Raw genomic sequence first — 144,179 nt, 5'->3', positions numbered from 1 at the left:
ACCTTCGTGGTGACGGAACTTGGAGCAACCGATTATAATCGTTCATTGGAATAAAGCCCATTCCGAACCTCTAATACCACGGATTCTGCCTCTTATTTACTGAGCTGTTTTATTATGTTTCTGTACCAAATTAAGTCCCGGTAATTAAATTATTTACCACAGTTCCATTCCCTAAACTTTCTGGTGAGGATGGCAAACAGCAGGCATTGTAGCAAAAAGTTTCATTTACACCTAAGGGGCTACTCCAGGTTTGTAATCAGGATCTTATTGAATTTTTCACAAGTCCCTTGGTCTGGGGTGATAAAGCATGGAAAATGTGTAGGTACCTCCACTCTCATACCATATGTACTTCAAATAATCTTGCATGAAATCTGTCCTCCTGTCAGAAACAACCTCCACGAGGAAGCAGACCAGCACAGGTGCAGTTGCCATCTTCGGAGGGTTAGAATCAGGATACTGGTGATGTCATTTACCACCAGTAGGAAAAACCCATTTCCTGATGCTGTTCCTGGGTCCAGGGCCTCAACAATATCCTTCCCTTCTTATTAAAGAAGATTTCAATCATATTAAACTAGTGGCTGTCATTGCTTTCACTTAAACAAGCACCAGAAGAAGCCAAAATCAGCACGTGACTTTGGGGCAGACGTATCATTGTAGCAGAATGCGAGTCCTTAATAGCGATTTTTAGAGAATCGCTACGAAGGACTTTCAAAATGCTATGTAGGTAGGAATCGCAATAATTATTGCGATTCCTACACATTCCTTATTTGTGACTCGCAAATTGTGAGTCACAAATAAGGAATGGCTTCCCATTCATTCCTTTGGGCCAAGAGGCCCATAGGAATGAATGGGAAGTGCGTGCGCAATTTGCGAGTACCCAATAGGTACTCGCAAATTGCTCACGCAATTTCAATGGTGCAAGGGTTCTTAAAGGACACCCTGTTATGCACCCCTGTGCACATGTGGCGCACATACATGCCCTAAGGGCATGTATGTGCGCCACATGGCACTTTGTAAAATGCCAAAAATTGCATTTTTCAAGTAAATCGCAAATTACCACCAACTTGGAGTTGCTGGTAATTTGTGATTCCTTAAGGGAATAACGCAAATAGCGATGGATACAGGAATAGCATTTAGGGAATCGCAATTTGCGATTCCCTAAATGCATTCGCAATTTAGGTAATCGCAAATAATTGCGATTACCCATATTACGATTTCTTGGCGCTTGATACATTTGAAAACGCATTTTTGCGTTTGCAAACGGGCCAATTCTGCGAATTGGCCCATTTGCGATCGCAAAACACGTTGATACATCTGACCCTTTGTTTTGATTGGTGTCTGGAGAGTTGATTATCCTCCGAGGCGGGAGTATACTTGTTTTCGCAAACGCTTGAACTCAGCGTCACATATTGATTACTTTCTTAATATCTTACAACTGGAGAAAGTCAGGTTCAGGCATTCTTTGAAATCCATTTTCGGATCATTCAGGTCCGTGCGTTGACTTATAAAATAAGTGAAGAATGGGCACGTTGGTCTCAGACGAATCTCTAGTAATGCAAGAGGCTGGGTCACATTTCTGAGCTTAACATGAATGGAATTTTTGCAGCTCAATGCTAACACAGCAGCTAATCACTTAGGGGCATATTATCAAGCATGGAGTTAAAATTATCACCGCTTTAGCGGCAGAAAACTGCCGCTAAAGCGGCGATAATAGGCTTGATAATATGCACTTGAGAATTCCAATAGAAGACCATGTTGTCACCAAAACATGGGCTTCTATGGGAATTCTCACGGGCATATTATCAAGCCCATTATCGCCGCTTGAGCTGCAGTTTTTTGCCGCTAAAGCGGCGATAATTTTAACTCTGTTTCTTGATAATATGCCCCCAAGTCTGGGTGGCATGTAAATCATTTATACAGACGGAGGCCATTTGCTACGGCCCCACAAATGAATAGGTCTACATGTGAGGAAATTGAGTCTAATGACAATCTGAGTGAGTGGCTGTTGGAAGGCGGACCCCGAGGAGTCGGCGAGACCACCAAGGGGGGCCCTCACACTGTACGAAGTAGCCGAGCGCTGCCGAGAAGTCTCCTGAGAGATCCTTCTCCTATCACGTACTAGCACAGTAACACCACCACACAGGACTCAAGGAGGTTGTCTCAAGACAAGCAATTCTTTATCAGCAATAAAAAGGTTACGAGGTCAATATTTACACGAAGGGATCGAGGGATCCACCAAAAGTCTCAGTGTCTTCTTTGGAAGGGTAGGGGTAGCGGGACAGTCCTCGGCAGGAGTGCGGTACGAGGGTACCTGGGGCCCAGTTCTTATCCTCAAGCTGGAGGACCTCCGGATCTCGGAGGGGTCGAGCCGCGACGGCGTCAGCAGGGCTCTGGCGGACAGTTCGTGGAGAGCCGCGATCCAATCAGCAGGGCTCTCAAGATGGTTTCTGCTCAGCTCGAGCCGCGACGTCGTCAGCAGGGCTCCGAGGGAGGTTTCAGCGAGGTTGGGCCGCGACAGCGTCAGCAGGGCTCCGATGTTCCAGGTGGCTTCAAAGTGTTCACAAGAAGGAGCCGCGACGCAGTCAGCAGGGCTCGTGATGGTTCCGACAAGAGTTCTTCTCCGTAGGGTCAGCCGCGATTCAATCAGCAGGGCTCTCGACTCCGGGATACAACTGCCGATCTGTGGCGGGGTCGCCCCAGATATAGGTCTGGAGCCCTTTGATGTCCGGACCCAGGCGCCCGGTGGGGGTGGAGAGGCCGGGTGGAGGTGGCCAGACGCCCAGCAGGAGAGGCGCCAGGCCCAAGGGAGTTGCAGGGCGATCACACCTCGAGAGGGGAGGACAGTTGGGGGTCCCATCGATACTGTCCTCCGCCGGGGGCGATGAATGGTTCCTGCGGCACCCCCTGGCCAGTTCGTGGTGCCTCGATGTCGGGGCTTCGCTGGGGTCGAGGCCGGGTTGAGCGGGGTCGCGCTGGCTGGTGCACAGAGTCACGTGGGTGCCAACAAGATGGCGGAGCCACGAGGGGTATGCGACCTCGTGCCGCTCAGGAGGAAGGGCCTCGGTGCAGTTCAGAAGGGTGGCCCGTGAAGGCCGGGGCGGGGAACGGGCACAATCCACGGGGGTAAGGACCATGCCACGAGGCCGGGTCCAACAGGCGTCCCCCCCAGCCGAAGGCATGGAGAGTCACCCATCTCCTTGGGGATTCTCCTCGTCAAGGCGGAAGAAGCGGGACAGGCCGTCGGCGTTGGCGTGGTCATTGCCGGGCCGGTGTTCAACGTCAAAGTCCATCCCTTGTAGCGAGATGGACCACCGCAGCAGCTTGGGGTTCTCGCCCCGCATTTGCATTAACCACCGCAGGGGCCGGTGGTCGGTCTGGACCCGGAAGTGGGTACCGAAGAGGTAGGGCCGGAGTTTCTTAAGGGCCCACACCACAGCGAAGGCCTCGCGCTCGATGGTGCTCCATCGTTGCTCCCGGGGCAGTAGCCGTCGGCTGATGAAGGCCACTGGTCGGTCGAGCCCCTTTTCATCGGCCTGGGACAGGACGGCCCCGATCCCATACTCGGAGGCGTCCGTCTGCACCACGAACTCCTTATTGTAGTCAGGGGCCTGTAGCACCGGGGCAGTACCCATTGCGGTCTTTAGGGTGTCGAAGGCTGCTTGGCAGCGGGGTGTCCAGTGCACCTTCTTGGGCTGCTTTTTGGACGTTAGCTCTGTGAGGGGGCCAACAATGCTCCCATAGTCCCGGATAAACCGCCGGTAGTATCCGGTGAGACCCAGGAAGGCCCGGACAGCGGTCTGGGTAGTGGGGGGTTCCCAGGCCTGGATGGCATCTATTTTCGGTTGGAGAGGGGCCACCTGCCCGCTCCCCACTTGATGGCCCAGATAGGTCACGGATCCGTGGCCGATCTGGCATTTGCTGGCCTTGATTGTGAGCCCGGCCCGCTGGAGGGCGGCCAGGACGGCTTTAATGTGAAGGAGGTGCTCTGCCCAGTGGTTGCTGTACACGGCAATGTCATCTAGGTAGGCCGCGCTGAAGGCCTCAAGCCCGGCCAAAACCTTGTTCACCAGTCTTTGAAAAGTGGCCGGGGCGTTCTTCATTCCGAAGGGCATCACCCGAAAGTGGTATTGCCCATCCGGGGTCGAAAAGGCGGATCTTTCTTGGGCGCCGGGTTCAACTGGGGCCATGACCCATACCTTCTGACCTGGCTCGAATTCTATGGTAGAGGAGTTCCGATCGTACCACCGCTTTATGTCCTCCTGGCTGGCCTCGAGGTTGGCTTCGGCCAGGGCTCGGAACTTGCGGGTCTGGTTTCGGAGGGTCAGGAGGTATCGGTAGACGTCAGGAGGGGTGCCTTGGGGCTTCGTCTCCCAGCTCTCTTTGACCAGGCTGAGCGGTCCGCGGACCGGGTGTCCGTACAATAGTTCAAACGGGCTGAACCCCAGGGACTTCTGCGGGACCTCCCGATAGGCAAACAGGAGGCACGGCAGCAGGACATCCCATCTCCGCCTGAGGGGCTCTTCTAGGCCCTGGATCATTCCCTTTAATGTTCTGTTGAACCGCTCAACCAGTCCGTTCCCCTGAGGGTGATAGGGGTTCGTGAACTTGTATGTGACCCCGCACTGCTGCCACAGGGACCGCATGTATCTGGAAATAAAGTTCGTGCCTCTGTCGCTCACCACTTCGCGGGGAAATCCCACTCGGGAGAAGACCCCCATTAGGGCCTGGCCTACCACGGGGGCCGTTACAGTTCTTAGCGGGACCGCCTCCGGGTACCTGGTGGCGTGGTCCACGAGGACCAGGATGAAGCGGTGGCCCAGGGCGGTCTGGGGGTCCAGGGGCCCCACGATATCGATTCCGACCCGTTCGAACGGGGTGCTGACGGCCGGAAAGGGTTGGAGGGGGGCCTTGACCCGACCCCCCGTCTTCCCGCTGGCTTGGCAGGTCTGGCAGGACCGGCAGTGGTTGTCCACGTCTCTCCGCATCCGAGGCCAGTAGAAGTGAGTCACCAAACGGCTGTACGTTTTGTCTTGCCCCAAGTGTCCGGCGAGGGGCACATCATGTGCCAGGTTGAGCAGGAACTCCCGGAAGCGGAGGGGGACCACCAACACCCGGCTGGCCCCGAGTTCTGCCACTTTCTGCTCACTGTATAGCAGGCCCTCGGCCCAGTAGACCCAGTGGGTGCCGGTCTGGTCCCCGTGGGTTTGGGCGGACGCTTGTTGGCGGACCCCTTCGAGAGTGGGGCAGGACTGCTGCTCTTGTTGGAACTGCTCCCGGGTGGGGCCCCCTTCGTGTCGCCATTGTGTCAGCTCTGGTAGGGCGCACGGGGAAGCTATCTCTTCGGGGGAGGATTCACTAGGTCCTGGGTCGGTGTCCGCCTCCCCCTCGCTGCTGGCGGGAGGTGGTGCGAGCCCCTCGGGCTGGGCGGCCCCGGAGGCCGAGGATGAGCGGGGGGCCCGGGCGGTCATGGACCGGGTGATGGCACAGGCCCAGTCAGATAGTCCCAGCATTCGGAGGTGCTCTCGTCGCTCTACTTGAGCCCAGGGGGAACTCTCCAAGTCGTTCCCCAGGAGGCAGTCGACGGGGGCGTCGTCGCGTACCGTCACCTTCAGCAGGCCCGTCACCCCTCCCCACTCGAAGGGGACCAGGGCCATCTGGCACAGGCTCTCGCTGTTGTCGGCCGTCCGGACGGGACACAGCACATTCGGTAGGATCTGTTCGGGGGTCACCAGGTGGCAGCGGACAGCGGTGACACTGGCGCCGGTGTCACGAAGGGCTTCGGCCCGTTGTCCATTGACCGTGACCTGCTGCCGGTACTTCTGGGTGTTGCTTGGGATGGGGGTGCAGGGTACCATTTCTCGGCTACCCAGGCAGACCAGGGACATGGCTGCCGGCTCCCATTCAGTGGTCCCTCGGTCGAGGGTCTCCTCTTCCTCTTCTCCTTCTCCCAGGGCGGCAGCCGCCAGCTGTCGGGGCGGGGGCCCGCCGGCCCCGTTTCTTTGGTTCAGGGGGCAGACCGGATCGCTGGCATAGTGTCCGGTTTGTTGGCAGCCGTAGCACGTTACTGGTGGCCGTGGTCCGGATCTGACCGGGGGCGCCCCCCTTCGGGCTAGGCTCGGGGAGAGTTGTTGCTGCGGTGGCCCTCGAGGGAGACTCCTGGGGGCCCCGGCGGGAGGGTCTCGGTTCCTGTTCGGCCCTCCCCCTCCACCGCGTTGGCGGGGGGTCCGGTGGGATTCCTCTGGTACTCCCCCATTGAGTTCCGGGGGACCCGGGAGTTGACCCATCGATCGGCCTCGACGGCGAGTTTTCGCGGGTCGGTCATTTTGCTGTCGAGGAGGTGCTGTCTCAGTTCCATGAAGCAATTGTTGGAGAGATGTTCCCACACGATGAGGTCGACCAGCTGCCCGTAGGTGGTTACTTTGCTACCTCTGATCCACCCTTCTAGGGCCCGACTGAAAAAGTCCACATATTCCACCCAGGTGGTGCCCGGGATTTTCTTGCAGTCTCTGAACCGCTGGCGGTACATTTCTGCGGTTAGCCCGTAGCGGGTGAGCAGAGCCTCCTTCATGTGATCGTAGGAGGTCATCACCTCCTCCGGCAGCTGGAGCAGTGTGTCTCGACCCTCACTCAGGAACCGCCCCCACAGGCCCGCGCCCCAGTCTTTTCGGGGCACCCGATGAGAGGTCATGGCCACCTCGTAGGCCTTGAACCATTGTTGGATGTCGTCATTCTTGTAGTACTCCTTGACGACCTCTTTCGGGATATGTACCTTGGTCTCGGCAGGTGGTAGAGTGTCTCTAGTACTGGGGGCGTTGGTCCCTCCGTTCTTGGCCTTGATTTCGAGCTCCTTGAGACTGCGCTCGTGCTCAAGGGTCAGTTTCTTTTCCTCCAACTCCCGGTGTCGCCTCTTCTCCTCTATCTCCTCTTGAAGCCGTAGCTGTTCTAGGGCCAGTTTCTTTTCCGCCAGCTGGAGTTCGCCGTCCAGCCGCAGTCATGCGAGCTCTAGCTCGTGGTTCCGGACCTTCTCCCGCTCTCGTATTTCTTCTTCGGAGAGGCCGGTTTCTAGGCTCTTTCTTCCTCCGGTTGCCGGAGTCCGTGCGGTTGATGAGGTCTCAGTCAGAGGTAAGGGACCTTCTTCCTGGGAGGGGCCTGCCCCGGCCTCCAGCCATGTCCTCAGAGCTTTCTGCATGTCCTCTTTGGTACTTAGGCCGGTGGTTGCAATTCCTTTGTCTTTGCAGAACTGTTTTAACTCTTTGTGCGTATATTCTTCCAGCCGTTCGGGCTGGAACTCCATTGTCGCGTTGTTTTCCTGGCTGCTCATGATTACTGTACGTTTGGATGGGTAGCTAGTGGGTACTGGCTGGTACGTACTGCGTTCGGCTCGGATCCCGTCGCTGGCCACCAAATGTTGGAAGGCGGACCCCGAGGAGTCGGCGAGACCACCAAGGGGGGCCCTCACACTGTACGAAGTAGCCGAGCGCTGCCGAGAAGTCTCCTGAGAGATCCTTCTCCTATCACGTACTAGCACAGTAACACCACCACACAGGACTCAGGGAGGTTGTCTCAAGACAAGCAATTCTTTATCAGCAATAAAAAGGTTACGAGGTCAATATTTACACGAAGGGATCGAGGGATCCACCAAAAGTCTCAGTGTCTTCTTTGGAAGGGTAGGGGTAGCGGGACAGTCCTCGGCAGGAGTGCGGTACGAGGGTACCTGGGGCCCAGTTCTTATCCTCAAGCTGGAGGACCTCCGGATCTCGGAGGGGTCGAGCCGCGACGGCGTCAGCAGGGCTCTGGCGGACAGTTCGTGGAGAGCCGCGATCCAATCAGCAGGGCTCTCAAGATGGTTTCTGCTCAGCTCGAGCCGCGACGTCGTCAGCAGGGCTCCGAGGGAGGTTTCAGCGAGGTTGGGCCGCGACAGCGTCAGCAGGGCTCCGATGTTCCAGGTGGCTTCAAAGTGTTCACAAGAAGGAGCCGCGACGCAGTCAGCAGGGCTCGTGATGGTTCCGACAAGAGTTCTTCTCCGTAGGGTCAGCCGCGATTCAATCAGCAGGGCTCTCGACTCCGGGATACAACTGCCGATCTGTGGCGGGGTCGCCCCAGATATAGGTCTGGAGCCCTTTGATGTCCGGACCCAGGCGCCCGGTGGGGGCGGAGAGGCCGGGTGGAGGTGGCCAGACGCCCAGCAGGAGAGGCGCCAGGCCCAAGGGAGTTGCAGGGCGATCACACCTCGAGAGGGGAGGACAGTTGGGGGTCCCATCGATACTGTCCTCCGCCGGTGGCGATGAATGGTTCCTGCGGCACCCCCTGGCCAGTTCGTGGTGCCTCGATGTCGGGGCTTCGCTGGGGTCGAGGCCGGGTTGAGCGGGGTCGTGCTGGCTGGTGCACAGAGTCACGTGGGTGCCAACAAGATGGCGGAGCCACGAGGGGTATGCGACCTCGTGCCGCTCAGGAGGAAGGGCCTCGGTGCAGTTCAGAAGGGTGGCCCGTGAAGGCCGGGGCGGGGAACGGGCACAATCCACGGGGGTAAGGACCATGCCACGAGGCCGGGTCCAACAGTGGCTCAGAAAGTATTTTCTTTCTCGAGATTTAGGGGCATATTATCAAGACAGGCAATAAAATTATCGCCGCTTTAGCGGCAGAAAACTGCCGCTAAAACGGCGATAATGGGCTTGATAATATGCTCTATGGAATTCCAATTGAAGCCCATGTTAGATGTCCTTCACATCTAACATGGGCTTCAATTGGAATTCCATAGAGCATATTATCAAGCCCATTATCACCGTTTTAGCTGCAGTTTTCTGCCGCTAAAGCGGCGATACATTTATCACCTGTCTTGATAATATGCCCCTAGTGAATCTGAAAATTTGCTTTCAAAAATATTATGAGTAGAGTGAGCATTTAGGTCGCCTTCTGGCAAGGTCATTAAAAAAACAAAGTAAGCAAGGGATTATTAAAATTTTTGGATAGGAAGCAGAATTGTGTAGTATCAGACCCAGATCAGATAGGCGTGATATTTCTGGAGCACTATGTGTATCTATATACCTCTAACTGCAACTCCTCGCCTGGTGCAATCAAGACTTTTGTTTCACTCAATTAAACTCCCTTTCCTAGAGAGGGATTTTTGGGAGATGATCGCAGCTCTCATTGGGGCATATTATCAAGCACGGCGTCAAAATTATCGCCGCTTTAGCGTCAGAAAACTGCCGCCAGAGCGGCGATAATGGGCTTGATAATATGCCGCAGAGAATTCCAATAGAAGCCCATGTTGACATCAGAACATGGGCCTTTATGGGAATTCTCAAGGGCATATTATCAAGCTCATTATCGCTGCTTTAGCGGCAGTTTTCTGCCGCCAAAGAGGCGATAATTTTAATGCCGTTTCTTGATAATATGCCCCATTATGCGGGGTGGAAGTTTTGGAAGCCATAAAGCCTCTTCCCAATGCCAAAGCCAATGGCAGCAATAGCATACCATATGAATTTTACAAGATTTTTGCTGGGCAGCTCGTAGACTTTCAGGTGGTGTTATATAATGAATTTCATCATTTATGGAGGCGGTGATTGTCAGTTTTCTCAAAAAAGACAAGCCTTGCGGAACAGCCAGTGTCTTACTACCCTATAAGTCTCTTAAATTCCGACTATAAACGTTTCGGAAAGGTTATTACGCTAAGGTTAGCCCCTGACTAATCGACAGTAGTACACAGGGATCAGAATGGCTTTTTGCATGGCACAACCTTATCAATAAATATGAACTTCCGTGTACAAACAATTGATTGCTACTCTAACAATAAGGTTTAAGCAGCTAATTAGGTTGAATGCTGAGAAGGTGTTCGACTGTGTGCAGTGGGAAGTATTATTTATGATTCTCCGGCGCTTTGGATTTCTTTCTAAATTGATTTCACTGTTGGGAAATGTATATGCCAAAACGGAGGCAAAAATAGTGCTCTATACACATCTGGCAGGAGTTATCTCTATTTCCCGTGGCACGCGGCAAGGGTACCCAATGTCACCTGTACTATTTGCTCTCTTCTTTGAGCCTTTAGAGGCGGCTCTTAGACAAGATCTGGAAATTCATCCACCACTTCTGGGCACCCCAAAACTGAAACTATTTGCAGATTATATTATTCTATATTTGGCAGAAACTGCCTGAAATCTAGAAAAACACTTTTTGCAGAATTAAATCAATTTCAGAGATAGGGGGCTATAAAATCAATCAGGCAAAGTCTAAGGTGCTTTTATACCACTGCTCCCCTACAATTCTTTCCATCGAAATGCAAAAAAACTTTTTCAATATCTCTCCCTATAAGATATTTAGGGATCTTTGCTTCTCATGAACTTTTAGATTTGTTTAAATAAAACTACACTGCTATTCTTAGCAAAGTTGGTGGACTGCTAAATATTTGGCAGAATCTACCTCTGTCCATCATTGGATGAGTAGCGATTATCAAAATGTCATTTCTTTCTCTCTTTCTCTTTCTCTTCTCTAATTCACTAAACTTTGTTAACCAGGCCTTTTTTGCAGAGGTCAACCAATTGCTGCAACAATTTTTGTGGCAGGGGAAAAAACCCCCGCACTAAATTACTGACACTTCAGCTGTCTGTGGCAGATGGTGAGCCAGCACATCCTTGTGTGGGCAATTACTATCAAGCTGCCCTTTTTATTGCTCAATCGGGCTGGTGTGGGCTGGGGGAATATGGGGGAATATGGAGTTCAACTACCTGTTTTTCTCAAGATTCCAAAGTTGTACAAACTTTTGCATATTATAACTCAGAGATTTAGGCCGCTCCAGGAAGAATACCACTTCCCCCTAACCCACCCTTCGATATCGTTGTACAAATGTGGATTAATAGCCTTAACTTTCAGACCAGCGCTATCAAGAAATGGGAGAAGGCTGGGTATCTTATTCTACGTAAATTTCTATTGGTAGGACAACTAAAAACCTGGGAGAAGGTAGGGGTAGATAGGGAAAATATTAAGTCTGATCTTGTAATTTCCTATCTTCAAATCCATGAACACCTTTGGACATATGTGCAGACGTCTAGTGCAATAAAGGAACATATTAGTAAAACTCATTTTGCAGACAAATTAATAGGGATAGGCAGTTGGTGCCAAATTCCATACCTGTATCTCCATTAGTTAACTCCTTTGGCCCATTTTTCTTTAATTGCACAATATATTGAAGGGAGGATGGATAATGCAAGCTGGAAGAAGTAGAATCTTATGGCCAACAAAGCTATGCGTGGGGCCAAATTTAAGTGTATGGATTTTTACTCAAAATGGGCTCTATTTTATACCCCTCACCCCATGCACCTAGTGTATCCATCCTCATCAACTCGCTGTTTTAAGATGCGAGTACTCCTGGGGGGACTGGGCGCATGTCATTTTCCTCTGCCCCAAACTATTTAACTTTTGGAGTAAGGTTATGGCTTTTTAAAGCAAAAATAAACAAGTTCAAATTGAACCCAATCTGCAAGGGGTATTATTTGGGATCTTGCCCTCGAATTGCTTTGTGACATTATGACAAAAGTTTTTTTATATTGGGTCACTAGTGGCCAAATCATTGATTTGCAAAGTTGGAAATCTTTGGTCCCACCATCATATGAAATCTGGATATTAAAAATGAATCGGGTTAGGACATACCTAGAACTTTGTGTCCAAAGGGTAAGAAAGCCAAGGGAATTCAGGATCCTTTTAGATAGGGGACAACACAGAAAGGCGGAATTGTATAAGAGTATCCTTTCTTGTTTTTTTCTTTTCTTTTTTGTTTCTTATTCTTTCACGGATAAATTGATTTTGAAATGTCAATGAAAATGTTGTAAACGGCTAATGAACTATATATAATGGCCAGTTGTATGTTTATGTATTTATGAATCATGGAATGGTTATAATTATTAATAAAAAGCAAAAAAAGAAAATGTCCTCCTCTACCCTCTCAAATAATCTCCCTATCATGGGAAAAATCTGTAGAGGAGCTTTAATATTTCCTCTTCATTTGCCACTGGCTTACTAAGTCATGCCAGAGCAGCAGAATGAGTCTACTTTCTGTCTCGTCTTGGAAAACAGAAGTGGTTGACCAACCTGTTATTGGTTTTGGCCTACCCCAGGCAACCTGTCAAAGGGATATCATGAGGTAGTGCCAGTATGAAGGCCTGGTAGCAATACAGGACCACCAACACTCTAGCTGAACCAGGGCCGGAAACCTTAGTTTCAATATAGCTGACCCCATCTTTCCAGTAGATCCCTGGTGCCTGCTGCCACATACCTTCAAGAATGGGTAATTCCTTCAGATGTCAGCCTAAGAGAGTGCACCTGCAGCTTGCCAACCAGCTACCCCAGGCAGACACCTCTTTCCCTGTAGGCTGGGGGTTCTCTCCCTTACGATTTTACTCCTCCTAGACTGGGTCAGGGTTCCTATACCTCTTGCCCCGTCTTATTCTCATGACAACTTGGTCCACTGTTTTAAGCTCCAGGCCGCCTTGATGAGCTGGACTGGCTCTTGTCTCAACATGACAGCATGAACCTTCAGCTTCCTTCCTTCCCGTAGTAGTGCTCTGGGTCATCGCCAAGTGGTGCACAGGCATGGCAAAGCTCACTGGTACTTACCAAGGGCCGGTGACTCCACACTAGTCATGAAAGCTTTGGGTGCAACTGGGTGGAAATTCCCTCTCACGTATGGAAACTAGCATAACCTCAGTCCACACAATATGTCCATACTGGGTTAACTTCCACACAACGCCCTACACTAACAATCCCTGTGGACTGCCCGCCGTCATGGGAGGGTTTATTATAGCTATATCAGTCAACTCTCTTGTGCCCTGTCTCTAGGCTCCAAACACCAACCTTTCATGAATGGCTCATGGACTTTGGCACCTTATGCCCACACCCATTTTGCCAAGAAGTGGATTGGGCCTTCTTCCTTTGTTGAGGCTATTTAGAGACCTCATTTCTATTATCCTTGCTCATCTCCTTATTCTGCTCTGGGGGGACCTTACCACCTTTCTTGTGGGAGCTCCTGCCATGTAGGATCTTTGACAGTTTAGTGCTGTGACAGAGGTCATCTCTTGACACAACCTACATCAGTGCCATGCCTGACTCAAACCTATACCCACACTGAACACCGTGCAAGGCAATGCCTAGCCAGAACTCTGACTCAGCACCAACACCATATTTATGATGGAAGAAGCCTGAGTTCCATGAATCTGCTGAACTGTGGGATCTCCTGAAGAGAGCATGCCTGGTGAAGAGATCCTGCTTGGAAAATCCTTTGCCTCATCTTTGTTTTGGGAAGCTTTTGTGTATCCTAGATCTAGTTAAAGAGAACTGCACCTGTGAAGAATATAAAGCAAAAATGTTAGTGATCGCATGCATATCACAAGACAAGAGTCAAGGCAGCTGTTTGTAAAAAAAAGTACTTAATTTTTGGAACTAATTTAAAACTGATTGACCACATTATGAAGAAAACCTTTCAAAACAAAGGAAAACTAAAAGAACAAAAAAGATTTTGCCTTTGTGATTTCATGAAAAGAGTGAAGATTCATGGAAAAAGTTGCTAATTAGGTAAGTCTATGAAAAACCTGGTTCACAACAGGATAAGACATTGTTAGAAGTCTTTTGCCCTAAAAAGAGTGAGTCAAGCCTGTAAATTAACAGATGAAAAAGAACAACAGAAAGAAAGAGTGTAAATGTTACGAGAACAACAGAGCCACAGAATATTATTGAGTAGCAAACGTATTAAAAGGATTATGTAGATCAACTCCTGATTCTTGTTACAGGTTGGTGAGTGCTATTTGAATGGAATTACTGAGACTGAAACATGAAAAGGTGACTGAATAAAAATCATCAGAGACAGAAGTTTAACGTTGGAACATCAAACTAGGGCTGAGCGGAACTCCGTGGAGCTACATAAAGACTTAGCGAGATTCCATAGAATTCTGAAAACAGGCAAAAAATGTGCATGTTGTGCTGCTCGCACTGCTATTTAGCTTAAGTATTGCGAACAGCACTATGGTGTGCCACACACGTGACCATTTGAGTTGATTTTGCTGCCGCTTGAGTACAAAATCTACTTCAGCAACAGTAAATCTACTTGAGAAGTAGCCCTCTACCAAGGCCACTAGCATTATAAAATGTTGCTAGGGGACACCAAATCTCACTCGCGCTCACATTTTTGGAGCCTTGCTGGAAATAATTCCGCCCTGTGGCGATTGATGGAATTTGGTCGGAACTCCACGTTGCAAGAGTAACACAGAGACATCAAATTTCGCCAATTCCACGGGAGAAATGTAACATTCTGCCAACCTCTACATCAAACTACTTTTACTATTTCTGCAAAATACACATTATCCCCAACCCCATGAGAAGGCCATGTGATGTTGAAGTCTTACCTGTGACCAGCACATGACAAGACAGGGATTGGAGGAACCCACATTGTACCTGCAACAGCACTGGGATACAGGTGAATCAAATAACATTCACTTTAATGTTCATGACAAGCAACAAAGCCCAAGTTTAATTGCCTTAGCAACTTGGATCTTGAAACCTCCATTCACGATTTGCGCAATAGGAGTAGCAGCTTTGCCTCTAGATGAACCAAATACACTTTTCAGGGAATTGCCTGGTAAAATCTGTAAATGGTCTCTCAATCAGTGATTCCTGATCATATCCAATGACATTTGGTCATACTAGTTGCATTCATTTTATCCCCGCAAAGGAGTCACGGTAAATTTCTTGAATATAAAATTTGCTAAATTATTAGAATTACTGGAATGAAAAAAAGGAACAACCCAATCTGTATAAAGATTTGATGGAACAGAAGTAACCTCTGGGTTGATAATCTTGCAAACATAGACTGTACAATTGATTTGGGAGAAAGGATATTCTGAGTTAACTATTTTCAATCTAATTGGCCCCTCATTGTTTGAGGCAATACTGGGAATCCCATGGTTTACTATAGACTGGCAAGTAAGGAACTCAATGTATTGCTCTGAATATTGCTATCCAAGGCCTCATATGTTGATAGAGCCATTAATGTGTGTTTCCATACTATCTACAGTAACTACTGATTTACCACCTTTATACAAAGAATTTAAAGATGTCTTTGACAAAGTAAATATTAGTGAGTTACCTCCTCACAGTAGTTTTGATTTTAGGATAGAGTTGCCTCCTGGAGCACAATAGATATCCTTACGTAGCAAGAGGTTTACCTTTTGAAAAAAATGTCTAGAGGAACTCTTGGCAAGTGGTTCATTTGACGCGCTAAGTTACTAGTATTTTCAGCACTCTTCTTCATTCCCAAGAAATGTGGTGAATTGAAAACATATATGGATAACCACACCCTGAGCAAGGTGACCTTCAAAAATCCATATCCCTTACCTTTAATCCCCGTACTTCTGGAGCAAATTAAGAAAGCAACGATTTGCAACAAATTGGATTTGCACTGGGTATATTTTTCTGTCAAAGTCCAGAAGAAGGGCGAGTGGAAGACCACATTTCATATGAACTTTGGTCTCTACAAATACCAAGTTATGACATTTGGATTCTGTAATGACCCAACCTTGTTCCAATTATTTATAAATGAAGTACTACAGGACATGACTTTTTGGATATCTATGCTTGGGTCTATCGATCTAACATTCTAATCTACTCCTATTCTGAAGAGGAACGCATGCAATGATTATATGCAACCACTGTAGATTTTCTAGGGTTTACTCAGCAAGAAAGAGGATGAAATTGTGAATTGACCCATACCCACCTGTACAAAAGATGTGCAAAACATTCTTGTTAGTCAACTTTTACTAAAGATTTATCTATCAAGTTTACAACAGTGGGGCTCCCACTCCTCCATCACTAAGAGAAGGTGTGACCTTTAAATAGGATACGGAAGGAGAGAGAGCCTTTCAGAAGGTAAAGATGAGTTTTACAATGGCTCTGGTACAGGGACACCCAGATCGATTTCAGCCTTTCATAGTCTAAGTGTTGATTTCCAGTTTTCTGCAGGAGGAGTGATTGTCTCAAAGAGATAACAAAAATCGAATGTATTTTTACTTATTTTTTATAGTTAAGCAAACCTTCTGTACTTTGCTCTATACTTTATCATCGGGAGACTCTACCATCAAGGTGGAGATCTTCCTAAGGTAAAGTATCATGTAAACTGTATAAGTTTATTACAGTATACAATAAATCAGCTAAAATATTTTTATGCTAAATATTAAGGCAAATTAATAATAAATATGTAGCTTACATGATGGAAAAATGCTACTGTGCTATTAACTTAATTCTGAGGTAGATCTTTAATTCAAAATTAAGTTAATAGTATGGTAGCATTTTTTCCATTACATTAAATTAAAATTGTTTTTCTGTAGTTTAAATAAAAAAATGAATTACCACATACCATAAATAGATGTCCTTTTCTATTATGTATCAAAAAAATTCAAAGTTATGTATAGAATTAGTTAAAAATAACGTCATTATATTTTAATAAAAATGATTGCTGCATTCATTTTTAATTTAAAAAAGGTTAATAAAATATCTTATAATTAAACAATACATTCACTGCTCACACTCTAGATGCGCTACAGGCAAATAGGATGCGCTACAGGCAAATGGGAGAGAGAGCTGGCCAGGGTGTTCAATAACACTGATTAGTGCCAGATACTAGCACTGCCCACTACCGCCGCACAGAGCGTACCTCATTCCTAAGAAGGTTAGCAAATATTTTTCAGGGAGCCAGTGCTTACTGCTCGAGATGCCACCAGCTAAATGCCGAAATGCAACCTAAGTTCTGAACATTCCCCAGCTTAAAATGCTTCTGCACTTCAGTAACTGACCATCTGATTCAAGTGTCTGGCCTTAGTAATTTATGTACAGGGGAGATATGCTCTTTAGGACTGTTTAAGCACTCTAAAAATGCAAAGCATTGGCTTGCTTCCTAGACTTAGCCCTGCTATTAGTCATGTGCTATATACCTATAAATGTAAACAGATCTTGAACTACCTTCTTAGCCTTGGGAGGCCTTTCCTGTTCCTCGACCCACTTCCAAAGAACGGTACAAAAGGGGGTGGTGATGGACGGAGCATCAGAACCAATCAAACACTCACACCCAGTCAACAGATCTGGGTTTGATCCATCACCGTTCTTTAGCCCACACTGCCACCCCAGTTCAGACATGGCCATATGCAAATCAGTCTGACCCTGTGCCTCATGGGAACAGTCCAGCCCGAACTGCCAAGCCATGCCTTCCCTGGACCGGAAACAAGCTTCCTAGGACCGGTTTCTGGCATTTAAGCCATCTTCAGCCAGGCTAGCTTGAATCCAGTGGCAAAGTGAGCAAGGGACTCACGTCTGAGCATACCCTGCCAACTTATGGCGGACAAAGCGGTACAAAAGGGGGTGGTGATGGACGGAGCATCAGAACCAATCAAACACTCACACCCAGTCAACAGATCTGGGTTTGATCCATCACCGTTCTTTAGCCCACACTGCCACCCCAGTTCAGACATGGTCATATGCAAATCAGTCTGACCCTGTGCCTCATGGGAACAGTCCAGCCCAAACTGCCAAGCCATGCCTTCCCTGGACCGGAAACAAGCTTCCTAGGACCGGTTTCTGGCATTTCAGCCATCTTCAGCCAGGCTAGCTTGAATCCAGTGGCAAAGTGAGCAAGGGACTCACGTCTGAGCATACCCTGCCAACTTATGGCGGACAAAGCGGTACAAAAGGGGGTGGTGATGGACGGAGCATCAGAACCAATCAAACACTCACACCCAGTCAACAGATCTGGGTTTGATCCATCACCGTTCTTTAGCCCACACTGCCACCCCAGTTCAGACATGGCCATATGCAAATCAGTCTGACCCTGTGCCTCATGGGAACAGTCCAGCCCGAACTGCCAAGCCATGCCTTCCCTGGACCGGAAACAAGCTTCCTAGGACCGGTTTCTGGCATTTCAGCCATCTTCAGCCAGGCTAGCTTGAATCCAGTGGCAAAGTGAGCAAGGGACTCACGTCTGAGCATACCCTGCCAACTTATGGCGGACAAAGCGGTACAAAAGGGGGTGGTGATGGACGGAGCATCAGAACCAATCAAACACTCACACCCAGTCAACAGATCTGGGTTTGATCCATCACCGTTCTTTAGCCCACACTGCCACCCCAGTTCAGACATGGCCATATGCAAATCTGTCTGACCCTGTGCCTCATGGGAACAGTCCAGCCCGAACTGCCAAGCCATGCCTTCCCTGGACCGGAAACAAGCTTCCTAGGACCGGTTTCTGGCATTTCAGCCATCTTCAGCCAGGCTAGCTTGAATCCAGTGGCAAAGTGAGCAAGGGACTCACGTCTGAGCATACCCTGCCAACTTATGGCGGACAAAGCGGTACAGAAGGGGGTGGTGATGGACGGAGCATCAGAACCAATCAAACACTCACACCCAGTCAACAGATCTGGGTTTGATCCATCACCGTTCTTTAGCCCACACTGCCACCCCAGTTCAGACATGGCCATATGCAAATCAGTCTGACCCTGTGCCTCATGGGAACAGTCCAGCCCGAACTGCCAAGCCATGCCTTCCCTGGACCGGAAACAAGCTTCCTAGGACCGGTTTCTGGCATTTCAGCCATCTTCAGCCAGGCTAGCTTGAATCCAGTGGCAAAGTGAGCAAGGAACTCACTTCTGAGCATACCCTGCCAACTTATGGCGGAAACCGGTCCTAGGAAGCTTGTTTCCGGTCCAGGGAAGGCATGGCTTGGCAGTTCGGGCTGGACTGTTGAGAGAGGCACAGGGTCAGACTGATTTGCATATGGCCATTTCTGACCTGGGGTGGCAGAGTGGGCTAAAGAACGGTGATGGATCAAACCCAGATCTGTTGACTGGGTGTGAGTGTTTGATTAGTTCTGATGCTCCGTCCATCACCACCCCCTTTTGTACCGCTGTGTTCGCCATAAGTTGGTAGGGTATGCTCAGACGTGAGTCCCTTGCTCACTTTGCCACTGGATTCAAGCAAGCCTGGCTGAAGACGGCTGAAATGCCAGAAACCGGTCCTAGGAAGCTTGTTTCCGGTCCAGGGAAGGCATGGCTTGGCAGTTCGGGCTGGACTGTTCCCAAGAGGCACAGGGTCAGACTGATTTGCATATGGCCATGTCTGACCTGGGGTGGCAGAGTGGGCTAAAGAACAGTGATGGATCAAACACAGATCTGTTGACTGGGTGTGAGTGTTTGATTAGTTCTGATGCTCCGTCCATCACCACCCCCTTTTGTACCGCTTTGTTCGCCATAAGTTGGCAGGGTATGCTCAGACGTGAGTCCCTTGCTCACTTTGCCACTGGATTCAAGCAAGCCTGGCTGAAGACGGCTGAAATGCCAGAAACCGGTCCTAGGAAGCTTGTTTCCGGTCCTGGGAAGGCATGGCTTGGCAGTTCGGGCTGGACTGTTCCCAAGAGGCACAGGGTCAGACTGATTTGCATATGGCCATGTCTGACCTGGGGTGGCAGAGTGGGCTAAAGAACGGTGATGGATCAAACCCAGATCTGTTGACTGGGTGTGAGTGTTTGATTAGTTCTGATGCTCCGTCCATCACCACCCCCTTTTGTACCGCTTTGTTCGCCATAAGTTGGCAGGGTATGCTCAGACGTGAGTCCCTTGCTCACTTTGCCACTGGATTCAAGCAAGCCTGGCTGAAGACGGCTGAAATGCCAGAAACCGGTCCTAGGAAGCTTGTTTCCGGTCCAGGGAAGGCATGGCTTGGCAGTTCGGGCTGGACTGTTCCCAAGAGGCACAGGGTCAGACTGATTTGCATATGGCCATGTCTGACCTGGGGTGGCAGAGTGGGCTAAAGAACGGTGATGGATCAAACCCAGATCTGTTGACTGGGTGTGAGTGTTTGATTAGTTCTGATGCTCCGTCCATCACCACCCCCTTTTGTACCGCTTTGTTCGCCATAAGTTGGCAGGGTATGCTCAGACGTGAGTCCCTTGCTCACTTTGCCACTGGATTCAAGCAAGCCTGGCTGAAGACGGGTGAAATGCCAGAAACCGGTCCTAAGAAGCTTGTTTCTGGTCCAGGGAAGGCATGGCTTGGCAGTTCGGGCTGGACTGTTCCCAAGAGGCACAGGGTCAGACTGATTTGCATATGGCCATGTCTGACCTGGGGTGGCAGAGTGGGCTAAAGAACGGTAATGGATCAAACCCAGATCTGTTGACTGGGTGTGAGTGTTTGATTAGTTCTGATGCTCCGTCCATCACCACCCCCTTTTGTACCACTTCCAAAGAACAGCTGCTGTGAAGGAGATAAAGCAAACAAAATAATTTGCCTTTGTGTTTTCTTGAAAAGGTTGAAAATGTATGCAAAAAGATAGCTAATAAAGAAAGATTAAAAAAGACTTGTGCTGCAACAGAGAGTTGTCATAAGACTTGTGCCTTAAACAAATGTGAGTCAAGTCTGTGAATAGAAACCTGAAACAGGACAAAGAAAGGAAGAAGGTAAATGTTATGAGAACAACAGTGCCACATAATATTATTGTGTACCAAAAAGATTCAAATCTTTATGTAGATTACCTCCTGATTCCTGTTGCAGGTTGGTGACTAGTACTTGAAAGGAACCACTGAGACTGAACTATGAAAGGGTGACTAAACAAAAACCTAGAGAGTGGTGTAAAATTGAGACATCAAACTATCCCCACTCCCACATAAACCAATCTGCAACACCTGGAAAGGCTGTTCAATGTGCATTATCTTACCTGTGGCCAGCACTCAATGAGATAGTCACTTGAAAAGAAAAATCAGTTTAACTGGCTTTGATACCTCTTTCCCAAACTCCAGAGGATCAATGAGTTTAGCATCAGTTAGGTGTTGGTGCAACTCTGTAAAACAGTGACTGAAGATTGTATGGCCGCTTATAATTATTTACTTTGCTACCCTTCACCGAAACTTCCATTAGCTTAAATGATACATCTCCAACATCTTTTTCCAAGACTGTTGTGACATGTGCTAGTTTTCATGTTCAAGACTAAACTTGTGATGGAGGGCTTACTTTGTGGGTTATACTAAACCTTCCCAGACTCCTTCAGGTTCAATACGGTCTCCATTTCCTATATTATGCATGTCTAAATAGGCCTCCCTAAGCCTTCTTATTCATTGTACACGCTTGCACAGCAATCTCATAAGTGCAAACTGCTTATCTATGTCATACCCAACCTCATAGCTCGCTACAAGTTCTTTAGGAATATTAAACTTTGTGTGCTCTTCCTGGATTCCTCACTACAGTTGCCAAAATCCTCACTGTACTCTGATGCCCTCCTAGACTTCAAGTCCATGTTGCACTGGCTCATCTCATTGACCAGCATGACCTTCCACTCCTCCAAAGCTGACTTTTTTCATCAAGTGCAAAGGCTGCTGAGGCATGTCTTTTCTAAACAGCCAGTATTAAAGGTGCCTTCTTCTCCTCAGCTGCCAGTTTCAATTCTTCAAGAGCAAAGGCTGCCCTTTTCTCATCAGCAGCCAGGACAGCCACAACCTATTTCTCCTAAAGGACCCAATCTGCCTTTTCTCCTCAGGAGCCAGGGCAGCAGCTAATCGTTTCTCCTTTCTGTCATCAAGATAATGCTTCTGCTATCAATTAGTCTTCTTTTGATCATGCATTTGCTGAATCTCCATATGTATAGGTTTATGATTAACAAGATCACGCTTTTGGCATTTAATCTTTTTTACTCAGTAGTAATCTGATTACATATCAACACTCCTGAACAAGAAGTACTATAAGCACATGATTAATTTCACTAAATAGAAAAAACAATCAACAGATCAATGGCTTCATTTGGTGTAAGAACAACTTCTCATCCCTGATGCTAAGGATGTGTGTGAATCTAGATCACGAGACAAATATTTTACTGAAAAAAGTGGAAACTTTAAATTTACTATAGTATCTTCTATATGTTATTTCGCACTAATCAGTACTTCACTAGTCCATTATTTTTTTTATCTCATAATGTTTCATTTGCTCAATGATTTTATGTCACCCAGCAATTTTACAGTATACACCATTCGTCAGGAACACTTCATCAGCTATTATGTATGTTACATTTTGAAAACAATGTCCAGTTCACCTTGAATGGCATGTTATCACGTTTTTAAACCAAATTATTTTAAGGGTTCTCCTCAGGACATGGTACTGGTGCTGTCAACTTTTATCTAAACATATAGGAAGCAATGGACTAGTAATCACAATTCATCTGTTGGGCAAAAAGTGAACTTTTTATGTTTACACTTTATTGGCACTCCATATTCTCTTTTTAAAGAAAGTCTTCTAATAGATGTGTGGGTTGGCTTACATAAACTTGTCTTCACTGTGTTTCGATGCAGGTGTATGTCTTTAACTGTCTCCCTGGAGCTAACGCAAATGATTCAACTGATTGATGGGCCTGTTTGAATGAGAAAAGGTGTCAATCAAAGTTGGACATTAACCCACTGGCTTAATTCGGGATTTCAGCATATCTAATTCAACAGAAGCTGTTCAAGGAAAATACAATTTTTTGGGGATGTTGTGGTTACGATAAAACAAGGATATTTAGAGACTACTCTATACAAAAAACCAATGGATGAGAAACCTTTGCTATTACATACCAGTTTCTACCCAAGAAGTCTAATGGACAGTCTACCATATGAACACTTGGAATACTTCAAAAATGCACAAAATTTCAAAACAGAACTAAAAATGAGAGGTTACCTAAAACAATTGGTGAAAAATGCCTCCACACATGCCTGGTTCACTTGTCTGGAGAAACTAGTTAAAAACAAAACAAAACGTAGCAGGAATCCACAGTCTGTGTTACTACATATAACTCATTAACTAAGAAGTACAAAGAATTGATCACCTGAATTGGCCCATCCACATTCAGGATTTTACAAAATCGTCGCCTTGATCCCTATTTGCTTTCAAAAACAATAAAAGCACCAGAGACTACTTGGTCCATCCATTTATAGATGCTAAACAAGAGACAAGAAATACTCTTATGGCTTTATAGAAGTTTGAACCCATTTTGGATCACAGGTGTGGTGAATGATTGACATGTGAACAAACATTAGAAAATTTAATATTTATATACGGTGGGAAAAGAACAACAGCTAAGACTTTAACTGTAAAACACAAAAAATGTGATCCATGTATTCCTTTGTCTATGTAATAAAGTTTTTGTTTTAAAAACTAACCAGGAGGTAGGAAAAAGAATCGGACAACACAAATCACAGACAAGATGTAAGGTAGCCCAAACCACCTTAGTAAAACATTTTATGACACGGAAACATGCAGAAAATTACTTCATATGGACTGTGATAGAAGTGACACAAATTGGAATAAGAGGAGGGGAAACCAAAAGGCTACTGCTTGAAAGGAAGTAAATGCAATTTGGAGAATTGACGAAATGAACAGGCGTAGTATCCATTTATGTGAGATGATGACAATTCTCACCTTTCCTGGGCATACAGTTCCCACCTTTCATGTGCATATGATTTCCTGCTCCAGCAGGCAATACACACATTCAAAAAATGCAATCCCATCAGATATGTCGATAACTACATACATTTTGTGAGATGAAATGAGTCCAAGAGATCCGTATAAACATAATGAGTGTGCATTGATGACACAATCCAGCATTCTTCAGCAGCTAAAGAAATGATGGGATTTGTTAACTCTCCCATTCAAGGATGTGCATTTCAGCTCAGGATATGTGATGAGTGTCAGAACTGGTTTTAAGTCAATGTTTGATCATGCATCCTAGACTGCATTTCATAAAGTTACTTTTCCACTCCAGTTAACAACAATTCGGTTTCAATATTAAATGTGATTTCGGAAATTTGTAGGTAAATTATTTTTCTAGAATCTTTTCAGGAGAGATGTACGATAACATAGTTTAATTGCATCTAGACCTGCACTGTGGAAAATGTAGCTGAATCTGCACAGTTGAAATAACTTGTAGGGCATTAGTCACCGTGAAGGTGCTTATTTCAAGTGTATACTATGCCACTGCTTTATAGGCATCCAACCCTGTTACATAGCACACTTTAGGATTGAATTATTAATATATAAAAATCGGTTTTCTTACATGTCACCTTTCCTTGCTATGTGTTACTGAGTCTCTTTAAACTGCAGCCCAGCTAGGCACAGTGGTGCTCCTGATAGACATATACCTTTTGACATACATGTGGATGGTCCAAATACACACAACAGCTTATACACCTTCCATGTCACAGGTGCATTTTAGACTACAATAGACTACAATGGACTTATAGGGGAGTAAATAGGCCTAACAGGGAATTGAAATACACATCTTCTAATTTAGAGGGAAACAATGTTGCTGGCAAAATATACTGAGTTCTAAAGTAAGCAAAATCAGACAAGAAGAAAATAGTTGTGGGGTAGCAACAAAAATGATGTCATTTCATTCATGTCCTATTTTCATGTGATAATACTGTGCCTTTATTTTTTAGTGATTTGACAAAACACACACTGTGCAAACAACTATGGAATCTGGTAGCAGCCTCCTATATCACTTTCTGTACCTATCACAACCTACCTGAAAATGCCAAAAGATCAGCTTGATTGATTTAATGAAATGCTACCACACTCTTTCAAGACCCTATGGCATCATGTATTCCCTGAATGAGGAATATTTTTATTTTCACTACTCAGTTGGTAGTCATCATATAATCAATGGATATCGATCCATCTTATCATACTAATCTGTTGGGCACCCCTAAGAGTGCAATTAGAACATCTATTGACGATACAGATGTTCCATTGTCTTTGGGGTTTAAAGCCTGTGAGAAGCTGGCCTGGTATATGATGTCCACTAATGTAAGTGGGCACCTTGCACCAGTCCAGACAGCCCTTATTGTAGTTTAAGAGGTCTCAGACAACCTTAGAAAGCTATCCAAGTGGAGAGCAGCTTTCAGGCTTAGTCTTGAAAGAGTGTAAAGCAGCTTGTTCTACCAGAATGCAATCTTATAGTATAGATTAAATGAAAAGAGAACCACACATAGTATTTGTAAAAATATGTATTTATTATATAACACTATCTAGTATGTTACAGTATCTCCCACATGGAGATAGACACAAAGCACACAATACTTTAGCAAATAAATCACAGTAAATAGCACTAATACACAGTGGGCCCCTGGGGGAGACCAACGCATATACTAATAAACTGGTATAAGAACCACAACTCGAGTCAGGGCGATGTCCAGAGGACTTAGAATTGATGGGAACCCACAGAACAACCCAAGGCAAGTAGATAGGGACCCCACAGACAGCCTGTGCAGTATGTGAACATGACTGCATGCTCCGTAGAAGTCTAAGTGCAAGTCGCGGTTGGATTTTTAAAGATTAGGGACCCTTCCCAGTGGACCCTGAAAAACCTCATGGAGGACTGAAGGTTGGAGAGCCACCCCACCCATGGATACCATGGTATACAAGTTACCCATCCCAGGAAGCCGGGGTGCATAGGTGTGAAGTGGCGTCGGAAACCGCAGTCAAACCTAATGGAGGACTTCAGGAAAGTGCCGCTGCTAGACGAGGAGAAAGTGTCTGGAGGAATCCAAACATAGATTTCTGAAGACGAGTACTGAAAAGCATAGGAGACAGTGTCTGTATCGCTCAGGGGGGACCAGGAGACTTGGAAGACGGATGCCCTCCGATGTCGGGTGTTTCAGGAAGCATGGTGGTGACCTTGACTCTGAAGCTGCGAGGACCAGGCAATGCTGAGGACAACTAGGACCCGGATACAAGCTGCCCCACAAAAGATGTCGAGTGCTGAGGGGTCGGTGTCCAGAGGGAGCACCAACAAGCCTTGGCAAAAGCAACCCATGCTCCTGCGTGCACGGTTGGGACCAGCAAGGTCCAGGAGACCCACCACAAGCAGGGGTCAGGGCAGAACCCGAGCAATCAGGGGAGCCCAAGGAAAACAAAGGTGACCCTCAAATGAACCCACAGGCCAAAGGCACAGGAGTCGTGAGAGGACCTCAAGCAGCTCACCAAAAGAGGCAGGCCATGATGAACACAATGTGGTGTGGCCACAGATTCTGGTCACTGGAGGTGCTCGAGGTTGAGGCTACTTGGAGCCCGAAAATCTTCTTGCAAAGAGGGTAGAGCAGACCTCGGGAGCTGAGGAAAACCACCACCTTTGTTGCAGAGCCCACAGAGTCTGGAGGAGCTCAGGTTCTGCAGACAAGTCAACTTAGTTGCAGTGCCTGTGAGTGCAGGGGAGTGACTCCTTCACTCCGGGGGACATTACTTTGGTTGTCCTTGATGCTTCACAGGCCTTGGAAGGTTCCTGTATGATGCACAGAACCAGACAATGCAACAGACTGGAAGGGAAACGAAGTCAAGCACAAACGAAGTTGTCAGGAGCCGCCATTCTTAGCGCCTACCTGGAAGTTGAACTACAAGTCCCAGAAGGCCGGCAAATGTGGGTGGAGCATGTGACTATTTCAAGACACGCCGCATGTAGGAGTACATGCGTAATTCTAATTTGTTTGTTGGGACACGTGGGGATCCATTGTCCACGTCAGTGATTTCACTACCCCAGGCGATCTCCGCCTCTGTTTATGCTCTGCTGAGCATTTCTCGAGTCAGCACATCCACAGTGCGAATGCTGCAAGTAGGAGGTTTCCAGTGCGGGAAAAGGATCTTAGGTATTGTGTGGAGACAAGTTCACGGGCGTTCATTCCCGGAAGGATCATTGTGCTTGGAGCGGTGAGGAAACCGCTAATTGCTTACAGGGCGCTCTTACTCCGAGGCTGGAGTACGGCATTTGTTCTTTGTTAGCTTGTGTGTGACATTACGAGACATTGAAAAGGATTAACTTTTGTACTGAAAACGCTGGGGATTGCTGGTTACTCTTGGTTTAAGGAACAAGACTTGATCGTGTTAATACAGGAATTACTGAATGACTAAAGCGCTGAATTGAAGCCATTTTTTTTCTTTTTCTTTTTCCCTTTTCTGATATTTTTCCATACATCCATAATATAGAACCGGTATGTATGGTGGGATACTAGAAGCGAATGTGTTGGCGCAAAGGTGGTGTAGGCTGGTAACTTGCTGTCTTCTCTTTGTGTTTTTCTCTAGAAAATCTCCATGTTTGACTGGTATTTGGTTTGGGTTCCTGAAGCAAGGGACGGTTTGATACACGTCAAAGTGGATGAGGTAGTCCAGGTCCTAGTGAGATTATTTGAGAGTAGTGTTGCATGCCTCCGTTTTCACCTCTTTATTCTTTGTCCTTTAGGTTCTTCTCCCCATCCTTCCCTTCCCTCCTTTGATGGCCCTAATACTCCGTATAATTTAATAGGGGTTGGGGATGTCGAAAGGTGGAACCTTTATTGTATCATCCGGACCCTGAGGAGTACACCCCTGACAGAAGTCCAGAGTGCCCAGACGGTAGAAGTGCAGTTGTTTCAGTTCTGAATCTTATCCCATGACGAATCTAAAGACCTTCACCCAGGTAAACCCTTAAGTACCTTAGGGAAAAGGTTGGGAAGATTCGGGGAGCCTCCCAGGGGAGGGTCTGGACAGGGGGGAGGTTACTCCCATGGCCTTTGTCCAGTTTCGTGCCAGAGAGGGAGCCAGCGGCTCCCAGGATTGGTTTGAACTGGACTATGCACAGGGACACCAAATAGCCCGTCATGCAGACTTTGAGGCGCTGGCAAGCGCACTCACCCAGCCCTAATACACTATATCGTGTCTGGGAGGTGGTCACACCTCCCTGTGACAGGATGCCTACTGTTCCACCTTCCTCTACTCGAGGTTGGCTCAGCATCAGGAGGGCAGAAATGTCTCTCTGGTTGGCAGCAACCATTTTGTGCTGTCTGGGACTAGAAGGCTGCTACCGGGAACCTAAAGGAGGGCTCTTCCGGTGCTTGGAATCATACCTCCCACACCGTTTACGGTGTGGGACGTATGATTCCAACATGTTTCATACCAAACATGAAAGAATTCGTTACAGCTGTTTTCGAGACGGTCATTGTGTGATTACGCTGTGCCCCTCTCTTTAGTATATGGCTGCTCCACTGACAAACTGGGAGAGTGGACTCATTTGGCTGCAAGGGTATCCTCTTACTTAGAACCAAGCACCCTGCCCTCAGGATTGTAAAGGCCTGCTATAGAGTCACTTTTAGGGGCATATTCTCAATGACTTATCGCCGAGTTATCTGCACTTTATTGCACCCAAGGTGGTGATAAACTCATCGCCACATTCACAAGCGGGTGCCAACAGCCGACATCACCAGTTTCCCTGTGATAGCAGCCGCAAAAAACATCGCTACAGATGACACTGGCAACTAACGCTAATGAGATGTAGAGTAGGCGTTCCCGTACAAAAAGCCGCGACAACACCACATCACAACATTCTCAATGACCAGCAAGATCTGCGATAAGATTACAAAACAGGCGATAAAGCGGGTTAGCAGCAGGGATTTAACACCTGCGCTTACCTGGTGTAAAGCCGGACGACAACCTGTACCATAAAAAAGAGCTCAACTCAGCTCAACCCAGAGCCACACCAGAAGAACAACAGATGCCATGGAGCCAACGATCATGCAGCTCGGACACCCAAGAGTGCCACAACACCCACCGCCACCACATACCCCTGCCCACCCCCACCACCTCCCCAGGGCCCTGCCCCGGCCCCCCCGCACCAACATATTACACATCAACTTCACGAAATCATGAACAAAATCATTCGCCTTATGTCGCACAATTACAACAAGTAACATTCATGTGTGGCCAGAAAAAGGAGAATCATTCATTCACCATAGAAAGTCCAAACAAAATATCACATTCAAATGTGACTCAAAACAACTATTTGGAAGAGTCATGGCGGGTCATCCCTGGACAATCTGTAAGTCACAGTCTGCAAGACAAAATTCAAGATAAGAAGGTGTGTCATGCACTCATCAAAGGACAGAGAAAGAGAGAGAGAGAGATGGAGAGGGAGAGAGGGAGAGGGAGGGAGAGACTGAGAGAGAGAAAGAGAGACATTGTACAAGGAGCGCAAGGCCAATCGGGCTCCTGACTCATACATGCCAAGTGTTGTGTGTGTATCACGATTGGTGCACCATAAGCCGAAGGCCTGGCATGAATTGCAGTGCAAAGGCCACATAACATTTCACAAATGCAAGCAGTAGTCAGACTATCATGAGGGATCAAAGCTCCTTTGTCTCAAAACATAAGGCGGAAGGACATCTGCACCTCCGACCTTGGTCCTGAATGAGGCTGACACTCCCTGAGAGTGATACCATACCCGATGTTGACGACTCCTACACCACGAACTGCGCTAATGAAAGCCCAAGTTGTCCACACCCCACACACAGTAGTCCCTGCTTGAGGTACTCCTGCATGGGATGCCCTTGACACTTAAGTAAAAACACAACCCTTACGTTCAAACCTCGCACACGTATGACTCATTGCTCCGAGCTGTGTCATATCATTCACATAACTGCCGCCGGTCAGAAGAGTGCCGGGTCTACGAGATCAACAAAGCAATGGCAGGCCACCTTGGGCACATGCACAACCCCTGTCACGTGGCACTGTACCGTGCACGTATGCTACATTTGTTGGGAGCGCTGACACTGGCAGTGTTGCGCATCAGCTACCGTCTGAGCTTCCTTCTTGCCTACGTCACCTGCGTCCAGCCCTGGTTCCACTGTCAATCATGCACATTCGAGTGGCCCATGGATGTCTGCCTATACAACACAAAGGTAGCTGAACTGGCTTATGACTTGTGTGTGCGCCCCCTGTTGGCCCATGACCAGGAGTGTAACCGTGATACCCGTGCATGGGATGCCTTGATATTTGGCATATGTGCAGGCATTTGGGCATGGGAGATTGCACTAGTCATCGTGTGCAGTGACCACATCGAGGCGCTCCCCTATTGGTCTGTTTTGAGGATTGTTGAAACGGCATGAACGGAGCACATCTTTCCAGACCAGTTAATGGATTGGGTCTTCCTCATGTTTGTCGAAGTCAACAACGACATCCTCTTGGAACTGATTGCCCATGAAGCTGCTCTGGCATTCATGGACGAGTGACAACGTTCCTGCAGCCACAACGGATTGTAACCCGAAGCACAGGTACCAACACCTTGTTGCATCTTGGAGGAATGGTCACATGTCCCACCACAACAGTGGACATGTCTGCATTCGCCTGGACTCAGAATGCATGTGCGTGCACCTACGCGTGTTAACACACACCTGTGCAAGGAGAGGCAGTCCCATGGGCGGAGCTGCACAACATCGTTTGGCAACGTTCCTAAATCTGACATGCTGCTGGAGGGAGAGTACACACATGGCAATGTAGTATGACATGTGACCTTGTTGGACACTTTCACCTGCCCACTGTCAGCAGAGCAGACAGTCGGCGCAGTCCAGTGGTACAGCAATGTACAGATCCCATGGGCTGTGAGTCGTGTTCCATGCATTTTTGCGGCATCACGTTAGTTTTACCACAGTCATTTGACACGTTATCGTGAGACTATCGCATGGTGCCACCGGGTTGAGAATACTACTATAACACGGTGTTGTTTTACAGCAATAGACTGCGATATGCAAAGTTGCGTTAAGCTAATTTTGCGATAATTATCACACGTTCTTGAGAATATCACCCATAGTTTTTAAGTGCAGTGACCCTTAGTTATAGTAAACCTATATATTAATTAAATGGTGCATGCACCAACTTACACAGGCTGCAATGGCAGGCCTGTAGTTCCATTTTGAATGGTCTCTCAGGGGTGGCATAATACATGCTTCAGCCCATGGGAGACCTCTGGGGTACCTATGCTCTGGGTACATGGGTACCATATACTAGCGTCTGACAAGGGTACCCCACTATTCAATCTGGGGTGTACCTAAGTACATAACACAACAGTTTAAGGAGAAAGCAGATAGACTGGGGTCGTGATTAGCAGGATACCAGTCATGGGAGACCTCTGGGGTATCTATGCTCTGGGTAAATGGGTACCATATACTAGGGTCTGAGCAGACGCCAAACATCACATGAATCGTCCAGCAAGGCAAGGTGGGCTGAGACAGTTGCCATCCGTAATGATTGGTGTTCCTTTTTGCCTCCCCATTTCTTGCACCTCTACATGTTCCTATGCTGCCTGTAAGTGTCTTAAGCATTGGTGTGCATGTTGTGGCCCTTGTCTTGTCCGCACTGATTCGCACATGCTAATAAAGTCTACGCAACTTCACTCGTGTTCAACTGTGATGAGTGTTGTTTAGAATGTTAAGGGACTGACTGTCGCATTTCACTTGGGGGTTAGTCCCTACTGACAGCTCCATCTCTGTGAGCCAGACATTGTGGTTGGGATAGTTGCTGGTAGCCCTGTGCTCTGATGTGTCCTCAGCAATGTGAGTATGGTGTCCAACTTCTTGCCATGTGGATCAATGTGATCCATCCAAACAGGCTGTGTCCAAACAGTTGAGTGTGAGTAGGTATGCGAAGAGATGTTCTGTTGTCATATGTGATGGGGGACACTACTTCAGAGCTGCCACCGAATGTGACAGTTTTTACAGACAGCCCTATTTAATACATGGACGTGGTGCTACGTTGGGGGGTTGCGAGATTGTTGTTCATGAGCAATGAGGCCACAGCTAGTTCACACCTTCACAGTCATCTAATTGGCCATGTGGGTCAGGCTCAAACATGCGCATTGATGTCATTTCCAAGGGTGTACCTTAAAGTGCGATCAATGTCCCTACATTCAGCCATACTTTCATACTTGATTGAACATAGACATGACACATTTGTGTGATTTGGAAATTTTTATTCACATTCTGTGGAGTGTCGAAGCTGGAGCAGTACATGGCCATGCCAACCCCACATTACAGTGGAGGGCCAGCCAGAGTCCTTGGGGGAATGAAAAGTTAATCAGAAGAGGAAGATTTCAGTCCGCAGCCTGATTTCTGTGTCATTGGTAACCAGAGCAAATATGGCAGTCTATGTCGTGGACCAGGTGAATGTCGCAGACTGTTGCGGGGGACAGTGGAAGGTGTTGTTCCAGGGCATGATGCAGAGGGTTGAACCAGGCAGGGACAGGCCATATGGCGGGGATGGAGGTGGTTAGTCTAAATATCGAGTTTTAAATGTCGACCTACAAGTATATCGAGTTGTTAATATCGTAGGTAAAGAATATCGAAGTCAAGAATATCGATGGACAGAATATTGACCCCAAGGTAAGTATTATCGAAGTTAATAATATCGAAGTCATTAATATAGATGTAAGTAATATCATAATGAAAAATTTCGATGTCAATAATATCGATATTTTATTAGTGTAATGTATTTTAATATGTATTTTATTTGTATGTTAAAGATTATTGTAATGTATTTTAATACATTTAAAAATAAATGTTTAGAGATTAATAATTATTTAAAATATAATTTAGCGTTTTAGTATCAGAGCGGGTTGTGGGTTTATAGGGGAATAGGGTGGGAAGTAATTTAATTATATTAATTAATTAATATGTATTGTTTAATTGGTATTTATGATTAATTAATTGTTAATTAATTACTAATTGTAAATTAAATATATTAATTGATTAATTCATTGTTAATTAATTATTAATTGTAAATTAATTTTATTAATTGGTTAATTATATAAGTTATAATTAGTTTAATATTAATATTTATTTATTGGTATTGTTAATTAATTAATTGTTAATTACTAATTAATTGGTGATTTAATTTTATTAAGTGATTAATTGATGATTAAATTAATTATGTGAATTTTTATGTGCAGTGGGTTGTGGGTTTATAGGGGAATAGGGTGGGATGTAATTAAATTCAAATAATTACTGATAATTTTTATTTACTTGTAATTAATAATAATTAATTGTTAATTAATTATTAATTGGTAATTAATTGGTATTAGTACGTTAAATATAGTAAATATAAATAATTTATTATTTCATGTTATTTGTTGTTATTGCTAATTAATGTATTGTTAATTAATAATTAATTTGTGAATAATTGTAATTTGGTAGTTAATATGTATAAATTAGTAAATAATAAGTATATTAATTATAAAGAATGTATTATTAATTGTAAATAATAGATAAACTGATATTTAAATGTATTGTGTATTTTGTATGTGTAGTGTGTTAAAGGGGGAATAGTGTGGGATGTAATTTAAAGTTATTTATATAAATATTTATTTTAAATAATTGGTATTTAAGAATAAATATTTTGTAAATTAATTGTTAATATGCTATTTTTTTATAACTAATTATTTAATTGGTTATTATGTTTATAGAATCCCTATGCTATCCAGTGCTTTCCCAACTGTTTTACTATCTGGAGTAGGAATAGTAATTTTTACCCCTACGCTATCCAGCGCTTTTCCTACTGTTGCACTCTCTGGAGTTGGAATAGTAATTTTTACCCCTACGCTATCCAGCGCTTTCCCTACTGTTTCACTTACTGGAGTGTGAATAGTAATTTGTACCCCTACGCTATCCAGCGTTTTCACTACTGTTGCACTCTCTGGAGTGGGAATAGTAATTTTTACCCCTACGCTATCCAACGCTTTCCCTACTGTTGCACTCTCTGGAGTGGGAATAGTAATTTTTACCCTTACGCTAGCCAACGCTTTCCCTACTATTGCACTCTCGGGAGTTGGAATAGTAATTTTTACCCCTACGCTATCCAACGCTTTCCCTACTGTTGCACTCTTTGGAGTTGGAATAGTAATTTTTACCCCTACGCTATCCAGCGCTTTCCCTACTGTTTCACTTACTGGAGTGGGAATAGTAATTTGTACCCCTACGCTATCCAACGCTTTCCCTACTGTTGCACTCTCTGGAGTTGGAATAGTAATTTTTACCCCTACGCTATCCAGCGCGTTTCCTACTGTTGCACTCTCTGGAGTTGGAATAGTAATTTTTACCCCTACGCTATCCAGCGCTTTCCCTACTGTTTCACTTATTGGAGTGGGAATAGTAATTTGTACCCCTACGCTATCCAACGCTTTCCCTACTGTTGCACTCTCTGGAGTTGGAATAGTAATTTTTACCCCTACGCTATCCAGCGCTTTTCCTACTGTTGCACTCTCTGGAGTTGGAATAGTAATTTTTACCCCTACGCTATCCAACGATTTCCCTACTGTTGGACTCACTGGAGTGGGAATAGTAATTTTTACTCCTACGCTATCCAACGTTTTCCCTACTATTGCACTCTCTGGAGTTGGAATAGTAATTTTTTTCCCTACGCTATCCAACACTTTCCCTACTGTTGCACTCTCTGGAGTGGGAATAGTAATGTTTACCCTTACGCTATCCAACGCTTTCCCTACTATTGCACTCTCTTGAGTTGGAATAGTAATTTTTACCCCTACGCTATCCAACGCTTTCCCTACTGTTGCACTCTTTGGAGTTGGAATAGTAATTTTTACCCCTACGCTATCCAGCGCTTTCCCTACTGTTTCACTTACTGGAGTGGGAATAGTAATTTGTACCCCTACGCTATCCAACGCTTTCCCTACTGTTGCACTCTCTGGAGTTGGAATAGTAATTTTTACCCCTACGCTATCCAGCGCTTTTCCTACTGTTGCACTCTCTGGAGTTGGAATAGTAATTTTTACCCCTACGCTATCCAGCGCTTTCCCTACTGTTTCACTTACTGGAGTGGGAATAGTAATTTGTACCCCTACGCTATCCAGCGTTTTCACTGCTGTTGCACTCTCTGGTGTGGGAATAGTAATTTTTACCCCTATGCTATGCAATGTTTTCCCTACTGTTGCACTCATTGGAGTGGGAATAGTAATTTTTACTCCTAAGCTATCCAGCGTTTTCACTACTGTTGCACTCTCTGGAGTGGGAATAGTATTTTTTTTCCCTACGCTATCCAACACTTTCCCTACTGTTGCACTCTCTGGAATGGGAATAGTAATTTTTACCCTTACGCTATCCAACGCTTTCCCTACTATTGCACTCTCTGGAGTTGGAATAGTAATTTTTACCCCTACGCTATCCAACGCTTTCCCTACTGTTGCACTCTTTGGAGTTGGAATAGTAATGTTTACCCCTACGCTATCCAACGTTTTCCCTACTGTTGCACTCTCTGGTGTGGGAATAGTAATTTTTACCTTTACGCTATCCAACGCTTTCCCTACTATTGCACTCTCTGGAGTTGGAATAGTAATTTTAACCCTATGCTATCCAACGCTTTCTCTACTGTTGCACTCTTTGGAGTTGGAATAGTAATTTTTACCCCTACGGTATCCAACATTTTCCTTACTGTTGTTTTTGTTGGAGTTGGACTAGTAGTTTTATTGTGTCTGATATTTAATATGTTTTGTATTATTTTTGCTATTGTAATATAAAATTATTCACATTAAAAATATTGATTATTATTTGCTATATGTAATTATTAAATATTTATTAATGTTATTGTTTTATGTGTATAGATGTATTGGTAATTTTTAAAATCATTTAATAATGTATACGTTACAGAAATTATTATTAAAATTAATTATTAAGTAAGTATATATATTATATATTATATGTATATGTTTAATTAAAGTTTTATTAAATTATATATATTAATTATACATTTTAAATATTATACAATATATTTAATTATGTTTATTTAATTTCTAAGTATAATTTGGTTTATTTTACATATATTTTTAAAGTAAAAGAAAAACGATATTTTTAATAACGATATTTTTGACATCGATATTTAATTTTCGATATTTTTGTACTTACCATGTTGTAGATAGGATGTCGATATTCTTGACATCGATATTTTTGTTGCGATATATTTGTAGGTCGATTTTCGGTCTGTCGAAATTATGTCATAGAACCGGGGATGGATGCTACTACCTCCTTACTCACACAGTCATTACCATTCACATCTTACTCCTCTGATATGTCTTCTGTGTCTGGTGTGTCAGGTGTGTGTGGTGGTGTTATGGCTGCATCACTGTGGGCCACTGACACATCAGGGGGCGAGTTTGGTAGGTCTGCATCACTGTGTGCCAATGACACATCAGGGGGTGGAGATGTGTGTGTCGAAGTTCCTGCAGCAGTCATCTGGGACAGGCTCTGTGGCAGCAATGGCAAGATGAGGATCTGCAGGGCATGGAAGATCCCAGCTACATCTCGCTGGTGTTCAGCCGCGGCAGCCATAGTTCCAGCCTGCATCGGCTCCATGGTCTCCATTGTCCTCCGCATCTGTGCCAACTCTGTGCTGTCATCGCTGGAGCCTGTCTGACTATGCAGTTCTTGTATCCGAGTTATGGCCCCAGCGATGTCAGCCAAGGATTGTTGGGGAGCATGGAGCGGGCAGTTGGTGTCCATTAGGGACTGTAAGTGTTCCCTGATGGGACTTAAACACCCACGTATGGCATCTAGTTTGGCTGCCATTAGGTCGAACCCCACCGCAGCTGATCAGCCATCTTCTCCTGGCACCCTAACACACGGTGTTGGAATGCCATGTGTTTGGTCGTGGGAGTCCTGTGAGCCAGCCGTAGTGGTGTGTGCTTCCTGCTGTGTGGTCTGTGCAGGGGGTGGGGTCACATCGATGCAGCTGGACTGACCTGCTCCTGGAGGTGGGGTGCGGAGGCTGTCTACGGGTTGTGGAGGGTGTCGGAGCAGATGGCCAGGGGGTCCTCTTCATCATTATGGAAGAGATGTCTGGTCTGCTCTGCAGGAGGTTTTGATTGTCCCTCTGCAATGTAAAGGGGAGATGCAGGTTGACCGTGTGTTCCATGTATGTTGACGCATTGTACATGTTTCCAGACAAATAGCATGACAATGTACATTGTGACTGTTTTGGAGGAGCTGGCTATTTGATGGGAGACAGTGGACATTTCGACTACATGACGGATGTGAGGTTGTATTCGTACATTATCATATCACAGTTTCCTGCAATGCCAGATGTGATTGGCCAGTTTCTATGCACAGCGACACCAGTTGTATCCTCTGTCCTGTGGTGAAATGTTGCACTTTGTACCACATTGTAGTCAATGTTGCTGTGCTGTGATTGCTATGTGTGTGTGCTGCATTGTGGGAGAGTCGCCCGTGCAGCTCTGAATTAGCAGCCCCTTATCCCTTTGAGGCGGTGTGCCTATAACTTGTGTGCTTTTACGGTGCAGAGATATTGGCGACTTGGGTCGTTTGTGCTCTTGGACGGTTTTGGTACTCTTGTGCATTGTTTGTCTGCAGATGTGTTGTTGACGTCAGGGGTTGTATGTGCACATGGATGTGTCAGAGTGTGACCAGTTCCTTTGAGGATGTGATCCACACTGTGCCACCTTAGTGTCATGTCGTGCACCATGTCATGTATTTTGACTGCAGTCATGCTGTCGGTCATGCAGTGTCACTTGCATTGTCAAGTGTGGCTTACAGAGCAGCTGCTTTGCTGGATTCAGCACATGTGCATGGGTAGGTTGTGGGATTGGTGATAGGGAGGGGGGCCCCTTTGTGCACATAGTGTATGGGGGCCTACTTGGTGTTTCTATGTGTGCTGCAGTGTGCCAAGGGTATCAGGGACATATTCCACAATCATTGTGGGTGTGCAGTGTGCTACACATAATTGTGCATATGTGCCACTGTGCCCATCTCCCTCTGTCCCCCCAGTCACTGGTCGCTACTCACCCTGTTGCTGTTGGGTCAGGTCATATCAAGCTGTGTCTGGGCTCCCAACTCCTTGCACCGTCTCCACACCGATGACTTTGGCCACCATTTCCTCCAGCTCATCCAGCTCCTCCTGTGGTGCAGGACTCCTACCTCCAGTCGCCTTTGCTGCCTTCCTGTTGGCAGCGAGTTTCTGTTTGGTTTGGCTTTGCACATCATGCCAGCGCCTCTTGACTTCCTCCATTGACCTCATCGACACTCCGACTGCATTCACGTTGTTCACAATGGACTGCCATATTTTCGCTTGCGTTGCCAATGATGCAATGGAGGTGACGAACAGTTGTTGGTAGTGTTCTATCACCTCCGTGGCGATGATCAGGTCTTCCTGCGGACTGAACCTTGTCTGCGTGGGATTTGCAGGCCTGTTGCTGGTTGTCGCTCATTTTCGTATCGTGATTTGGGGCATCGCATCTTTTTTTGCGTTCGTGTTTCGCATTTTTGCGGCATCACGTTAGTTTTAACACAGTCATTTGACGCGTTATCGTGAGACTATCGCATGGTGCCACCGGGTTGAGAATACTACTATAACACGGTGTTGTTTTACAGCAATAGACTGCGATATGCAAAGTTGCGTTAAGCTAATTTTGCGATAATTATCACACGTTCTTGAGAATATCACCCATAGTTTTTAAGTGCAGTGACCCTTAGTTATAGTAAACCTATATCTTAATTAAATGGTGCATGCACCAACTTACACAGGCTGCAATGGCAGGCCTGTAGTTCCATTTTGAATGGTCTCTCAGGGGTGGCATAATACATGCTTCAGCCCATGGGAGACCTCTGGGGTACCTATGCTCTGGGTACATGGGTACCATATACTAGGGTCTGACAAGGGTACCCCACTATTCAATCTGGGGTGTACCTAAGTACATAACACAACAGTTTAAGGAGAAAGCAGATAGACTGGGGTCGTGATTAGCAGGATCCCAGTCAGACTAGTCAAAACACAGCTTACGACCAGGCAAAAAGTGGGGGTAACCATGCAGAAGGATCCTACCTTTCTACATAACTCCCCCCCAAACGAAAGGAGATAAGGCTAACCTTGCTCAGTTGAGACTTTATTCCCCAAGTGGCCATATAAGGAAGGTCCTGCATTTGTATGGATACTCCCTATCCTATGATCCACTGAGAAGTTCCTCTCCTTTAGGGTATTGAATCCTCTCAAACATTTGGGGTCACTATCTGTAAGCTGTTTGAGCCAAGAAAGAGGCTGGTGCAGTATCTGATTAGGGAAGTGAGGCCATAACAGGGTTGGTCTCAGCTTCCTTAGAGCTTCGGGAGGCTTTTCTTTCCATGACTGTCTTGTATCTATCCCTAGGGGTCAACCTCTGGCTGCCTACAGCTTTTGGTTGATCCCTTCTGGTTGGAACAATGGAGGACCAGGTAAGGTTTGGAACAGCCTTGTCCCAGATTTTAACTTGCCCAACAGAGTCCATCTGGGGGATGCCGATTGCTAAGGGTAAGAGGGATCCCTCAGACTGCTGAGGATCATCCACCTGGCTAGTATACTAGGCTGGAGGTCCTTACTCTGTGGATGAGGGGATTCCTCTTGGCAGTGGGCCCTGTGGGGTCCACTGACATCCCTGACCTTTGCAGCCCTATGCTGACCAAGGCTGGGTAGAGAGGGGTAGAATACCTGCTCCAGACTGGGTTCCCCTGCCCTCAGTGTCTCTGCCAGGACAGGCTTGACCTCCTCGGGGGCAGTTTCTTCACAAGGGGTAGGATCAGTTCCCTCAGGAGGCTGACCCTCACCTAAAGTCTGGGGGGAAACATAGTTTTCTTTTTCCCCTGTGCTCTCTGGTGGAGCAGAGTGGGCCATTATTTCAGGCTCCACTGCTCCTGCATAACTCTGGGGTTGGACTGGGACCCTCAGTGTCACACTAACCTTCTCAGAGAGGCCTAACATTTCTAGATGGGCCTTTAGCTCTACCTCAGCCCAGGCTGAAATTTCCAAATCATTGCCTAGGAGGCAATCAACAAGCACATTTGGGGACACTGTAACTCTTTTTGGACCAGTGACCCCTCCCCAGCTGAGATTGACTAGGGCCATGGGATGATCTGTTCTAACACCATCAGTGTTGGTCACCTGGTAGCTGTACTCAGGTTAAAGCTGAAGTGGTGGCACTAGTTTTTCTGTCACCATGGTGACACTTGCCACTGTGTCCCTATTGGCTATAGCTTTCTGACCATTAATTAGAGGCTCCTGTCTGTCCTTGCCCAAAGTATTGGGACTCACAGTAAAAGTGGCAAACCCCATGCCACCATCACAGACTAAGGTGGCCTGTGTGGGAGACCTGGCTAAGCCAGTATCCACCTCAGTTTCCCATGAAAACCCAACTACATTTTTGGGTGTGCTACTACTACCTGGGGGCGTGTGGTACTAGGGGGTGTTGTAGTAGTAGGAGAAGGAACATTGATTGTCCTTATTGCTGGCCTTGGGGCAACTTTGCATCATTTTTCCTGTGGCCTTGCTTTTTTACAAACAAAGCAATAAGGTTTCTTGTCAGGGGAGGAAGGAGTTTGGGACCCACCCCCAGAGGACTTTTGGGGACCTTCAAAGGACTTCTCTTTAGATTTTCCCCACCTTTCTCTTGTTTTTTTTTAATATCTTTCTTCTGGTCACCACCACCCTGGTCCTTTTGTTTCACTCTGGTTCTCACCCATTTATCTGCCTTCTTTACTAATTCTTGGGGAGAAGTCAGATATGAGTCCACTGGTGCAAAAGCTGTTTTTGACAATTATTAAGGATCTGCTCCCTCATAATCAAATGGTACAATCCTAAGTAGTCATGCACTTTGCAGCCATGTAACCAACCTTCCCGAGCCTTTGTGGCACCATCCACAAAGTCTACCCAGTCTTGATTCTGTGCCTTCTGGGTGTCTCTGAACTTAATCCTGTATTGTTCAGTGGTTAAGCCAAACCCATCAATGAGAGCAGTCTTCAAAACTGAGTAATTGTCAGCATACTCTTCCCTAACAGTGAGGAGCTTATCTCTACCTTTGTCAGCAAAGGAGAGCCACAAGATAGCCACTCACTGCTCTTGAGGGACCCTCTGCACTTTACATGCCCTCTCTAAAGCAGTTATCCATTTGTGGATGTCATCCCCAACATGGTAGAGAGGGACAATCTTGCTCAGGTTCCTATTGTCAAACCTCTGAGCTCACTGCTGCTACCAACATTGAACTCTAGTCCCAATTTCTTCCTAGCCTTCTGAACTTTAAGGGACTCTCTGTCAAGGGCCAACTTCTCCTGCCTGAGCCTAAGCTTAGCTTTCTCAAGCTCCAGAAGTTGGTACTTCCTATGTAAAGAGTTCCCTCCCTTACTAGAAATGGAGGTCCCTACTGAATGCCCTGAGGCATTGGATTCTCTTGAGGAGTATCTAGACCTCCACGGTCTACTTTGTACTCTCCTGGGAGGAACAAAGGGGCACCTTCTGGGCCACCTGTAGCATCCTCTGGGAGGTCTTAGTTATCCTGGTGGGAGCCATCAGGCTACCCCTGGTCAGAGTTAGATTCTAGGTCAAAGAGGTGTTTCCCTCCTGTCCTATCTTCATTCCCTGGCCCACCCCCTCAGTCCTGTTCATCTGACCCAGAGGCTTTCCTCAGGTCATCCAACGGTAACACCTCTACAAGGCGTTGAGTGGTGGCACTTCTCCCAGTCTTCAGCTTTCCAAATGCACACAGTGCTTTCAGTTCTTGGAACGAAAGTTCACTGCATCTATTAGGCAGAAAGCCACTGGCATCTCCTTTAGTAGACATACCAAGTGAGGTGTGGTATTGCACCTACATAACCTAGTGGGTGCATAGGGGCAGATGATTCAAGCATTTTTGTAAAACCACTTTTCCCATGGACCACTGCCTGCTCTTACAAAATGAAAATAAATATAAAGTTTTGTAAAGCATCTCGTTTTCCTGATAGGAAAACTGGTTGCTTTACAAAAAAAAAAGATTGCTTAATTGAAAAGTAATCACTGACATGGTGGTCTGCTGATCTCAGCAGGCCACCATCCCCGTGATTTTTGCAATTCCTAGGGGTTCTCAGATTGCGAGCTACCTCATTAATATTCATGAGGTAGGTCATTTGCGACCCCCTAGGATCACAAAAGGTGTACTATACACATGCATTTTTATTTATTTATTTATGTTATTTTAAAAGTTTTATATAGCGCTGGCTAGACCCGGAGGTATCAGAGCGCTTTACATAAGGTTTCACAGATATTATAAAATGTCTTCAGTTACACGTTACATCAGTTACTAGAACAACATTTCAAGAGTGTAGAAGACTAAATAAATGGAGTTTAGAAGGGTAAGGGGGTGGGGTAGATAGAATGTGGAGGCGAAGGAGGGTCTGGCCACAGTCCGGCTGGGTAGGTGACGAACGAGGAGGAAGTCCACAGTCCATCTCCTCTATAGCTATCAGGTAGCTCCACCGGGCATCAGCCAAACAGCTAGGTCTCAGCGGGAAAACAATAAAAGAGCAAAAGCAGCTGCGGGGAAGAAACAAGACAAATGTCAGAAGTCCGGCTGGGTAGGTGACGGCCATGGCGGTGTGCCGGAGCCAATCACCCCTATAGCTGTCGGGGCAGCTCCACCAGGAATCAGCCTTGTATGCGTTTCGGGTTCCACCAGAATAGAGAGAGGAACAGGAGGTGATCCAAAGTCAAGACTCGAGAGGGGCAGGGGGTAGGGAGAAAGGGGAGAAGGGAAGTAAGGTCAGGAGAGAAATCGGTCCTGGTGATCCTGGGGAGAGCCTTCAGCTACGTTCTCTAGCTGGCCACTGGGACAAAGATGGTGAGAGGAGAGGTGAGGAAGGGACAGACTCCAAGTTCAGAGCTCCTCGTGGTGAAAAGTCTCCCCTGGCGGTCATCTTAAGGTCAGGCAAGGAGTGAAAACCCCTGTGGGTCCCCACATCCAGGTCCTTTTCAAGGATTGCTAAGACCCTTCCTGGGGCCCTGCTATTACTGCTTTCCCCCCTCAGGGTGCCTCTGGGGTTCCCCCGTGCCATACCCATGTCTGGTAGAGTGCCCAGGGTGAAAAAACGGCTACTGGCACCACTCAACCTCTAGTTTTGGCTCCTTTCCAGAGGTTTGTACCAGACTTTGGTGCTGGCCACACTGCTGGCTCTCACCAGCGAGCACTCACCAGTGTGGCAGTGGTGCGCTCCTCGCCTCCCGCAGCAGCCGCAGCCGCGAGTGGCGGCCGCCGTTATCGGGGAATCCGGTTGTGGGCTCCGGCTGGATGCAGCCAGCGGTGACGATCGTCAGGTCCGCGGGAGCGCACCGGGCACGTCAGCTTTCCGCCTGGTGTGATTTGCGGGTGGAGGCTGGTGAGTGACAGGGCAAGGAAGCGGCCTCCGGTGTTGGTAGCGAGCAGCGCGTCAGCCACACAGGCTCCTCGGTAGGCGGGGGCACTGTGTTGGAAGTCCGGAGGCCGGGCGGCACTGCCAGGTCAAACAGCTCCCGGTTAAACGTGGGTCTGTTCGGGGGTATCAGCTACGGTAGCTTGAGGGTAGGGTCTGGGTGGGCGGTGCGACATACTCACCGGGCAGGCTGGTCTCGGAACTGGCGGCCGCCATAACATGCCATCTGAAAGAGGCTCAGGCATGAAGACCCAGGTGGACGACCAGGAGGAGATAATATTTGCCACGTTGACACGGCTGGCCCCCAGGGTCGCCTGCCGTTCCTGTCACCGCGGGGCCTCCGGGGGATTGACAATTGGGCTTACTTGTGCTCTGTTGCTGTGCCTCCTGGTCAGCAAGCCCCTGATCTAAACGCAGCGGTTCCGGGCCAGGCGTCCGCTCGACTCCACGCCTCCATCTTGCATTCACTCATCTGTAGGTCTCCAATCATCGCAGTACTGGAGTGCTGCGCACATTTACACGTCGCCGGCCTGGCTGAATAAATCGAGCTCCCGGGGACTTGGTGTCCGCGTCCCGTTTCGGGTTCATCAAGACCTCCGCAGCTCAGTGCGTCTGGGCTCTGCCGCCCAGCGCCGAACACAGACTTGAGTCCAATTCCTGTTGTTGTGCTCAGTCCCTCCTGCTGAGCGGCGTTAGAAACACTTTCCGGTGAGCGCGCTGGATGCTGCCTTTCTTCAGGAGCGCTTGAGGATGCACGGGGTGTTTTCTTTGTTCCACTGTTCGGTGCTGGTGACCGCCATCTTGCTGGCCGGAGCTCCGATATATTGGTGTTTAATTCGGCCTCATTTGTTGGTTTTCAGGCGTAGTCAGCAGACCCTCAGGTTCCGTGTACCTTCCAATCCCAGAATTTAGGCAGCGTTGTTGGATTAAGCATTATTTGCATGCGTTTTGGTGTCAGGGAGTGCAAGGTTGGTACGGAGCTTCAGTTCAAGCAGCCATTTCGACCTGGCCACGCCCCCTCGTACATTCATACATTGCATTTTGCGATTTACTAATTGCAAATCTTTGTGGTTCGCAATTAGCGAATCACAAAATGCGATCTACATACATCTGGCCCTAAACTCTCTGAGGTTGAGAGTGTGCTAAACTCTCGACGTACCCAACTCTAAGTTCAGTAGAACTTACTATTCTAAGCTTGTATTTATATGTGCCTAGTACAAGTGGTTTTTTAGTTAATCAATACAAAGATTTATCTGGTAAAACAATGCAGGCTTGAATCCCAACCGCTGCACACCAATGTGAGAAGCTGGCCTGGTATATAATGTCCGCTAATGCAAGTGGGCACCTTGCATCAGTCCAGACAACCCTTACGGCAATATAAGAGGTCTCAGACAACCTTAGAAAGCTATCCAAGTGGTAGCAGTGAAGCGCAGCCTTCAGGCTTTGTCTTGAAGGAGTGTAACGCAGCTTGTTCTACTAGAATGCAATCTTATAGTATACATTAAATGAAAAGAGAACCACACATAGTATTTGTAAAAATATGTATTTATTACATAACACTATCTAGTATGTTACAGTATCTCCCACGCGGAGATGGACGCAAAGCACACAAAACTTTAGCAAAGAAATCACAGTAAATAGCACTAATACACAGTGGGCCCGGGGGGGACCAAACCATATACTAATAAAGTGGTAAAAGAACCACAACTCGATTCAGGAGGATCTTTAGAGGATGTAGAATTGCTAGGGACCCACAGAACCACCTAAGGTAAGAAGATAGGGACCCCACAGAGAGTGTGTGCATGTGTGAACATCACCGCGTGCTCCGTACAAATCGATGTGCAAGTCGTGGTTGGATTTTTAAAGATTAGAGACCCTTCCCTGTGTACCCTGAAGAAACTCCATGGGGGATAGAAGGTTGGAGAGCCACCCCGCCTGTGGCTACCGTGGTACACAAGTTACCTATCCCAGGGAAGCCAGGTGCATAGGTGTGAATTGCCATCGGAAACCGCTTTCGAACCCAATGGAGGATTTCAGGAAAGTGCCGCTGCTGAAAGAGGAGAAAGTGTTCGGAGGAATACAGATATGAATTCTTGAAGAGGAGTACATGAAAGCAGAGAGGACACTGTCAGTGCCACTCAAGGGTGACCAGAAGACTTGGAAGACGGATGCCCTCCGATGTCGGGTGCTTCAGGAAGGATGACAGTGACCTTGACTCTGCAGCTGTGAGGACCAGGCATTGCTGAGGAGAAACAAGCCTTGGCAAATGCAACCCACACAGGCAGCTAAGAAGGTGCATGGTTGGGACCAGCAAGGTTCAGGAGATTCACCACAAGCAAGGAAGTCAGGGCAGGTCCCAAGCAACTAGGGGAGCCCAAGGAAAACAAAGGTGACCCTAAAATGGACCCACAGGCCAAAGGCACAGGAGTCGTGAGAGGACCTCAAGCAGCTCATCAAAAGAAGCAGGCCACGATGCACACAATGTGGTGTGACCAAAGATTCTGGTCACTGGAGGTGCTCGAGGTTGGGGCTACATGGAGCCCACAGCTCTTCTTGTAGAGATGTCAGCAAGCCTTTGCAACTGCAAAGGGGATGCGATACTCAGGGGTTCGGTTATTGCAACTACCACAAGGACTACTGGCCTCAAATTTGGTAGGAGAGTAGAGAAGGCCTTGGGAGCTGAGGAAAGCCACCACCTGTGTTGCAGAGCCCACTGAGTCTGGAGGAGCTCGGGGTCTGCAGACCGTTCAACTTAGTTGTGGTGCCTGTAAATGCAGGGGAGTGACTCCTTTACTCCAAGGGAGATTACTTTGGTTGTCCTTGATGCTTCACAGGCCTTGGAAGGTTCCTGCATGATGCACACAAGATACAGCAGACTGGAAGGGAGATGAAGTCAGGCCCAAACGAAGTCCAGAGTGGCCAGACAGTAGAAGTGCAGTGGTTTCAGTGCTGAATCTTATACCATGATGAATCTAAAGATCTACACCCAGCTAAGCCCTTAAGTACCCTAGGGAAAGGGTTGGGAAGAGAATTGGGGGAGCCTCCCAGGGGAGGGTCTGGACAGGGACGAGGCTCCTCCCATGTCCTTTGTCCAGTTTTGCACCAAGCGGGACACAACAGCTCCCAGGACTGGTTCGAACTGGACTATGCACAGGGATAGCAAATGTGCCCCTCATGCAGAATTTCAGGTGCTGGTAAGCCCACCCACCCAGCCCTCATACACTAAATCCTGTCTGGGAGGTGGTCACACCTCCCTGTGACAGGATGCTTAGTGTTCCACCTTCCTCTGCTCGAGCTTGGCTCAGCAGCAGGAGGGCAGAAATGGGTCTCTGGTCAGCAGCAACCATTTTGTGCTGTCCGGGACTAGAAGGCTGGTACCTGGAACACAGAGTCTAACGGAGGGCTCTTCCAGTGCTTCGTTTACAGTATGGGGGTATGATTCCAACATGTTTGATACCAAACATGATAGGATTCGTTGTAGCCATTTTCGAGATGGTCATCACGCAATTATGTGGTGGTCCTCTATATAGTATATGGCTGCTTCACTGACAACCCAGGAGAGTGGACTCCGTAGGCTGCAGGGGGTATCTTGCTAATGCAGGGGCACCCTCTCACTTAGAACCAAGAGCCCTGCCCTCGGGATCGTAAAGGCCTGCTATAGGGGTGATTTATAGGTTTTTAGTGCAGTGACCCATAAATAGAGTAAACCTATATCTTTAGTAAGTGGTGCATGCACCAACTTACACAGTCCTGTAGTTCCATTTTGAATGGTCTCTTAGGTGAGGTATAATACATGCTTCAGCCCATGGGAGACCTCTGTTCACATGGTTACAATATACTAAGATCTGACAAGAGTACCCCAGTATCCAATCTGGGGTTTACATAAGTACATAACACAACAGTTTAAGGAGAAAGCAGATAGACTAGGGTCCGGATTAGCAGGATCCAAGTCAGACTTTTCAAAACACAGAATAGCACCAGTGATGTCTAAAGTGATTAGTACATAATTATCTCAATACATAGCTAAAGCATCAGCTTCATTCTTTCCTGTCTAAGAGAGTCCTTCTCATCTACTGGCGGCTCGGCCAAAGTCTACCCAATCAGTCATTGGAGCCCACATTCTCAACACTTTTTTCCCAGACCGTGCTCCTCTTCTTGAGTATACTGCTTTTGCCAGGTTATATACCAGGCTAACCATTGCTGAAATGCAAGTGTATTCGGGTCCAACCAGGCAGAGGGGATGCTTAGTCAGAAAATGGTTATTTAGATAAATAGAAGGGATCGTCCCCTCTCACTCTCCCCTAACGCCGGAGTTAAGGGTGCCTTTATCTTCAAATTGTTATTAATAAAGATCAATATCTCCTCTTTCACAGACGATAACACTCTGCATGTAGCAAACATATGCACAATGTCAGCACCGTACAATTGGCACCTGGGGCACCGCGACCCTTTACCGTTCCCCCCATTTTATAATTCTACTGGGTCTATAATATAGGTTAAAGCAAGTTTTATTATATTGCACTTGTACCTTGATGACAATAGACTTTATTTTGCTTGTGAAAAAGATTTCAAAAAAGTTGCCTGGGTTCGGCCAATTTCTCCTGCCACCTTCAAGAGTGTCTGTCCAAATCATCTTTCATAAACATGTTCAAGAAACGGTTGAGTACCCCAATAGGACATTCTTGTTGGCTAATAGTTTGATCTAACCGGTCAACTCCAAGAAAGCCCACTGCACCCCCTCCTTGTGCCTCAGAAAATCTCTCTGACCAATGATAAAATCATTTCTAAGTTCTTCAATTTCAAAGTTCTTCAAAAGAAAACAAATGCCTCAGTCTATTTAGCCTCACACTGTCCCAGCAAGAAATATATTGATCACAAAAAATATCAGGCAGATTCTATTCTTCCAAATAGGCATTTAAAAAATTAAATCTGCCAATCCCCATCATCTTAATCCTCCTACAAAACACAGACCAACCCTTAAAATCACCTTGGAGAGTCTTAATGTGCACTCTTTTAAAATAATTAAACTCGAGCAGCTGCCAAAAGCATCGATACCGATTAACAGTTCACTGGGGGTGTGGATACAGTCTCAGGCATCCCCCACTGACCTTTCTTGCAGGAGGAACCAACTACATTATAAAGTGGTGGCCAAATTATACAATTTAAGGTTATGAAGGGCCCACCCACCTCTCTACCTTGGTAGCGTAAGAAATGTGAAAGCTCTTTTAGGTTTAGAGTAGGCCCAAAAAAAGTAAGAAATTAAATCCTCCACTGAATCTCAATGTTCAGTGGTATGGCCCAAAACAAATTAGGAATCTTGTGAAGAAAAAACATTTTTATTATGTTGCATCTGCCAACTAGAGACAGATGCAAATTTCTTAATCTGTTTTGCCTTCCCAACAAAGGGCTCAAGATTTTCGTTTACTATTTCATCTATGTTTAAGGATATGCTTACTCCTAGATACACTGAGCTTTTCACAACATGATTATTCGATAGTGAGCTCTTGACATTATAACAATTAATATCTTCTCTTTATTAATTGAATATCCAGAGATATTTCCGAATCTAATGGCTTCCTGCTCGACCTCATTAAGTGCCTCTATGGGACGGGGGGTCACAGGTGCTATATCTTTGGCATTTGCCAAGGTCTTAGTGTCCCTTTCTTGAAGCTGCATGGAACTGATTGAGATTCTATTCTCCAATCTATGTATGAAGGGATCAACACATATGGCAAACAATAGTGGTGAGCAAGGACACCCTTGCCTTGTCCCCCTTGAGATCTCGAATGACTCCGACAAATCCCCTGTTACACATACACTCTGGCCACTGGTTTATTTTACAGAGTCTTGACTGACTAGCAATATCCTAGCCCAATACTCACTCTTTGCATTGTTACCCAAGGAATTGCCAGGAGACTCTAGCAAAGGCTTTCTCAGCTTCCAGCAAAATCAAAGCCATAGGGTCACCTGCCACCCAAGCAGCATCAAAAAGGGTAATTACCCTTTGTGTATTATCTGTTGTACCTCTCCCAGGAATAAACAAATGTTGTTGTCTAGAAACCACCTTATTTATCACCTGAGACAGCTGAGTGGTCAAGATTTTAGAATGAACCAGAGAATCCCCATTGATCAGAGTGATTGGTCGATGCAAGTTATATTGCAGACTTTTTTTCTTAGGAAAAACATCTATTTTTGCCAATCATAAAAAGCTAAGTGGACTAGCTTCATTGTATATTTGCATAAACAAGTTGGTCATACACTCTTTGAGCTCTGGTTCGAATACCTTATAAAAACTAGGTAGGTATGCTTTCTGTACCTGCCGCTTTCCCAGGGGAAAGACTAACCAACGCAAGCAAATGTTCTTCCCACAGTGAAGGCCCCTCCAATAGATCTTGCTCATCTTCACTACATTTTTCTAAGGGAGCCCTATTAAAATAATGGATTATATTCATTTCATCCCCCTCAGCACTATCTGCAGAAAGATCTTGATAATATCTCTGAAATGTCGCCCTGACACCTACAGGGTCAGAAACTATCCCTAGTATCGGATCTCTTATTTCCCGCACCTTGCTATGTACATTTTTCAGTCTTGTTCTGGGAGCCAAATTATGCCCTATCTGTTCACTGCATTTGTTTGCTTTTTCCCTCCACACCCTGAGTTTGTCTGCGGCTATTTTTGCGGAAATTTCCACAATTGCTGCTTTGGCGATAGCTACCCTCAGTTGTACTTCAGCTACCTTATCTCCCTGCTGTGTAGCTATAACTGGTTTTTCTTCCTCTACTACCAGTGCTGCATACAGAACACCCAACATTTGTTTCTCCTTCTCCCCTCGGTTCAAAGTAAACTGCAGGGTCTCCCTCTGTATCCCTGTTTTCAAAGTGTCCCAAACCACCCCTAGCGGAGAATGCTCTATAGTTTCTTACCGAAAAATTGGTATCCATTTGTTCATATGTTCACGATATTCTTTATTAACTAAAAGAGCACGTTCAAAACTCCTCTGTGTCACTTTTCTAAGAAATCCTCCACTTTTTATTTCCAATACTAGAGGGTTATGATCAGACATGATCCGTGGGTAGTTTTCAATATCACATTCTTGAACAACAGCATGGGAGAAATAGAAAAAATCTAAGCTAGCATGAGATTGATGTGGCACAGAGAAGAATGTGATCCCAAACTCTGTGGTTTCCTTAACCTGCCATACATCCGTTGATCCATGGTCCCTGTAGAACCCCCTTAAATACTTGAAACACTTCCTGTATATACATAGAGGCCCTCAAAGGACCAACTCACAGGTAGATTAGTATTCAAATCTCCACACAGGATAATAGGTAAGGACCAAAGTACTAGTTCATTAGAGAGCCAGCCAAATAACCTGTGATCATCTGTGATGCACCCATAAGCAGAACATAAAGTAAATCTTTTCTCAGAAGGCTGGAATTATGGTATGACCCACCAACCGTGTTTATCTGAACGTACTTGTTTAAAGTGATCACATGTGTTGCAAGTTAATATCGCAACACCACAAGTGCATGTCTCTTGTGATATCCCCCAAACAACTTAAAAACAGGAGACCGAAGAAGCTGTAGTTTTGATCCCTCAATATGAGACTCTTGAAGACAGATAATATCAGCATTTAGAATTTGAAGCTCTAATGCAATACTACGCCTTTTTCTCCGATCATTCAAGCCGCAGATATTAGCAGTTGCTATTCATAATTTACTCATATCTAGCCTTCAGTCTGATCACCAAACTACACTCATCCCCCCATGAAACCACATAACCAGGACACAAAGACTGATAGATACTGGCCTATTCTTTTTAAATCAAACCTCTGCTGTTTTTGTCTACTCATTGTGTAGCCTCCCCCATCGTTATCCATCCTCTCCCCAGCCCCACCCACTCCTCGAACACCTCCTCCCACTACCAAAGCATGAGAAGTCAGGCCCAATGCATGATTGATTGATAACACTCAAAGAGAGACCCCACCACCCTTCACCTCACCCCCCCAATTGATAAATGCCTTAAGAAAAAAGAAGCAGACAGTATGCAGCCCTGGCCAAAACACCAGACACCAAAAAGCCAACCCCTTCAACCTCCTTCATGTTAGCTCAGCTTTCAATCACAACCAGAATAGTAAGGAATGGTTATATTTCTTGTCCCTTCATAATCAATATATCTACTTACTAGTGGCAGTCCCTCCGGCAAGCTCCTTTAGATATTCCTAGGCCTGTATCTCGAAAGTAAAACTGTGAGTACGCCCATTGTATATAACTTTTATCGCACTGGATTTTGAAGATATACTTCAGCTGCGATTTTCTGAAAGAGGCTAAAGAGCTGCCGTAGCCACCACTGCCGTTCTACAGTAGGATGAGCAAAATTTGGTCTAACAAAAAAGGAAGCTCCCTCATATTCTCTTTTTGCATTATGACGGGCCACATCGTAAATCATTTTTCTTAGCAAGAAATTCCCAAATTAAACCAAATTAACCCGGGGCCTCTCTATTTCATTAGACTGGTGAATCCTTACCCTTAGGGGAAATCGATGAATACGTTGGATTTCCACGTCCCAGTTGCAGTTGGTCATTTCAGGGAATGCCCCTTTCAATAGAGTCACCATATACGCTCTTGTGTCATTCCTCTCCACCCCTTCCGGAATCCCCAGGAAACTTAAATTGTTCCTGCGTTGTCAGTTTTCTTGATCTTCTAGTTTCTAAAGCACATCTGTCATTATTGCTTCTTTGGGAGATTTCTGGGTTCTCCATGTGTTAATCTCAGTCTCTAGACACTCAGTCCATTCTTCCACCAATGTAACTCTCTCCACTATGTCCGAGCAGGCTTTATTCACTTTTCTAATGGTTCCATTTAGTTTTTTTTAAGGAAGCAGAGCAAAATGACTTTCACTCTGGGTTTCTTCCTGTAGTTGCTTAAATAGATTAGAGGACACATGCAAGCATTGATTCTACTGTTTCCACCTGAAACTCAATAGGCTCAAAACCAAATTCCTCTTACTCGCCCCCCATAAGGATCTCTTGAAATCAAAGATTGGATAAAACATCTAAACAGCCTTCAATTGCCTTTCACATGCTATAAATTCCACAAGATCACTGGGAATAACACTCAATAAGAATCTCAACATGCAGGAATACATCAGCACAGCCATCAAAGTAGCCAACCTTCAAATCAACAGAATGAGACATATAAAAATCCTTACTAACCCTGGGACAACCTCAAAACAGCTGAGCAAGCACTAGTAATCCCCAGGTTAGAATATGAAAGTGATACCTTATGTGGTCTGCCTAGATACAAGCTGGATCTACTAAGGGCATCTCTTACTTCTGCTGCAAGACTCATCACGAGATCCAAGAGATACAACCACATCACTCCCAATCTGAAGGCACTAAACTGGCTCCCATACGAGGCAAGGATACAGCTGATAATTGCTTGCTTGACACATAAAGCACTACAATTCAACACATCGGAACACCTAGCTGACAAACTGGAGCTGTCTGATGGCTGCAGATCCCCTAGGAGCACCTTATTATTAAAACCTCAGAAATAACAGAAAAAGAAAATCTACAACGGAGCCTTCTCCGGTATGGCCCCTAGAATTTGGAACTCCGTTCCCCTGAAATCAGACTGAACCTGTCAAACACTTCATTCAAAAAGAAGGTCAAACTATTTTTGATTAACAAAACTCTGCCCTAGAACTTCTGACTCAACATATAGACAATTTGCTGACACAGTATCTCAACCTGGGCTGTCACTCGACATCAACATCTAGGTGTTTAACTCACTGACCTCCTCCCAATTTGCAACAGGTATTGACAACATTTGTGTTGCTTGGTTGTCATGTTTTCTTCTTGCTTAACCAATTGTAAAGTGCTCTGATGCCCTACTAGGGTCAAGTCCGCGCTAAATAAAACATTATAAATAAATAAATACTTTAGATGGCCCGGTTGCTGCATTCTCAGATGCATTACCGCCTACATTCGGTTCCTTCTAGTTTTCTACCTCTGAATAGATTAGTACTGTAGCTGAACAATCCCATCTCAATTTCTCCATGGAGATTGCATCAATGCCCTGCCCCTGCCCTCTCAAAAGCTCTTCTTGCCTTTCTTTTTCTTCTTTGACAACTTGCATCAAGTTAGAACAGCAGACTTATCCGGAGCACTATCAATAGAGGAATCAGAGGCCAAATCATCTATAGACGAAGATGATGTACTGCACCCACCTGAGCCCTGCTTCAATTCGGCTGATCTTCTGGGGCTTAGCTTAACTTACTCGTTCCTTCCTCCTTCACACCTTTCCCAATAGCCGTAGTAAGGGACACCATCCGCATAGCTTCCTCCATACTCTTGGTGGCAATTTCAACACATCCTTCTAGTATTATGGAGTCCATGCTAACCATGATTTCCCTCCCATTTCAGCTTTCAGATCTCTATTGCAAACTCGGGGAAATATATTTGCAATCAGGCACTGAGAAGTCCCAGAGTCACCATGCAGCGAGCCCCTAACCAACCTTAGTGAGGCCTTCTTTGTGACTTGCCCCCCTGATTCGGACTTGCATTTGCATGTAGCCTCCTCTCTTTTTTCCAGTCCCCTTGGATCCTTATCGGGCTTACGGCGTGTAGTCATGAGGGTCGGGGTGGCAACCGCACTCATAGTCACTGGCTGTTTAAATCCTCAGCCCGACATTTTGCCTACCAGGCGCACTACCAGCATTGCAAAGAAAAACCTGGACAGCCGGGCAAAGCACTGGGCCGCTTTAATTACCGCAGCAAACATGAAGCGGTCCAATGCACTTCAACTACCGCTTCTCTGGCAAGCTCGGCTTCTTCCTATCATCCAAGCTCCTGTCCTGGTTCCTCCACGCATGCTCCGTGACTGCTGCAAGCCAAACTAGCAAGACAAGGCAAACGGGAGCAGCAGGCAATGTTGGTGCATCACTCAGGTGCCATCTTACTCTTGATCAATGGATTTTTTATTTTTTTTGCAGAGTTTTATATAGCGCAAACTTGACCCAAATCAGATATCAGAGGGCTTTACATAGCACGAGCTACGTTACATGAGGACACACATTCATTTTTGTTAGGCACGGGGAGATTAAGTGATTTGCCCAGAATCACAGGATGTTCAGCGTCATTGCCGAGACTCAAACCCAGTTCCCCAGATTTGAGGTTGACCGCCCTAGCCGTTAGGCCAACTCCTCCTCCCATACATTTTGGAAATTTAATTTTTAGCTCCCTCCACCATAGGTTTCAGTTATTATGAACTATTGATATTTAAGGTGGACACTATTGTCATTGATATGTATCGATATCCTCTGGACAACAGAGAATATCACACTGTACGTAAACATTCATAAGTTCAAAGCCATATTCACACATTTCATGTGCATATTTTTTGCGTCTCCAACCGATGTCTATTTCTACACAAACAACACTACAACCCCATACCATAATAGAAAGCATAGTGGTACTGCACCCTCCCCCAAATCAGGAAGTAGAAATGTGGAAATGGTTGATAACCCAAAACATAGTATTGATAACCCAAAATATTTCCCTATAGACATGCATATGTGATGTTGATTTAGTAGAAGTCTCCACAATCCAGCATATCGGTCATCTTGACTAGGGAATATGATCAGTGGCCTTCTGGGTCTTTTGAGCTAAAGTTGTCCCCATTTAACCCATTTTTCACCCAGCCATATAAACGTTGATTAAATCTTGATTCTTGCTTGGTTTATGAGATATTAGTATAACTATATCAGATTAAACCTATAGAATGTATATAGTAGCTATTAAATTCTACAAGAACAGATCAAATTGTCTTTGACCCTCTGGAAAAGGATGTAAAGTATTCATTTTTGTAAATTGTCTTCTTGTGTGATTGGGCCTCAATTTGTTTTATTGTTTACAGGCTGTTAAAACCTATAGTTTGTGACCCCTGTATGTGGAAGTTGACATTTATGGCATTTCTGGTGACTATCACCTCATTCAAGATGGTCAGTGACATTCATGGTTTTGTACATTGAATCCTTCATGTTACTTCTTTGTACAGTGCTCTGATACCCTTACAATCATGTTCGCGCTATATAAAACTTTTCAAATAAATAAATAAAATACATTTCTAAATACATAGACCCATTTTGGCCAGGACATTCTCAGGTGCATGTTGACAAGAACTCTGTCAGTCCACTATCATCTTCCTTTTACCTTCTTCAGCGCTCTCCGTCCATTTGTTGGACACTGGTTTAAAGTAAAGATACATTTTTGGTGACTCATATTCATAGCACCCACCTTCCAAATAATCCTACTGTCAGCAATTTCCATGTAGCCGACTGGTTTCTAAAATAGACGCGAGGTCTGTGCCTACTTGTGTAATTGGAACTATTACAACGACCATGCATGCAATTCTGCTGTATGCTAATCGAACTACACAGCTATGGTACAGCTTTTGAAAAGGCATATCCATCCACTGCTGGATGCAGCAACCCTGTATGTGTCACTTAGTGAGAAACTGTACATATAAGCACAGGATCAGCATTTACATAAACACACGTCTTTTACCTCGTAACATGATAAACTTGTGACTTTTGTTCCTGCAACATGGCAAACCCCCAACAAACTACAACACAAACATTTTTTTTGTAAATCTAATTAGGTATAAAGGTGTAGTTCCACCTGAACAAACAAAAAAAGGCAAGCCATACCTAAATTTAAATCGCTGGAAAATCCAACATTTTATTTACTACATTTTTGCGACTACATAAACGCTGAAACATTTTAACACTGAAAAGCATGATGACATCACTTGCTTTTTTGCTTAGCAAACACAGCAGATGATATTGCACGGCATAAAGTGAGAACAGTAGCAAAGCTGAAAATAAGAAAATTAAATAAATCTTAACGCAGTACGGGAGATACCCATCAACAAACTGGAATAACGCCTATTGCATTACACGTGTGCGCTACACACAAAAATACGTAAGAAGCGCTTGACTAAGAGAGAGAGCGACAAAGGATGAGCAAGAAACTGCAATAAGGTACAATAAGTATTCTGCAATGTAGTTGCAAATGTGTTAACTTCTAACGCTTTTTAACTTGCAAATCAATTCTGGAAAGATGTATTTCATTGTATCAAAATCATTTTTAACCTCTCTTGTTTCATTGCTAGGAAGAACTTCCCCCTTTGCTCCCAGAAGAGTCTCTCCCTTCCGGCTCTTTCACTTGATGATTGTCCTGGGCGCGCTTTTTCCATTGGGAACATCACCGTCCAAGCTAACTTGAAAATGGAAAATGACAGTCTTGAAAACAATAGGAAAGATCAAAGTTGTACAGTATTTCAGAATAGAACACAGGTGTTTTTAAATAATTTGTGGGCATTTGTAGATTCATTGTACACACTTGTGATTTTACACAAGAGCCTGATTTAGAGCTGAGTGATAATAGAAAATCTACCATTGTTTTGCAGTGCTTAATTTGAAGGTGAATCATGGGTGAAATGTCCTCCATTAGAGCGACATTATGGTGGAAGAAATTACACCCATGGATTAATCTCTGCATTTGGCTGTTCCTAACAAAATCATCAAAAACTCTTTTCCTACCTAACTCTAAATTGGGCCCTTAGTCCTTAACCTCTAACAGGGCCATTCAGGGAACTTCATTGAAGCAAGCTAAGGAACAACTTTTAAATGTATTACAGTACTACTTCTTTGCATTACAAAACTGACATGATCCCACAATGACGATGTAATAAGCACAAAAACACTTTCAACTTGGAAAATAAAAGTGCTCTAAAGCTGCACTTTTCTTTGGTGTTTGGTATATTTATTGAATAGCCTCATTGTGTTTCTTTTTGCTTCATTAAAATTGTCAAAGCACGGTGTATGTGTATAAAAAGCAGACAATCACCTATTGCCACTGTTAACCGTGTGACCATTTAATGATCTTCCATTTCAGATCGCTTTATTTTTTTTATATCAATATTTGAGGTACAAAAATGTATCAAAGATCAAATGCCCACTTTCCCAACACACATTCAAGTTACCAATACCATATCCTACATTCAATAGCATACACCTTGAACTTAACTTCTGTTCTGAGCGGAATCAGAATGTATTTACACCCATAGCACTTTGTCTGAATATGTATATGTGCAGTGCTATTGGCATAACATATGTACACACATATCACTGATTTATGGGGAAAGAATATCAACTTGTGTTGAATACATTGAATAAATGTGCCTAATTGCCCATAGTGAGTGCTTCCTATGTTCTATTTTGTATCAGGAGACATATCATAGGAAGGAGCAATATACATAAATCAGATAACAAAGTATAACATAAGTGTTATAAGAAATTATGTTTTTGACATTTGTGACATAGATACAAAGGTTTTGCTGATATGACACAATCCACACCTTCTTTACTGGCATGACCTTCCTTCCTTTTCTAAGATTACAACATCCTCTGAACATACGTGCTTTGGCATTGCTTTCAGGAAAAGACAGGCTTATGTCATACAAATGCTGCAATGTGAACTCGGTTGGAAAGTGGATTACTGAATAATATATTTCTAACACAAAAGGCTGCTGGACCAATATTGACTGTCAAAATATTTTGTTGTTATATTGCCTATGTTAATCCAAATTTCCAGAGTACATTTTTTACTAGTGATAAAAACAACAAAAAACATTCAGAACATGGGTGTTTGACCCGTTCCTTCTATTTCAAAGTTGATTTACTGACATTTTGGCATGAGCCTTATGGTTAATCATACTTCAACTTATTCCTTTAACAAAAATCTCCAAAGGCACAGAGCGAGGCCCAATGACTATTGAGACGACTGCAATAGACAAATGCTTCAAAGATGGAGAAAAAGAGAAATCCCCAAGTCACTCAGTCTAAAGATTCTCTGCAGTGCGGAAACCTCCCATGTTTGCCATTATTTACTTTTGACTGAACATTATCAATATGGTTGACCCACACCTGTCAAATTACTAAAATATATCTATGTTCCTACTCACTATAACTGTGGAACTGTGCTGAACTTCTTTAATCTCTTCTGTAGGTCCACAGAAATAACTAATTTTGCAGGCCAGCTACACCGTGTGTGCCTTGCAGCGCGAGAAGCAATATATTATTGTAGTTCAGACCTTGCAAATATTCGCTTTGTCATTAATGTAATTTGTCAGTGTTTTTAAGTGGTAAATGTTACATGATTGATTCCGATGAATTTTCAAATTCAAGTTAGCTTGTTTTTTTAAGTCTTACCCATTGTACATTCTATACCCGTGCATATGGCAAATTATATTAAAAAAGCAAAAAATTCTCTCGCATATGCCAGTGCTTTTAACATTATACAACTGTTCATTTCTTTGGATTTGCAGGTCTTACCTGCAATTTAACCTTTCTAAAAAGGACAAATAAATTAACAAAAGAAACATATAGGTAATAATGCCATTGTGTTAAAATATCAACACCATGAACCTTCCTTTTGGCATGTCCAAGGATAGGGGAATCTGGCAGTGTTTAGAACACACATTGAAGTGTCTGCTAAGACAATCTTGAAGATACACCCTGCTGTCAATCATGAGAAGCAATCTCCCATTCATTGTTTCTTAGCAGAAGGACAAAAAGATTGTAACATAAAGCATTGGCCATTTCCAAATCTAGTATGTACACATTTTGTTCATTTTACTACACAATCATAAATTAAAGCATTGATTAAATAAGCTTACAAAATTGCAATTAAATATAAAAATCACACCACATTTTAGAGAACATAAAAGTATGAGCACAGTTATCACAGACGAGAATGTTTTTTATACCCTGTGAAAAGAACATCAACTGTCAAACACAAAGGATCGTCAAAAAAATTAAAGCCATGGTAATGTCTTTCTTGCATTCATTTTTGCATCCCCTTAACATTTTCAAAAAATTCTTCCTTGCGCGCAACAGACTAGTTCTGCAAAAATAAAAACTACAAAATAAATAATAATTATAAAGCATTTGAAGAAACATTACCAATTTTCAAACTACTATGTTTTGCCTTATCACATAGACTCTCTATACAACATAACCCTAAAGATTTCGTATACTATGAGGTATTTGGAAAAATTGGTAAAAGCACTGCACGGCCTGCATCAGGGCACCAGGGACTCGGGTGAGCTGCGCACAAGCACCAGCAGGAGGGGGAGGGCAAGATTCGTGGGTGGGAGATGAGATCATAGGCAATATATCCATCTGGACTGTGCATCGTAGGCATGTAATGGCTGAGTCAGACACCTGGTGATGATCTGAGGGATAGGGGAACCATTTACTACAAGAAGCAACCTTTTAATGCATGAAGAATAGCTATTTGAAAATTAAGGTACACAAAATGGCTGCTTAAAAAAGTTCAGAAGCATTTTTTAAGTCTGTTTCCAATTTGTATTGGAACCTTCAGTGCGAGGAAGATTACCTTACTTTCCTGCTCAATAAAGGACCGAGCAAGGGCTTGTGATGTCATAATCTTTTCTTCCTATATTGCCTGTTTATGTTTTTAAAAGGCTGAACATAATTCTCTTACTCAACTTGCTTAATCTTGACAAACTAGCCAACCCAGTATCAATATGTTATCTGTGAGGCTATGTCCCACAGATGATTTCAAGATTTCTATACTCTCAAACATTTCCCAATATAGTAGAAAATGTGTAACAGTACGTTTATTGTAGGAATACCATTTGGTAACTATACTCAAGAAAAATTTAATTACTGAAAAATATCTAGAAATAATGTTACTCTACTCTCAAATCCTCACCATACCCCTCTCCTATCTTAATGCGTTCTCTCCTTTCGTAACCGGGTTTCTCGTCCTTCCTGACCATCTGACATTAAGAGAAGTACCTCATGCTGCAAGTGCTACTGTATTAAGCTACATTGGCGACCTCCACTGACACGGTTGGACATGCTTGCGATGCACAGTCCCTATTGATCTGTGGATATTAATTGGAGCTTTGGTTCTTCAGCAAGAAAAATGGAAACAGATTCCTTTGGTATCAAAGAAAGGTTCATTGCATGCTTGCACTGCAAAAGCACCATGGTGAAGAATTATTCCTTTTATGTTTAGTAAGTGGCCTTTCTAAGAGGCTGAGGTATTCATAGAGTATAATGTGAGAGATAAGAGGTCAACAGCGGTTTAACACTTTGGTTTAAGCAAGGCACTCATCCTAGGAGTTTTACAAAGTTTGCAACATTTTTGCCTAAAGCTTTATTAGTAGTATTATTCATATTATTATTATTCATAATAATATTCATGAAGAAAACATTTGCACTGAGTGAAGATGGGGGGGGGGGGGGTAGAAGGAAGGTTGCCGAGTGCCCTCTGCAGAGGAAGGCCGTGCAAGGAAAAATCTTTGGTATTCTTTGGTATCATCAATGTGATTAAAATCACGAATGGAAATCGAGTGAGGTAGCGTCTTTGGTTCACACTATAAATAGTAGGTCTTTACACATTATACACCTGGAAGCAACCATTTCTTACCTTTGCTTCTTTGTAGTAGGAAATAGTTACCAAATGTATTGTAAAGCTAACCACACCACAAATAACCAGAAGGCCAACACAGTCCACTGGCCTGCCTTTATGATTTGAATGCCCCCAAAACACCTGTTACAAAAAGGTCAAGTGCTTTCTCTTTGTTTGTTAAATGCATAGTTTTTTTTAAATCCTCTTGTAGAAAGAAGAGCCATTCCAGGAAACTGCCTTTCCGACTCACATCAGTAGAAATGTCCTAAGACTCTTTGGTATATCTAGGTCTGCAGTTTACTTTGCCTGTAAGCACAGGTCCATCTTGGGCTAAAGGCAATATCCCATCTACCTATTTAAAGCAACTGGCTAGCATTTAGCCATATTTCACCATAGCAACTATTATTCTGTATATGTGATTAATATGCCTTAATATATGAAAACATTCAAACTCATTTATGGTGTATTGTCTTTGGTATAGTCTAGTTGTTTAGTTTGCCTGCTATAACTTCCACACTGGGTGTTTCCCGTCGCCACGGTTACCTTCTTTGAAAGTGGATCTGTAGTTCAAATTACCATTGTCCATCAACAGCACTTTCATTCTGCACCCCTGTAAGGTCATACTCGATTTACTGTATAGTATGTCCCCTTAATGCTCTCCTATGTATATCGAAATGTTTATTTTTAATTATACATATAAAGTGAATGGTAAAGATTCAGTTAATTTTGGGAAAACTTTGGTGTGTAATGCATGTTTATGCTTGAAGACATCAGAAAGTGAAATTTCAACTTCTGTGGTGGAAGTTGCAGTGATCAAGATAAAACATAATATTTAGGTAAAGAAGTGTTTAGGACTATGTGGGAGACGTGAAATTATGAGGGTACTTTTACCCAATATACTTCTCCTCACATAACTATAAGGGTTATTTAGGAATGCCATATGGTATAAAGGTCTACAATTGCATGTGTGATAATTTTTCTCATGTTAATGTGGTCTTTGGTTACAGCAAATACGTCCTTTGGTTGTCATATAAATTGGAATAGAAATTATAATACTGGAGAACTTAATTTCCTGCAGGTCACTCTTCTACTGAACAAATAAACCGCTGATACATGAAAGCAAATATCATTTGAATTGTTATTTCTTTACATAAAAATAAATAAATAATTTATGGTATATAAAATTATTTAGCAAAAACGATCTTCAAAGAAACAGAACTGTTCCAGCTTATTATAAGGAGTTGATTTGTCTTTGGTAAAGTAGCTTGAACTAAAATATGAACTGGTTATTAAGTACAGTGCAGCTTGCCACAGCTGTTTTATTAATATTGTTGGTATAAAAGTAATATGTGCCCTATTCAAAAATCATTATTCGCCAACAAGTTGAATGAAACTATCCAAAATATGTACATTGCAAAAGTAAAATCACAATCCAAATTCACAAAATTAGGACTAGTGAACAATTACACTTATATGGTGCACTTATGATTGCAGAGATTGTACTGGCATTATGATATTACCATGGTCATAGTTTTGGGATTGTGAGCATTTAGTGTGGGTCACCCTGCAAAAGGCAGGGAACTTCTACAAAACTGCAGTTTGGGTGCCATCACATACCTCTTGCAGGTAGTGTCCCATCCTAGAAATTCATTCAAACTTTCTCCTGATAAAGGAAGAGGTAAGTGCCTTTCCGAGGTGGCAAAAGGCAGGGGATACTCACATACTCAGGGGGCATGTGGGTAAAGAGAATTTGTTTATCAGGACTTATATTAGTAAAGTTGCATGTGTGGAAATCACACGAGCATTACATTCACATACGCGAAGGATTTACTGTGTGAAAAGTCTACATGAGTTAACATTATGAATTGGAGTATGACAAGAAAACTTCATACCTGTCACTGGGATCTTTAGTGGATCCCTTGAGAATCATACATTTGCTACAGCTATTGGACTGATCCTATGGAAGGCTTGTGAATTATCCCTTAAATTCAGTAGGAAGCACAACACATGATACAGAGGGCCAACAAAGAGACATAACCTCAAAATAATATCTATTGTATTGCTACTAACTTCATAAAACATAAAAAATGTGGAAAATGGTAAAAGTACACAGAATACATATTCATGTGCATTTGCCTCAGAGGTTTTGGCTATCGAAGAGCCTGATTTTTTGCAGATCTTTGGTTAAGAGCTAGAGTGTTATTGCATAATGCATTGAGACTACGGCCATGCATGTGACTTCAGGTGCTTAACTTTAGCACCAACTGATGTAGCCCAGATGTGGCACTGTATATTCACATTGATGCTTTTGAGCTTTTTTTGTTCACTTGTGATCATTGTGGTTAGGAAAGCCTATTTTTATATGGGACTAGATACCGAAGCCTGAAGACTTGGTAGTGTTTACTACTTAGAAATCATAGAAACGTCTGGAGCAATTGTCTACTATCACAGTTTGGGATTTAGTTTTCTTCCTCATGAAAACCTAAAAATGCAATTAGTAAAATCTATTTATGTAATCCTCTATGATTATGAAATGCATTAGTTTCTACAGTTTCACTTGAACACAAGGATGTTTCCTGAATTTCTAGTTATGAGATAGCGAATGTTATAGTGATATGGGTTATGACTACGAGCTAAATTTAGAGTTTGGTGGACGGTTACTCCATCACAAATGTGGTTGATAACTCAGTCCTCTTAATGCAAGTGCATTAGGGTATAATTCACTAGCAGTAAGATGGACAGAGTATTCATCAAATTTGTGGTGGAGTACCCATCCACCAAACTCTAGCTAAGCACTAAGGGGCAGATTTACAAGCCCCTTGCGCCACTTTTGCGTCACATGGTAAAAGTGACACAAAAGTGGCGCAAGGGGCTTGTAAATCTGCCCCATAATTTGTACATTTCCTCTCAGTGGACTGTTAAGCTTATGTAGTAAACAGTTGTTTTGGATCATCTACATTTTTAGGTGCTGGACAGGAGTTTACCAAACTAGTTTCATATTCCTCTCCACATATACCACTGTAAACAGACCTGCACCCAGGCGATCTGGCACAGGAAATGAAGTCGGTTCGTCTCAATAACGAAACATGTTAAGCTTCAATATAATTTTGCTTATTATGGACATTTTGCCTTAAGGTCAGTTAGAAAACTGTAATTTTCACTCTATCAAAGTGGATTTAGCTTTTGGTTTATGTCGCGAGATAGTACTATGTTCACAGCTAAATTTGAACTGAATTCAGAAGGTCAATTTGTAGTGGCATTGAGAATAACAATGCTACAGCATATTGCAAAGGAAGATAAAAATCAAAATATAAATGGGCTTAGTAAACTGATAGAAACCCAGCCCAACTCCACGGTACTCAATTTATCAACCTCAGAAGGAGGGAAATCACTGTTATCCCAGCCAGGATTCCAATCCGTGACCAGCACATTACAGCCAGATTTGCTTCATTTGCTGAGCTATCTGAAGTGCCATTATTATCTAGGGGAGTGTATGCTACACGAATCAGGAAACATCTTGACAGCATTTGTGAAGTAAACCTAGGGCAACAGTAAAGCTTCTGCAAGGTAAACTACATCCACAGAGAAGAATATAGACATTTGCCTTTACTAGGGGGTAGTGGTAAGTCTTGGTTAGATGTGGGGAATCTACTGTGTTTACTGCCCTTGGACTTAAATCTATGTATCCACAGTTGTTTTTGAAACTCCTTATTACCCTATTATACTGAAAATAATATTGGAACCTCTCTTTTCAAAATGGCTGATTTGAAGAATTAACAAAAAGCAATAGCCTATTGTTGTTTTACTGGCTCAAGATTTATATGAAGAATGAACTGAAAATGAAAGCAACACATCTGAAATTGTCATCTCTATTATGTAATCATGTACTCATCAATCTAGAAGTCTTTTGTTGGTGCTCTAAAGAAAAGACTTTCTGTACCCAAATGCCAATGCATGGTTTGGCCATATATTTTTATTTGAAATCACTGAGCACTACTGGCATCCAGATTCAATCACTCCCTTTAAAAGAGGTTCCACATATTTTTGGACTGGTAGATGTGTCATTACTTTAAAATAGTAGGAGCAGGACAATAGCTGGGTAGACTTAAGATGAATATTCTGAAAACACTGAGTGACAGGACCTGGGTCACATTATTTATCGTGATATTTTACCAGGTAAATCTTCTTTTTTGGACCAGGATTAAGGAGATACAATCGCATACAAGAACAGAGAGATCGATGTCAACCATGTGCCCTTCAGTAAAGCATTCATTCAAATGACTTGTGCACAAGTCTACCAGCCTCGTTAGTGGGGTAAACTGTATCTGAATGGACTATGTGACATTTTACAAAGATAGCTGTTAAATCAAGTTCTTTCTGAATAATAAAACAATGTGACATTTGGCATGTACCAAAGCCAGGCTTTGGTTTAGGGCATTTCAGAGAATTAATGTGACAGACTATTCTATTATGATACAATGACCTACTATGGATTTCATACCGCAAAGGAAGTAGAAAATACCTGCTTTTGAATAAGGCTAAAGAATGGACTTGGAGGTGGCAACTTGGATTGAATAATATCAGGCACAAAGATATGCCTTTCAAATGCAGAACCCATCTGAAGGTTGTTTAACAAAGAAAAAACTATTCTTATAATCTGTTTGTAAGAGCAGCAAGATCTGCTGTCATTTGCTGTCTGTATAGATGGATTGGCTAGACTTGGATTTGTTGTGCATTTGGGTTTGCAGTAGCTCGTCATCATTCATGTAGGTAACTAGACCACAAAGTGGGGTTAATGGTGAGCTTTGAAACTATGCTTAGAGCAAAGAATATATTTTATATGTTTCAATTAGAACTAAGGTGTTTAAAAGGTCATGCTGTGAAAACTGAAAATGGAGGGTATAGTGATCTTGCGTGCTTTGCATTTACATAAATAGTTATCTGGTTTCATTCATGTCGGCTGAATGTGTAAGACAGCGTGATAGCTTATTCTGCAACGAACAGTCTTAAAGACCTGTCTCAAAAGCAAGCATTGTAAATCCTTCCATCAAAGTGTTTGACCACAGCTTGATATTCAGGCATATGTGTAGATTGTTTGCCCCCTTTCCAAAGTTATTATAATGGAATTTTCCATTAAAGCAATTGAGCTTTGGCCACGTTCTGACTCCTTGCTCTATAGTTTCAAATGGAGGAATTTTAGCTTGTCCCTATTTTTTGATTGGTGAAGATTAAGTCTCAGGCCAATTTGACATTTTAGATAACTTTTAGGGGTGTCACGGTATATGAGATGCCCTATCACACAAAGATGAATGGTGCCGTTATTGGATTGGAGGATGATTGTTCTTGAACAGCATTCGCTCTTTCCTTTAGAAAATGGGTTAGTCTAACTATTGCAAATAACAGTCACTTGTACATCCTATTTCTGGTAAATGAAACTGACCTACTCCTACCACTCTAAATATTTTGTGTAAAAATAGTTTTGAAATATTAAAATTGTTGCAATAAAATACCTGCAATGAAATATTAATTGTGTTCTTTGGTTCCTAGTTTACTTAGATATTTTTCTGCTTAAGGAATTGTGTTTGGTTTTGGTTTGAACATTCCTCAACAAACAAAGAGAATGCACTAGTTTGGGTGCCATTCAAAGTTTCTTTGCCATCGGTTTGGACTTAGATTTTGGGTCTTGAATCCCTAAATCCAGATTATACAAGAGCAAACACACCACCATTCAAATGAACTCAGACGACTTTAAAATGTTTTTGGTCATGCGCTGTCTCTACCCATTCTGTAGACCAGCTTTGACCATGTCCAATCACTGGTATGTACACAGTACTGATACACCATACACCTTCATGGCATCCACGTGGAAATGAAGAGTCACATTTGGAAAGATGCCCATTCAATGACGATAAATCACTATGCTCCAAACCACCAGACAGCCAAGTACAGTGAACATGAAGATGGATGAAGGTGCAGGCCCAGTGTGATTTTTTTTATCTTCCATTGTTTTTGGTAGTCGTCCTCCTCCTACTAAAGTGGGTGTCTCAGTACAAAGTCATAATGTAGGTGACTAAGTCTTTGGTTTCTTTGGACTTATAAATAACATTTGTTCAAACAGTTATCAGTTTAAACCTGCTATCTTGAGGTCCTGGTCTTTGTTTTAAAGCTTTTCCACCGAGGTTTAGTTTGTGGTTATTCCTTCATGCTTTGGTACAAGTGCTTGATGAAGATGAATTGCCTGAACTGGAGTTACCCTCGTCTTGCCACTTATCAAGGCTCCTTCTCCGTGCATTCATGAAGAAGTTGCTGACGGTACTCAACTCCAACCCCAGTTGCTGGGAAATGGTAATTTGTAATTCTTTGGATGGGCGCTTATTTTCTTTGAATATTGCATGTAGAGTTCGACGCTGGACATCTGTGAAGACCAGCCTAGGCTTTTTAGGTGTGTTCCCTCTATCCTTCACATGCTCTTGATCTTTCCTTTTGCATGCTGTGGACAAAACATAGCAGTTCATATTAGCACAAATCAGGGAAATAGATATTTAGTAAGTACAAAATAAAGGAACTAAATGAGAGAAAGAGGGAGGCGGGAGCGAAAGGTGAAGTCATTTTAAGTATTTCTTTAATCATGCACACTTTGATCTCATAGAAACATTGTATTATTTGTGAAATCAAATTCACACAAAAACATTAAGAATGTTCCTTAAAGTATTTAGCCCTTAACCCCTTTTAAGCAAATTGGAGAACAGTAGTCACTGCTGTATCTTTGCCAATGACTTGTCGTATATTGCCAAAGAGACCCTAATGCATTATTCACCATTGATTGTCACGTGTGTCTCCGGATGACACTTTTCAACTACAGTGGGACATTTAACTTTATATGGAAGGCTTTTTCATTTTACATCAGATGCACAAACTTTGCTTCTCAACACACCAGCAATGTATTATGTCGAGCAAATTGTCACTGACAATGCTATATTCCTAGAAGTAGTACAGTACATAATTTCCTTTCTTGCCATGAATGGTTGGACATTTTTTAACTTATATCTTCCACTATCATCACCGTGTTTGCATGTGTGATTTTTAGGATGTGCGTGTCCACGTGTTTGTGTGTGTGTGGAGTAAACTATGCTTTTTTATTTTATATCTTTCAATGAATGAAAGAAAAATATAGACGTTTTATTAGTATTTTCAATTTTTTTATTTTTCGGTCTTATCTTTAGATGACAGTGATTTGTAATTAAAATCTGCATTCCTGACTTTATCCTTAACAAGTGTTACAATTCACAAAATGCGATGCAGCACGCGCAACAAAATTTGTTTTATTTATTTTAATGTGTACTTACCTCCGTTCATCCATATTCCGGTGTTTAAATTTCCTCGCCCTGCCTCACTGCCTCACCAAACTCCCTCCACGGGCCGCTACTGATAGAGGATGCTAACAGACATTTGCTAACACTAACAAACCCACTTCATAAGATTACACATAAGCTTCCACTAATGCGTGGGGATATATTTGGCTTTCTGCCGATCATTGGTGTTGAATTGAATGCCTTGCTTATCTGTAAAAGTTGTTCTAGTCTTTATACTTGGGTATACCCTTATGCTGCACAAGTAATACATTTCCTAAGAAGATGTGCTCCATAACTTTATGAAGTGAGCCTTTCATTGACAATTTAAAATGTAGTGCCTTATGGAAAAATGTAAAATAATGAGTAGGAATAAACAATGAAAACCCAGTATTGAGTAAAAGTATATATAACCTCTTCGTGTCAATTTGAAATGTTAGGATATTACTAAATGAGTCTAGGGCATGTAAGTGACAGTGGACAGAAATTGTAGAATCACAATATCTGCACCCTCAGCAAACCAGCCACAACAGAAACCTAAAAAGTGTTGTCGTTTTTAATAGAGCGATTAAGAAGCTTATTAAAATACATACTTCCCAACCATTTATGTTATAAACCAACTATTGACTCTAAAAAAAGACCAAATCCAGTTAGTTGAACAGGTGGAACTAAGGCAGCTTGTGAAGTAGAAGGTAGAAGTCTTACTGGATTGGTCTTGTGGACTTTGTAGTGGTAGCACACTTAACATTTACTTAATGAGGTTTGTTGCATACACTTTTTATAGTTCAACATTTGTCTAGACTATTGCAGCTTTTGTAGTGAACTGTCATTACAGCAAGGGTAAAGTAAGGCTGTAGCATGTGTGGTCAGATAACAACCTAGGTGTGTTTTTATTGTTTTATAACACCCTACCTACTAAAGGTGTGGAGAGCATATGCTTCTTAAAGGCTTTCCTAGAGGACACCTCCTACCGCTGAACTATGAACCGTAGACATTCGAGGTAAACATCTGTGTGCTACTTTATAAGGGCATGACGCGCTGCTACCAGGCATATGGAACATCCAAACAGTAACAGTAAGGCCTAGTTGGCCATATTTAGATTTGTATTAATATACTTTAAAGAAATATAAAAAGAAACATTTCATATAAGTACCTGTCACTGGCTCTTCCATATGGTCTTTAAATAGCAGCGTACCTTTAATAGAAATATGGTAAATATTTATACCAGTCATAGGTTTCCATCTCCGTAAAGGAGAAGCATTAACATACTTTTTCAGTAAACACCTGAACATAACACACTAACGTTCTAAAATCATAAAGTGAATGTTATTTACAAACCTGTGTACATCGTATACTGTACATTATAACAAGTGAAATGCTTCCAAGGAACTTAACTTTTTCAGTGTATTGTCTAATGCAGTGACATAATTATGGGCATGTTACAAACTAATTAAACAACAAAAGAGTGACAAAGGGATAGGGAGCAAAAAAGAGAGGCACGGGCAAAAACCGAAAATATTTGTTAAAAGAACCCTCACTCACCAACCTAGTTGGTGACATGCTTCATCATCGGGTTCCCACCAGAGAGGCCGAATGCCTCTCTGGTGTGCTGCGACGCCTGTGTTACAGCGGAGCGGGTTTCTGGTTGTGAAGGGAAGTGAGATTAAAAGGTGAATGATTTTAACCAATGACAAGTTTATTCTTGGCAAATCAAAAACCAATAAAAACGTGAATTGGGCAAGTTCTGGCCAGTGATGTTGAATGCACACCAATTGCAACTCCACCGATGTGGTCTACATGATCACTTGCCCTTGTGGACTGAGGTACGTCGGAATGACGAGCAGAAAGATAAAACAGCGAATTTGCGAACATCGCAGCACCATCCGATGTCGCAAACTGAGCACTAAATTGGCTGAACATTACCTACAGTTGAACCATACCACGAATGACATGAGATGGACGGTAATCGAGAAACTCAAGCCTGGAGCAAACAACCAACAACTGCTATTTGAAAAAGAACAACGCTGGGTTTACCGTTTATCTACTCATCTCCAAGGACTGAATGATAATATTCCATGGGGTTCCATATTGAAAAACTGATTCCATTATACACGACATCAACTCCTTAGTAGCCTCCGTGTAGTTCTTTTATGCACACACTGCATTCTGTGTGTTGTGACAGCATAGATGACCAACTCCTCCGGTTATGCTGCCCTCAGTTTGTACGCACGATGCGATACCAACTCGGGTATACTAACATCTAGAGAAGAGTGTTTATCTGCATCATACATATATGCACATAACAATTCACAAACCGGGGTTTAGACATCGATATTATATGCTTCGATTGGTAGCATATGACAGATCAAACACACCTACCCAAAAGAACCTCCTTCTCTTGGCGAAAGCCAATAAGATTCCAACTCTCACACTCGTCATTACCCGCCCCTCCTTCTACACTAATCACGAGGACTCAACCAATGGCAGGGATTTTCCGCATTCGGATTCACCCACCTTATTGGACCACACGTACTTAGAAACCATCACGTGATTAGAACCAGGAAGTATTTACTTCCGTGTTCACCGCACCATTACCAAGATCCGGGCCGAGGAGGACAGATCGAGGTTGATCGCGGGAGTGTGCGAGCATGGAAGTAAGTTGACGAATCGCTAAGACACCGCAGCAGGTTCCCTCCTAAATCCCATTCCAAAAGCAGATGATAACAGCTACGATCTGCTTTTTTTATCTCGCCAGATACTATAGCTCACTACCCCCCTCCCGGACCCATGATGTTAGTAACAACAACAGCATAAGTAAGAGGGCTATTTGGTTTTTTCATGCAGCTATTTTTAATGTGAGACATGCTTTGGAGCAACGGCGCCTGGCAAACACCACAGACGCTTGTTTTTAGCATGCCACTTCACGAGTTCGCTATATGTTTGACATACACTCCGGCCAACTAGCCACTACGATTGCACCTTGTCAATAGTGCAGACATCACTAAGTAATCGTAATTAGACACAAATAGTGCTTTCTAATCTTATAAATATCAGTCCACACTTTCACTAGTAAAAGATACAACGAATAATCACTCGTACTGCGGTCTTGCTGGCTAATATTGCTACCAATAGACCCTTTCTCGTTGTACAGCACGGCTCCACAAAATGTTTGTTCACTCAAGCACGTTTGTAACTGCAATCAAACAATGTTTTGTCTTTGTATGTTTCTTTATATGTGGTTCGTCTGTCCCATTTCTTTTTCAGACATTCTGAGCCCCGGATAATAGGAGGCTCCTGGGTAAAACCGTGAGTTTTACCTTTTGATCTCCACAGGTCAGGGTGCGCCTTAGAGTGTGCATACCGCCGTGGAGACTACCTTGGTCCTGATGAAAGCTTAGCCGATTAGGCACCATAAGCAGAAACATGTCGACCTAAAAATTGGTCAAGCCCTGGTCAACATCACTGGCCAGAACTTGCCCAATTCACGTTTTTATTGGTTTTTGATTTGCCAAGAATAAACTTGTCATTGGTTAAAATCATTCACCTTTTAATCTCACTTCCCTTCACAACCAGAAACCCGCTCCGCTGTAACACAGGCGTCGCAGCACACCAGAGAGGCATTCGGCCTCTCTGGTGGGAACCCGATGATGAAGCATGTCACCAACTAGGTTGGTGAGTGAGGGTTCTTTTAACAAATATTTTTGGTTTTTGCCCGTGCCTCTCTTTTTTGCTCCCTATCCCTTTGTCACTCTTTTGTTGTTTAATTGATTTAATCTGGGGGAACAAGAGTGATAGTCCCTCACCCTCTCGTTGTTTTTGAGATATTTTGCAGCGCACAGCTGCGAGGGTTAACTCCCTTGCCTTACTTTAGCGACTCTACTTATAGCAGCATGGATAACCTTGGCCTCTCTTACTCGAATGAAGAGGTGGATGCCCTTTTGGCAGACCCCTCACTTTTTTCTGACCCCTCGATCGCCCAAACAATCTCGCAAACCACAGAATGGGATAAATTGAGCGAACAAAAAAGAGGGCGAATACGCACCATTCTCCATGGCACAATTCTCACTGAGTACTTAAGAAACAACATAGCACCCAAAGGTCTGTTAGTTACAAACGCCCCTCGCATTTTTCTGGATGATGCACAATTCAGAAAAGAATGGGCACAGATCGCCTGGCACTGTACCAGGGATTGGTTAGTGCTTATAATAAAAACAGCACTAAGGCTCTCGGAGGCTATTATGGTAGAGATCCAACTTACGGAAACCCACTTCAGAACTACTTTAACTGGCTACAAAAAACGATTGGACGAATTGAACAAAGAGATTAATGAATACAAGGACTCTCTCACGCAGTCTAAAGCACAAAAATTCCAGAAGGATTTAACAAGATGGTCCTATACAAAGGCTTATCCATACACTAGCCCAGACTACACCCCACCTTCAAGAAATGACTACAATACGGACAGTTCCTTTGATGGTTCGACAGCTAGTGATTCCAGTGGTGATAGCTATAAAGCACGCCAACGGGGAAGAGGAAGGAATAGGCGACAATATAACAACCAGACCTGGCATCCCTTCCAGCAATCATCTTTCCAACCCCCACCATTTCACCCTATGATGGGTTGGAACCCTGGCTTCCTACCACATCCCCAATACCAACAGAATCAGTACCGCCCCCCTTTTTTAGAGAGGGGCAGAAGAGGCCGCGGACGGAGAAGAGGACAAACCCAAGTCCAATGGCAACAGGACGAATCAGTGGGGGACAACACACGGAGCAAGGCACCCCGAGCAGGCCCCAGCAACCAAAGAGTTTGATCACAAATCTCTCCTCAGTGGTACTGACACCAGATGAGACATCAGTCTTGGAAAAGGGACTAGGTTTTGTACCTACAGCCCGCTTCGATAAATTCAAACTGAAATGTGAACTCTCGAGTTTCTTCAGGAAACTGAAACTGAAGAGTTTCTTTGAAAAACAGCCTCTGGATAATACCCAGCCGCTACAAAGTGATACAGGGTTGAAGGTAAAATCCACCTTCACCCCACCTCCTTATGCTATTCCACCGGAGATTACAGCTTTTGAACAGGCGGTATCCAACGATATTGATGCCTTTATAGAACCGAATCGCTTTAAGAACATGAAAACTGGCGAATTCCAAGCTTTACATTCTTTACAAGCCAATCCAAACATCGTGATAAAATCGGCTGATAAAGGAGGCGGAGTAGTAATACAAGACACTACTGCCTATGACTCGGAGTGCAGACGCCTCCTTAATGACCCTATTAGCTATACTCCTCTTGCTACTGATCCAACCGATGAACTCCGTAGTACAATTCACCAACTGGTAGAAAACGCGGAAACCCAGGGTTTTATCACCAAACAAGAAGCAACTTACCTCACTACCAGTGAGGGAATCATCCCTTACTTTTACACTCTCCCTAAAACCCACAAGAACAGGATACCTCCTCCCGGACGTCCCATAGTATCTGGGATTGGCTCTCTTTTGGAACCTTTGTCACGTTATTGTGACTTCTTCCTGAAACCATTGATACAGGCTACTAGCACCTACCTAAAAGACACGAAAAGTCTACTGGCTCTCCTCCAAGAAATCACTCTTCCGGATGGAGTTATTTTTCTGGTGACTATGGACATTGAAAGCCTATACACCTGTATTCCCCAGGATGACACCATCAATGTAATCAGAAGTACCCTTGATTCCAGCACGTGGAATCATACAACTCCGCGCGATTTTGTGATCGCATGTGCCACACTTGCATTAAAAAGAAATTTCTTCGAATACAAGGGTAATCTGTTTTTACAATCATCCGGCACATCGATGGGCAGTACCTTTGCGCCTTCGGTAGCAGGACTGTATGTATTTGATTTTGAGAGCAAATTCATCCTAACGCCACAAAACCCTTTTTCGTCCAATATTTTCTTTTGGAAAAGATATATTGATGACGTCTTGATCATCTGGCAGGGATCTGAGGATTCCCTCCTTGATTTCTACAACTGGGTGAACGAATGCGATCCTCACCTAAATTTCACACATTCTCACAATAAAGAGGAAATGATCTTCTTGGATGTGGTAATTAACAGGGTGGGCGATATCCTTCAAACTAAAACCCACCACAAACCAACTGCAAAAAACAACTTACTGCATTTTACCAGCTACCACCCTCGTCCATTGAGGGAAAACCTGCCGTTTGGTCAATACCTACGGCTCCGTCGTAATTGCAGCGAGGTCTCAATGTACAAAAAGCAAGCCAATGATCTTACTGCCAAATTGAAAGATCGTGGATACCCTACCAAAATACTGGCAAAAAGTAACAAACGAGCTCGCAACCAGAACAGAGAAGCTCTACTGGAAGTTTACGAGAAAGGTGATCAGGACACTACACCTCTCACCTGCGTCACAACTTACAACGCAGCTTCAAACGCGGTGAGCAAATCCATAAAGAAAAATTGGCATATACTGACAAGTAATAAACATGACTGGGAGAAGCCATTATTCTCTTATAAGAGAGCAAGAAGTATTAAGGACTCCCTTGTACATACCCGTCCGAAAGTTCAAGAAAGAAACCAAGATCAGTCCATTACCAGTACATGGGGCCTTTCGCCCATTGTGGGCCACTACCCCTGTGGGTCATGTAGTGTTTGCCATTTGACTTCCCCATCTAAATACCTACTACTGGAACAAGGCAAACAATGGACACAGAGAATGCACACCAATTGCAACTCCACCGATGTGGTCTACATGATCACTTGCCCTTGTGGACTGAGGTACGTCGGAATGACGAGCAGAAAGATAAAACAGCGAATTTGCGAACATCGCAGCACCATCCGATGTCGCAAACTGAGCACTAAATTGGCTGAACATTACCTACAGTTGAACCATACCACGAATGACATGAGATGGACGGTAATCGAGAAACTCAAGCCTGGAGCAAACAACCAACAACTGCTATTTGAAAAAGAACAACGCTGGGTTTACCGTTTATCTACTCATCTCCAAGGACTGAATGATAATATTCCATGGGGTTCCATATTGAAAAACTGATTCCATTATACACGACATCAACTCCTTAGTAGCCTCCGTGTAGTTCTTTTATGCACACACTGCATTCTGTGTGTTGTGACAGCATAGATGACCAACTCCTCCGGTTATGCTGCCCTCAGTTTGTACGCACGATGCGATACCAACTCGGGTATACTAACATCTAGAGAAGAGTGTTTATCTGCATCATACATATATGCACATAACAATTCACAAACCGGGGTTTAGACATCGATATTATATGCTTCGATTGGTAGCATATGACAGATCAAACACACCTACCCAAAAGAACCTCCTTCTCTTGGCGAAAGCCAATAAGATTCCAACTCTCACACTCGTCATTACCCGCCCCTCCTTCTACACTAATCACGAGGACTCAACCAATGGCAGGGATTTTCCGCATTCGGATTCACCCACCTTATTGGACCACACGTACTTAGAAACCATCACGTGATTAGAACCAGGAAGTATTTACTTCCGTGTTCACCGCACCATTACCAAGATCCGGGCCGAGGAGGACAGATCGAGGTTGATCGCGGGAGTGTGCGAGCATGGAAGTAAGTTGACGAATCGCTAAGACACCGCAGCAGGTTCCCTCCTAAATCCCATTCCAAAAGCAGATGATAACAGCTACGATCTGCTTTTTTTATCTCGCCAGATACTATAGCTCACTACCCCCCTCCCGGACCCATGATGTTAGTAACAACAACAGCATAAGTAAGAGGGCTATTTGGTTTTTTCATGCAGCTATTTTTAATGTGAGACATGCTTTGGAGCAACGGCGCCTGGCAAACACCACAGACGCTTGTTTTTAGCATGCCACTTCACGAGTTCGCTATATGTTTGACATACACTCCGGCCAACTAGCCACTACGATTGCACCTTGTCAATAGTGCAGACATCACTAAGTAATCGTAATTAGACACAAATAGTGCTTTCTAATCTTATAAATATCAGTCCACACTTTCACTAGTAAAAGATACAACGAATAATCACTCGTACTGCGGTCTTGCTGGCTAATATTGCTACCAATAGACCCTTTCTCGTTGTACAGCACGGCTCCACAAAATGTTTGTTCACTCAAGCACGTTTGTAACTGCAATCAAACAATGTTTTGTCTTTGTATGTTTCTTTATATGTGGTTCGTCTGTCCCATTTCTTTTTCAGACATTCTGAGCCCCGGATAATAGGAGGCTCCTGGGTAAAACCGTGAGTTTTACCTTTTGATCTCCACAGGTCAGGGTGCGCCTTAGAGTGTGCATACCGCCGTGGAGACTACCTTGGTCCTGATGAAAGCTTAGCCGATTAGGCACCATAAGCAGAAACATGTCGACCTAAAAATTGGTCAAGCCCTGGTCAACATCACTGGCCAGAACTTGCCCAATTCACGTTTTTATTGGTTTTTGATTTGCCAAGAATAAACTTGTCATTGGTTAAAATCATTCACCTTTTAATCTCACTTCCCTTCACAACCAGAAACCCGCTCCGCTGTAACACAGGCGTCGCAGCACACCAGAGAGGCATTCGGCCTCTCTGGTGGGAACCCGATGATGAAGCATGTCACCAACTAGGTTGGTGAGTGAGGGTTCTTTTAACAAATATTTTTGGTTTTTGCCCGTGCCTCTCTTTTTTGCTCCCTATCCCTTTGTCACTCTTTTGTTGTTTAATTGATTTAATCTGGGGGAACAAGAGTGATAGTCCCTCACCCTCTCGTTGTTTTTGACATGTTACAAACTAATCATTTTCTTCTCCTAATATATATTTCAGTGCACTCAGATGTTTTTAAAGCTCGTTCACGACAAGAAATGCTGCTTCAAATTCGAATGCCTGATTCTTGATGCAGAAACAGATCTGTGGACCCCTGGTGCCAGAAAATGAGGTTTCTCTCCATGTGTAGGTGTTTCTGCACATGGGTGGATGAAACACGGAAGGTCTGCTAGAGAGGGAAGCTTCCATGCTTCTAAGATTTCTTTTTACAATTGTAATTGATTTATTAAATGTAGTGGAACAAATGTCATTGCAGCAGATGTTCACCTACGCGCTGTTAGTTGTGTGACTAAGAGCAGCAACACTGAAGGGCCTTGACAGTTGTAATTCCTAATAAACCCAGTCATAGCTTGGCCTAAACTTGGTTATGCAGTATTTATGCACTTAACTGAGGTTTGGGTTTCCAATTAAGGGTCAGACGGACAAAGGGGTGGTGCATAATTCCCTGACTCTCTTAGTGCACAGCAACCATGTGGCATCGGTTCAATTATGGCTGCATCAGATGTAATGTCCCTTAGCAGAGCAGACTAATGATGTGCTTTTAAGGCCCAGTCCGGGCAGGTTGCAGAGCTCATTCATACAAATGAGGAAGGCTGTACCCTGTCAATGGACAGAATGTGAGAGGGGAAGTCACTGAGAGACTGATCCTTCGAGACCACAGGGAACCCCATGAGATGGATGGTACACATTGAAACAGTGCAGTTGTACCGAGACTGGAGGAAAACATGCTCATAAATTCGGACATAAGCTAGTGGAAGAATCTTCCAAACACATATTCCAGACTATCAAACAAACTTCCAGTCATATTCTTGCTGAAAAGAGGTGTGACAAATGTAGAACGCGTCTTAAACTCCATTTCCTGACAGCAGCATACAAACAATACTTGTTTTTTTCACTTGGTCCCTGAACTTATCTAGGTTTAGAGATGGTTTACTTTGTGCAGAAGACGAAGTAAATGTATGAGGTCAATATAAACGTATTTACAGTGGACTGATGTTATACTGGAATAATTACAATAGTTCTCTCCTTTGGGTCACCGGATGCTCTGTGAAATCTGTTACAAATGTCTTTCATGTACACATCATACTAAAATGCAGTAGCGGCTCGTGGAGGAAGTGCTGCGGGGTGGTGGGGGGCTTTGCGGGGGAGGAGCAGGGTGGGGGGTAGTAAACTACAGCATACGGCCGAACAGAAGTAAGTAAACAAATAAATAAAACGAATTTCATTGCGCGCGCTGCATTGCCAAATGCGATGCAGCGTGCGCCACGAAATTTGTTTTATTTATGTATTTGTTTACTTACCTCCGTTCGGCCATATTCCGTAGTTTACTACCCCCAACCCTGCTCCTCCCCCGCCCTGCAGCAATCCCTCCACGTGCCGCTACTGATTAAAAGTCATTTTGACATTTCTCAGCAGGTGTCTCCAGCCATCTCTGCGGGAGTAGCGGTGTGTCACCGTTTGGTATTATGGGGTGCATTCATCCACCTCAACAAGCACCTGTCGTACCTCGGATGCCAGGTAAAAACACGACAAGTCTGTAATCACCACGTGCAGGGTCTTCTAGTGCATACCAAAAAATTCAGGTCATGAATGCAAATAATGCTAACAAACAAGTCATAAACACAGACGCACCACACAAATACTGAGCCAGCACACTTGCACAAAATAAAAAATATATGGAACTTCGATTAAGATCTCACATGCAGCACTTGCATTGCAGCCAATAATCATACACGCATTTAAAAACAGTCTGCCGCGTTCTTCAAACCACAAACAATTGCAAAAATGTAGAAGCCACTCAACATCCTCACTATCGACCATTTACAAACATATCCAGCACGTAAAAATGTGCATAAAGTAAAAGCAATTGTGTTATTAATATATATTTACTGGTTTCCATAAAGTTCTGGTACTGTTCAGGGACATCATAGCAACGGCCTAAATAATAGGCAAGAGGAGTAAAGTAAAAACACATTGATTAATGAACAGGTGGGTAGGTGTCCCAGAAGTTGTCTGTACAAATTGAAAACATTTAGAACTGACATTTAGGCTCACCAGGAATGGTAATCCATGTTTTTGATTGATGTGGTATGCCTGAGCACGGATAAAGGACCTTTTTACATTGAAAACAAGTCTAGGCTTTTTTCTGGTCGTCTCTAAATATAGATATGATCTTTGGTACGGTGGTCTCCAATATTTTTGCATTCCAGAATCCTGTTTTTTCTGACTTTATTTTTGCTGGCTTTAGGACTCTATGCACTTTACCCCTGATAATCAGTGCTAAAGTGCTTGAGCTCTCTCAGTTAAACATGGTAGCACTCCCTTACACCCAATTGGCATATTTTATGTACTTCTAACTCCTATGTAAAGTGGTACTACATGCACCCAGTGCCTGTAACTTAAATGCTAATAGTGGGCCTGCAGCACTGAGTGTGCCACTGTCTTAATTAGCCTTTTAAACATGCCCCAGACCTGCCATTGCAGCCTGTCTGTGAAGTTTAAACTGCCATTTCGGCCTAGTGAAATAAACCTTTTGTCAGACATAAATGTACCCTTTTAGTACATATAAGTCACCCCTAAGGTAGACCCTAAATAACCTATAGGGCAGGATGCAGTGTATTTAAAAAAGTGAACATGTGCTTTTAATTTTTACATGTCCTGGTAGTGAAAAACTCTGAAGTCCATTTTTCACTTCTGAAAGTATTACCTATCCCATAGGATAACCCTGGGTGTCCTTATTACATTTAATAAGTGAAAACTTTTAATTGGGATCAGGTAGACAAGTAGAGTTTGGTGTTTAAAAAATAGAAATTAAAAGCCCTCTTTAATGGTAAAGCCAATTTTGTATCCTAATCCTGAAAACAGCACTTTTAGAAAGTTGCCATTTGCTTGTCCTATCCATTTGGTGCTGGCAGCCTGTCCCTTGGTCACATGACTAAGCGCAGCTGGCAGTTGGTCTTTGTCGTTTTCTCCAAGACAATAAGACAAAGGGAAGATAGGTGTTGGCAGGATGGGTAACTCTGACTTAACGAAGGGTAGGAGCTGTCACCTACCACACTTGCACATCACAAAGGCGGCCTGAACACACTTACAAAGGATTTGTCACGAGTCTTTTGTGTCCCCAGACAATCTTGGGCCAGGGCTGGTGGGAAGGGGATGCCTGTCCCCTCTGGGGAGTACAAATCTCCAGGACACCCTCCTACTTCAAAGTGAGCACCAGGTATAAATAATGGAACCTCAGGCTCAACTCTTCAGTACACAACTGGACCTGTGAAAGACTTAGCAGAAGGTCTGCTCTGCAGCTTTACTGTGAGAAGGACTTTCTCTCTGCTGCCCTGCTGCCTCCTGCCGGAGTACGAACTGGACCTGCATCTTGAATCCAGGACCACCAGAGTGACACCAAGAACTAGTTGGCTGGCCTCCTGATCAGACCTCAGGGACAGAACAGGCTCCAACATCCTTGAACCCAGAATCTGGAGTCTTTCAGTTGGGAGAGCTGCCCTCCCAAATAGCTCTACCCCAGTCCTGGACCCTTGGAAGTGGGCTTCAAGGTGCCCTACCAAGCCAGCTGTGGAACCAACGCAACCCGATGCATCGCCACCCAAAACGCTGCATCTGAACCAAAGCACGACGTATCGCCTCCCAAAGACTCCACATCGGAACCACTACACAACACATCCGCGACACAGGACTGGGCACCACAGCCTTCAACTCATCGGAATACCGCTGCATGACGAATTTCCATGCCAGGACCTCGCATTGCCCTGCTGTGCAACACATCCTTGACACAAGACTCTGCATTGCTTCGCAACCATGATTTTAGGTACATTGCTCAGCGGGCCTAACTGGGTCCCTGTGGTCAGCCCATGCTCCATCGCGGTCGGCCTGAACTTGTGACTATGTCACGGTCTCACACGACCAGATAACCAGATAATTGCGAGTGGACCTTTGTGTTAAGGCGCTATTTTACCGTAAATCTTTAACATTGCATATCACTAGTTCTACTGATTGAATTTTGTTGTATTAGTGTCAAATAATTTATAAAATTATTCAGGATTTTGTTGTTTTAGCGTCAAGTAATTTGTAAAATTATTCTCTATACTTCTAAATTGAAGTGGGCTTTTTCTTGTGTTGTGTTTCCACTTTATTACTGATTGAAGCGCATACAAATACTTTATGCATTGCCTCTAAGTTAAGCCTGACTACTCTGTGCCAAGCTACCAGAGTGTTGAGCAGAGGTTAATTTAGGGTTTGCTTGCGACTTCACCCTGAGAAGAATTGTGGTTGCTGCTTGAGTAGGGGTTCACCCCCTCTCCCAAACAGTAGACCAATTTCTTACAAAGCTAAAATGCATTTGGATAAAGAATGTAACTGCAGACTCTAAACAGCCTATTGCGCAAAACTGATTAATTGTGTTTAGTATAGGCTGAATATTGTCATTTAGTGAAATAAATTTTTCATTAACTCTATATTCCATGATTTGTATTATAGTATACTCCTGGCCTATCCGACAGACTATGAGAAGCAGAAGGACATCATTGACAAATCAATTAGTGTGCTCTGTTTTGCTAATGGTAGTTTCGACAATGACATGCTCCTAAAGAATGGACTCCGAATATTGACTGATTTTAAGTGAAAAAAACTAGTGCCACTGTTTAATTAAATGGCTGTAGTTAATTGATCACTAATTGACTGCTGAGAACTGTGACAAATGGACTGGTGAAAACGAAATTTACGTTGACGAACAATTCCTGCAAATATGGCTTTCTCTATGAATTCCGTCTAGCATTTTTTACATTCTCTTTTTTGTGCATTCCCACGGCCCCAGTTGTAGATATTACCTGCAAGAGTCAAAAAACGAAAAAAAAGGGGTTTCTAACATTTTGCATAATACTCTCCATATGAAAAGAGTTTCAAATCGTTACTTCCAAATTTTTGTGGACTGAAAGTGTCCTAGCATCGTCTTAGTGTCCCTTACGCATGTGCAAGAGAGCGACAGCCCTTGGGGACATGGGATTTAGAGGAATAAGGGATTGAGGTGATTAGTGAAGGGATTTAGAGAATACATCAGTGGTGTATGTTTTGTTGGGAGTATGTTTTGTAGGAAACAAGTACACAAACTAGATTAGATAGGGTGAGTAGAAATGCAGCCAGGAAGAAAGGTGTGAACCCCAGTCCCCTAAGAGGGGCCCCGGTCTCCTCAATGGAGCATCTTGTTCACTGTACACTCTTTCAAGTTGTGGCACACATCATCCAGTTGTCTAGGTAGCAGACAGGTGTGAGTGCACTAGTGACTCGCATTTAGGACAAAAGGACTCTGGGCCTGATTTTGGAAGGCAGGGTTACTCCGTCACAAACGTGATGGATATCCCGTCGGCCATATTACAATTCCATTATATACTATGGAACCTGGAACTTGTAATACGGCGGACAGGAAATCCGTCTCATTTGAGACGAAGTAACCCTGTCCGCCAAACTCGTAATCAGACCCTCTGTCCCTTTAGATAGCACGGTTCATTGAGTGAAGCATTTTTAGGCGATCTGTGTGCAACCTGAAGGCCATCATTTTGAATCCGGGACTCCACCTTTCATCTTTCTGGGAACAGGAGTGTGTTTATCTTTAATTTTTGTAATATCAATACCTGCTATTTATAGTGCAGAGCTAGACAACCCCTAATAAGCAAGGTCTACATAAACCTAAAATATTATCATTATTACATACAGTTTATGCAGTTTATACTAGGTGGTAGAATTAGAGCATTCCGAGGTAAAGCATAGTTCCCAATCCTACTCAGTTTTAGAATTTCTGTTGCCAGTCTATGTTGCCATTTTAAGATAGCTTTTAACCCTGGTTGTGGAAAGGCAATCAGTTTAGAATAAAATCCTAAAAGTATGTAGGCATGTATGTACAGTATTTATGTAGCATTTTTACTTTGATTTCTATTTTCCCAGCGCAGGCACTTCCCACTGTTCACTACTATGCAGAGAGATTAATCAACATTCCACCAGAAATTGAATTAGCTCTGGCAAAGCTAATGGGTCTCAACATGCAAATAGTGCGCAGCTACCTCCATAGGCTTTACCGATGCCAGATGATTTTAAAATACGCAGCCTTAGCGAACCTGACATAACTGATTGGTCATTTTATAGCTATAAGAAACATTGTTTTCTCCCCTTTACAGTATACAATATTTTGAAGCTGGATGTCACATTGCATGACGCCAAGAGATGAGGCAGCATGGAGGCCATCTTGAAAGATCAGAAATCAATGAATCCAGACTCTTAAGATGGCTGCCACGTTGAATGATGCAACTTGACGCTATGTGGTGGCCTTTCTGAAAGTATGAAAGGGAATTCTGTACTTTCAAAATAGTCAGTAGGTCTCTTCGTCACATTGTGTCCCACAAAGTAGAAACTATCTTAAGAATATGTAAAACAATGTGTTCTTTACTCTCAGATGTGGAAAACAGTGCTTTCCATAGTTTTAAGTAGGTGAGTGGCATAGTGGGGAAGGGCGTACCAGAAGGGGCTGCAGGAGAGCATGCAGTGCATCACCAAGCCCGCCGTCCGGCATCTGGTGGCTGCAGAGGACTGCTAGGACTCAGGAGGGAGAATGACAGAGGAGACACTGGGTGGGTTAGGCTTAAGGAGCAGGGAAAGAGTGCAACTGCCCTCTCCGGGATTGAAGCAGAGGAAGGAGCCAGCCATGCACTCCCATGGAGCGCTAAATGAAATGGGGGACGGAAAAAAGAAAAGTAATTCCATGACGTCAGCAGTGGAAGTATACACTGTATCTAATAGAAACCAAGAGTAAATAAGCATGGAGCCAGCCCAGGATTTTGACGATAGTCGTTTATGTGGAGTAGGGAACTGAGAAAGACAAGTAAGCCATTGAATCATAAACAAGGAGCTGACCAAAAGCGCAGTCGATGCAACATATATTGCATACAATGCTGACTGCAACAGCAAAAACAGCAAGAAGCCGAGTCATTAAGCGTGCTGACATTTTTCAGCCATGCTTGAATTAAGAACACTATGAAAATGGGATGAAAACCCCAAAACTCGTAGGCGTGTGAGTATTTACATATCACCTGCATGGAGTTTTCCATCCTGGAGACACAAACAAATGTGGTGCTCTCAGAAGCAGGAGTGGGTGTGTTTGCATGCTGAGAATGAGAAGGGAACCTCCCTATATTTAACAGGCCGCCTGGTATAAACTTCTGAGTGGGGATCAATATTTTCTTCATGAAGAAGAAAAAAAGGATTTATGTTACATCTATCCATGTGGAAAACTTCTCTAAATAAATGTAATTCCAGAATCCTTTAAGAAATGTTTAACTGTTTAGTATTAAGTTTTGTGGATTAGGCCTTAAGATACCCTAATCATTAGGGCCTCGTCTAGGGGGGCAGACAAAAAGTAAGCATAACTCATATTTCGAGATTGCTCAGCAGTTCCAAGTTAAGTCTTTATGTACGCAATGCTTAGTGTGTTTGCAGGCACTGGTGCTACCTTAAAACGCGTGCGTGAACCTACAGAGGTGTGCAACACTGGTGTGCCTACTATACTATATTGTGCCTGATTATTATTCCTGTAAAAGTCAGAAAGGCCACAAGTGAACAGTGAAGTTTTTTTGTTTTTTCAAGAAGTATTTCCCTGATGTGTTGTATATCGGTTTCCCGCCGTTTGCTTTATTAAACAGAAGCAAGGGCCTTTAGCTAGCCACAAAAGCACAGCAAAAACCACGGAAATGAGAGTCCTTAAAAGAGATGTGCTAAGTGACAAGTAGTGGCTTAAAAGTTGTTATCGGAGTCTGCCAATTGGGATAATTTGGGGCAGATGGAATTTATAAAAGAGAAATCGCCAGGTGTCATGATATTCTACCAGTACCTAATGTGGCAATACATTTTCTGTCAGAATTTCACATAAAAATATATACCGAAAACAGATAGGAGTACAAGCTGTAGTTAGGGTGCTGAAGGGATTGAACAACACTACACTCTCTGGTTGCGTGGGGGGAAAGGATAGCTCCACATGACAAAAATATTTTTTCCAAATTAGAAAGAAGATGCCAAAGAATTTGCAGATTGAGGCTAAATTTAGGACAATCTGTATTCATAAGATCGGGGCTGACAGGCATATGCGTGGGAGGGGTGAGCTTATTGGAGCCCAAAAACTTGTACTAATATGTAAATCGTGCGGGTGAGTTTGCGATCCAGTCGATATCCTTGTTTTTTGTTAATTAATCCCATGACACTAATGTTCTAAAAAATATATGTTTGTATTCCAAACCGCAGCAGAGTTGCACATAACATGTAAACATGATTTACTAAGAGATTCGAATAAAACATGTACGGCTCCGAATTCTGGCATGTATACTCAGTTGATATTTGACATTTGACATTTTAGACTCCTTCAGGCAATTGAATGCTATGAGTAATGCTGGTTCTTTTACTTTAAGAAAAATCTGTGTTTTTTAAATTAGAATATATTATTACCACCCAAAGAAAGAATTTAGAAAACAATTTTTTATATACTACGTGTATGAAGAGTAAACAGTGCTTCCCTATTACTTCCTATTAGAGCATGAATCAATCACTGTAAAGGAGCTATATTTGGAAAGAAGGTATCTCAACATTTACTTTTTTTAATTTTAAAATTGTTTTTCTCATTTTTTACTTTGTTTCCATTAGTTCTAATTCCCATTTATCTTGCATGTATAATCCTTCTCGTTTGTTAACCTTTTTCATATTCCCATCTTTTTTTCCATGTTTTAATTTAATTTTCTTTTTGTTTCTTGCCTTTCTTTCTCCTTAGTGTTTGCTGTGTTTTTCTTCATCTTACTTCAACAGCTCCATCTTTATCTGTCCCCCCTGTGTTTCTTTCCCCCGCCCTCAGTATTGCTTCTCCCACCCAGCCCAATATGTTGCTTCCATTCCCCCACCTTCTTTGTTGTTTTCCCTACTTGTACATCAAAGAACAGAAAAAATGCTTTTACACTACTTATAAAAAACATTTTATTTACTGATCGAACTCGGATCTTTAAAGAAAAAGAAATAAGAGCCTGTGTCACTATGTAGGCAAATGCACGTGTTGCACACAGCTATAAAGTGAGACAGGCAGACACATCATAGCACCTTCTTCTTTGGTTACTCTTTAGCCATGCTGCACAACATTGGGGAAGTTATACAGCATAGCTAAAAATCATTGTCAAAGCAAATAGGTATCAAAGGCGAGACCTACTGGCTCTGCCTATCCTGGATTCCCTTTTTTTTTTTTTGGTGGTTGTGGGACTTGAACATCACCTTTTATTTTCTCCCTTCGTCTTATTGCCGGTCTCTCTTCTCTGCTGCCTGCTCTTGCCACAGGGACTGATCTTTTTCCTGTTACTGTTAATCTGTGGTGGCCAGTGGCAAATAAAACTGGTGAAGAGAATAAATTTAACCCACTGACAGACACTGACAAAAAATAAAACAGCAGTATCTTTACGCTAAAGCCAAAGCTCTCAATCGCAGTCCTTTTTAAACAGTGTTTATAATGCGCCACTATTGAAGCTCTGGAGTTGAGGCTGAAGGCACTGCAAGTTTTTCATGGTCCCAGTCAGTGAATTAAATCAACTTAAAATAAAAAATAAAAGATTTACTTACCCACTGCCTCATGCTTGGTGCTCTTCTTCATCTTAGCAGTCGGTGGCTCCAGCACAGGCTCCCAGAGCCTCAGCCAACTCCCCTCTACTTATTCAGACGCTGCTCTCATGCTGCTCAGGAACCATGAGAGAAGCACCAGGATTGGCTGGAGCATGATAGTTCTACACTCCTTCAGGCACGGGGGCCAGCCGCGGCCCGTGGAGGGAGTTCCGTGGGGCGGTAAGGCGGGGCGGGGCGGGGGAGGGGCAGGGTGGAGGGTTCTAAAAACCGGAATATAGATAATTGCAGGTAAGTAAACAATTAAATAAATAAAACGAATTTCGTAGCGCATGCTGCATCGCAAAATGCGATGCAGCGCGCGCTACGAAATTCGTTTTATTTATTTAATTGTTTACTTACCTGCAATTATTCATATTCCGGTTTTTATAACCCCCCACCCTGCCCCTCCCCCACCCCGCCTTACCGCCTCACGGAACTCCCTCCACGGGCCGCGGCTGACGGGGGCCTGTGCTTGCTTTCCACCCAGCTGTCTAAGACAGCTCCGGTTGGAAGTATGCATGTCAGGCTGGCCACCCCAAGACAGCCGGAAAAAGTGACATCCACACTTTAAACTGAAGTGCACACTGTCCCTCCCTGCTGCTGACCCCGCCCTCAGACTCAGCTGCTGCTAGCATGAAAAGTAAAATGGTAATGAAATTGTTCTACTACCATTTTATATTTCATGTTTCCTGCACCCGCAGTGGAGGGGCGATGCTCCTCTGCCCTCATGGAGGCACCACCACTGCTATTCTTGTACTTTTAAAGATTTTTTTAAAATAGAGCTATTGGGAAATGATGAGCATTTCATTTTCTATTTTATTTTATTTTACTTCAGATGTGTTTCATTTCAAAGTAACAATTTCGAACTGGGGAAAAAAGATAAGGGAGACGGATTCGAAGAACAAAGTGTTAGTCAGGTGCCTATTGCTCTGCTATGAATTTAACAGTGAGACTTTACAGGCTATCCACTCCGAGTGTGTGAGGTTAGTGAGCCAGAACACCACAGCACTTAAATAATGCTTGGTGTGAACGCTGCTCAAGGCAGAGCCAAGGGCAACCATGTGCCACAGGACCCGAGTCTATAGTTCTAAAACATCATATTCCTGCTGCATGAAAGTTACCAAATCATATTGAGAACTTAAGACCCTGTTAGTTCCCTTCACCTTGCCTTTACAAACTCTACCTTCAATCCCGTTAAGAAAATAATGGGAGATATTACTTGTAATTTATTTTGCTTGGGGTAAACAAATTAGGCAAATTGATTGCATGAACCTCAGGAACCCCATAAAAATGACTTTACTTAAAATCCAGATGTAAAAGAGAAAATTCAGTTTGGGGCAAATCCTTCTTGTCCTATTCTTTACCCGGGAAAAGAGACCATCTTACAAAAATGTCAGTGCAAACCTTATTGATTATGAATGTTTAAATCTACAGCGCCTATTTCAAATGCCCCAAGGAGTTTGTGAAGGATCCCGTCACCAATGCACAGTTCTTTTGCACAGTCAAGAATCCCTGTGGGTTCTCTTTGCTTGTAGTTATGAGAAACTGAAAAGAAGGACTATGCCATCAGAAAAGTGATTGCATAGAAATGGGAGAAATACTCATGCTGATAAAGAATTATTGTTGAAAATGTACTGAGATCAGACAGACTGAAGTCCAGGTTCGAATTCCACTCAAGTCCTTTGCCCTAAGGAAATAGATAATTTGCCCCAGCTATACTGGGTTTACTCATCTTTCACTTTTTATTTAAACCATTTTTTGGAGATAGTTGTAAACTTGGGTTGAAAAGTATACAAATGTTCATTTGCGTTACATCATAAGATTTGCATTCACAGTTAAAGTTGCCATAGAACCTCTAGGAACATTGCTAGCCACCGAATAACTACCACCAACCATCCGCATGCTAACCAAGGACTCAGTTTACGCAGCACCACCTTCAGAACATTTATACTTGACCATGTCTTGGCAACTAGCTTGTATAAATAATGTACAGAAGAGGCAGTCGCAGGGGATAGAAAATGTCGGCAGGTCATGATCAGATTACAGTCTTCGTTGACAGGATGAATAATTATTTCTGAGTAGCAGGAACACAAATCAGTAATTTGCTTAAAGGGAAACGTAGTTTACATGGAGTTCAGGAGAGAACAAATGAAGAGACAATTAACAAATATCTCTGCAGAAGAAACTTGAAAGGGATTAGGAAATGGTCCAGGATGGGTGTGAATGGTGAGGCAAATGTTTCTTCAGAGTTCTGAGTGCGGAAAATGTGCATGGAAGGGTCCACACGGAGTCACTCTCTCTGTTTCATGGACCAGGACCGTGCTGAACATTGAAGCGAGACTCTGGCCTCGGCCTGCCTCATGATCTTCAAGATATTTCTTGTTAATTATTATCAGTGACCATATGACATCAAGTGCTCCGGCTCCTGCACAATGTCTACGTCCAGAGCTGAGGTAGGTCTAGACCTCCTTGATTCGGCTGGTTCCAGGCCTTCAAAGCACCTTCAGAACTTCAAAGGGCCTTCAAAGCACCTTCAGAACTTCAACGAGTCTTCAAAGCACCTTCAGAACTTCACAGGGCCTACAAATCACCTTCAGAACTTCAGTGGGCCTTCAGGCCTTCAAAGCGCCTTCAGAACTTCAATGGGCCTTCAATGGTCCTCACCATAAATTCATGACCTTGTATAATGTGGCAATGCTCATCAGAGTGGAGGCCTTGGTATGTATGGTGCGGAAATCCACTTCGGCTTCAGTGGTATCCCCACAAAATAGGAAATCTATTTGAGGCACCTGTAATTGGTTGGAATAGTTTGATTGACCTGGTTGGGCGATTAGCTAGTGCTACTGTGCGATTCTCATACCCTATTTAGGATTCATGGAAGCTCCTGTTAGCAGAGTTGGTCTAAGTTTCCAAACGTGATCTATTTGCTTTCAACCTAAGCACACCCACTTCCAGTGAAGTAAAACCCTGTTTCGAGGAGATCTCCAGCCATTAATGAGCCTGTTCGGAATGTCTCTAAAGTTGCCTGAATGACCTTTGGCCAAGGAAGGGGCAACATAGAGATTATTTTTTTAAAAGTTAGAATTCGGTCGATAACGCTAGCTAACGTCCTCCAGACGTTAAGCTTGTTTGAAGGTAATGTTTGGAGTTTCAAGCTCCCCGCGCCTTTTCTTCCTGAAAGTGGAGTATTCATAATTCATCATTATCAGTGGAAGAATGAAAGGCAGATGGGGGGTGACCCCACTTCCTTGCTGACCGCCTGATTGCTGAATCAGCAATTCTGCTGGTCCAGACTTCAGCCAATGTCATCGGGGACATTTGAATGTGCGACTTTGAAGCTGCAATTTGAAGATTTCAACAAAAATATGTTCCATGTCAAAGGCATTAAGTTACTGCAAAAAGTGCCATTTATGCCGCAGCACAGATTCAGAGGGATTGAAAATGTTAAATGGTCACCTGTCAGGTGATGGCTTCTGTATCCAGGTGTTAAACGGGTGCTAATGTGGTGAAACATTTACCCAGGTGGTATTTGTGTCAAAAAAAGGACATAAATTCGAAATAATATTGTCACACAATGCACCACAATATGCCGCACATTTCCACTTTTCTTAGTGCATAATTGAGTCAAGCCTCCAGTATATACTGGTCCTCCATTCCTGCATAACTCCAGTGGCACTGCATTTTATTGCTTGCTTGGCTAGTGGCTTGTGACATTGAGCCCCTTGCAGGTACCACTTGCAGCGTTACCCTCCGATGGGTGTCCTTTCTCAAAGGTGTTGAGGCCAGCCTGTTCTCGTCCCCTGCATACAGAAGACACAGGGAATGCACAAGGCTGGTCTCCTTAAAGTTAAACAAAGAACCCACACTGTGTCTACGACTGTTTCTCACACATGCACAAGAGGTTATTGTTTGGGATTATATTGCACGCACTGTTCTTTTTGCATAAATGACGCGGAGATGCTGCCGCGTCTGGGCGCGCATCTGTATCTGAACTCTGTGCATGCCGCACAAAGAGAGGCAGGCTTTACACACGTGATCAGTGAACGAGACTGCCACTGCACAGAAACATATATGAACCTGCTTATGTCTCCAGAAGCTTTCCTAAACTAGTAGAAATGTTTGGAGACATTCTTGGGTCCAATGCTGCTCTTCAAGATCTAACATTAAACATTTGAGTACTGTTAGCTGATGAAAGAAGACAAGACGCTGACTCACACGTACAATCTAATGACAAGTTGTGTCCAGTTCAAACCACACAGTGGAGAAGTGTGGCTCAATGGTTAGAGCGGCAGACCCTCAGGCAGAGGTCTGGCCCGGGACCAGGGTTCAATTCCCCGCCTCGGCAGGTCTTGGGCTCAAAATTCCAAGGACCTGACAATTCTCGCCTGGATGCCTATTCCAATCATGGAGTCCCACTCTGCAACTCTGGGCAATAGCTTGCTTAATCTCCACAACGGCCCCCACAACGCTAAGGATACCTGGCCTCCACCTTGGGGGTGCCCAGGAGTGGACACCTCACAGGGAAAGCCAGGATGGGTTCCACAGCGGTATTCGTACAAGCACCTTGAGACCCTTGCGGGTGAGTACTGCGTTATACAAGTATCAATTTAGATTTACTGAGCTAACTTATCGCCATGTATTTGTGTGAGCAAAGCTGGTGTACTTCTAATTAGCATGACACCTTCTCCTTGAACACGACACATACTAATACAGTTGTATGGGCTGATATTTGCTGCTTGCGCTCCCAACTGCAAAATAAAGTAATATGCAGTCGAATTAAAAAATGAATCAAGCTGCTAATTGTCACATGAGTTGATGTTGCAGGTTTGCATTCAGGTGATGAAACCGTTGTCATCTTTAAGCACAGAGTAATGCGATTACGCCTCGGATTTATGGTGATGAGCGCAGTCTATTGGATTTAGACACGATGGCCTCATTTGCAACTCTCATTTCATTATTAGCAGCGCTGTATAATGTCCCTCTAACCTGGTTGGAAGCATTGCTTTCCAATGCGCATCCCAGCTGCCCAGCGCATCTTCGCTGCTAATGTTTACTTTATGGAGCTGGGGCCCCAGTTAACTGCATTGCTGTAACTTGATCATAATTTGTCTGCGATCGTAATTAGAATTGAATCACTTTAATTGCGCTTTAATTAGCCCAATGAATGGAGAGTGTGGTTAATAGGAAAAAATAAATTGTCCTAATGAGAGTTTTTGTGAATACATCAATATTTTAATCACATTAGCCACTTCTGTTGCACTACCATTTAATTCACATTTAATCATACTGGGTGCACACTAGGTGGGCCCTTCTTTCCTGGCGGTGGTCTGTAACAGAAAGACATTGTTGCCCAGAAGGCAGGATTCACCTGCCACAGTGGCTTCTTTCCATGTTGTCAACATGTGTGAATCGATTAGTTGCTGGTCATGCGAAATTATCCAGGTCCCAATTCTGCAATGTTTAAACAGAAAATGTGTAAAATGCTACTGTAACCGGGAAGTGCTTCAAAGATTAGTGGACTGTCAATTTGTTTCGCATTCTTTAAGTGCTTTCTGTGTTACTTTGTTTGGCTCCATTTTGGTTTTACTTTGTATTCTGTGCATGTATTTACTTATTTTGGAAGGCTCTGGCTTATGGCCTAGGCCACTTTGTAGCGATAGTGACGTTGAAGCTGAAACATTCTTCAGTAAATCACAATGTTTATGCCAGAAAAAGCCATTTCTAACGATGTTAGTAGTTTTTGTGGATATTCAGGTCCAATATTCAATCGAATCTAAACAGCCTGCCTTGGGGCCCTGTCCCCTTTTTTTTGGAGGGGGGGGGGGGGGCTACCTGTGGGCTCATGAAGAACCAGTGTAGACTCCCTGAAAAGGCTTTTTTTCATCTTTTTTCTCGAATACGGCCAGCATGTGTTGGTACCTACGGTCTAGCTGCGGGCCACCCAGAGCCGCGCGCCCAAAGCTCTGACTGACCCCCTCTGTGAGGCCGGGCTGTGTCTGACCAGAGGGGCCCGGCTACCTTTGCTGGATCTCAGGGTTCAAATATGTATGTGGTTCGCAAAAAGAGCCTCTCCGTGCTCCGGACTGTGCCCTCCGGAGCTTTCAAAGCAGCGCAGAGTGTTGGTCTCTCTCTTCTCGGTGCCGGGAGCCGGCGAGCAGTCTTACGCCCCAGCGGCTGCCAGTCCATTTACTTAGATGGAGACAAAACGTGGCCTCGTGCTCCCTACGGCCACCTCTCCCTTTGCTGCCCCGCCACAGACCATGCAGCATTCCACCCTCAGCGTTGCCGAGGCCTAGTTTAGTTCGCTACTATGTGGTAAGTGGAGCGACAATAGGATCCTTAAATAACTGTTGTTTATTAATGAAAGATGTGCGCATCAGTGGCGTAACAAACCTACAGCCTCTCCCCCCCCCCCCCCCCCCAACCAAAGGTAAGGTGAGCGAGGGCCCCATTCCCCTCCTGCCTCGGTGCTTCGAAGTGTTTGATATGTTTGCAGTTGGCCAGCCCAAGCCCCCCCTGCCCCCCCCCCTTGAGGTGAACAGTTTACCATTTACCACAGAGGCTGCGGGGGGGGGGGGGGGGGGCTCCGATATGCCCCTGGAGCGCACGTGACTCGGACCAATGGCAGGTGGTCTGTGGTAGGGTGTGGTGTTTTCTTACAAGTCGACGATGGTGGTGCGTGGCCGGTAGATGACCGGTATAGCACTTAGTAGCTTTATTTGAGTTACAGTTTGCCGGTGTGACTGACTGGGGGCGGTTTCTGATTTGGGAACCGCTGTGCTGTTCCGCATTGTATTTGCGGTGCCATTTCTCTTTGAGTCTGCCAGCCAGCGAATAAGCGAGCATGCATCAGCCACACCCAGTGCTTCCGCCATGGTGCTTCTCTTCTAGAATGTTCCAAATGCGCTGCGGCTAAAAGGATCCATGCTTCTTGTGAAACACTCACGAGCCGGTCCGTGCGTCACGTACGAAGTATAAATAAAAAGAAAGTAAAAATAACATCCATTACATCTCCTCCTGCGCCACAGAAACTTCAAGGAACTGAAAGTACAATTCCTTCTCTGCTCTAGCCTGCTGCCTCGGCTGAAAAGAGTTGGTTGTCCTCGTGGATGTATTTCAATTGTAAGAAAGATTCTCGTTGCTCATCCTTAATACAAACAGGTGGGCCACATCCACGCAATTGGTCCCGTAATAGAAGCTGTGGTGATTGTGGCGGTAAGAACTGGAACTTGCAGCTTTGGCAGGAGTTCTTCCATTGATTCATTTCATGGCTGCGTGTTACATTTCCTGTAATTACACCTTCATATAGTGTGGCAACATGGGTGCAAGCCATGATATAATTACGCAAACCTAAATTATGGAATTTACCCACATAGCATTAATCTCACAATTAAAAGAAATATTCAAGTTTTATGAAAGTTAGAAAGAATTACAGGAGTACTTCTAGAAAACTGCAACAGGCATGTTTTTCTGGGAGAACTCGTGCCACATTCACTAAAAAGTTTCACTAGGTGAACGTTTCTGAATACTGCATTCGGCAATATAGAAATATCTGCTCCTCCCCTTCCTGTGCGCCCCCATTATTTTATTTTTATTGAGGACAGTCTAGAATCTATTCCATCACTGAAAATACACTTATCCTGCTGTTGTAAGGAGTGAGCCTTTGTGCATTTGTTGAATTCCTACCAATACGTAGAGAGATCCAACTAGTTACCCTTACAATGTCAGACTGCACATGGGCATAATTGGGGTACACATTGTGCATAGTGTGAGCTTATGGACATGTGGCAGGATACCTGTAACTACTCTGGCTTTATGAATCATGTTATCATGTGTCGCTTAATGACTTTTCACAGCTTATGTTTATTGCTGCCTTGCAAAAATCTTTTTTAAATATGAGAGGTCGCAAAAGGAGCAATAATATTCAGTTAGTGTCCATGGGAATGTTAATATTATATGTAAGCAACATATATTTTGCAAAGTACATAAGAATCTATCGGGCAATTTATTAAGTGAGTTTTTGAAGAAAAAAGTAACAGCAAAACAGAAAGCAGCCACGTACAAGAGCATATGCTATCCAGCTGTACGGTATCTACTGATATGCTGAAGGTAAATAAAATGCAGGGCGTGACTGCAAGTCTCCTTCCAACCACTTTAACATAATTAAGCAAACCTCCACATTTGCCTGAACACTCTCAATCTGTCTCATCACGAGAAGCCTTGTGAACCTCTCTTATTTAATAAGGATATTGTGAAAAATTGTGCGGCTGTACCAATTGAAGCTGGTGTATTTTCATAGAACTGTCTGTTGCAGGAAATCTATCTGGTAAAAAGGGAGATGTGTTTGATTTTTATAAGCCCCAATGTGACCGCTTTATCGATCCTACCTGTGAGAAAGTGCCTCTTTTTGCATGGTCACCCCCATGTTTTGAGGACTGATGCTGCTGTTTTTTGACTTTGCACTGGAACACTGTTGACCGCTTAAAACCCTAAAAGCATGTTAAATTGTCTACCACCTAATTGGCATATTTAACTTTCCTATATTTCCATAGTAGATGGTGTCCAAAGTAAACCTATGACATGGAAAGTTAAATGTTACCTATGGCCTAGAGCACTACTGTGCCATCCACTAGCGTGACCAGGTGAACACGTCACTTGGCCTGCTAAAGCAGTCTGGCAGGTGCAGTTTAAAAATATATCCTGACATTAACCCTTTGGACAAGTGAAAACCTTCTTTTTAAATATTTGCAATTCACCCCTATGTAGGCCTTGAAGCTCACTAGACAGGGTGCATGGTATTTAAAAGTAGGACATGTACACATTTAAAGTTAACATGTTGTTAGAGTGATTAGCGCCTGAAAACTATTTTCACTGTAGCAAGCCTGGCTGTTCTATATAAGAACACTTGGATGCACTATTACATTTAAAAATGCTGTCTGCATTCGGAAAGATCTAGAAATGTCATTCTTGAATTCTTTGGCATATTTATTAAAAGCTCAATTCACTAGTGAAATTTTATTTATATAATATAGAAAGGTAAAGGTACATTTTAAAAAGTAAGCTTTTCCCTGCCTCAAGCGTCTGGAGGCCAAATTGTAGTAGCATCCAGCTGCAGCCCTCAGAGTGTTGATGTCCTGAATTAGGTGTAAAAATAGCTCCCAGAGCAGAGGCAAATGCCTGGGCATGGGGGGTGTTTCTGTTTCTCTTGTAGGATTACCATTTGGGCAGGGCCCGATAATGTGATTAACTTCAAAGGGGCTTCCCCTGGCGCAGGCCGATGCCATATTATACCTGCACAGGCCCCCTCTTTGCTCCACCAGTCAGACAGACTCCAATCCCAGTGAAGAGGGAGATGCGCCCAGAACTGGTTTTAAGTGACTACAGAGGGGTGGCTGCTCATTTCCCTGGCCACACCTCTATGGCAGACATACTGGCTTTGCACAAAGGGAGAAGATTTCCACCATTTTTAACTTCGGCAGAAAGGGACACGGGGGATTGTATATAATAGGGTGCACAGGAACTGCTGCAAAAGGGGGTGGAGATACCCCTGGGGAAATGTTAAAACATTGCGTAGGGAGGGAATAGGATTGACCCCCACCCACAAGCTAGTGACAGGCATAAATGTAGCACCCTTCACAAAAACACTGTCGATCTGTGGAGGAAAATAATGACTGCACCTGCTGGTTGAGACCTGTGAGGAGACCTGAAGGGCTGGGCCTGCTCCACCTTGTAGACTGGAGCAAGAAGTTGACTCCCAACGGTCAGTTGGATGACTTCCTGTAATTCTACAGGGACACAACAACCTGCTAGAATCCCTTTTCTGGAAGAGCCCAGCTGACCAGTTCCAACTGGACCTGCCCTGAACCCTGCTGGTAGCCTCTGCTGGAGTAAGTCTTGACCCCAAGTGCTGTTGCTGAGGTGTTGGGACCAGTGGCTGTGTCAAAGTGTTCTACTCTTAATATTCTATAAAAATCTTGAGCTTAGAAATGTTTTGGACTTCAGACCTCTGGAGGAATGGGGCAAGCCTGCAAAGCCTACCCAAAAAGATGCATTGATGCTGGGCTGAAGAAACAGGTTCCCCCCATTCGGAGGTTCCCCTCATTCGGAGGTTCCCTGCAGCAGCAAATCCAATGCAGCCGGACCTCACTGAGAAGGTATCTGGCCTTGTGGAGCTCTCTTCAATACTGCCTGTAGCCTTTTCTCGCTGGAGGATTCTGAGCTCTGAAAAAGAGACTAAGTCCAATGGTAAAAGTCTTGTCCAGGCGAAAGCAGCAAAACTATCCAGCCAGCAAGAGTACTTCCCTGGGGGCAAAATTTCTAATTTCTGTGGCTCTGAGCTTTTCCCCACAAAATTCAGTGGCTTCACCAGGATCTCTTCCAATGCCTATTTAATGTGGTGGACACCCTATTTTGATACAACCTGCTAACTTGCCCCGCTGAAGGATGTTGACTTTCAGAAAAAAATCGAATTCCAACGGTATAACCTCCAAGCTGGCTGAGCGTGGTTGGTTTATCCGATCTGCACTCCATTGTGGTAGGTCTAAAACCGTGCTTTGGTGCCTGTCTACTATGGCCACTGACTACTGCTGGTGTTTTGTGCTTTATGGCTCTCTTTTCACTTAAAATTTGAAAATTCATACCTCTGATTCCGCTCATTTGATTTTTGCTGTGCTTTTGTTCAGTAAATTATTCTCTATTTATACTGTTTTGGTATGTCTAAGTGCTTTCCGATTTTCTTAAGCTAAGTCTGTGTGCTCTAAGCCATAGCAGACAGGGGTTCAGCCCAGGTTTAAATTACCGAAATCTTTAACTCGACTGAAGAAGATAGTGACAATGTTCCTTGTGGTGGACTACCATCCCTCCAATGAATCATTCACTTTCTCATACTAAGTGTTATGTTTGCCTCCAGCCTCTGTAATGACATTTGTACGGTCTAAAAACTTAGGCCCTGTCCATGAATAAACTATTCATATAGGGAAAAGTAAATTCAGTATGTCACCGTGCTGTTAGTAACAGAGCTCATATGGCAATTAAATGAAAGATAAGCACTGGCCTGCAAGCACTTTTAGCAACCAAACTCTAGCTTCAACTTGTCTTTTCGGTATTACAAGATGACAGCTAGATAGCTCTGTGAAATGTGGTACAAAATGGAAATACAATTTTTATCTGCGATTTCTGCATTTATAGCAATGTGTAATACCTATAGGGGTCTTCAAACGTGCATTGCAAAACAGACACGTTTTTGTTCTGAACCAGCTCTATGGAGTGCTGAAAGTGAATTGGTATGACCGTATTTTTATGTTTGAGTGTTGGGAAGTAGGTATGTTGTCCCATCCACCTGTAAAGGGAGGGTTCAATGTGTTCCCCTCAAACCAGGGGCTTGCACAAACTGCCACAGGGCATGAACACCAAGTGTGAGCTGCCTTGTGATTGGGTAGTTTATCAGGGAAGTTGTACGTCCTTGAGAGAATGTGAAGCCAGATAGAGGTGAGAGATAAAGTTGGTGGATTGCCTGGAGTAATGAGTGAAATCCCAGCTCGTTGGAGGGCCATATAACCTGGAAACGCCTCTGGTGACTATCTGTGTGTATGATATGGCTGTGAGTGTACGTATGATGTGGGGGTTTTCTTATGAGGAGCACTGTTGGGGAGTTTGAGCGAGAGGACTTCTGAGAAAGGTTTCTCTGAGTTTGTGCCTGAGTTTGGCTTTCTCAAGCCTGGATGTAGCTTATTCAAAACGCCGGACTTGGGGAAGGGGATCACCTTGCTCTCCCAGCGAGAAACTAGTGAGATTGTGCTGCCTACAGTGTAAGTCAGGTCCAGTTTGCCATCTGTTTTGTCATGCCTACAATGTCCTGATGTGGCTCACCAATCATGACCACCTCAGAACAGGTATGGTATCTCAGCTCGGGTGCTGAGCTGTATCTGGTTAAGGGAGTTTGCATCTGACCGGGCGGCAGGAACTTTCTGTAAATGTTTTTCTACATGGATCGAGTTGTGTACATTTTAGTTGAACAACATATTAGTTATGGAAGTTCAGTTTTTACAGAACAGCTGAATAACTCTACTGGCTCACCCTAACCCCAAGAGCAGGTGTAGGCACAATATTGTTTTTTCACTTACAATAGGTACAAAGTAGCTTGCAGCCACTATTGAGTATGACCACATTCTGCACAGTCTCATATGAGCTTCTGTGCTGACTCCTGGACACAACACCTTGAGTGCATACCTGCCAAGTGATGGCACCAACCACCACAAATGAAGCGCTGAGGCACGGTGCTGTAAACTACGTGATATAAAAGGATTTGCTTCCAACCATAGCTCAAGGGCTGATGGAGAGCAGATGAAGAGCTTCCAGGGAGGGCAGGCTATGCCCTGACCTGTTCACCCTCCACTGTGATTCAGTGCTTGATAGGTGTGGTGCCACCAGCCCATCCGCCTAAGGCGTGTGGGTTTTTGCCAGCCCAAGACTTGAGGTCTTTGTCAGAGACTTGACACAAAGCTTCTCAAATCCATCATCGAACTGCTAAATACCAAATTTGCACCAATTGCTGTTCACTCGAACGCGACTACAGTTAATAATATTGCCTCTGAGAGACATTTCAGATGCGCGGTGCAGACCTGGTACTCTCATACAACCAAAAGTATCCCAAGGGCCAATATCTTCATCCCAATGACCATGGGACAGCTGAATCATAACTACCAATGGAACTTCTAAGTGAAATGTCATCTATGTAACAACTATTACCAGTGGTGGATAGTAGCTTGTGAGCCGGAGATGGACTCTGTGATATTCTCTGTACCACCGAATGCTCTGAGGACAAATTAGGGGACTTTTCACGACAAGAAAATGTCAACACGAGGCTACCTGTCCATAGAGTACCACAAAGTGGCACTTAACGTTGCCACGTCTCCTCCACGTGTAGTTCTTGTTAGAGCCTTGCACTGCTAAGAACGTTCAAATGCCATTTTAAAACGCCAGCTATGAAGCTTGATTGGGCAGCGATGCTGGGTTCTAGTTGGGTCCTATGGTTTCTTCTTGTTCTTATTCATCTTTGATCTTTTTGCATTTTCTAGTTCTACAATCCTCAGTGTTATTGGATTTACTTTTACCTTGGCTTTTAGCAGAGCAGTTTTTATACTGTATTTGCTGTTTTCTGAATACCACGGATCCTCAGCAGGATAAAGCACTGAAGTGCCCCTGGAGAGCCAAGGTTCCTATAAAGATATTTGCCTTCCCACTACCTCCCGACAGCCCGGTGTGTATGCTGTACAAGCTCTTCTGTGCCACTCCTATCCGGACAGTGGCTTCTTCACTGATATATGGAACGTGAATGGGTTGCTTTTGAGGACATGCATTGCTACTCATGTGTATTGGTTAGTGGCATGCCTGTTTCCAGAACCTGACGAGGTGACATTTGATCAATACTGTCAGGACAATATGCATATTTTAGTATACGCTTGAAGATAATTGTATGTCCAGATTCTACAAATCATACAAACATAAAAAAACTAGATTGGTATTTGTCTGCAATATAAATTTGAAAAGACATTTGCATAAGATATGCACTATTACATTTTACAGCAGAAAACCGTGCATTTTTACTTTACCTTTTAAGGACCAATATTAACATTTCCTCCTTGCGAAACATGTCAGATAATGTGCCTATGCCTATCAATGCTTCCTTTCCACTGAAACTATTAAAACATTCTTATAAATAAATCGCTCATATATGTATGCAAGAGCCACACAAATGATGGACAAAATGCAAAACAAATTAAATATTTAGCATCAGTCCAGAGATCTGGGTTAAATCCATTGTTCTTTTGCTCACCATGTCACCTCAGTTTAGACCCAGAAATATGCCCAGGCATTGGTCCTGTGCTTACCATGCCACTGGAGTCAAACTAGCCTGACTGATGAGGGGTGTTACCCCGAAAACGGTCCCAGGATGCTTGTTTCTTGTCCAAGGAGGACCTGGCCTGACAGTTTGGGCTGCACTGTTTCCAAGGGAGTAGGGTCAAGACTGATTTGCATATGGCTGGGACGAAACTGAAATGGCATGGTGAGCAAAAGATCTATGGATTTATGCCCAGATCTCTGAACTGGGAGGGAATGTTTGACATTGTTTCAGCATTCCGCACGAGGCCACACAGACGAGGGCAAAGTATGTCTCCCTTTCAGGAACAGACATGGGTGTCATCACCATGTCACAGCGTGTAAACATTTGACGGTGCTGCATTGCAGTTCTCCTTCTAAGAATGCAAACACAATTGTCTAAATGTGCAAGTGAAAATCCGACAAAAGTGCAGCAAATAAATCTCACGGCTGGCATTTTAAGGCTCACTCACACACACAGAGCACTCCAATAAAATCATTTTATATTTTGCATTAATAATGAAACCCAGAAGGGCAGGTGGAGAGGAACTTAGAACGTCTGGTAGCATTATAAGTACAAATGCCTTAAGGTTACTGTATGGGTGTCAATGTGATATTTTTCAATGATCGATGTAATCGAACACTTGAATACACTGTAAACAGCAGGGAACAACTCTTTGACTGTGATATTATTTTTATATACTCGCTACCCTTTTTTCTACCTAATGCATTATGTGTTTGTTGGTGGGCAGCTAACTCTGTGCTCCCAACTACGTGAGGAATGTTCAGAATCTGGATTTACACTTTTAAAAGGATTTATTCACGTACATATTTTCACAGGAGTAACTCCAGTCTTGTGGGAAGGAAGCTAGAATTCCAGAGTGGGAATTCACTGTGATTGTGTGCCCACCATACTTTTGTGGGTTGTTACAAAGTCTTACCAGGAGAGCCAGATGCGGGTAGGTCCAGCGCTTACAGGAAACTTCAAGCGAAGTTCCCTCCATCGCTAAATAAGCGAGTACCCTGGCTATTCACGGTTGGGGCAGATTTATTCTTCAAATGAGGTGCCTTTCTTCCAGAAGGTAGACAAATTTTAACTTCTTTCACTTATAAAACATTTGGATTACCTTTGGAGTCCAGACTACAGGGGAAGAAACTTTTTTGCAGTACCTAGTATAAGCTGTCGCCGACGAGTAGTAGATGTATCTTATGTCCTGATGAAATGCCTGGATCCATTGGACAGTATAAGGCATGAAACATGTCAACCATCCACACACCATCCACAATTCTCTAGACCGAAGCGGGTATAATTCCCCCCCTTCAGTCCACGAATTACCAGTTAATTTTTTAACACATAGCACAAGAACCCAGTGACTAAAATTACTTTTGGAGATTCTTGTAGCTATTTTTAGATCACATTCCCTTCATTCCCCTTCTACTCACGACACACAAGCTTCCTCACAACACCTAGCTTCACTACAGCAACCAGAAAAGAACTCTGGCAGAGAGCCCTCTTGTGGGGCCCATTGGGCATTGCAGCACCGGCCCAATGAGGAGCTGCCCAATGATGAAGCATGACACGCCTTGGGGTGTGTGGGGTCCTTGCTCCTTATTGGAGCGATTCCAGTGCTATTACACACTCTCTCTCTCTAGTGCATGGACAACACACTCTTTCCTCCTCCCGCCCTTTTTTTTTCATCTCCCTATAGGAACAGCATACTCCTTTGTTTCGCATTCTTGGTTGGAGCCTGTATGCTGGACTTCCTAAGACCCTGTCCCTCCTCGTGCGATTCACAAAGTCTTCACTGCAATATTTCGCTCCACAAAAGTTTGGAACTTTACTCCTAACAAGGGCAGAAGTAAATCTCTATCCAGAATGGGAAGGGAACAAAATCACCCTCTTAAGTAGCTTTATGAATCATTTGCAGCCTAGAATAATTTAGAACTGTACTCCTGACAAGGACAGCAGTACATTGTTCCCCATGATCAGACTGAGTAGCGAACTCTCCCTAAAATAATAGAGGGTTGAGGAAAGATATTTTCCGCGTGGAAATGTTCTACCCTGGAGAAAAAAGAAGGGAAGAAACAGGAATTGCACTTATTTGATGACATTTGCCCGTGTGCAATTGTACGAGTTGGAATTGCATGGATTGAAATGTTTTCTAGGCGTGTGTCTGGAACGTCTGTCTGTCTGTCTGTCAAGGGGTTCCAGTGAGAAACCTTTGATAATTGTAAAAATGAGGACACCTACAACATCGTAAGCCTCCAGGTGCAGATGTACTCATTGTTATTCAAATTAATCCCAATGTGTGCACTCACACGCCCAGAAACCAAAAGTGTGTGTGGGGCTTAGATTCGTTCGGACCCACAATACATTTTTCTTGAAACACTGTACGATATTAAGAGGCTGTTCTTCAGTTGTGTAAACCTAAACATTTGTCCTAAACATTGCCTGAATAAATACATTATACTCACACAAATGATTAGACTGGGAGCTTTGGGATGGAGGGTAGCCGAGTTTGACCATGGAGTCCGTAGGCAACTGTCCAGAGTGCTGAAACACCGGGTCTGCTGGTACCAAGGCTAGTTTTGTAAAGACATCAGATATTATGAATGCCACAGACGACAATATATTTACATGCACATTTCAATTACTTTTTTCAAACTAAACATGAAGGTTTATGTTACAATGTCTACACAATTAACGTCCTTATGCTTCCACAAGAACGCATGCAACTCACTTTAATAGCTATCCACTCCAAGCATGCCAAACGTTTCCAAACAAATCAATCTGCTGTGCCTTTACGGTAGGAGGAAGCCCCAATTAAACCACTGGTATTTCTCTAAAATTATTTCTTAACATCTTCCATGATTAGACAGTAAAACATTGGAAGGCGTCGCTGTAATGTATGTTTCCTGTTCAGAAGCTTCCTTTTAATACTTCAAGGGTTTGGTTAGTGGCAGTTTTTCCCAACACCAGTCAGTAGATGGCGCACGCCTTCAAAAAATACCAAGGATGACTTCTATTGTCCAGCACAGTGGTGTGACTAACACGCTGCAATGATTATGTGAAGCGCAGTGCTTAAAACACTATCGGATTCGCCTGCAGGTCAGCCACCCTTTCTTTAAAAGAGAAAACCTTATAGTAGTGTTTTTTTTATATTCGTTTTTGGGTAACTTGGAATTTCAGAAGAGTAATCCAACATTCAATTCATATGGAGCACATTTGATAATACAGTGCATCGCTTTACGACAAAATATAGACAACATAACATGTATACACGTGCTCTATTTTGAATCCTTTTCAATATGGGTTTAATAACACAACAGTTTCAGTGGAATGCATGTTTTGAAGTTAACTGGTGTGCTTTAAACCCGTGTTAGATAGATAGATGCAGTTTTGGCAACTTTACATTGTAATTGTGGAACTCGTTCAGTAGCGTCTTACATTGTCTGCGTGTCGTGTTTTGGGGTGCATATTCAACTAGTCTTTCCTCACAGCTTGTTCTCTTTTCACTACTATCTCTGACTTATCCATTCAGCCCTTTTGGTCTACAGACTCAAAATCTATTGGGGTGCGAGCCCCGACCGTCCCTGGATTTTTAGCTCGAGCCTACAAGACAGTTACCTGGTTGTGAAAGGCATATAGTGGGCTTACCAACAACCTGGAGTGGCTCGGACCGCCCATTTCTTACCATTGGTTGGCCTTTTTGTCAATCTGATGTGCTTACTTCTTATTCAATAGCTTTCTTTCCTCTTCTTGTTTCTTTACGGATATCTCATTTTATGCCACCTCCCTTCTGCTAGCACCCTGAGCTCTACTGTAGGGGTCCCTCTAGGCTCAACCATCTTCCTTGTCTCATTCTATGCCACCTCCCTTCTGCTAGCACCCTGAGCTCTACTGTAGGGGTCCCTCTAGGCTCAACCATCTTCCTTGTCTCATTCTATGCCACCTCCCTTCTGCTAGCACCCTGAGCTCTACTGTAGGGGTCCCTCTAGGCTCAACCATCTTCCTTGTCTCATTCTATGCCACCTCCCTTCTGCTAGCACCCTGAGCTCTACTGTAGGGGTCCCTCTAGGCTCAGCCATCTTCCTTGTCTCATTCTATGCCACCTCCCTTCTGCTAGCACCCTGAGCTCTACTGCAGGGGTCCCTCTAGGCTCAACCATCTTCCTTGTCTCATTCTATGCCACCTCCCTTCTGCTAGCACCCTGAGCTCTACTGTAGGGGTCCCTCTAGGCTCAACCATCTTCCTTCCTTCCTTCTCTTATGCGCTATAGCACTGTGGGCGCTGATTTCTGCCATAACTGCTATTACTAAGCTGATGACACAAATATTTTGCTGACACACCAAAACGTGCACCACCCTTATATTGTTGTGTCCTCTGCCAATGATTGCTCATTTGATGCAAGTAAATCACCTGAAGCTCAACACACCAAAAACCGGGATAATAAGTGTGATAAATGGACCACATCACCCATCATCTCTGTGGCCGAAAGAGCTGGGCCCGCCTCTTAACCCATCACTCTGAGTAAGCAACGTAGGTGTGACTGTAGATACGAGCATCACCTGACCCCTCAAATGAACAAAGTTATGAGATGCCAATGTCAAACCTTCTATTATCCAGATTCCACAAAAGGATACAAGCCACCATAAACCACCGTACTCTCCTGTCTAAAGTAAACCAGCTGTATGCCTCCCAGCCTTCCACCAAGGGACTCAGAAGCTACAGCTAGATGCACCTGCCAGGCAGCTCCTTGACCCCAATATCTGGCTGTGCATTTCACGAGCTCTTCTGTCTCAGCGCTGGCTGTCTGCGGCTAGATGCATCCGCTTCAAAGCTATGCGAATAACTCATCGCGCCATTCACACCTCAGGTCTCCATTTCTTTCAGCAAAAATTCTATGCCCGCCACAAATTCAGATGTCTTCAGACCAGACTGGCTCCGCTCTCCTCCATCTTCTGTTGAATACACCCGGTGCCGGAAGGAGCTCCCTTGCAACCCAAGCTACTAACGTATGAAACACATGTCCTGCCTGAAAAGTGTAAACAATATCGAGGAATCTGGAGAGCACTAAGAGATGGTTCTTCGCACGTTCATACCTTCTATGTTATAATTACCCAGCCCCGCCCCCATTTAGTGTCCAAATGAACGTCTGTGTATTCTCCCTCTTCACTGTACTACATGAGCCACTGCAACGGCTCCTCCCCAGGTCTCCAAACATCATTCACAACAGATGACCTACAGGCCACACCACAGCCAAGACACTTGTCGGCCATGCACTTGAAGAGGCACCAAGGAACTCAGTACACACCAGAACACTTCTACCCCGAAACCGCTCCCAGGATGCTCGTTTCTGTTCCAGGGAGGACCTGGCCTGGCAGTTCAGGCTGGACTGCTCCCATGAGGAGCAGGGTGAAGACTCATTTGCATATGTCTGGGTCTAAACAGGGACGACGTGGCGAGCATAATAACGATGGATCTAGGACTGGAGGTAAGGGTCTGAAAAGTTTCAAGACTCCGTCCATCATTTTATTGATGATGTGGCAACTTTGCTACCCTGTCAGAGAGCGAAGCCACTGTATGAATGGGATAGTACCACACAATGCAGGTGACATGTGCACAGCACCAAGTACAATATCACGAGGGCGCTCAAACACCTCAGCATGTTAAGTGCTGTTGAAGACAAGCAGAAGGTGTGACACGGGACATCCAGCACAGCTCTCAAGTGACACGCCGGCCTTATGTAATGCGGTGTGAACTACAAACCTTTCCCCATCTCTCACTCTGGTTGAAGTCACCCAGCAAAACAGCCTTTCATGCTGTGCATCGCTATAGCCTGTTCTTCATTTCCATTCACATTGTTAAGGCTTCTAATATAAATGGATGACAGTAATATGAACTGCTCCCAGTCATGTCACCCTATATAAAACTCCTCACCCGGTGCTTAAATTGTAAAAAACATAGTGCCAGGGTCCTCGTCAGGAGCCCATTGCACCCCACGCCAGCCCTTGCCCTTGCCAGCACTGACAATGACAGTACAAACACAACTACCAATCACCACACTTCTACAAGTGTGACATTTCAGACTATTCCAGGCCCCCATAGATATAATAATGGCATGAGCAGCAGGTATTATTCTTTTTTTAAAATAAATATTGACTTATTAAACACTGTTGTTGTGCTCATCTTAATACTGGACAGACAGCGTCACCATCTGGTGGATTGTCACTAGAGCCAGTGCTGACAATTAAGTGCCGGTGCTGAGCACCGGAAACCGCAGGTTCAAATTAAGCACTGTCCTCACCCCATTAACACATGCAACCGGTATACCAACTCTTGCCCCTTGCATCCACTGGTACAGGAGATTTGTTTTTACGCATCTAACCTTTGATCAAAAGATGATTGTCCCCACCAAAAAAGATGTTCCTCTCTAGAAGGCTGGTGCCCTCAGTCCAAGCCATGGGGGTTACTAAAAGCGGGCCATCTCCAGCACCACAATCTGGCCAGCGCCATTGTAGTTTGGTGTAAACAAAAAACATCTTATTGAGGTAGGTGGTGGAGGGGAGGACCAGGCAAATGTACAAACGAGGTCAGGGCCTGCCTGCACTAAAGGAGAGAGTGGTGCCCTCCTAGGCCTTAAAATAACATATGAGGGGCTCCAGAGCACGTGCCACCTTCAGTGTTTATATATGTTATTTATTTGGATTTTTATATGGCACAGATATAATCCAAGATGATATTAGAGTGCTTTATATAGAGTTAACCAGTTATGTTTTTAACCACACACTTAGCATAATGGATTTTATAAATGTAATTTTCCCATTAAAGTCGTGCGTTTACAAGTCCCAATATGCAATATGCTGTTGTTTAAAATGCTAGCTCGAAAGCTGTCACTCGACTTTGAATCACGTTGCAGCTTTCCTCGATATACTATTAATGGTATATTATTTTACCCAATCAAATTGTTCTCTCATTTCGTGAATTCAGTGTGTACAACAGCAGTGACTGAATCAAAAAGTGGACTTTAGAGCTTTCACGCTGATACTGTTCCATGTCAGGCGTGAGAGTCTGAATTTCTTTACATTTTGGTTCATGGAGCCCTAAATTATTAGTGGGAATTCGAAACTACGAGTATTAGGAAGCAAAACTAAGTGAAGTCTACACATCGTAGGAAGATTTGAACATCAAAGTTAAAGTAAAGACGGTTTCTTTAGAATTAACAAACCCCTTATTGCTGTAGAAAACACCTCCGGATGTGTTTCTACACTGCACGGAATGCCCTTTAGAGGGCTGCAGTTCATGGAGTGCACAACACTCACTGTAGCTGTCAACGGGCACGTCATGAGGTGACTTGCACTTTCTTTAGCCATTAGCCGAACTAAGCAATTTGAGACTTCTATGCCCACTTTTTTTTAACTCAGTGGAGCAATTTCACTACAAGCCCCAGCATGCTCCGTTCTGCTGGCTGAAAAGCCGGGACTGCCTGGAAGTCACTTTCACGGTGCTGTAATTTTCACATTAACATCGAACAAGTCATGCTTCATATTCTGCTTGTAGGATTAATATTTTGAAATGTGATCGACGAATGCTGCTGCGTGTAGAGTAAAACCTGACTCCAAAGGAATGCGCTTTACCCGTAGAAATGCGAGTCGAAAATAACCCGTACCGCAGTCGCTGAGCTAGACAAACATTAACAAAAAAGCAAATGAACCTACGTGCTCGCTGGTTATAAATCACCCGGCCCAAGGACGCCGCCAGCAAACACGGGCAGCCCTCGGGTGGGGGACTTTCTCAGGGTGCTGGGAGCGGAGCTGCTATCGCCCCATCGGCCTTATCACGCGCACAGGCCCAGACTGCTGAGGCTGCTAACGTGCACCCCAGATAGGGCTGCAACAAGGCCCCCGCCACTCCCCGGCCATTAGGGAGCGCTGCGCCGTCCGCGTGCAGAGGGCCCGGATGAGCTTTGAGCACACAGCGAGCCCCTGGCGCTGGCGCGAGAGCGCTGCAACCCGTGGAGACCCGGAGGCCATCGCTCACGGGGAGATAGGGCGCCCTCGTGCAAATTAATAATTACAAAGTGATCACTTAAGGCTATGTCCTGGAGGACTAATTGCTTTATGACACCAACGACTTAGAATTAAGTTGGTCTAGTTACAGCAAACTGTACTTGTTTTTATTGGAAATTACCCTCCTATCTCTGTCGCAACACCTGTGTGTGTAATGGAAATTGTAAGGTGTCGCTATCTTGAACAAGCCTTTGCAAAGCTGATAGGTCTTCGTAGGCTGCCATGCATTTGGCTTTGCCAAGGTTTGTTTTTGTGGTTTTTGTAAAACTTTGTTGGTGAAGTCAGAGGGCCCTCGTCAATCTAAAAAAATGAAATGGCTAAATAGGAAAAACATATTTTGGTCTCAAAAGGTGCAAATTGCCAGAATAGTTGAGACACTGCAGGGCGTACTCTAGTAACATCAAAAGGTCGCGTCTAAGTAAAGAAAATAAAAAATATGTGCAGGTTAGAAAAAAAAACAGAAGGGCTGCCGAAAATTCCTTGGGCCTATCTATCTCTCTCTCTACAAACACACATCAATGTGCATTGTCAATATACATGTATCAATATACATTAAAGTGTAGCATACCTTATTGCACTTTTTCTGTACCCTGCAAAGCGGCCAAAGAGGTCCTTGATCATACAGAGGTCACTGTGGGGGCCACAGCTGTGGTGCCTTTAGATGGTCACGGAGGGTGTTTAATTTCCTTCTGCGAGTTGGAGAAAAGGTTGCACACAGGCACCTGAGTTGCGTCTCTGGCCCTTAGACAAAGGCTCAGAATGACATAGAAATGACGCCACGCAGGGTAACAGGTAAATCTGCTGCACTGTGTTGCTTGAATTGGAGTAAGTAGAACAGCGCCACATCTACTAAGATGTGGCGCTGTTCAGCTCTCTCCCTGTGATTATGCACCTTTGGCTGCCATTTGTCACTACAGACTCCCTTGCGCCATAGCGTAAGGGTGTCTGTGTTGTGGGCAGAGTCTCTTCTAGTACACAACTATGCTTTAAGGGGTTTCCCACCTTGTATGTTTGCTGTACAATGCAGCACACATGCCAAGTCAGAAGAATGAGAAACATTTCCTGTTGTTAAGCTTGCCTCAAGGAGCAGCAGGATTTGGGCACAAATATATACAATTCTTCGTAGAAAAGGATTTGCCTTAAAATCCCTGGGTGCATCGGGATGACCATGCACCGCCCATGGAATACCCCTTGATGCACAGAAATACAAGTCAGTGCATTGCGCAGCTTTGTGTTACTTCAGGTTCTAATCCAACTCACTCGTAGATATTGTGGCACTGGGAGTAATATGGATGAAAATGCCTTGAGATATCCTGGTATCCTTTTATTATTGGGTATCACAGGCAAGGTTAAAAATAGGAATTGTAGGTGTTTCTAGGGGAAAGGATACTAATCCCTTCCCCTCGACTATAGCTGAAAGTGCTCCCTGGAATATGATTGAGCTCACACTGGTTTTAGGGACCCGATGATGAAGCATGGCGCTAGTAGAATATGTTAGGGTCTAACAAACAACTAATCAATTATCCTGGAGTATGTTCTTGAATAAGTAACAAGGTGAGACATGGTGCAGGATAATTTAAAACGTGTAGTGGGGTATTTATTAGACTCTAAAAGTTACTGAAAGTGGCTAGCACAATTGGACCCACAAGGCATCCAAGGACCTACGCTACAGTGGGAAGAACTATGCATTTCAGGTGCATTATGGTGGAGGAGGTACCAAGAATGATAAATAATCAGTCAATGACTTTAAATGAATGCTTTCCAGGTAGGTAGAAAGATAGATGGATCAGTGGATAGATAGAACAGTAGATAGATATATTGATAGAAGTTAATTGACAGTTGCAACAAAATGTGAGAAATCACTTTCCAATGCTAAAAGAATTCCATTCAGTCACCTGGCCCAATGGCCATTATGTGACGTCTTTCTACTGAAATGAGGTTCTTTTATAGCACATACATACATGCATGTTTGTTGGCATGCATTTACAGACACATGATTTGGTCCTTTTCACACATGACTTACATTCCTTTTCCTTGGGAATAGTCTTTTTGAGAGGCTTACAGTTTTAGCCCCAGATGACCTATTTGAACCAAACTTTGTTTGAGAACTTCGTGTTTTTGTTGTTTTTAGTACAGTTTGGACAGAGTAATAGAGGACAAGAGGTCTGGTATATGTGCGTTCTCCAGCTCTCCAGTAACCTCCCAACGCGAAATGGGCCAGATGAAGAAACAGTAGCACTGGAATTCAAACGACAGTCATGCATGACAACTTTTCATAGATTGTTTTCAAACGATTCATTTAAAACATGAGTTTTACTTCACACTGGCTCGTTTCCATATCAAAGCCACGTATGTTTAAATGCACACTTCTCTGTAAGAAGCTATGCCCTAAATAATCCCCTCAACAAATATATTATTTTATTGTTTGACCATCTTCATTTATATCTGCAGTGCATTAATAAGTTATCTGTTAACATTGGAAGTACATTAAGGGGTCTCCAACCAGTAGCTCGTGAGGTACTGTAGCTCTCCAGCTACATCTGAGTAGCTCACCTGTGTGCAACTCAACTTATTAAATTAGAAAGCTATTGCTTGGTTGAATTAAAAACAAAATTGGGATTACACAAGACTAACAACATTAGTAGCTGTCAATGCGTTTAATGGATCATAAGTAGCTCTCAGTACAGAAAAGGTTGGAGGCCCCTGCGTGGGTTTCATCTGCCATGGAGTGCTCCATTTTGTGACTTGTCATTCTGCTAGTTTTTAATGACAGTTCTCATGTATTTCCTTTATTTTACTATTTTATCCTTTGGTTCCTGCAGTGCAGCTCCCCAGTTGAAAGCAGCAGTTCTACTCAGGGCGTTCCTATGTGAGATGGAATATGTTGCAAACTACATGGTCATCTATAGCTGGCAAAGCTTTCAATGTATGGTTCAAATTCTTACTTAAGTGTATTTTTATAGCACAAGCCTAGCTGGGAAGCAACAGAGGGCTGATCACAACAGACTGGCAGGTAAAAGGTGAGCTACTATTATGCAGCGGGCCTGGTGTTCCCTAAAGAAATGAGTGGTAGCGTTTTTGTCTATTGCAGCAGAGTTTGAACAGTTCTGACAGTTTAGTGGACATATAATGTCATATCCCGGAAGCGTAGACTAACAGGAAGTACCTTCTGTTTTTTTCCTTTCTTGTATATTTGCGTTTCCTTGTAGGGGATGTAGCTGGGTTTGAAGGAGAAAAAAAGCATGGAGACGGAGTAAATGTAATTTTTCGGTGACTGTGTCATATGATTTAATTTCTTCAAGCCCGTGTTGAGATGTGCTGTAGGATGTAGGTGTCTTCACGTGGAAGCAGACTGTTCTCAAGCAGACCACTGAGCAAAATGATGCCTACATGCTAGTATCTGAGAAACAGGGGTTGCCGTGTTGTTTCTCAATCTGTTTAACCTTTTTAAAGGTAGGTAAGCTGGTACCATGCTGTCTTAGGCCGGGTGGTGTGCTCTTTGAAGATAAATTCTGTGTTGAGATTGAATCCAAGTAATTTTACCCTCTCTGTCAACTGAAGGGCAGATGTGGCCTAATGGCTGGAGCTTTGACCTCGAAGCTGGGGAGCCAGTTTCGAGCCTCAGCAGAGATGCTCAACATCCTGTGAATCTGGCCAAATCACTTAACCTCCCAGTGCCTAACAAAATGAATGTGTTCCCCTCTAAAGCCACTGGTGCCCATATAAAGTGCTATGATACCTTTGGTCGAAATCCTGCTATAGAAAGCTACAAAACCAAGCATTTGCAATGCGGTCAGTCTCTCCTTTGGCACCTTATATGTATTTAGCTATGCAGCACATTAGCCTGGATGCTGAAACATCTACTGTTCTTTAACATGGAGGGAAAGTAAGCACCAAACTGCGTGACAAGCCAGGTATGGGAACACATGGAGAGAAATATTGCCTTTCAGTGGGAAATGGTAGAGTCCAAAGCTCTGCTTTTAATGTAAAATCAGGGCCTTTGGTGGTAATATCACTAAAAATACACAATTTGAAAAAAATATTATTGCCTACGGGTGCTCATGGAAGAACATTTCTTGACTGGAATCTAGAGAATGATAAAGTGATTCTGGTATTTTACTGACCTCTGCTAGTCGTTTTCTATCAAGAAAGTTAAATAAAAGCAGTTGCCATAAAAACAAAAAAAAGTCTCTCAGCAGAAAGCAATTCTGGTATTTCACTGACCTCTACTGGTCTTTTTCTATCAAGACAGTTAAATGGAGGCATTTGAAACAGCAGAAAGCAATTCTGGTATTTTACTGACCTCTACTGGTCGTTTTCTATCAAGACAGTTAAATAGAGGCAGTTAAACAGAACAAAAAGTCCCTAAGCGGAAGCAGACAAGTCCTAGGGCTGATCTCCAGAGCCCACAAAGTACATACACATATAAGTATATACTAAAGTATATACAAGAGGTCTTGAATGCTCGACCTAAAAAAAGGGCAAAGCTGTCTTGGTTCCCGTCAAATAGCTTGGCTTCGACCTGTGAATTGAGTAACTTAGTGTTTTTAGGGCTGAACTTAAGATAAGTACTTGACATCCAGTTCTGGGTTAATCAAAGGAAGGTTTTGTGCAACTGAATGTAATTAGTGGAGGAGACTTTAAGGTAGAGTTGAGTGTTATCAGTGTATTGATGGGTGTCGATGTTTTTGTTGTTGAATATGAGTTTGAGGAGTTTCGTGTAAAGACTGAAGATGATGGGAGTCATACTAGTAGTTGTTGGACAGGTAAGACGTGAACTATTGTAACAATGAGTCAGAGAGGTGTTTCCAGGCCGTGAATCCATGTTTGATGGTCGAAGGTGTTAAAGACGGGGACAATGTCAAGCAGGCAAGATGGGGTGTGGTCTATTTATAGATTTTTAGTTGTTGATGAAGTTTGAATTCCGCTTGACAGTCTTAAACAGTGCTCTGCTTCTATTAGTCACTTTGTTGATGTTATTTATGTAGAGGTGGCTCTGGTTGAGGGCAGGAGCGGCCCGTGCAGATAAGAGCGGTGGGGAGGGTGGGCAGGGGCTAGGGAGGGTGAAGTCAGTAGACTGTTGACTGCACCCCCCACCTCTCTTACCTGCACGGGCCGCTCCTGGTTGAGGGGATGATGGCTCTGGATGCAGAGAGCAGTGCATGATTACACTGAGGCTGTGGGTGCATAGGCCTGTCTCAGTTTTGTTTCCTGTCGTAGTATCGCATGCTCTTTCTAGGAGAGGTTTTAGGTGTGCCATGGTGCTTACGGTTTGCCATTGAAGGATCAGCAGAACATTGAGTTCTGCATGGTGTTTAAGAGTTGTAGATGTAGAGGAGTGTGTTGACATCAGAAGTAGTCTGGATGTCTATTGACAGGTGGAGGGGGTTCACTTTGTTGCACCCTTGGGAGGGTTTTGAAGTAGCAGAATGTCCATTTTTCTCTTTTTAGTTCTCTGCCGCCCTTTGTTGAGGAAGCCCATGCCAAGATATGCACTGAGAGAAAACATGATATCGAAGGCAGGAACAAAGTCCAGGTTCCTTATGGAGTATGCCCACTCCTGATTTCACTACTCTGTGATTTAGGGCAGGATGGGTCATGCTGGCCTGGAGTATGTGGCCTGAAACACAGTAATGGCTCCTGATTGAATAAGCCTGTTGCCCATGTCACAGTAGAATGGAATGGGGCAGACACCTACACATTTTTGCACAGACTCCTGGGGGACTGCAGTATTAGGAGTAATGAATTTCTGGAAACAGTAGTAGTATTTATATTGGTTTTGCACATTTAGAAACTATGATGTATTTATTTATCACGCTTTTGGAGCACACATCCTAGAGAAGGATCAAATGATTCCTGCTATGACACAAGCTGTAAGGGTGAGTTTGAGATAATCCCTATCTCTTAGCAAAGAGCACATTTTTTAGGCCCACACCTACAATGGGCCAAATTGAACTGCAAGTCGTACAAATGAAAGTGATGTTGCCCAGCTATTTCGTCAGCACATAACAATGGCAACTAGCTGAAAGCTGAAGTATCTAAATGAAGGCTGGGTGCAGAAATGTAAAATGACCCATTTTCCTAAAGGAATGCTAGTTAATGTTGAAATACAGTGCTTTTATTCAAAAGACAGACCTGGCTGAAGGTGTCAGACTTATCTGGGACCACTTGATCCCATCAATGGCATGAGTTTAAATAAACCATATAAATTTGTTTAGGTGGAAGGGGGACTGTATTGGGCTCTGGGATAACAGGATATAAAAGTATCCCTATGTCAAGAGAGAGTTGTTCATCTGGTTTGGTTTTCAAAAATACATCACATCACGACTAGTTGAAAAATTAATGAAGGCCAACTTGTCAAACAAGGTGGCCATCTCACTCCAGGCCATTATGGATATTTTCTCCAGTACGGAACTTTTCATCAACAAATCATTGATTTCAAGTGTGCTAATCTAATTAGGTCACTGGAAGGAAAACAAGATTACAAGACTCTGAATGCATGAGGCTAGCACACAAAAGTCCAGGAACCAGGGTGCATAGTGACCTTGAGGAAGGTGGTCACCCTATTGCCATGTCTTGCCAGTTTTTTCAGTAACACGTGTAAAAGAATTTACCTGTGCTCCTTTAACTGCAGTCAAAGAACTAGGAATGATGCTGAAGAGTCTCTTTTGCTGCCTTCATTTCTCGGTAGGAATAAATGGACAAATGGTTGGTAAGAGGACAGTGAGAAAGACTATGTGGAAAGGAGTCTGCACGCTTTGCAAATTAAAACCTCCATTCCTCTTTGAAGGGAGCCTTTGGTAGTGACAAGTCCTCCGTTTTCTCCGACCCATCCACTGTCAGACCAACAGGCTTCTCCGAAGCCACTGGGAGGGAAAGAACTCATCAGGGTCATAGGGTGTCAGCATATCTCTTGATAGACCCCAAGTAGGGCTGAAGGTCTAGAGTCCCACCTTGTATTCGCGTGGTGTTTCAGTGTACCCCTTTATAGCCCCAGGTAATGTTAGAGTAACCACCTCACTCCATATCGCTCTGGACAGTATTTAAAGTCCTAAGCTCTCATCTGATAATAGGTGTTGTAGTCTTGGTTTGTTTCCATTGAGCTTATTAGACTTACACACCGGTTAACAATGATTGGTAGGTTCAAAGTCCAGGGCTGGAAACAGCGTTGTTGAGGAGATTGAGTGAGATGGCCATCCTGGGTAGGGCTGAAGGACCGTGGGACACATTACAGAGTTTGCCATAATCATGGGTCTCAGTGTGTCAACCAGGAAAGGACGAGGTCCATCACACAGTAGTGATCAAGTCAGGAATATGCAGTCTCAGAACCCTGGTCCAGAATCCCCATGAAGGACTGAAGCTGAAGAACACTTCAAAATCACCACAGTTCATCCATCTGCAGTCCCCAAGGCCTGGAGGTCGACAGCCCCACCTTACAGACTTAATCAGGATCCATCCATAGCACCTTGGAACGGTTAATGGACTAGACACCCAATCTTCAGTGCTAGTTATTTAACCTTTCCTTCAGTGCTGGTTAGGAACCAGGGGGTTGTGTCTTTTTTCTTTTCTTTGCCCATATACACCCACTATGAATGGTCCAAACTCTACCCCACCTCCCTGCCCTGAAAGTGGTCTGGTAGTGACAAAGAACCTTTCTGCAGTGATAGGTGGAGGCGTTCCGGTGCACCGGAGAGATCCCAGAAGGAGCTCAAGGATCAATGACTCACCCTATGGAGCTGGGCAGTATCAATAGATGTTTGTAATTTTTATGGTTTTTTAATTCGAATCTACTCCACAGGGCATGCGCTATCTGTTACGAGGCATATTGTGGCTTACCAAGTACATAGAGGGGCTTGGAGCTAGACAATTGCTACCCATGGTTGGCTTATCGCTGTCATTTGTCTGCTTCTTATTGGTGTCCCAGCTGGTCAGTCTTGTGTTTGTCCCTCACATTGAGCATTGTCTCTTTACAATCTCTTTGGCTGGCTGACATTGCTGCTTCCACTGCTTGCTTTTCAAGCAGCAACTTTTTTATTTTGTGTGAAGTGCACCATTAGCGTGTGTGTGTTCGAGCTATTTCCCGGATGTATGTTTCACCCAAAGCACTCTGTGTTGCTTTCTGTTGCCTGACTGTTTCTCCCTACCCAGTCCCGTCTTGTGCTCACCCTTATGCTGCTTTCCATCAAACTCCATTTTGCTTTTACTTGCACCCTCCCCCTATTCCTTTTGTGTGCCCTCCATCCCTGACCCCTGCTGCTCTTACGTCTCTTCCCATGTCCCCTCCCGTGCTTTGGTGTTGCATCCCACCCTCCCCGTGCTATTTCCCTGTACCCCCCACCCTCACATGGTTTGCTCCTGACCACCCTAAAAAGAAATATTTTTGCATATTTTATTTTTGTTAAGTTACTGATCCAACTGAAATTGGTAAATAAAAAAGAAAATAAGCTCCGGTATAATTTGGAGGTACGCACCTAGAAAATAACAGATGCCCATGGTAAAGGGATTTTTTTCTTTACTTTAGCCATGCTGCACAGCATTGCGGATGCTGTGTACCATTGCTAAAAACCAGTTGCGGTAGGTGACATATGAAAAGGGTGAGGCGCTGAGTGTTCATAGTATGCACTATATGAGCAGTTTTTTTTATATAGCGTGTTACGCGAGTTCGACCCGAAGGCATTGGAGAGCTTAACATGAGCACCAGATACATTACGTTATTTACAAAATGTATAAATAACTTTATAACTTACATAATTTTATAAAGAAAAATGAAATGTTGAATTACTCATTAGCAGCCTGCTGCACTTCCTCGATGTTCTCCAGTCCGTTTCTCCAAGCGCGAGGTCTCACAGCCAACTCCCTTAACCAATCCAGATGCTGCTCTCCTGCTGTTAATAATGTTAAGCGGCATGAGAGAAGAGTCTGGATTGGTTGGAGCGGGCTGTTTCAGAGCTCCTACTGGCACTTGAGTTCTGTGCCTGCTCTCCACTCAGCTGTCTAAGACGGCTCGGGTTGGAGAGGTTTGAAGTGCCCAGGACAGCCAGCCAAACCAACATGCGCACATCACACTGAAGTGGTCACTCCTCCCTGCTGCTACTCAGCAGCAATGGCCTATTGCTATCGCATCAAGCTGCCCGAGTAAAAAATAAAGAGCGAATAAAATGATTTTATTAACATTTTATATTTCACGCTTTCTGCTCTCGCGGGGGTGAGGGGTTGAAGCTCCTAAAAACCATTGGCAAAGTCAATAGGTCACAAAGGCAAGACCTATTGGCTCTGGCAATGCTTCTTTTCTCTCTGCGGACCCACCAGTGGTCCCATTGTCCCCTCCTGCTTCTACAATGCCTGCTTCCTCTGAACTGAAGGGACAAAGAACCTAAGTGGTGGGGGCTGTGGTGAAGCATCCAGCGACCACTGGAGAGCTGGTAGGCCCTCCCTACGGCTCTGGGGAGTAAGGGGGGCCCTTGGCACCACACACTACAAGCTCCACCTGAGGCCTGTCATCCCAGAACTTGTAAATCCCTCAGAAAGGCCCTTTTAGCTGTGGATGCAATTTGGTAAATAACCCACGTTGAATGGCTAAAAATAAACAGCACGAGGGAGGGTGTGGGGGATTTCCCGGCTAATTTCGACGTGGCCGCCTCTGTTTACACATCAGCATCAGCTGGGGCGTATTTTCGCCAATTAGTAGGCCGATCACACGGCCGGAACCGTGCCGGGAAATCGATAGTGCATGCATTTTAAGCAGGCGCGGCTCGCAGCTCCGCATTCGTTACAGTCATGACGGACCTCTCACACGCCGGCCCAGCCAGCACATGCGGCGTGTAAACACCACAGTAACAAATGGGGATAGCGCGTCGGCCCTGCTGCGTGGCCATTTTCCGAATTATAGAGTGTGTGTTTTTAACGGAAATGATTACCTCGTCCTTCCGAGAAACGTAGAGCCGCTGAGCTCCATGCACCAGTGTGGCTGAGGCGCGAATTTCAGTGCATACTGTGTGCACACTGTAAAACCACTTAAAAATGCAATCACAGCCTCGCCTACCTCCACACTTGGACACCCACTTCCACACGTGCATGCGAAAAGCATATGAGGAGCCAGAAATAAATGTACGCGCGAATGAATCCAAATATCTACATTAGGCAAAATACACGCGCTTTGGTGCGTGACATTCAATGTGTACATTTAAATGTGCTGTTAGTGACTGACGCTAAGAAAATGTTGAATGGCCCAATGCGCATTTTTTTTTTTGAACATTTTTTTTTTCATGGATGTTTCCAATTCGTTTCCGAGTCCATTGTCCACTGCCTCAGAATGCTAAGTGCGACCTCTGGATTAAGCAGAGATCTTTGGCGCGTGATTTGGATTTGAGTCACAGTGCGGGGACGTTCAGGGCTGGGAGGGGGCGCTGGAGAGCTGGAGTTGATGCAATTCAAAGATTTGATAAATCTATTTGCGGGCAGTTTCTCCCACACAAAGCACAAAGATGTGTTTGCAGGGGTTGAAGCTTGCTATACCCGTGAGTGGGGCGTGGGGGGTGAGGGGGGGGGGGGCAGCTCAATTATCCCGGCCAGTATTGGTCCAGGGGCGGACGTGGTAAGCGTTCTGATATATGGATACTTCGATGTTAAAATCAATCGACATATTTGTTCATAAAATTCAAGTTTATATTTAAATGTATAGCCGAGATTTTAAGAAACACGATGGCCCCTGCTTAAAAAAACGTAACCATTGTACATAAAGTCACACATTCTCTGTGTCTGCACAAAGCTAACGTGATTATTTTTGTGCCTTCATGTTTGAATATATTTGAAGACAGGCTGCCTCAGCAGGTAGGCCGAAAATGTGTGTGTGTGGGATCCGTTTGTAAGGGTCAACGTGGCTTTAACATTTTGAGGGTAATTTGACATTCTGTCTAAATATTGCAGCTGTCTAAAACCCAGACACAGAGAGCGCAACAGGGATTTTGAAAACGTCGTCACCGACGCTCGTATGAGTTTCTCACTCTCTTTCTGTAAGTCTCTCTCTATGTATCTGGCGTCTTTCTCTCTGCCTGCAAGTCTCTTGGTCTGTGGAGGCTTGTCTCTCTCTATTGGGGTGCTGGTCTCTCTCTTTCTCTTCCTCCCCCCTCTCTACACACCTCTTTCTCTCTCGTCCATTTCTTACTGTTTGTGTCTGTCTTCTCTCTTTCTTGAACGCCTCACTCGCTTCTCCCCTGCTCCACTACGCTGACTATAGTCCCACCAGCCTACCTCTCGGTTTATGCAGTGGTCAACATGAGTTCATCCTTGCAGCATCTGCCTGCCAATCTACCTCTTATTCTCCAGTGAAAAGAAACCCAAGAAGTCAGTCAGTGACTGAAATTCTTTAGCATGTATGATGCACACAAACTGTACACATTTGTTTATTTTTGGAGTACAAACAGTCTCTGGAACACTGGCTACCACCTCACACATAGGGTAATGTCTTACGGTCTCAGCTTTCGAAATACCAAGACAGACAGTTTGTTGATAGGGTGGTTGCTGGGATATTGTCGCTTCAGAGCCACCCCACCCCCCGAGTACCCCTCTCTCCTCCCATCTTCTTTCCACCTATCAGACAGGTTCAACATTGAGAATGATTTTAAATTCGATAAAGTGTATTTGGACCATGAAACGTTTGGCGAAAGGTACAGTCTCAACTCAGTAATATGTGAAAACAAACCCTCCATATTCTTTCATCACTGCAAACGTTATGGTAATACCTGTTTTTAGGCTGGTATGTTGTAATGCCATCTACTAATAGCTTCCTAATATATCTATTAAAATTGCATGACTGGGCAATAGAGCTTGATATTAAGTATTATGGGCACAGGGATGCCTAGAAAAGAAGCGATAAATCCATGCCGGACTTTCAGGCTATCCACAGCAGATAAACGGTCATACTGTTAACCTACATGGAACACACTTCCCCAGCCTGTGGTTATCCTGACCATCTGACATGGATTTTACTCTCATCCATTTCTAGCCCGAGACCTCAGGACCCTCCGCTTGCTTCCTGCACGGCACACAGAGGGTGGAGTTTGAAGCCTTTTATCTCATGTCCAGGTAGTCAACGACTTTCCCAGAGGTACCACAGCTAAGCATTACGGTGCTATACAACTTCAAAAACATGTTCATCTGCGAGTGCTCATATGATTCTCTAGAAGTACATGAGACAATTTGGGCTGCAATCGCCAGCTAATGGCTACTTAAAAAGGCTTGCCTTTCGCATTTGGCATTGAGTTTTAGGCTTTCGGTGTGCTTTCTCTTTGAATGCTTTTCTTGTTCTTGTATGTCCTCCTGTGAAGTACCCTGAAGCACATATATAGTGCCTCAAATGTAATACACTGAAGAAAAAAGACAAATTACTATGTGATACATATATGTAATTGTGTGTGTTCCTTGTCTAGGAACAGAAACAGAACAAGGGCTATCATATATTAACCAAATGCTATGGTAATGTCGTCACGAGACCTTGGTGTGGTTTTCAAAGCAATAATCAGTGAAGGGGGTACGGTCTCCAATGAGCTCAGATAGGATATGTCTGGTAAAGTATGCCAAACAGCACACAGGGTTAAATCTTATGTGGTGTAACATGTAGATTGTGGCAAATGATTTGCCACATTGTGATCCACATGCAACATTTCTGAATGAGATTGTGTCAAATTAGTGCCATTTGGTTATATGTAAATATTTCAAATCATTGTTATAAGAACAATCCAACCCTCAGCATTGGAAACAGTTGGATATTGGAAATCGTTTGGCATTTGTTTGCCAGAGAGACTTTGGAGTGTGTTAAGGGAATCTACAAAGTGTGTTATGTACTGAAGTAACAAAACAAACAAAAAAATATAATTGCACTTTGCAGACTCCGTAACCACAAATCACACACCTGCCATTGCCTGAATATTACACTCAAAAGAGTTTTTAACCAAAATATTTTTTTTTGCATACTTATGGGGTGGTTAACACATGTTCGCTTAGAATGTAAAGGAACTCTGCAGTTATTCAAATCTAAAATCTCATCATGGTATCGTGAACAGAACTGATGAACCAAAAACAAAAATGAAATCTAAAAAAGATGAAATACACAGAGAATCTTAAAAAGGTCCAAGACAGAATCATATTTTTGAAATATACTATAAAAATATCTTACCGTGTATCTTAATGCTACTTTCACATATGACCTATAAGTGGCAAGACCAAGCATAAAATCATTCATATCTGCCAATAGAACCAAATATATCATAATGGCCCGAAAGCTTGAGAGGGTGTGCTTTTAAAATAGCTCTTTTGATGTTTATAAGTCTTGAATGCCTATGCATTTGCATACTTACACTGAGGCAAAGAACCATATTAGCGCCCTCCCCCTTGGCATTAGTCTCTGATGCTACACATTGTAGAGGAGTGTACGTAAATAGGATGGATTCTCCCAAAAACTTTATTAAAACATTTTTGTCTACCCAAAAAAGGTGCAACCTTCTGGAAATAACAATATTAATGCGCCATAGAATAACTCTCTATTTGCTTGACTGTACTGATAAGTCCAATGAAAAATTAAATTACATCAAAAAGCTATTATGACAGAAGTGATATAAAATTGTCACGTCAATCAGTGTAATTAACATGTTTAAATGGGAAGACAATGATTGTGACATAGATTTCACTGAGTGAAAATGTGAATGTTATTGTGTGAAGAACACGAAAAACATAAAAATGTGTAAATTCCCCAAATGCAAGGAATGTGACATTTTATAAAGCTTACTCTGGGTCTGAAGAGCAGATGACTGTCACAAGGATAATGCCCTTTGGGTGAATATGCCATGGGAGTATCTGACCAAACGACATGCGGGCTGTTTAAGGTTATTGATTATTGCATGACGGCGAGTGTACAGGCTATATGGGTTGTACAGATATCTATATCTGTCTTAAGTTCTCTACTACCTTTAACAAATGGTTCAACTCACAATCGGTTCCAGTTGATAACTCAAGGTGCTGTGTTTTTGCCAATGATCCCAGTGGCATTGAGACATTTCACTGGATGCAGATAAGGACACATGTTATGAATTTCCACACATGATGTAGCTTTTACCCATAAATATAAAGCATCCAAGTGGTCGTCATATACTGGTTTTAGGTTTAAACCATCACTAGCACCACTCTAACTGTATTTACCTAGCTTCACTCATAGCAATCTGAACATACCATAAATCATGGAAGTGTAATGTGAAAAAAGACTAATTGAAGAGACTGGGATTTTAGGACACTGTAGAAGTCTGGCCTGCTTTATACTTACTGGCAAAGCATGAGCATCCATTTTATAGAGATCCTTATCTCAGATGCCCATCCTCTAACCATGTTTGACAGAGCATTTAGCTGGGTATCCAGTAATGCCTATGCAACATCCAAATTACACATACCTCCAAAAAAGATAAACCTATGTCCAAAATGTGCCATTGTTTTTTTTCCCTCAAAGTCTCAGCACAAAAAGGCACTGTTGGAAACCAGAACAAAGAATGATAACAGCAAAGTGAGAAAGGACTGGTTTCTAAACTCTAAAAAGTATTTTATACTGTCTATTTTCACTTTCTTTCCAGGCCTAGGCAAGAAATTCTAAAGATTTCCTTGTTCTTTTTTGAAGTGGTTCAGTATTCAGTCTTTAAGACGGTAATTTGTTAGTTATTTTCATTAGCTTTGGGTGTCTGATAGAAGGACAAATCAGGAGAAAATATGTTAGCATAGGCAGCCCTGAATAGCTGAAACTCAAAGGATAGTTCAGCACTGCACAGAAAAGTATAGACCTCTTGAACATTAATTATAGAGACATTGCAGCGTATATTTTTTAATTAAGGTAAGAGGAAGCGATTTTTATAACTAGGCTCTCTGATAAATATCCACATTTGAGGAATTCTGGATTAAATAGTTTGAGAGTATAACGATGGTTTTACAACATGTCTTCTGATAAAATATGTACACATGCGATCAATAGTTCTTTGTATGGTGAGGATTTCATAATCTCTGTTTTAGTCTTCTCAACTAAATTATGTCTTTGGCAATTGTCAATCTGAAGTATTGGATTATTTGGACTATACCATTTTATCCACTATGTATGAATTTGAAAGGGTGGCCATGCTCCGTAATAGCATTTTGTGATTTCTTTGGGATACTGAGTGCTTCCTTCCAAAATGTATTTTCAAATAGGTCAATAACATTGTAGCTAAAGCTCTGTCATTTAATTTCATACAACAGAACAGCTTTCATTTTTATTTGAACTATAGGTCAAACAATTCCAAATGTTTTACACTGCAGTTTCAGGAAAATATTGTATTCAACTTATTGACAGTTGTGATTTTCTTATATGATCTTATAGGGTTGTTTAAAGAGAAGTCGTCGGGTCATTTAATTCCAAAATTCAAGCAAATGTGCTTTTCCAGGCACGTTTTTTGTGTCAGTAGATTTCCATTATTGTTTTTTTTTTAAGGTTGATAATCCGTTATTCTGAAACAATTTAGGTCTGTAGTATAAAACTTTTTTCCTGTAAGACGTGGGTGGGTTTTGACAAGAAAACAAATTCAGCATCAAAAGGGATGTTTGATATGTATGTATCCAGAACACTTCCACGTCTCATGTATCTACTACAATACCATTGTCCAGATTACTAATAAACATTCTGGAAGACTTGGTGTTGGATGCAACCTGTTTCACAAGTTCTTCCTTCAGTTCTGTGCTATCATGGCACACCATTTTAAGTTGTGGATTTAAAATTCAGAATATCAGTCCCACTTGTATTTCCCCTACTTTTGTCTAGGCAATAATGCCTCTCACGCTTTGTGAGACAGATTGAAGACTTTTGTTAAGTTTATAGAAGCCATGAAGAGATGCATCATTTATGATTATAAAAGTTGTTTCAATGTCGAGTAAACTGTGTTTAATGATAGAGAATTCAGGTATGCTAAATTGTACCATTGTGACTTTGCAAAGAATAATTAATGAATATTGAAAACGATTTACCATCAATATTGAATAAATACAAATAATAAAATATCTGGGTTAAGCGTTTTTTATAAGCAAATAAAATAAAGTATAGTTTAGTGGCATCCAAGACTACAGTCTGTGATAAAATAAAAAAAAGGCTTTAGAAAGAAGAGGCTCTGCCATGTTGCAATGCTACACAATATTCATGGAGGTACAAGGTTATCTTTATTTTGTCAACTCCCATAGTGGCATGTATGAATCTGAAGCTGCTTTTCCAAAATGCTCACATATGTATAAAATATGTTCTAATGGCCAGTCCATAATAGGGAGTGTGAAATGCTGCTTAATACTTTACCAAACCCTGGTGATATGTGAAAACAATTGTGCAAAAACTCTTTAAGCAAATATGTGTGTTCCCTGTGAGTTAGCAATGGTTTCTGCTCCTCTGACACATTTCTTTCTTGAATTCTACTGTATATTAATGTTCATTTGTGTTTAGTTCTGAGTGTGGAATGAGGAATGATCAGTCCTTTAACTTATAATAAGGCATGTTGTGTTTGTTTTACATATATTGCCAATGAGCAGGACCTCAATCAGTAAGGATTTCTACATAAAATATTGTGGTTAAGAAACGTAGCTTGTAGTGTTTTTTTAGAAGAGGTAATATTATACATTCTGAATGCCCATTAATAATCTGAATCTTCAAACATAATATTCATGCATGCATACTGTGTTCTTGGCCTATAGTCCCTTTGGCCCTAATTCCATTGTTTTTATTTTCATATGGCTGGCCAGTATTTCACTCTATTGTCAGATATGAGTTAAGTATTTTATTGGGTAATTGCCACACAATACCAAGAAGACAGTCTTTGTGTATAGGTCTTCTTGATAAATTATTATCTTAATATAAAGCAGAGAGAAAGAAAGAGAGAGATAGCATTCATTTTTCTACGTGTTCTTCACATGGATTGTTGCTTAGTGTTGTTAACAACTAGACTGAGTAATTTTATATTTCTTGCATTAAAGTGAGTAGCTTATAAAATAGCTATTTTTTTCAAAACTGTGGCTTTTTTCCTGAATATTAATGAGTAGGGTAGAAAATGTGCCCCACTGGAGTACTAAACAACATTTTTCTTTGTAATTGAATGACTATGACTTTCATGCCTACTATGAACAGCGTACAGACTTCTTCATGCACATATTATTGAATTAATATCCATGTTTGTGCTTAGCGTCTCTCTGCATGGTTCTGCCTTCCACTGAATATTTTACCAATATATTTAATGACAATGTTAAACGTGGGTCAATCATAGCACATGTAGATGCATCATTGACATATCTTTGGTCATCTGGGAATGGGTATACTCCAAACATTATCCAGTGATGTCTGTTCATCTATGAATCTCTGTTTCCACATCTTTAGTCATTACGCATTGATATTGTATCAATAATGAAACCGTATACACACACCTCTGACCATGGGTCGTATATCTCTGATCATCTGTGAATCTGTACTTGCCTCTCTTTCCCAGCACCAATCATTGATCAATTTTCTCTTGCCATTTGTGAATAGGTTTCACACACCTACAATCAATATTCATCGAATAAGATAATCCTTCTCGCCATTTGGGATAATGTGCTGATTGCCAACATGAGGGCCACGTCTCTGTACTTGCAACATCTTTCTAGTGCCTTCAGCATCGAAGAGTACTGGGGGATGTTATGTACCACTCAAAATTGGGTCAACTTACTTGCAAGTTGATAAGTCAAAGTTGTTCATTTATTGTTCCTATGTGAAAATGGAAAAATTACAAAGGACATTACACAACCCTGGACCAAGATAGTAACAAAGTGCAACCGTGAGGAGTGAAAGTGTGAGCTCAATCTAAATGGTTAACTGTATATGTGAATAAAGTGTAGCAATGGAATAGGCAACATTGTCTTTTCCATTAGAATGTGGGTGCAACTTTGTGCGATAAAGATTCCTTGTGCAACTGCTTGTTACCACTGAGTAGTGAGTGTGAGCACCATAGCGCTAACATTTACTTTAAAACTTCGAAGGTAGAGCAGGACAAAGTGATGATTACTAATTGCGTATTAATCGATTGGATATTGTTGCAATGGTTTTGCTAAGTGGTGGAATCTCTGATGATACCTCAAATTGCATTCACTGATTTCTAACAGACCATGTACTAACTTACCCTGGTCTACATATACTGTGGCATTCCCATGGCTACCTTTTAATCTAACCAAAAGAACCAGGTTTGAGCTAAATATTCACACTTGTGCCAATGCAATAAACATGTCTTATCATAGTGTGAGAATTCCCATCAATATATTATCTGTTACTAATGAATATCCTCGCATATACAGTATGAATTAATGTATGTGCCTTCTAATGGAATGACTTCAAACCAGACGCAATGGTATTGGTACCTAGGAGGTTCTTACAAATTAAATGTCCATTTAAGATCTTAACATTTTTCAGGGAAAATACCCAGCAGAAACAAAAATCAAGAAATAGTATTTGCATTTGCTGTATGAATAACCCAACTGGGGAAATATTTTCTGTGAACTTGAATCTTATTTGCACCTTTGTGTTAGTTAAAATGACTTTTCCTCAGCATACCAAAAAAAGGAAGCTGGAATTATAATCAGACACGCCTGTCAATAACTATGCTCTGCCAATTTCTTTGGAGTTTCCCTTGTAAAACTTCAGAGCAAACATCCAATATACCAAAGTCTACCACAAAGCTAGTGGCATCCACAAACTGTAAAAGATTATCGACCTCACTAACCTCTGTGGAAATCCAGAAAAACGAATCCAGCCGATTTGTCTTTACGATATAAGAATGTTTTCAATTACTCTGCCAGCACGTTCCTTCCAGGTCTTCTCTTGGACTCATTTCACTTTGCTTCGCAATCATTCGGAATCTTTCCCCTTTTCTCTCTCAGTCCAACTAAGTGAAGTTATACACCTATCACAGGCTAAGCTGTGGGACCCATTACCCCTTTTCATGAATTTTACCCCAACCATTTAAAGTTTCATAAACTTCTTGGGGCACACTTGTTGTTCGGTTCAACCACAAAAGGCAGTTTGGACTGTAGGGTGTGCTTTGCAAATGTACACCTCGAACGAAGAATTAGATCTAGTGATACACCTCAATTTCATTAGTCACAACTTTTAAGGGTGTGCTGTGTATCTGCACGTCAACAACGCTTTTGCCACAGAGCTCTACTTAGCTGTCACAGATCCTATCTCCTGTGCATCCGAATTCTCAGACCTAAGAAGCCCAGTTCACAGATTTTTCATCGCCTCTATTTGTATTCAAATTTCGCTCACATTTGTAAATTTGTTTTTCCACAAAACAGTACATATTTCACTGGTCTCTAACCACAGCTGTATGTATCTCAACAAATGTAACTGCCGGTACCACTGACAATCTTATGCAGTTGTCCTCCATTTTAAATCATCTATAATTTGACATTCAAATGCATTCTATCATTATTAGCAGACTTAAAATCGATTTTTAGCAACTTGGCAAATGTTATACAAGGGTGAGAATACAAAAAATATATCGAGGAAGCAAGAAGCAGATATGCTGGATCCTTGACCTAACTGCCAGGACTGTGCAGACCTTCTGAAGGAGGCATCTCTAAACACTGGCACACTTTTCAGAGTCAGGGTATCCTAGAAGAGTAGGCTTGCAGGTGCCAGAGCCCTCTCTTCAACAGGTAAAGTGCTTTGGCGTCAGATCAGCGCGGCACCTGAGAAGGTCCACACATGAGAAATGTTAGAACTGCCATTTCCTTTGTCGCTGAAAGAAAGCACCAGGGACAGTTTACGTGCCAGACTATATTTCTCCAAATTGTTGTCAACACGCATGAATCAACCCTGAGTGTCTTTGTGCACCATTGACGCATATCAATGCATGTATCATGTTCTATTCTCAGGATTCACCTAATATGTGCATCTCTATCTGTGAATCTACAGCAGACCCCAAATCATCCACTGTTATCCATTTGTGGATCTATAATAGTCCTCAGAACATCGGTGAAAATATATATGTACACCCAGAATGTGCCTCAAATCCCAAATAAATCTGCATTTGTCCAGGATACACCCCAGACTGTCAATGAATATGCATTTCTACACTTACAACAGATGACAATCTTCCTGGGTGAATACTTGCACACCTACAATAGACATCAATTCATCCAGGCATGTGCATGTGTCCACATGTAATATGCATCAAATCACATGTGAATCTATATTTAAAGACTCATTGTACACCACAACTCGTCAACGAACCTGCATGGGTACCACCAACATCCTCAACCCGTCTACAAATCTGTAATTCTACATCAACAATACACTTTCTCAAATGAACACCTCTACCAGTAAGTATATAAATTCCCCCAGAGCGTCCCGAAGTACGTTTGTACACCTGTAATAAACACGATTTTTAATTGCAGACCTGTAACACGTCTCCAATCAATTCCATAAAATGTACTCATACACCAACAATACACCAATCCTTAATTGAACTGTATTTGTACACCTATATACAACCTAAATTGCCGTTTAAGTCTGCAACTGTTCATCATTAATACATGCCTCATCATTCCGAACCTCCTCTTCTAGATGGTGATTGGATACAGCTACTCTCCTCATGAGTAATTCTGTCCTGAGTATTGTGTTTCAGTTCTGTCCTAAAAGAAACTTTTTGGGTCGAATCCTCTTCCCAAGACAGATTCCATAATTAAGTGATGTGCTTGGCCTCCTTCCTACTCTGTCCTCTTCTCATATGAACTCCAGTTTTACGTATTTTGGATCATTTCTTCTTCTCATAGGATGTGGCAACTTGTGTGTTTTGTTTGGGCTCGGTCTTCTCACAAGATTTTACCTTGCATGTTGTATTTGGGTCTTGTCCAATTCTTTTGTGTGTAGTATTTGTACATTCTCTTCTGTAAAATGGCACTTTGTTTGTGTGTTTAGTCTCTGCTCTCTTCTTTACAAGATGTCTCACCTTGTGTGTGGTGTCTGAGCCTGGCCTCTTTTCATGGATGGTGGCATTGTGTGCTGTGTCGGGCCAATGTCCTCTATTCTCCAATGGTGTAGTTTGTGTTTCGTGTTTGGGCTCTATCCACTTTTTATTAATTATGTCAGCCTGTTTATTATGTTTCCACCCTGCCCTCTTTTCGTGAATAGTGCAGTTGTGTGTGTTTGGACTCTCTTGTATGCACATCAGTGTGCCCCAGAAGTAATTTTTATTCACTGATCACAGGAAGCCTGTGATATTTTATTCATTCATTTTTGTTAAATGGTTTGGTTGGTTATGAGCACAACTGAATCTAAAATTGTATAAAAAATAACCACTGCTATTTCAAACGCTTCCTGTGGAAGATGGAGGGCAGAAGTACCTTTATAAACGCACCTTTAAGGTGGTGTACATACAGTGGGAGGCTGTTAGAGTGAACAAAATGGCGTCGAGCCTACAAAGCACAACCAATGAAGGGAAGGGTCATGGGGCGGGTCTAGTGGCTGATAGGCCCTCGTTGCTACAAGCTCTGTGTGATACGTACAGGTGCTCACATGCAAAGATTTCAATAGGATCAATTACTATGGAACCTTTCTGCTTATGAGCATGCTGTGCATTTGATCCGCACCCAGAGTCTGCAAATATATCATTTCACACTTATGCAGCGGTTTTCAAATGGATGACACTGTAATTGGCAATATAAAATAGTCATCACATATATCGGGCTCTATTCTGGAGCAATGCAGAGTCGATAGCAAATAAAATTGGACATTTTGAGGTGCCAGATGAAAAGTAAATAACAGATCCCAACGTGTGTTTGTTTTTATTTACGTTCGATATTCATCAATAACAGTATAACATCGACAGCGGTACATTTCTAAAGCTGATAAATTCAGGTGACTACAACACCACCGTTACTATGGTGCCCAGGACTACACACCCAAACAAGATCTGAAATGGATCTGTAATAATTAATGTAAGGTGAAAAAAACAATTGTCAGTCGAAATCCTTAGAATGCAAATTAAAGTGTATTAATTACGCGCGTTTCACGCTTAGGGTTGCAAGGGTTAGCGGTGTGACATAATCCATGTGCAACTTTTGGGTTATGCAAATCTTTTATGCTATTGGCCTGAAATTCTGAAACGAGAGCCTGGCCTAGAGTTGCACAGTGGTGGCGTGGAGGTTCAGCAAAGGGTGTCAAGTGTGAAAGTCAATGAGAAACCAACATCGAGTTGTTTGTCTGGGCCTTCGGTTGCAGGACTCAGTGAGGTATGCTGGTAGAAAGTCCTGCTGACAGTTACACACGCCCCAGCGACTGCCATATGGTCAGGATCACCAGCATTATGTGATACAACAGCAGAGGTGTTTTCCCCATAATTATAGATGTACCGCATTTGCCACATAATCCAGCAACCGCTGCATATTCTGCAGATTTTAGCAAAAAAAAATGTTTCTATTTCAAACTGATCAAAAGTTACTTAAAACACAGCAATAGGTGTTGCCTCCCAGTGGCTGCCTGGTCACCATTCAGTTATTTATCTTTGTATTTGGATGTTAAATTGGTACTATTGAGGTGACACCTTTGACTGGACCTTGCTAAGGTGCAAAAAATGCTAAATAATTAAGAAATACTATCAGAAAATGTGCCTCATTACGCCGCATAATTTGCCTTTTCTTGCTGCGTAATTTTAGTGAACACTGGCGCATAATTAGCTTCTCACCTGCCTCATAATTCCAGTAGCCCTTCATTTGGAGTTTTCAATAACTGCTGGACTACTAGGAAGAGGATTCCAGTTAAATCCAGATGCCTTTTGGAATTGAGTTGTGAGATCTGTCACTACCTGCTTGGTTGTAAGTTTTTATTTTAAGTTTCTTTTTTTTTTTTACTGTTTCTGTTAGTCACATATTATACCCACAGCTGGATCCAGTATAAACAACGGTGTCAAACTAGAAGAAATATATCCCAGGATAGGCCCGTTTTCCTAGCAGTGTTTGACAGGGTGCTCTAAGCAGAACTGGGGTGTCTGTAAGATGAGCGGTGGAGGGCTGGGCAGCCCTGGTAGTGACTCCTGCTGCCTTGCTTTACGATGGTGTAAGAGCCCCTCTACCACTCTCAGCCGTCTGGAGGGTGGCAAACCGTGGCATCGAAGCGTGGGGAACATTTTGCTTCAGATACAGAAAGTGTCGGCCTCTAAGTGCCTGCAAACACTACCACGGGTGTGCGGCGTGCACCCACGCACGCACTGCTTCATAGCCAATCAGAGAGGGGCCCCGTCATGAAACGAGGCTGGGCCAGCCCTCCCATTCGTGCATAGTGATTTCTTGCAGGATGGAGCGCAAGGACCCTCCAGTCTTAACCACGTGCACAAACAGACCACGCTTTGCAAAGCATGCACTAAGTTAGCGCCACTGCACTGTGGTCTAGTGTTTAAAGGGAAAACAAATACATATTCGCAGTTTGTGCCATATTTTCAACTTAAATAGGTTGTCATTTATCGTACATCCGTATTATGGTGTATTAAGTTGCCAGCTCGCGTTAACCGATATTTAGTGTTCATACATGGCTTGACGCAGGTAGCCACCAGATGGCGCTGCAAGTCTCTCGCCCATCACTTTTTCCTGCCCTGAAGCTTTATAGAGAATGTTGCCGTGAACCTTCACAGATAAATGACGGATTGCAAACATAATGAAAATAGATAAAACAATAAGAGATTTATAATGCTAGTGTGTGTGTGCGCGCGCGTGCGTATATATATATATATATATATATATATATATATATATATATATATATATATATATATATATATAAATCGTACGACCATAAAAAAAAATTATACACGTACTGACAGGGTTGCGTATTTTGCGAAGTGTTCTGCTCTCTCCCTAGAAGTAAAATAAATATCTTTTTAACCTTTAGAATTGCCACAACAACCCGCTACGATAATACAGATAACATCTTACGGACACGGCACCAAGAGCCTCTGGCACTGGCCGGAGCTATGAACCCGGGCACGCGCGCAGCTGACTGACTGACAAGCCCCATTTTTGTAATATTCAATGTGTAATGCGTCACAGGCCTGCCTACGTTGGATCGGAGTGGGCATTGGGAGTGATAGCGGACCGTAGGGTACCTGTGGCATGCCTACAGATCTTGGGCACAGCAGTTGTGGTTTCAGACCTTAGAGTACAGGAGTTGTGCCCACCTCATGGTACATTGCCATGACCGTGGACCTGAGGCGTACCTGTGACAGCAGACCTCTTGGTACACGAGGCAAACGGCTTACAAGGAGGTGGCGGAGGAGCCGTCCTGGCCCTGAGACACGAGCGAGCACCAGCCCTCGGGCCTCGAAGCCCGGTGTGATGACACCCTCAGCGGATGTCCCAGCGCCGCAGCGCGTCATTCTTGTACCCCTGCAGACCATTCCCAAACACGTCAAACGCGCCGCTATTGTACCCGTGCAGAATATTCCCAAACATGCATCGTCATCAAACGAGGCAAACTACAAACCATCGCTCTCCCGTGAACAGCTCCGTGTCCCTTCTCTTAAATATAGGTCTTCTTTCATTCTGGTTGTTGCGTCAAAGCCTGCGCCCACAAGGTGTATTATAGCGGTCTATCCTTCGGAATGTGCATTGAACCTTAGTCTGCTGCTCAGAGTGTGCATTATAACTATCTATTCCCGGGAATGTGCATTGAACCTTAGTCTGCCGCTCAGAGTGTGCATTATAACTATCTATTCCCGGTAATGTGCATTGAACCTTACTCTGCCGCTCAGAGTGTGCATTATACCCGTCTACCCCGCGGAATGTGCACAGTACCTTAGCTAGCCTGTCAGAATGCGCATTATACCTCACCTTGCTTATACCTCAGCCTGCCTTTCAAAGTGTGCTCTACACCCCAGTCTACCTCTTAAAATGTGCATTATATCTCAGTCTTCCTTTCAAAATATCTACTATAAATATTTTATTTAGCCTCTTTTTATTCAGAATATCGTATTTCTTAGTCTGCCGCTCGGAATGTATACCGGAGCGCGCTCTGCCTTTTCGGACAGGTATTATATACTAACCCGTTTTTGTTTGAAAACATATCGTATGTCGCAGCCTGCCTTTCGGAATGTGGGTTCTACCTTAGTTTCACAGCCCGAATGTGCGTCGTATTTTGGGCTGCGCTTTGTACCTCAGTTTTCCTCTCACACTGAGCGTTATATTATACATTTGTCTGCCGCACCCAGTGTGTATTAAAGCCCAGTTAGCCTTCCAGAGAGTATTATATTTTAGGCAGTGTTTTGGAATATTGTACGCCTCGGATGGCCTCAGTCTCGGCGCCTCAGCACGCGCGTTTCGCCTCCATCTTCTCTCCGAGGTGCAGAGCGCGTTGGTTTGTGGTGTTTCTGTCGCAGGTGCATCGGTCGGAGGCTGCCCGGGGTGTTGTTCTATTGATTAGACTCCATTGATTAGGTAATCACGTGCTCCCACACAATATTTACCTCGGCCTGCAGCCGCCCACTCTGGAGACCTGCCCTGCCTTCTTTTCCACAACATTATTTGCATCTAGGAAAATTTGAAAATTCTGTTGCGCAGAAAAGTGCAATAAATACGCGAATCATGGTTTTGCCCATTTTCAATTGTAATCCTTCCTACCAATTGGAATTGAAACCGAAACGAATTTCGTTCCGGACTGCAGGGAGACTTCGCTCGTGCCCTCGCCCCTCTTTGCTCCTGTTATTTCCAGTGGGTCTGTAGGCCACGTCCGATATTCTGTGAGCCTGTGCTTTAAAGTGGGGTTAGGGACAGGGAGGCGAGCAGGTGAAATAGAAGATCCGAAAGTGACACAACTCAAAGGTTGTAAAACCTTCTTCCGCAGATTTTTCTGATTAGGGCCCAAAAATGCCGATAAATGAGCGGTAAACCTCAGAACGCGTGCGTTTCACACCAAGCCATGGGGTATCGTTCGGTAAATACAGGGCATAAAATAGGAAAAAAAACGACCCCATGCGGTCTGTTGGTGGCAAAACTACGAAATTTGGATCCATTTACCATCTCAGCCGACTAAAAGTTTATAATTAAAAAACTGCTTTGATGTAAAACGAAAAATAAAACACACCTACATTTTTTTTAAAACGTATACAATTCCTATAAAGTCTTCGATCTAAATAATTAAGTAAAGTAAAGCGACAGAAGTTAGCAGTCGCCCGTTTTCCTTCGTCGTATTCGGGGTCCTTCGCCGAGGCCCGTTGTCGCATACGTAAAAACATTTAACCCGTGTTTATTACTGCAAAAGGCCTGGACGCTCATAAAGCTCACGCTGCAGCCAGCACCGGGCCCTCGTTTGTACCGGCTCTGCCCTCTGTAACCAGAAGGCCGCTCATTAATGCCCTCTGCAGCAGCCAGCGCCGTGAGCTCGTTAATGCCCTTCTGCGGCCTGCTCCGAGCGCTCGCTACTAATGCCCTCTGCAGCCAGCACTGGCCGTTCAATAATGCCCCGTTACAGTCGGCGTTTGACGCGTATTAATGCCCTCTTCAGCAACCACTGGCCGTTCAATAATGCCCCCTGTTACAGTCGGCGTTTGGCGCTCATTAATGCCCACTCTGCGGCTTGCTCCTGTCGCTCCCTCATTAACTCCCCCTCTGCACCCAGCCCTGGGCTCGCGCGCTTCCCCGGCAGCGCCTGAACCCGGAGGTGGTTTCCTTTATCGATCTATGCAAAATATATGGAAATTGCCTCGACAAACGGCCTCGTTGTGCGCCCTGAGCAGGAGCCGGCCCGGCTCGGGTTATAATTGGGGAGCCCTGTGCACCCGCGCCTTTGTCTCTAGGTGGTGCACCGACACACTGTAGGAGAAAAGACGTGGTAACTCCTCAGCCGACTTCATTTTAGAAGTTCATTTACAATTGTGCAGAACTCTGTGGGTCTGGTTTCCAAATGCAGATGCATTTCTTAAAGCGCAGCAATATCCAACAATGCAGTTCCTGTTCGAAATATAGATGGGATTATGCTTACTCCAACACGTGTGCAAAAACAAAAACAGGTGTATGAGTGGGAGAAACGATTGACGTGAGAAAGTATTTAAAAGCGTCTCCGAGAATGAACACAAAGCCTCTTCCGCGCAGGGTGCAGGAGGTACACAGGTTCTCGCCTTTACTTTTTGTCTATAAAACGGACGAGTGACCCTGACTCTGGCGCGATTGACCGCCTGCGCCCCCCGGGGACAAATTAATGGAGACCTATCAGTTAATTAACAAGCCCTCGCCGAGGGAACCGCAATTGTAATCATAGCGTGTGAGCTCCAGCAGCAGTTTACAGGGCTAGCTTCGCACGCACACAAAGCACGCACGCACGCACGTTCCAGCCACTGTGCAGAAGGCAGATGCACACAGCAGTCTCCCGCAACTCACCGGATGTGGTAATTGGCATGGGGGCCGAGGGGATAGAAATACAGTCAGAGTGAAGGAAGGGCTGATAGATCGATAAGTAAATCGATAGATCAATATGTGACACAAACATACATAATCCTACCTATATGCGGATATAAATAGGCGCGTGAGTAAATCGTGGACTGTCGAGAGTCTGCGTGCGGCTCACAGCTCACAGGCCTGGCCTTGGCCGGCCTTTTGTCTCATGCAGGCGGGCGGGCAGGGGGAACTGGCCTTTGGGGCTCCCTAGTGCAAGCACGAGGACGTGCTTCGCTTACATTCAGCGCGCCATGCCCGCGCAATCTGGCAGCGCCCGAAGGGCTGGGCTAACCACTCTGTATGGCCGGGTTTGGGCAGATTGTGGGCCTGTTTAAGTTCAGGTGGGCCTATTTTCTTTATTGTTTATTTCCCTCATATTACCACGAATACTACCTGCAGCAGCAAGCACAAACACGTCTCACACACCTTGCACAGCAGGTAGAGACCAGTTCACATATTCCTCATTTTGCAAATATGGGCCCTGTTTTCAATGTTTGGTTCACTAGTGGTGGCCACGTTTTAGTGTCAGGGGGATTACACGACTTTCCTGTTAGATTTCAGGAGAGAGAAGAGCGTTTGTGAGTGGCACCCGAAGCGGCCCGATCTCACCACTCACCCTTCAGCATCTACATCACTCGAGTAGCTCCCTGAAGCCAGCATGCCCTAGGTAAACAATGCGCATTGAGTAACACAGCGCCTGCACCGTCACGGGCACACACAGCCACCCCACCTCCATGCACACCACGCTGCTAGCCCGATTAAACAACGCACACTGTACAACACGGCTGTCACAGGCACACACAGCCGCCCTCACCACCCACCCACACCAGGCAGCCAGCACGACTTAGGTAAACAGCGCACAATGTACAACACGGCTATCTATAGCCGCCCCACCACCCACACCAGGCAGCCGCAACACTAAGGTAAACAGTGCACACTGTACAGTACGGCTGTCACAGGCACACACAGCCGCCCTCGCCACCCATCCACATCAGGCAGCCGCAAAACTTAGGTAAACAGCGCACAATGTACAGCACTGCAGCCGCGCTGTCTCCGGCTCACAGTCAGGGCTACTTGACCCAGAGCCCCGCGGCAAGAGAGGGGTCCTTGACGGATTGTGAGATTATCTGAAGCCTCTCCACGGGGCTGCGTCATTGAAGAGGGGCGTCCGAGGCCGCACCAGAGCGAACCGTCTTACACACTCGCCATTCACAGAATTCACAGCCTATGTGCACTCAACAGCACAGAGGCACAGGCGAGTCGGAGGTAAAGAAAATGGGCCTCTGCCAATAGACACTTATAAGACGTTTTCTCTGACCTCCAATACATCCCCTATACAGATATGATTAATCATTACGTATGTGCACATCACAACCGATAAAAAGGCACCGGCGCGCAGGCTTTAAAGGAACGGCCATATATCAACATACATGCATGCATTTTACTGTACCAGCTGACTTCTTTCGCATTCAAAATGCAATTAAATAAAAACATGTTGATAGACACAATTGGTTAAAAAAAAGTACCGAAAATGGCCCTCTGTCCACGTGCATGTGTCCCACGATCTTGCAACCCTATGCATGAAACATGGTCGTACAAATGCACACGCAGCTAGAAAGAGGCGCAGGCGGAATAGGCGTGCAAGAAAACTGAGCTATAGAAACATGCTTGCTTCAGGTTCTCACAAATACGCGGCCTTTGTGTGAGCTGCATTCTAAATACACAACTGGCGCGCAATCCGGCCTCGGCGATAGGCCTGCTTGCTCTTTTTCCTGGTCTGTGTGTGTGCCTGCGCGCCTGTGTGTGAGATGTGGATTTACACCGTCTCCCTCTCAGAGCTATTGTTTCCTCAGCTCGGGGCCGTGTGAGCGACACACACCTTCCAGGGGGTGGTGTTTTGGCCGGCCGGCTGTGCTGGAAGCTGCCTGTATTGTAAACACGACCATTGAGAGTAATTGATAAACAAAGAGACGGCAGCATCGATTGCCAGTGACTATGGGCTCGGAGTGGGCGCGCTGCGTGCATGGATTCATTGATCCGCGCGTGGGGAGAGCGCGCTTGGCCCGCGCAGGCAGGCACATTCCTCGAAGCACCCTGGCGCTCACCTGCGAGCCTGAGAGCGGACATCCTCTGGAACTCGGGCTCTTGCAGCCACTTCCACATCCTGCGGAAGGTCTCCCGGCCAGACTTGAGCTTGCTCCAGGGCTTGGGGTTCCTGAGCAGGTCGGAGAGAGTCCCCTGGGAGCGGCACAGCACCCTCTGGGCGAAGATGGCCTGGGGGATGCTGTAGCGCTTCAGCTCGGTGGTGATCCTCTGCGCCACGTCTTTGGTATTAATCTCTTCCATTTGCCCTGAATTGCTTCCGTTGCTGGTCTGTGAGCCTCCCAGGGAGGGGTTTTGCTCCCGGGGGGAGCCCAGGAGCTGTCCGTGGTTCTGGGCGTTGAGGTGGGCGTGCGGGTGGTGGGGGAGCCCGTTGAGGGGCACCATGCCGGCCGTGGGAGGAGTGAGGTGCTGCTCTCCATGCCTGGACAGCATGGACGGGTGGTGGGCTTCAAATCCATTGGGGGTGAGCATCTTCTCCGAGGGCATGGTGGCGCCGGGATGGGCATAGTGTGGCAGCCCCTGCTGGGAGTTGTGGAGGCTGCCCAGCCCGGAGCCCGAGAGGGGCGAGAGGCTCTGGCCCATGCCGGTCACATCCTTGTGGTAGGGGGTGTACAGGTTGTTCATGGACGTCAGAGCCCGCTCGTCTCTCATCAGGGTGAAGCTGCCGCTGACGTTGCCCCCCGGGAGGCGCTGGTGCGGATGGTGCGGGTGGTGGTGGTGGTGATGGTGGTGGTGATGCGGGAACTTGTCGGAGACTGTGGAGATGGGAGGGAGCGGCTGCAGGGGGGTCAGCGTGGTGTAGGTGCTGCTCATGCTCATGCCCGGGGGTGTCTCGCACGCCATGGTCATGGTGGGGTGCAGGGGCCCGGACAGGTGCTCAGGGGGACGGTGGTGGTGGTGGTACTCGCTGCCGTCCAGGATGGAGGACATGCCCATGGCGCGGTGGTGGCCGGACAGGTGGCTGCCGCGGTGCCGGTGGTGGGGGCTGCCGGTCATCACGTCCTCATGCCCGCCGACCCCGTGCAGCTCCCCCAGGGTTTCCATGCTCAGTTGGCCGTTCATCGCTGGTGTCCGGGCGGGCAGCCGCCGGACCGCACATCTATGAGGCGATGTGCCAGCCCGCCCCTCCTGCCCTGGGCAGCGCTCAGGGGCTCCCCCGGGCAGCGGTCAGGCGGCCGCCCAGCTCCCCCAGCAGGACTAGGTCCCCTCGGAGCAGCGTCCGGATAGCTCCAGGGATTCCCAGTAGTCCCCCGGCAGCTCCCCCGCTCCACCTGTGCAGTCCGGCGGCAGCTCCCCTCTGTGCTCTGTACGCTTACTGTTCCTCGGTGTTCTCATGCGCCTCAAGCCCCCTGCTCCTTCAGGGTCGCTCCTGCAGCCTGATAGTGTCCCTCGCCATCTCTAGCCATGTCTCACTCTTCCAATGGCTTTGGCTGCCGCTCTGCAGCTGCTACCGCCGAGGAGAGCCGACGCATGCGCAGTGGACTCAGCGCCGCTGCCTGTGACATCAGCACTGTGCATATTAAGGGACTGCGGCCAGAGGGGCTGAGCAGAGCCTGGACTCAGAGCGGCCTCCAGGAGCAGCACCCGGGGCTCGGGCCACTCTCAGAGACACAGCGATTACTAAAACCAATAACAATATCAGCAGCAACAAAAGGAGAGGAGTGAGGATTCAGTGGAGTGCAGAATCGCAAGTCTGCGATACACAAACAACGCAGCGGAATCCACAAGAACATATGCATGACACTATATGTGATCTGTACTGATAACATAGACGCACTGCTTGCTATATTGTAAGGAGCTTTACACCTACACAAAGGTGCCCACATACACACGAATGCACACACACGCCCAGTGTGGGGGGCGCACACATACACGTGAACAGGTGCACTTATACACTACATAAACACACGCGCGCGTGCATATACTTTCATTTTCGCTGGCTGGGTGTGGGGATGCCCACAACCACGTACCTAGACAACCACGTACAAAGGCGCACACACACACCAATCCATCAGCACCCTCTCACCGCGCCTCAGAACGCACACATGTGAAACAGTGAATACATAAGTTGATTGACTCGTGGTCTATTTGCTGTTGGAGAGTGAAATACTGGCTCAGAGGGTCTTTGGGCGATGCTGTTAAAACAAGAACACGCTCAAGAATTGCAGCTTGCGAGGCGAGCTGCACACACAGCTTCAGCACAGACCCCCGGGTGAGGGAGGCAGAGAGCCAGTAATTAAGCCCACTGACACCTCCCCTTTTGTCACTTAACATGTGCAGCCACGGAGCCTCCTTAAGCTGAATTGTAATATTTACTTCCGGGTTTCCTAGAGTCAATACGTCAATGAGGAAAATCACAGCCCCTATTTAGCCGAGCAGCAAAATCCAAACGTGTAGGAAATTAGCAGCGCTCTGGGCCGGGCCATCCGTCATTACAGCGGCGAGGGTGTGTGTGCGGGGTGGGGGCTGAAACTACATTCTCTCTAAACACCCAGCCATTTGGACTCAAAGAGAATGGGCATTGGGAAAAGAAAGGCATGCACTTGTTTATCGGTTCGCGTCTATACATTTTGGAGCATTGCAAAAATCAAAATGTTATTTAATTTTGAGCGTAGCTTTGTAGGGGGTCGGCAGGAGGGTCTTAAAGAGTCTTCATGTGTTTTTGTAACACTGATTCGCACTCTCCAGACATAAACCACAGAGGAGATTTCTGACTTGGGGAACCTGCTGCAGAGCCTGACAAAGGGGCATACAATGGCATTTCCAAACGCCAGCTCCCTCTCCAGCTGGAGCGGCTGTGGTGGAGGGGGGGCTGGGGCGAGTGCTGCTGGTGTCCGCAGGGGCCGGACGCGCCCGCAGCCCGCGCCTGCTGCTAGGTAGCAGCTCCCCGAGACGAGGATTTGTGTCCGAAGAAAGGGCAGATGTGCCCATTGTTCGACTATTAACAACAAGAGGCCGCGCAGGCACGGGGTCCTCCTGCCAGGGGACGAGAGCGCGAGGCTGGGCAGGTGGGGGTTGGGGGACTCAGTGCGGGGCGGGGAGGGGGCGTCAAAGGACAGTGCGGCTACAGGGCCACTGTTTGGAGGCTGCGGGCCGAGCCTTATAGCACAGGAGAGGGGAGGACGCCTTGTACGAGTGCGGTCTGAGCTAAATCACAGACAGGAAAGGCGTTATACGAGAGTGCAGACTGAAGGACCACTGCACACCGACCAGAGGGAGCATGGCCGAGCTGTATAGCACACTATAGAAAGGCGTTATACGAGAGTGCAGACTGCAGGGCCACTGCACACCGACCAGAGGGAGCATGGCCGAGCTGTATAGCACACTAAAGAAAGGCGTTATACGAGAGTTTAGACTGCAGGGCCACTGCACACCGACCAGAGGGAGCAAGGCTGAGCTGTAGAACACAGGAAAGGCGTTATACGAGAGTATAGACTGCAGGGCCACTGCACACCGACCAGAGGGAGCAAGGCTGAGCTGTAGAACACAGGAAAGGCGTTATACGAGAGTATAGACTGCAGGGCCACTGCACACCGACCAGAGGGAGCAAGGCTGAGCTGTAGAACACAGGAAAGGCGTTATACGAGAATGCAGACTGAAGGACCACTGCACACCGACCAGAGGGAGCAAGGCTGAGCTGTAGAACACAGGAAAGGCGTTATACGAGAGTGCAGACTGAAGGACCACTGCACACCGACCAGAGGGAGCAAGGCTGAGCTGTAGAACACAGGAAAGGCGTTATACGAGAGTATAGACTGCAGGGCCACTGCACACCGACCAGAGGGAGCAAGGCTGATCTGTAGAACACAGGAAAGGCGTTATACGAGAGTATAGACTGCAGGGCCACTGCACACCGACCAGAGGGAGCAAGACTGAGCTGTAAAACACAGGAACGGCGTTATACGAGAGTATAGACTGCAGGGCCACTGCACAGCGACCAGAGGGAGCATGGCCGAGCTGTATAGCACACTAAAGAAAGGCGTTATACGAGAGTATAGACTGCAGGCCCACTGCACACAGGCGAGAGGGAGCAAGGCTGAGCTGTAGAACACAGGAGCGGCGTTATACGAGAGTATAGACTGCAGGGCCACTGCACAGCGACCAGAGGGAGCATGGCCGAGCTGTATAGCACACTAAAGAAAGGCGTTATACGAGAGTATAGACTGCAGGGCCACTGCACACCGACCAGAGGGAGCAAGACTGAGCTGTAAAACACAGGAAAGGCGTTATACGAGAGTATAGACTGCAGGGCCACTGCACAGCGACCAGAGGGAGCATGGCCGAGCTGTGTAGCACACTAAAGAAAGGCATTATAGGAGAGTATAGACTGCAGGGCCACTGCACACCGACCAGAGGGAGCATGGCCGAGCTGTATAGCACACTAAAGAAAGGCGTTATACGAGAGTGCAGACTGAAGGACCACTGCACACCGACCAGAGGGAGCAAGACTGAGCTGTAAAACACAGGAACGGCGTTATACGAGAGTACAGACTGCAGGGCCACTGCACAGCGACCAGAGGGAGCATGGCCGAGCTGTATAGCACACTAAAGAAAGGCGTTATACGAGAGTATAGACTGCAGGGCCACTGCACACCGACCAGAGGGAGCAAGACTGAGCTGTAAAACACAGGAAAGGCATTATACGAGAGTACAGACTGTAGGGCCACTGCACAGCGACCAGAGGGAGCATGGCCGAGCTGTTTAGCACACTAAAGAAAGGCGTTATTGGAGAGTATAGACTGCAGGGCCACTGCACACCGACCAGAGGGAGCATGGCCGAGCTGTATAGCACACTAAAGAAAGGCGTTATACGAAAGTATAGACTGCAGGCCCACTGCACACAGGTGAGAGGGAGTAAGGCTGAGCTGTAGAACACAGGAAAGGCGTTATACGAGAGTATAGACTGCAGGGCCACTGCACACCGACCAGAGGGAGCAAGGCTGAGCTGTATACCCCAGGAAAGGAGTTATACCTGCAAGAGTACAGACTGCAGGACCAATGCACACAGACCTATAGCACAGGAAATGCATTATACCAGAGATTACAGACTGCAAGGCCACTGCACACAGGCGAGAGACAGTAAGGCTGAGCTGTAGAACACAGGAAAGGTGTTATATGAGAGCACAGACTGCAGGGTCACTGCACGCAGGCGAGAGGGAGTAAGGCAGAGCTGTAGAACACAGGAAAGGCGTTATATGAGAGCACAAACTACAGGGCCACTACACACAGGTGAGAGGGGGTAATATTGAGTTGTTAGTCACAAATGGGGAAGATATTATATAAAAGTACGGGCCGACCTTTATATCAGCGGCAGGAAAAGCGTTATATGAGATCATAGACTAGTGGGCTGCTGCACAGAGGCCAGGCGGAGTAAGGCTGCACTTTATGTCACAGGAGAGGGATTATTTGAGTGTACAGAGTACAGGACCACTGTGCGAAGGCTACAGTATGGGAAAAGGCATTTACAACTCGGGCAGAACCACGCATTCTGTTACCCCTCAAGCGTTACAAGGCTTGCCTTAACCAAGCATATGCGGTTACGCAGTCAGCGCTCTGGATGCAGAGCGGGTGGGTGGGTAGAGAAACAGGAAGAATCGGAACAGGAAGGACTGGGATAAATGTAGTGGGCTGGTGCCACGTGTTCAGGTGACATAGTAGACATAGCCAAGCTGAGTTTGATGTAGTTTATTAAGTCCATAAGTAGAAGTTACAGCAAGCCCCACCAGGAGCAACCTGCTAGCAGCTCAGCCCATCTTCCAACTGACAACACTCACACACCAGGCACCCAAGCATTCCACTCATGTCAATCACGCCAACATTCCACAAGGAACACTCACACTGGCTGAGCAGCTAGGGACAAGGTGAAAGGGAACATTACGGCATAACATGAGAATACTGCAATATGGCTTGGTAAGGAGGGCCCGGGGGTGTGTCTGGGGTAGTTTGTAGGGCTTAGGGCCAATTTTAGGGCTCAGGGTAGGGGGGTCAGGGTAGTGTTTTGGGCTGGGGGCCAGGTTTTAGGGCTCAGAGTATGAGTAGGTTTTAGGGCGGTGTAAGAAGTGTTCTCTTCCTCGTCGCCAATAAATGTAAGAAGCGTTCTCTTGAAATGAATGTCAGAGGCTCCAGGTTGGTTTTCGAAGAAAACTTTATTCCATTAGTACGGACCCACTCCAGCTCCCGTGGGCATCAAGGTAGTAAATAACATATGCACACAAAGGTTCTAGAATCAATGGAGA

At 44.4% G+C, this 144,179-nt stretch overlaps 1 protein-coding gene across 2 annotated transcripts; it reads right to left on the bottom strand.

The window, feature by feature from the left end:
• Positions 1 to 63,414: 63,414 nt before the first annotated feature.
• ONECUT1 (one cut homeobox 1) lies at positions 63,415 to 139,339 on the bottom strand. 2 transcript variants are annotated; one of them, XM_085644165.1, is made up of 4 exons: positions 137,946 to 139,339; positions 102,754 to 102,861; positions 69,049 to 69,090; positions 63,415 to 67,036 (listed from the first exon to the last, which is right to left on the bottom strand). In XM_085644165.1, exons 1-4 carry the CDS (start codon positions 139,003 to 139,005, stop codon positions 66,747 to 66,749), a joined length of 1,500 nt encoding a protein of 499 aa, XP_085500291.1. In that variant the 5' UTR covers positions 139,006 to 139,339; the 3' UTR covers positions 63,415 to 66,746. The 2 variants fall into 2 exon arrangements, with proteins under 2 accessions (XP_085500291.1, XP_085500292.1); XM_085644166.1 differs by lacking the exon at positions 69,049 to 69,090.
• Positions 139,340 to 144,179: the final 4,840 nt, after the last annotated feature.

Source organism: Triturus cristatus, chromosome 3_1 (assembly GCF_964204655.1).
Source record: "Triturus cristatus chromosome 3_1, aTriCri1.1, whole genome shotgun sequence".
NCBI classification, from domain to species: Eukaryota; Metazoa; Chordata; class Amphibia; order Caudata; family Salamandridae; genus Triturus; species Triturus cristatus.
Note: the sequence above shows the minus strand (reverse complement) of the source record. Positions and strands in the feature narration are given on the sequence as shown.

Excerpts from the sequence above, each read along its gene's own strand:
- ONECUT1 (XM_085644165.1), bottom strand. The coding sequence starts at position 139,005 with ATGAACGGCCAACTGAGCATGGAAACCCTGGGGGAGCTGCACGGGGTC. Across the intron at positions 69,091-102,753 it reads CTCCCAGTCTAATCATTTGT|GTACGCTGCTATTTAAAGAC; the intron begins GTGAGTATAATG and ends TTTCTATTAAAG. Across the intron at positions 67,037-69,048 it reads TATGGAAGAGCCAGTGACAG|CATGCAAAAGGAAAGATCAA; the intron begins GTACTTATATGA and ends TTTTGTCCACAG.